Source organism: Lacerta agilis, chromosome 10, assembly GCF_009819535.1.
Source record: "Lacerta agilis isolate rLacAgi1 chromosome 10, rLacAgi1.pri, whole genome shotgun sequence".
Taxonomy (NCBI): Eukaryota; Metazoa; Chordata; class Lepidosauria; order Squamata; family Lacertidae; genus Lacerta; species Lacerta agilis.
Genome location: NC_046321.1, coordinates 13,857,475 through 14,001,653, shown reverse-complemented (window position 1 = coordinate 14,001,653; position 144,179 = coordinate 13,857,475). Strand labels below are relative to the sequence as shown.

Sequence of the window (144,179 nt, the reverse complement as noted above, 5' to 3'; positions counted from 1 at the left end):
GCCTCCTCACTCCCTGGGTCTGCCATCTTGGCAGTTACCGCTGTTGCCAGATATCTGAGATGTGCTTAAACGCTTTGATGAATGGCCCCAGCTTCCTCTTTTATTACTCGCTTTGAGTATTGGTGACACATATGCTCCTTTACAAGCCCACCCTTGTGGTAATTTCCTTAATGAGAACGGCAATTGGAAGGAACATCTTCTACAAGAAAGAAAATGACACACAAGCTCACTTCTCCCCACCACCACCTCTCTCTCCTTCTCCAGTTATTCATTATTCACAATCAAAAGGAAGAATTAGCTTTCAGAATGATCTCTCCAAAAAGGGGGTTATCAGTTTGAAGGAGGCACTTCTGGTACTAGGGGAACGAGAGAGAGAGAGGGGGAGAAAACTTCAGAAATGAATTGAGTGGCTTACAGGGTAGTTGTCGGAGGCTTATGAGCAGCGGACAGGAATTACATTATGAAGAATTATTAACAGACAAGTCTTGTGGATAACGTATAATTTTATCAGAACAGACATGGAGAATTTGTCCTCAGTGCAAAAAGCTCTGCTTTGTTTAAGGCTTTGAGTTGGGGTGCTGCTGGGTGGCGAGAGCAGCTGGGGCAACCCAGTCAGATGGGTGGGGGTACAAGGAATTAATTATTATACTATCACCATGGTGTGTGTGCCCCCATTCCTCAGAGAATAATGTCAGCAGAATGTGATCGCAGTGCACAGGAAATGGCCATTGTCCTGGCTCCTACCCAGCACATTTTGGGAGAAATCCATGACTCCTTAGAGTGAAAAACAACTAACAGATAAGATACAAGTAGACATCTGTGCACAGCAAAAAACTTGAGTTGAATAAGTGTTTTCAAGGACTATGGTTGGATGAGGAGATGGTGAGGTGCTGGGGTGGCAGAAGGTGGGAGAAAGTGGTTGGCTAGAGAATAAACAGTCAAGGAGACACGGCTTTTGCTGCACAGTGGGTGTGTTAATGGATTTTTATTTTCATTTTATTTATTGAATTTATATACTACGCTATACCCACAGGAGGGACCCAGGTGGCGCTGTGGGTTAAACCACAGAGTCTAGGGCTTGCTGATCAGAAGGTCGGTGGTTCGAATCCCTGCCACGGGGTGAGCTCCCTTTGCTCGGTCCCAGCTCCTGCCCACCTAGCAGTTTGAAAGCACATTAAAGTGCAAGTAGATAAATAGGGACCGCTCCAGCGGGAAGGTAAATGGCGTTTCCGTGTGCTGCTCTGGTTCGCCAGAAGCGGCTTTGTCATGCTGGCCACATGACCCGGAAGCTGTCTGTGGACAAACGCCGGCTCCCTTGGCCTATAGAACGAGATGAGCGCCACAACCCTAGAGTCGGACACGACTGGACCTGATGGTCAGGGGTCCCTTTATCTTTATACCCACAGGATATGCTCTCACAGACTCTTTTGAACTCTGTTCGGTGATGCATCACATCCGACTAATTGGGAATCTTGTTTGAGCCTCCATATTGAACCCCCCCAAAGGGAATTTTCTCCCCCAAAGGACACAGACAGAGGCTCTTACCTAGAAGTAAGAGAGAGATCTTTATTCAGGGAAATAGGCTCGACAGCAGGAGTCAAAATTCAGGAGTTCAGTAGCGGGGCAAGAACTGGATAGAAGCGATGAAGGTGTCCCAACAAATCTCCCCACCCCTTCTGCCAAGCTTTTAAAGACAAGGCATGGTGTGCTCATTCATGAGACTCACCCACCTTGTTGGGATATCAAGATTGCAATCGCACACTTGGTCTGGGAGGGTGAGTCTGCTCCCATTTCTGAAGATGGCACCTGGTTCTAGGAGGCAAGACTGAGCCCTCCTGTTCAGGCTTCTGTTCAGTGTCACTGCCACCTCCTGTTCAGCCTCCTACCATGGCTGATCAAAGCTCTCCCCAACCCCAACCTGCCTGCCATCTTACTTGAGGACCTAACTGGGAATCTGTCTAATGGGGATATCGTTCAGGCATATGCACTAAGTAAAAATGCTGCTGCTGATATTAGTTCAAGCCCTCTGACATCCACTAACTCAGAGTTCCGGCTTCTATGCAAAGGATGCTGGTGTCTGATCCAGTGGCAAAAACATTGGCCAGGCTGTTGTTTCCCCCCTCAAATTGTCAAGCAAGCCAGCTTCATGGTGCATGTGGGAAATTGGACAGTCTGCAGTTGAGCTACTAGTGCGAACTGAACAGCCACACTGAAGCTCGACTTCTGTTCTGAACTGCAGCAGTAAGTTAAATCCAAAGTGGCTACACCGCAAATAGTCTTAACTTTCTTTAGCATTGTTGAGATTCGAAGCTGCCTCCTGGTATCAGCGTTTCAATCACAGCCGAGGAGACTGATAACTTATGCACAGTTCTTTAAGAGCAGTCAGGTAATGCTTGCATTTTATGGATAAATGGATTAGGGATTTGTCAGGCCAATTTTGCAGGTTTCTTTCAAGAATATCACAAATCTATAAATTGTCATATTGCTTTTAAACTCAAAAATGCCATAAATATTTATCTCGGGGAGAGGAGGCATGTTATTTGCAGCTTTGCCTAATCGTTTAAGTATTTCAAATATTCAAAACCACTTGTTATTCAAAAAGAGACAGCTGTAGTTTGAGAGAGAGAGAGAGAGAGAGGGGGTCAGGCTAGGTTTCATTTGGGCTGAGCATTTCCAGGCAACCCAATGTTGCCTGCCAGAATTTGCATGCTGGTCTTTGTTAAGGGGGCAATGGCACGAAAAATAGTCCAGTTGACGGTTTCTACAATATTTACCTGGAACAAAATTCCCAGGTGAATCTGGAGGTTCCAACTAGGGCAAATTGTTTGAGGAAAGGTGAAGGAAGTGAAATGAGTTTTGATAAAACTAGAAAAATGTATTGGAGGCTGGTAAACAACATCCTTGGGGAGGGGAGGACTTCCCTTGGTGACTCTTGCCACATTGTCCTGAATTCTCGTCTTCCTGCTATCCCAAAACAGGAACTCCAGCAGGACATTTCATGAGTCTGCATTGTTGTTGGTTGCTCACAAGTGGGTAGGCTTGTACAATGTATTTGTGGTATCCATATTTAGCAAAGAGGACGGCTCGCCAGTGCAGCACCACCAGTGGAAACTGCTGCACCAGAACAAAGTCCTGGTTTCTGCCCTCCTGCTAGTTATGGTAGTCATGCAACGTATTCCCCCCCATTAAAGAACTTGACCTCAGCTTGGTTTAAAAGTCTGCATGCTTAAAGAAAGCAGAGACATCACCTTGCCGACAAAGGTCCGTATAGTTAAAGCTATGGTTTTCCCAGTAGTAATGTACGGAAGGGAGAGCTGGACCGTAAAGAAGGCTGATCGTCGAAGAATTGATGCTTTTGAATTATGGTGCTGGAGGAGACTCTTGAGAGTCCCATGGACTGCAAGAAGATCAAACTTATCCATCCTTAAAGAAATCAGCCCTGAGTGCTCACTGGAAGGACAGATCCTGAAGTTGAGGCTCCAGTACTTTGGCCACCTCATGAGAAGAGAAGACTCCCTAGAAAAGACCCTGATGTTGGGAAAGATGGAGGGCACAAGGAGAAGGGGACGACAGAGGATGAGATGGTTGGACAGTGTTCTCAAAGCGACTAGCATGACTTTGGCCAAACTGCGAGAGGCAGTGAAGGATAAGCGTGCCTGGTGTGCTCTGGTCCATGGGGTCACGAAGAGTCGGACACGACTGAACGACTGAACAACAACATGCTAAAATGGCTTGCACAATTTTGATCTTGGTTTTCCTGCTAGATGCATTTTCTTTCCAAGAGAGAGAGAGTGTGTAACATTTCATGCTTTATAACGCTATTGCTAATCTGCAAATTTTGGCCGCATCTGGGATCGTTTGTGAACAGAGATCCACTGGGCTCTCCAAGTTAACTGCTCACCGGAGTCCAAACATACCATGCATAAACTCTTAGGTGGCCGCACATTAGTTACTGTATGTTTCCAGAGAAAACAAGATGTTTTATTGCTTCATTATTTGTTATTTATAAAGCTGGGCAGGTCCCTTCCCATGATTCATGCAAGATTATTGTCCGCCTGGCTCTGGCAGCTCGCCCATTACACTATGTTAACATATTTCAATAAGTAATCAATTTGGCTTGCCGTATGCTATTGGAACGCAAGTCCCATTACTTGCACCATATTTATTTTGGGTGATAGGTTGTCCGTCTTTGTCTCAGGCTACCCTTTTTGCATTTGCAATTTTAGGATAAAATACTTAAAAGATTTGCATTTAAAAAATGAACTCAAGGATTGGACCGCCTCCAGACAAAAACAAGTAATTATGTCATTTGTATTGCAAAGCAAGAGCGGCTGTAAAACATCAGCATACTTGGAGGGAAAAGAGAGAGAGAGAGAAGATTGATACTCTCAAGCACTCTTACATTACATGTGAAATAAGAGGCACAGCAGGGGGGGGGAACTTCCTAGGTAGGTTGGCATATGAGTTCCTTGCTATCAGGAGTACAGAGAATGGCAGTTTTTTGGTTGTCCATAGCATAATCAAGAACACAGGATGGAATCCACTGTTGTGCTATGGAGATCTCTCCATCAGAGCAAGCATTTCTGCTCGTCGGATGGAACAATTGCCCTCTCCCCTCATCTCACACACTGCATTGAGGGTCCTCAAACAGTGTCCGGGCGGAAATCACTGAAACGTATCTGGACGTCGGCAGTGTCGACAACTTTGCTCAACAATTTTTTCGTCCTGGATTTTCACTTTTTGAAATACGGCAACCCTAGTTTCTCCTGACCCTCCTAAGAGCAGATTTGGGAGAATTGTGGAGATGCACATGTGAAGGGGGGGAGTCCCATTCCACAAGCCAACGCAACAACTTTGTTGAGTGTGGCCTGTGGATTTTAAACTTGGCTCTTACCAGTTCAGTTTGAACAAGGACATAGTCTTGTAGGGCTAAGAGAGATTCCTTTCTAAAACCCTGGAGAGCTGCTCCCATTCATTGCAAACACTACAGAGCTAGATGGACCAAGGGTCTGGTTCAGTAGAAGGCAGCTTCTTATGTTCTTAATAACTCTAATGCATAATAATAATAATAATAATAATAATAATAATTTGACTAATGCCAATAAAGAAGCAGAAGAAGCAGAAGGCACCTCCAAATTCCATGCAGAGGAATTAGAGTAGTGGCATCGAACTCTCTGCATTCACCCAATGAGTGAATCTAAAGGCAGGGCTTGGCCCTCATTGCTCAGCACGTGCCTGAATATCCTGTTTTTTGGTCTGGCACTCTGGTGTGAGGACTTGTTCCAGAGCGCCAGACCAAAAGACCCTTACTTTGGTGTCCGTCCTGGATTAGGAGCTCAAAAAGTTGGACGGTATGCCCTGGTAGCTAGTAGTGCACACCTCCTAGCATGGAATGGATTGGTGCCTGGTAACAGGCACCAGTCACAAACCTGGGCATGGCATTCTGCAGCAGCTGTAACCTCCAGACCAGACACAAGGGAAGTGCCACATCCTAGGGCATTATAAAAGTCTAGGTTCCTGGTGCTGGCAGCTCTGGGCACTAGTGAATTCTAGCAGGGAAAATAGTTTGTGATGCAGCGCCTCTGCTGCTGTTCAAATTATTCTTAGAAGTCCACACCAGTGAACACATACAGATCTCCCCGTTGTGCTTTTAAAAAATCATACCCACCCACCCAATAATCAGGACCATTGTGTTAATTTGGTTTGCTTCTTCTCCTGGTAAATTGTGGTCTCATCACATGATAATGCCAACCAATCAGGGTTAGTATTCTGGTGCCTTTCAGCTCGGCATCTGGTTCTTTTGTTTTGGTGTTTGCCAAGGGTGGGTGGGTGGGTGGGGGGGAGCTGTTCAGTTTGCTCAGCCTGGAGAACTTCTCTCAACGCAGCTGAAGAATCAGAAAGAGGTTCCTATCTGGGCGGAGACAAAACTGATTGCTACTTGCCAGAGTCATTTTGAAACGGGAGCGAAATGAATCAGACAGACAAGACACACTGTGGAAAATGAAAAGTTGCATTTATATTATAATTCAAATCGAGGTTTTTTGTGTGTGTGAATCTCCAACGTTTTCACGCCGCACCCATAAGGAATCCAAATGCACAGGAATAACCAGTTACGGAAACTAAGGGGAAACTAACTTGGCACTTTTATTAATGAAAATATTCAGAAAATCAATTTTTCAACAATTCACAGCCAAGTCTAATCTTGAATAAGGAGGACTTTAGGATTTAGCCAACAGTTTTAAATTGCAGAAGGCCCTGCTCTGTTTGCCAAAGGTCTTGCGTGAATATGAATAACTGTGATTCAATCCCATTCCTGTCTAACGATTTTATTGATATTTGTCTTGCCTCCATCTCCTTTAAATTAAGGTTTGGGGCCCTTTCTCCTGGCCACAAAGTTTGCATTTGGGAGGGGCAGGCTGTTCTCCTATTGGCATAAGGAGATTTCCATTGATCATTTCCTTTAATGCATTCAGTCTTCCCCCCCTCCCCCTCCCACACCTCCCACATTAAACCTTGTGCAACATCACCAAAGATTTATTGTCAATGATTTATTAAAATGTAATCTGCAGGTTAGTCTGTATCATAAAATGAAATCTGTGGGCTATCTTGGTATAAACGTGCAACCTACTTTGTCAGAGAAAACAAACGATTAAATCTTCATTAGTATGGGCAGAATTTGATAATGATTTTTTTTAAAAAAAGTCTAAAAAAAACCCTCCAAAGTATTAGGATACTTATAGAGTAAAGCAATACACTGGTTAATTATAATTTGGGAGGTGCAATTCTCCTTAATGGTTACTTCTCTTCATCCCTCCCCCCCCCTCTCCAATCCTATACTTTAATTTGAATTAGCCAATCTTGTTTAATTTTTCCCTAGGAAAGGTTTCCGCTTGCCCTAGCAATATTATAGTTGCTAATTCAATTACACTGGAATAGTTTAATAGAAAATATAATTGCTTATTCATACAGAATACCCATTAAGGAAGTGCAAAGGCTTTTACCTCCGGGTAACTGCATATTAGTGCTTTGGGGAGTCGGGCAGGAACACTGGATAGGAGAAGGTGCCGGCTGATCTCTAATTGTTCATCACCTGCCTCCCAAATAATATGAATGGACCCAAACTAAATGACCACTCATTACAAGTTTCAATTTAGGAGCTTGGCTGGGGTCAGCAGATTGCTTATGCTGATCGCAATGATTTGAAGTTGTGATTACCATAAGCAATTTAAATTTTATCGATCCAACCTTCTGAAAGTTGTAATTGAGCATAGATGTTGGGCCTGTGGCTCTCCAAACTAAATTGTACTCTGAAGCCCTTGCTAGATTACTGGAAGAATCAATAAGCAGTCAGTCACGTTAACAATGAAATAGCTCCATTAACATACAGCACTATTGGTGAAACTTTATTTAGGAAGGGTGTTGCGCTCACTTCATTGTTTTATCAATGAATCTCCGTTGTCGGGGGCTAAAGTATTGCTTTTGTTTGTCTAATGAATTTGTGTTCTCCTCCTCCTACTCACTATCACCCGCAAATTCAACTTTATATTGCAAAGATCCCCCCCCCTTTTTTTGGGTGGGTAACAAATAGCCCCCATTGCTTGGAATTGTGGTTCGCCCCTCGTATTGCCTTGGAAATAACTCAGGACTTTCAATGTAAACCATACTATTAAAGTTTGCTCTAATTCAGCTTTATCCTCTGCAGGACCATTGATTGCGATGGGGCTGCAATTTATGTGATTTTCGGCAAGCCAATAGTGGACTGGTCGCTCATAGATCATTTCGCAGGCCTGCTGCCTCTGCACATCCATGACTTTACCAAAGGTGCTGTCCTGACCATAAGATGAGACTCCCAGTCTTGTACCATTACAGGGTCCTTTGACTTGAGGTTGGAGCAAGGAGAGAATTGAAAGTTCCCAGTTTGTTGAGTGAAGTACAGTGGTAGAATCATAGAATCATACAATCATAGAGTTGGAAGAGACCACAAGGGCCATCCAGTTCAACCCCCTGCTAAGCAGGAAACACCATCAAAGCATTCCTGATGGATGGCTGTCAAGCCTCTGCTTAAAGACCTCCAAAGAAGGAGACTCCACCACACTCCTTGGTAGCAAATTCCACTGCCGAACAGCTCTCACTGTCAGGAAGTTCTTCCTAATGTTTAGGTGGAATCTTCTTTCTTGTAGTTTGAATCCATTGCCCCGTGTCCGCTTCTCTGGAGCAGCAGAAAACAACCTTTCACCCTCCTCTATATGACATCCTTTGATATATTTGAACATGGCTATCATATCACCCCTTAACCTTCTCTTCTCCAGGCTAAACATACCCAGCTCCCTAAGCTGTTCCTCATAAGGCATTGTTTCCAGGCCTTTGACCATTTTGGTTGCCCTCCTCTGGACACGTTCCAGCTTGGCAGTATCCTTCTTGAACTGCGGTGCCCAGAATTGGTACCTTGGTTTACAACCACAATCCGTTCCGGAGGTCCATTTGTAAACCAAAAACAGGTTGTAAACCAAAACACGCTTTCGCCAATGGGGCCTCAAAAATTTTTTTGTTCGTAATCCCCAAAAATAGGTTGCAATAATAAAAAAAGGTTGCATACCGGGACACACACTTCCAGGTTTGCCATGTTTGTAATCCAAAACGTATGCAAACCAAGGTACCACTGTACTTCAGCTACATTAAGTAATGATGGAGAACAGTCCTACCTGCCAGCCCCCAACAGGCTTCTAGAAAAGGGGTGGGAATACCTCAGGCTTGTCAGATGTACTTCCTGTTTTGTTTTGTTTTAAAAAAATAGGGAACACCAAGATCTATCAAATTAAAGCCAAGTGCAATTTGAGCCCTATCTGAGCTACACATTTAAATAATTTATCACAATACTATAAACAGTCATGGTTTTCCCCAAAGAAACCTGTGGACTGTAGCTTGTTAAGGGTGCTGGGTGCTGTTAGGAGACCCCTATTCCTCTCACAGAGAGACAATTCCCAGAGTGGTTCAACAACCAAGAAACTCTGGGAATTGTAGCTCGGTGTGGGGAATAATGACCTCCTGACAACTCTCAGCACAATTGCTTTTTTCTGGGGTACTGAAGGGCACACAGTACAGGTACCCCCCATTTTTTTAAAAAATTGTGGCACTTACTATAATACATGGTGAGTACCAGCACCTTTTTTTTTGGTTTTTTTAAGCACTGCTCAGCACCCTTAACAAACCACAGTTCCAATGTTTCTCTAGGAGAAGCCATTAATATTTACAGTGGTACAGTGGTACCTTGGTTCTCAAGCTTATTCCGTTCCAGGTCTATTCCAAACCCAAAGCGTTCCAAAACCAAGGCGTGCTTTCCCATAGAAAGTAATGCAAAATGGATTAATTTGTTCCAGACTTTTAAAAACAACCCCTAAAACAGCAATTTAACATGAATTTTACTATCTAACGAGACCATTGATCCATAAAATGAAAACAAGAAACAATGTACTGCAGTCACACAATCAATCAATCAATCAATCAATCAATGGCTGAATTGGGTTCCACACAATCACAAAAACAAAGCTTAAAAGCCCCAAAAACGCAAAATAAATAGCAAAAACAGTCAGACCTTAGTGTAACACTCAAATCGGAAGCGTAGCACTTAAAACGGAGCACGTTCAGCTTCCGAAAAAAGTTCGCAAACTGGAACACTTACTTCTGGGTTTGCAGTGTTTGGATTCCAAGTTGTTTGAGTACCAAGGCGTTTGAGAACCAAGGTACCACTGTACAATAGTGCTTCAAATTTATAGTGCGGATGGGGCCACAATTAGAATTAAAGGCCATGGTGTGTCTCGGTACATCTGAATGTAGAGATTTGTTTCAATACCAGAACTGAGCTGAGCTAACAGACCTTTCACAGAAAAGACTACTCCTGTTTAGCTTTCCAAATCCCAAGAGTCTAATTTAAGTCATTTTGCTCTTTCTACCATTCAGCAATGGGGATTCAGAAGCCCCTGCCAATCTACTGTGAATCACCCAGAGATCCAACCGTAGATCCCTATCTACCTACCGCCAGGAGGGGCCAGAATGGACCTTGCCTCCCAGCACCAACATCATTGCTGTGCTGAGTTCAGGGTGGTTCAGGAATACCAGTGGAGCCAAGGTGCCATTCTCACGGATGTGCCGTAACTGCCCTGACCTCATTGCAGCCCTCCCCTGCCCCTGCACAGTCCTAGAACACAGGAGTGATGCTGCTATCAGGAGGCCAGGTCTGCAGCACACACCCACCCTCCTTGATGGCCGCTCTTGTCTAGGGCCCACCACTGCTGGGGAAACACCCCTCAGTGTAAGCACCCTTCACTCTCCATGAATCTTCCAAACCTAATGAAAGCTGTTTGCTTGTTCCAGACTTCCCGAGTTGTTTCTTCCATGAATGGATAACATACCGATGAAAATAGGGATGTCCCATTCATCATCATCATCATCATCCTTTATTCGACCGTCAGTCAGGAAAGATACATTTATCCATACAGAATTAAAACAGATGTCCCATTCCATAATGACAATTTTACTATTCATACCCCACACACCTTACTGGGTTTCCCCAGCCACTCTAGGCAACATATATAAAAACATAATAAAACATTTAACTTTTTTTTTTTTAAACTTCCCTATACAGAATTGCGTTCAGGCGGCTCGGGGGTCAGATAAATCCATGCCCTTCAACATTTCTCCAATGAAAATAGGGACATCCTAAGGAAAAGTGCAGCCCTGAGTGCTCACTGGAAGGGCAGATCCTGAAGTTGAGGCTCCAGTACTTTGGCCACCTCATGAGAAGAGAAGACTCTCTGGAAAAGACCCTGATGTTGGGAAAGATGGAGGGCACAAGGAGAAGGGGATGACAGAGGATGAGATGGTTGGACAGTGTTCTCGAAGCGACTGGTATGAGTTTGGCCAAACCGCAGGAGGCAGTGGAGGATAGGGGTGCCTGAGGTGCTCTGGTCCATGGGGTCACGAAGAGTCGGACATGACTGAACGACTGAACAACAACAAAGGGAAAGTGGGACATTCCGGGATCAAATCAGAAACCGGGGCGGCTTCTCTAAATCAGGGATGTTCCTGTAAAATAGGGACACTTGGAGGGTCTGGGATAACCTGTAGCACATCCGGCTGGGGTTAGTGGCATCCCTGGGCAAGAAAAGCAAGGTCTGTGAGCCAGGCTATGCACAGAGTCAGATCTACATTCCTGTCTACCTTTTCTGTACTGTGCAACAGGAACATTGGAAGCTGCCTAATACTCAGCCAAACTGCTGGTTCATGAAGTGGGCTGTGTGTGTTATACAGTATTATCTACACCGACAGACATTAGCCCAGCCTCAGGCATGAAACGTCATATTCACTCACCTCGTCTCTCCAGGTTCCTTAGATTTCAGTATACATTGCTGACATACTTTCAAGAATGTTGTCACACTCATAAGGACTAGAAACTCCTTTAAAAACAAAATACAAGCTCAGATTTCTCTGGAAGTGTATGTCTGCACCCCTACATTCTGTGCCTTTTCTGCACTGTGGAATCATGGCATGCAGAAATCGGGTTCTACCCTGAGTAAGAGCACGTGTTGCGATCGGCACCTGGCAAGGCATATCCCTTCCCTTCCAGTGGGGGTGGGGCCGGCAGCTGGCCGTAGCAGCTATAGGTCAGTGAGGTGAGGCGTAGCTGGGCAAAGTAAAATGTAGCAATTTGTGATGAACAGCTTAGCGTCCTATATATTCCTCTGCACGCAGGGTGATCTCTCTCTTGGCTTCGGCTTCTGATCACCCATCCCACCCCCCCTATTTTTATTAGGCCTCTGTGTTTGACCTTGCAACTGCCTGTCATGGGGTCGTCTGCTTTTGGGTCAGGGGCCCAGTAGGAATTTGTCCATCTGGCTGATTGGCTGTTGCCATTTGGTTTTGCCTACTGCGGTAGCAACTTGTCACAACTTGTAAGGTTGGCGGTTAGGCATTGGTTCCTGTGTGGATTGCTGGATAGGGCGGTACCCATCCAGAATCATGATGATACTGGGAATTCCATTAAAGGAATCTGGCGACTCTTATGCTTTGTCTGAGCCCCGGTAGGGGTTAGGGCAATGGCCGAGTCCCCGGGACCATGGGGAGAGGTTAGCATGTCCGCCCCCCGCTCCTTAACTCTCCTCAGAGGCATTCTCCCAATCGCTGGTTTTAGGCCAGCCTCTGTCCTGGTAGGACAGTAGTCTGAACCAATGCCTACGCAACCACTCACCGAATTTGTATTTAAATAAAGTTGTGGCCTAAATTCTTGCCAAAAACCCAAACAAAAATTATGTCTCCTGTGTCAATTCATTGGGGGAGAGACTTGAGGTCCTCGATACGCAAAGCTCTCAGCAGGTTGAATTAACCCAGCAAAGCACTTCCTTGTGAATTCTTGAGACTTCCACACCCAGAGTGTGAAGTTTTTAGGTCATTTCTAAAAGGAACTGTAACCAAATAAGTGGGGGAGGTGGAAACACACAAAAAAAGAAAAAGAAAAAGAAAAGCTTTTATTGGGAGCCCTTTTACACTAAAAACAATTAAGTTTTGAGATCCATTTAATTTTTACTTGTTTTAAGCACCGTCATAAACATCTGCCATCTGGTGCAAAAATTGCTTCATATGGCAGGTGGAGATTTATTTTAAAGTTCTTTGTCTTTCATACTTTTCCTGGCTGCATTTTCCATCAGGATAATTTCAACTTGCAGGTATTTAAATAGCCATTATTCTCTATAATGGAAGAGGCACAGTTAAAAGGATACACTCTGGATAACTGCTTTCATTTCACCATCAGAACACGTTGCTTTCAGTAATGGTGTGAAGCAGGTATCTGTGGTTTCCCGGCCTTCCACCTCCAACTATGACTGGGGTTCTGATCTTTAAAAGGCACAGCAAAACTGCAGTGACAAGTGGTGTCGTGGAAACCTTTTGTTCCACGCCACCGTTGCCCAGATTATAGCACATCACGAGAAGAAAACAGGAGCAAAACTGAGCGATCTGCAGATCAATGGGGAAGTCATAAAATGACAATATTTTTGATTGCCCATTTTGGTAGAAATGCTTAATGGGCTTCTCCCTCCGATCAACAGGACAAAGCTCAAATACAAACAAGTCACAAAGCAAGATCTAAGCCTTAGTTTTGTTAGTTACTGGCACATAAATGGAGAGTATGCACTTGGAGGCTTTTTAATGTGATCTAATCCCTAGCATGTTCTGCAAGACCTTCGCTGTGCTACAACTCCAGACTCTTTTCTAGTATCTGGTGGGCTAATGATGCAACAAGGCAACACTTGTGTTATGTACTGAGTTGAATAGGATCCAAACTGCTGCAGTCTGATTGGTCCTAGAACAATAGGATTGAGATTGCAGCAGTCTAACTGGTCCCAGAACAATAAGATTGAGATTGCAGCAGTCTGATTGGTCCCAGAACAATAGGATTGAGATTGCAGCAGTCTGATTGGTCTGCAGGAGCCACCCAATCCAGCTCCAGGTGGAACTGAATCCGCACTCCGATTGGCATACAGGAGTATCCAGGAATTAGCCAATCACGTGGGGCCCATTGTGTAAATAGTGTATATAAAGCAAACGTTTTGGGGGAGCTGCATTCCTCACTACTATGAGCTGAATAAAGAGCATGAAATTCACACTGGACTCCGAGTATATTTCAACTTGTTAAGCCCAGCATCAGTGAATGCCATTGGGCAAGCTGCTAGAGGCCCTCCAATCAGCTCCACTGCCATTTAAATTTCCCACAATGCTCCCAGTGACATGACAATGCTGAGTGACATGGACATGCTGAGCAGGGCCATCCTGCTCATGTCACAGGAGCATGACGGTCAGTAATCACATAGGCAACTCTTTGTTAGCAAAAACATGATCCCCACAAATTTGGTTGAGTGATCCTCACAGACTTGGCTGAGGCCTAATGAGCAGTTCATTTCTGGTGGTCTTATTCCATGAAAATCAGTTGCCAAGACTGAAAGTCCCCACTTCCTCACAGCCGCCTAAGTCCTCTACTCTCCAGGGCTTTTTCAAAGCAATTGGAGATTGGGCCTGCATGCAGCTAACCTCTCCTCTACCCTTTTCATGCCTCTTCTTGTTCTGGGACACCAGGGGGTGGGAAGCGTTTCCTGAGGTACTTCTAGCAATGTAACAGGCATAGGTTGGGGGGTCACCATACCCTTCTTAACTGGTGTGGGATTCTTATCTTCCTAGAAGAACACTCCCCTCCTGACTGAAATGAGACCCAACCCACGACTCTACTTCTCACTCAAACTCAGCCCTCCAGTTAAGCACTTTCTGAATACTCTCACAAGACGCTAAAAACTATCTTCCTATCTAAACTAAGAGACTCGTTTCCCTAGCTTTAGATATTTTCCTCAGAGTGGATGCTATACACACAGATCAGATCCAATGTTCTCTCTTTTCTCCAAGCCTCCCTCCTCAAAGCTCTCTTAAACCATCTCTTCAACTATCTCCTCAAAACTTATCTCCTAAACCAGGTATCCCCCACCTTTGGCCTTCCAGATGTTTTGGACTACAATTCCCATCATCCCTGACCACTGGTTCTGTTAGCTAGGGATCATGGGAGTTATAGGCCAATACATCTGGAGGGCCGCAGGTTGGGGATGCCTGTCCTAAACCATCTGAACCCACTCTTAGAAACTTCTCCTTTTATCCCTCCCCCAAAGTGCTGTCTCCACCCCCTTCTGGCTTGGTAGCCAATCAGAGAGCAGCTCTAGCACTCTGGTGGAATTCCAAGGTACTGCATCACCAGACTCTGGCCCATCACAGCACCACTCAGCAGGTAGAGGCCAGAGGCAGTCGGCTGGGCAGAGGGATTATCTCCACCCAAGTCAACCCCAGCCCAGGCCGACCTGTCACAGAGCGGGTTTAGATTGCACCCTTAGTCTCTCTCTTTCTTGCTTGCAGGTTTGGTATAGGAGATGCTGATTGAGGAAGTTGAAAGCAAGATTTTCCAGTCCCCTTTAATAACCTTATTCAGGAAATCAGCCAGAATTTCCCTTTCAATCAAGGCAATAGACTTGTCGGGATAACATATTGTGCACGTGAATTCCTTTGGCTGAGTAAGGCTGCATGAAGAAGCTGCTCTAATTTGCACTGTTTTTGTTGCCCTTTGATTTGGAGTGACCATGCTCTCCAAGGCGAGAGTCAAAGGAAGGGGATGATGGGGGGAAGAGAGAGAAGCTGATTAGTTTTCACTGTGCCTTTTATGCATCTGAATACCTTAATCAAGTCCCTTCTAACTTTTCTTCAGTTGGGTTTTGCTGTCTCTCAACATGCTTTATGTGACATGAATAAAGTACAAATTGCAACACAATCTTGGCACTTATGCATTCTCTTTTTTTTCCCCCCGGGGAAAAAAAATATACAAATAAAATCATCCCCTTCGCCTTCACTTGCATTCCTTTTGTGTTTGTTTTCAGCACTGATTCCCGTGATTGTGTTTACTGGCATTGAATGTCGAAGCAAAAAAAAAAAAAAAGCGCGGAGGAATATTCTCAGAAAGCAAATGGGATTTTGTTAATGTAAGTATTCGTGAGGGGCTGGAGAAAACCCAACAGCAACCCCGACTCTTGCATTTCCACCCACTCATCAAATCATGGACAAGGAACATTCGCATAACCTTGCAAAACAGAAAAAGCAGCTTGAGGTTCTTCAATCAAACCTGTGAACGTTGCAGATATACAGTACAGCTCGTTCCATCTACTGGGGCTTCCTGGGGTAATCGTGCTGGGTACTTCTGCCTCTTGTGCTTAAGACCTGGCATGTGACTCAGTTGTGCTTAAGACCTGGCATGTGCCACCCCATCTGAATCCTGGCAAGATGGGGGCATAGTGGGTGGGTGGGTCTCAAGCCCGCATAACTAGTCAATTGCCTGCTTTGGATATACAGTGGTGCCTCGCTAGACGAAAATAATTCGTTCTGCGAGTATTTTCGTCTAGCGATTTTTTCGTCTAGCGAAGCACCAATGCAAATAGCGGTTTTCGCTAGACGAAAAAAAAATTCGTCTTGCGAGGCAGCCCCATAGACTTCTTCGTCTTGCAGGGCAGCTTCCACTAGACGAATGCCGTTCGTCTAGCGAGGCATTCGTCTAGCGAGGCATTCGTCTAGCGGGGCACCACTGTACTTCCTCTGAAAGGGCTGGTTCATAATCTGGGGGTGTTCCTGAATCAATCCTTGGTGCTAGAGGCCCAGATGACCTCAGTGGCAAGGAATGTTTTCAGCTTCCAGACAAGGGTAGTCTGACCACTGTTGTCCATTCACTGGTAACAATCTTAATAATCCTCATCCATTTGTGGTGACAGTTTATTCTATCATGTCGTTTGCCACCTTTCACAAACCATCTTCCAGAAGCCCCTTGAGGCTTTGTATCCTCTTGTGTCACCTGATGCTGGAGAGAAGCAAAAAAGAAAGAAAGAAAGAAGGAAAGAAAGAAAGAAAGAAAGAAAGAAAGAAAGAAAGAAAGAAAGAAAGAATTCTGCATTTATGCCATAATCTTGCGGGTGCATGGAATGCGCCCAGAGCGATGGCATTCTTAATGTGCGCTTATGCTAATCTGCCAAACCATCAGTATATGTTGTCTTATAAATAGTTACCTTTGAAATGGAGCATTGTTTAAAGCCAGATGGTTGGCTTGAAGATTCATTCTTCATTTTTTTGCTTCTGTGGTGAATATGCAGATTTACAAGTTGCTTTATATTTTCCCACAGCTCCGTCTAATATTTACATTCAGATAATGCTGATAAGGGGGCTGGAGAGGCCAGACGCTAAAAAGAAAAGAAAAGAATGTAATATAGGGCATAGTGTTTGCTTCAGAAGTGAGCGTGTGAGGCAATAAAGGTGTACTAATGGGGTGTTAATCTTGTGTTCCTCCCTCCCTCTACTTTTCCTGTTACATGAAAGCCACTGTGATTAGAATAGAGGTGAAATAAACATAAGCATGATAAATGATAACTTTCTCATGGGAGTAAATATATGAGAGAGAGAGAGAGAGAGAGAGAGAGCACTTTGCTAATCAAGCCAGGCAGAGAGGGTGAGTGTACTCTGAGTCTAGATTCAAAAACAGTTCACTGGAGTTGCTACTGTAAAAGGAGAACAAACAGTACTCCAACGTGAGCTCTTTGGATCGCAGGAGCAAAAGGAGCTTCAGAGACCATGGTTTGTTTTTATTTATTTTTTAAATGATGGTACAAATGGATTTGATTAGGAATGGTGGTCGAATCTTACATCCCGCCTTATTTCCAGAAATGGAACTCAAGGCGGCTAATGAAACAGCAGTCATGCAACAATGGAAAACAGCGAATTGCACTTCATTCCAAATGACAACAGAAGCCATAAAGCCCGGGTGTTAACATGTTAAACCGACGGCGGCGGCAGTTAAAATGTACATGGAATGGGGTTTGAAGAGCCAAGTTTATCCCAACTGTCTTAAATGATGGAGTGGGCACAACGACAGCAAATGGTAGTGCCTCATGAGGAGAAGGGGAGAAGAGGCTGACTGGGGCAGGCCAAAAGCCCATCTAGTCCAGCATCCTGTTCTCACAGTGGCCTGTGGGAAGACCGCAAGCGGAATCTGCATACAACAGGAATGATACCCAGCAACTGGTGCACAGAGGCACACTGCATTCAGCAGTGGAGAAATAACATAGCTGGCTAGTAGCCACGGAGAGCTTTACCTTCAGAAATTGGTCTGATCCTCTTTTATAGCCATCCAATACGGTGGACACCAGAATGGACTTCATAGTTGAAGCATGCACCGTGTGAGGAAGCTTTTCATTTTGTTTGTCCCAAATATCCCAACATTCAGCTTCACTGGATGGTCCGCAGCTTCTAGTACTATGAGATGTGGCCGTTTCCATTTCAAGAACAAGCTCTTGTTTTCAGACATCAAGCATTTTTAGCTTGTTTTTTTTAAAATAGTCGCAGCAGAGACCCTGCTCCCTGGCTCTCCCTGGCTTCCTTAGCTCTGCCCACCCAAGATCCCCTCTGTCATACAATGGAGTTTTGATGGTCGTCATCACACTTACTGTGAAACTATGATTCTAGGGAGAGAAAATGCCCTTTAGATACAATGACCATAACTGGCAGATGGAAAATTGAAAGTCCTTTTTTATTTTTCTTTATTGTTCCTTTTTCCCCTTTCCCTTTTCTGTTCTCTTTCCCCTGCTTTTGCTTCCTGCTTCCCCCCCCCTTTTCCCCTTCTTTCTTCTTCAGCTTCCTCCACCTGGGCACAAGGATTGTACACTCATGTAGGTGGTAGATGGTTGATGGAGGGACCCTGAGGAGAAGTCCACCCCTCTTACTTCACCTTGCCATCCTACAGGGTGGAACTGCAGCCTAAACCACTGAGCCTCCTGGGCTTGCTGATCGGAAGGCCGGCAGTTCGAATCTGTGCAATGGGGTGAGCTCCCGTTGCTCTGTCCCAGTTCCTGCCAACCTAGCAGTTTGAAAGCATGCCAGTGCAAATAGATAGACAGGTACCGCTGCGGAGGGAAAGTAAACAGCATTTCGATGTGCTCTGGCTTCCGTCACGGTGTCCCAAAGCACCAGAAGTGGTTTAGTCATGCTGGCCACTTGACCTGAAAAGCTGTCTGTGGACAAACGCTGGCTCCCTCAGTCTGAAAATGAATTGAGCGCCACAACCCCATAGTTGCCTTTGACTGGACTTAACAGTCCAGGGGTCCTTTACCTTTACCCTCCAGAAGCTCACTGGATGGCCTTGGCCCAATCATTCTATCTTTGTCTGTCTGTCTGTCTATATCTATCTATCTATCTATCTATCTATCTATCTATCTATCTATCTATCTACAGGTAGGTAGCCGTGTTGGTCTGCCATAGTTGAAACAAAATTAAAAAAATTCCTTCCAGTAGCACCTTAGAGACCAACTAAGTTTGTTATTGGTATGAGCTTTCGTGTGCATGCACACTTCTTCAGATATTCTTCATCTATCTATCATCTATCTATCTATCATCTATCTCTGTCTCTCTGTCTCTCTCTCCCTCCTTCTGGACTGTTTATTTTCATGTGTTTACCCTGCCTTTCCACTTCAGAACCAAGTGCTGAAGGTGGCTAAAGGATAACCTTCGCTGTTTCTGGTTAAACTCTGTTCCACGCTCGTGCCTATTTCAATTTATGTATTTATTTATTTTTAAATCTGATGGTTTTAATTTTCACTTGTAAATCACCCAGGGAACTTTCGTTGCTGGGCAGCATATGAATATTGTAGATGCAATAAAACCGGAATCGGAATGCCAGCGTTCACCATCCTAAGTCCTGTGGAATGTCCTTAAGAATACAGATCACCATTACTGCGTACATGCTCCAAAGCATAGAGATCCATTACACCTAAATATTGCAACACTGTCTTCGGGCTTTGTGTATTACAGCCAGGGAGAGCATCTGTCCTGTGCCTGATGATTACATCATGCCGTAAGATACTTAGTCAAAGGGAGTGCAATCTGGCAGCTCACAGCTCCACATTAGAGTAGTTTATATGATAGCAGTCAAAGTCAATTGGTGTATTGTTTGACCTCTCCTCCTCGCCAAAGCAATATGGTGCCATCTGCACATCTTGTATTCACATCATATTATGCATTAATACAGCTTTTCCAATGCACAGTTAGCTTTGTGCTTTGGCCTATAAATATTTTAATATTTGCATTCGGTTGGATCGTATCCCCCAAAGTATACTTGGAAAAATAAAACCACTAGGATGCTACATACCTTCATCCTGTAAAGCAGAGCAGCAGACTTAAGTCTTTATTTCTTCACTCTATTAAGAAACAATAACAGCCTCTGAGCAGGTGGATTTAGCTTCCTGGTAAGATTGCTGGTGGCTCAGGTTTACTACTTTTGCAGCTGATGTCTTGCAAAGAGTTGGGCTTGTTCAGGTTTGCCAAAGCAAGAGCCAGTATGGTGTAGTGGTTAAGAGCGGTAGACTTGTAATCTGGTGAACTGGGTTCACGTCTCCGCTCTTCCACATGCAGCTGCTGGGTGACCTTGGGCTAGTCACACTTCTTTGAAGTCTCTCAGCCCCACTCACCTCACAGAGTGTTTGTTGTGGGGGAGGAAGGGAAAGGAGAATGTTAGCCGCTTTGAGACTCCTTTGGGTAGTGATAAAGCGGGATATCAAATCCAAACTCCTCCTCCTCCTCCTCCTCCTCCTCCTCCTCCTCCTCCTCCTCCTCCTCCTCCTCCTCCTCCTCCTCCTTCTCAATGGGCATACACTAGAACTATCATCTTGCAATGGGCTTCGCTTTAGATGTAGGAGTTGCAGCTCTCAAACTAGGTTTGTTTCATTGCCAATAACATAATTTAGGTCCTAAAGTTTGAGAAGTCCCAGCGATGGAATAGGGCTTTAGTTACTGCAGCAGAACATGCTAAAGCAAAGCCTGGTTCTTAAAATTGCCATTGGTCTTTAAATCGATCATCAGGGTACCAGTTGTGGTTTAAGAAGGAGGGTACCGATACTGAGCAGTGATGAAGCCTCGTGGAAGGCATCTTCCATATGCTCCAAATGTTTACCAGGGACATGGCATAATTTTTGTGCCTACCTGTGTCCCTAGCTTGCTCCTGGGTTGATAGATAGAGGTGCATTTTAAAAAGCCTTTCAGCATGTGCACACCTGCACTCTCACCAAGGGTGATATTTAGCTCTGTTCTAGTTCAGACAGCTGCGGAACCTGGATGTAGCCAGCACAACTGCAGCTGTGGCAGGATCTGTCCGCTCTAGGAAATGTTACAGCTGGCACACCAGCCAAAGCTGTGCAAAGATTATTCTGGCCCAGAGGAAGCAGGTCCAATAGGACAAGTGCAACACTGCCCCACCAGTCTCCATCTCTCTGAGTCAGGGAGCGGCTCTGCCTGTGATTGACTCTGGCTCCACCAATGGGTTCCAGCCACCACTGATTGAGCCACAGCAGCCACCTGCCTATCCAGGAGCAATGCAAGGGCCAAGCTACACTGCCAAGCCAGGGAGGTCCTCATTAAGGAGGATTTTATCTCAATCTGGAGCAGACAGAATACCGGCTTAGGACTGTAGCTCAGTGGTTAAAGTTTCTGCCTTGAATGCAGAAAGTCTGCACTTCCATCCCTGGGGTCTCCAGGTAAGACTGGGAAACACTTTCTCCTGAAACCCTGGAAAGGGACTGCCAGGCAGTGTAGACAATACTAAGCTATACTGACCAGTGATCTGACTCAGTATAAGGTAGCTTCCTATGTTCCGTCCAAGTTCCTTCTACTTTTGTGTTTTAAAAAAACTTCCCTTGAGACTCTGACATTCTCAAACTTACCTCCCCGCGCTGCCTTCTCCATCCATTACCCGTCCCCTGTAGCTGCCATGAATGTAAGATTGTCCCTGCAAATCAGAAAATCAATCAGTGAAAAAAGGATAGCTATCAACAAATCCGAGCTAACTGTACAGATGGCGGCGTAACACCATGCAATGCCTACACAAATAGTGGGTAAGTGAGCATTTTTAGATGCCCCACGCACGAAATAATTCAGCGTCTCTGCTTCACATCAGGGCCACCTTTCATTTCAGCGTCGCAGCATTCATTCGATTTGTCTTTCCACAGATCAAGTGGGAAAATGAAACTTCTTTGAGTCATGGCTGAGATAGGATTCAGCTAAATGAGGTTAGCAGAAAACGCTCTCCTGGCAGAGGAAGGAGAAAGGGGGACAGAAACGTCCACAAATCAAATTGTAACAGATAAAAAAAAAAGAAATATAAGTAAAGTAACCCCAAACTCGCACCCACCTGTTCGCTTTACACGGTTGTAAGTGTCTAACTGGTTTCGGTTTGTAAAATAAGAAAAAGGAGCATCTGAAACGAAAGGGGCTGTTTATGGAACCTTTAGATACTTCGTTGAAGTTTTGCTTCTTTACTTTTATGGCCAGTAGCAAAAAGATAAATAAAAAAGAGTCGTTGTGTCAGAAAAATAAATTTGATCTTCTCTCCTTTTTAGATACTCTACAACTCTGGCAATTTCCCCCCTCCCCCTTCTCTCTCCCAGGTACTGTAGTTTGAACCTTTAAAAAAAGAAGGGAAGGGGAGAGGGGAGGAAAAAAACCTTCAGAAACTGTGAGTCCTTTCATTTTTCTGTTTGAAAAGATCTCTCTGAGTCATTGGTAAGAGGAAGGATTAGACAGACGACTCTTTCTAGCTTTTCATTTTAACTTTATCTAATAGATGCCTTTCCGCTATGCAGTGACTCGGGTCACTTTTTAAGAATGGCTTTAATTTTTGTAGCAAAGGGGAAGATAGCATCAGTTATCCCTGATAAAAGGAATTAATATATGAACCCTGCTGTATAGAAAATGAAATAAAAAAATAAGGGGGGGAATCAAATCGAGGCATTTAAGAGAAGCTTTTTATTCCTGCAAGGAAAGCATTTGCTAGCCACCCCCAACCCCACCCTGAACCACCACAAGATCCATTAAAAGTATTTATGGATAATAAATAGCCCCTAAGGAAACAGCAGTAGATTGCTTGGAGCCGTGGCTGTGCACGGGACAACCATGTTGACCAGGGATGGGGAACCTATGGCCTTTCCAGATGTTGCTGGACTACAACTCCCATCACCCCTGAACTTTGGCTAAACTGCCTGGGATTAATGGTGGTCCAAGAACATCTCAAGGACAACAGGCTGAGGAAGTCTGGCTTGGTGGGACGAATGCTTCAAGCCATACATTTAATTCCCAATTTGGTTTGTGTGTGAAGGAATTCTTCTATGCATTTCAGGCTTTCTTCATTTCAGGGATTGGGGAACTTTTGACTATCCGGTTTCTGATGGACTGCAGATCCCATCATCTTTGATCATTGGCCATGCTGGTTTGGGACAACAGCTGGCACCAGGTTCTCACCCCTGTTGCAGACCATGCTGATTCCAGTGGGCTTTGGGGGGGAGAGGGGGTATACAATCATAGAATTGTAGAGTTGGAAGGGACCCCAATGGTAATCTAATCCAACCCCCTGCAATGCAGGAATCTTAGCTATCCATGACAGATGGCCATCCAACTTCTGCTTACAAACCTCAAAGGAAGTTCACAACCCCCTGAAGGAGACCATTCCACTGTCGAAAAGCTCTTACTGTCAGAAAGATTTTCCTGATGTTTAGTCAAAATCTCCTTTGTTGTAACTTGAAGCCATTGGTTTGAGTCAGACCAGACACCCTTAATGTACTTTCCCCCCTTTCCATAAACTCTCACTGGGCTTTCCACCATTACTGCCAGCTGTTCACTCACCAAGTGAGCAAAGCTGGAGGCATCAGCTCATAATTGCAATCACTACCAGTCACTTATTCGTGCTTTCTTGGCCAGGGCGTGGGTGAGCAGTAGGTGGCAGCTGGAGCACCTAAGGAACTTGGCCTTCACAAATTCCGGTGCGGACTGATCTGATCCACACTAGCTAGACTAGTGCAGCTCAGAACACATGAACCCACCAGCTTTCTCACTTCCTGAGTGTTCAAGAGGCAGTTCTTGGCTCAAAGCAGAATGAAAACATATCAAAATACATTTAGAGATGCATAGTTTGAGAGAACACATTTGGAAATGTATGTTTAAAATGGGAATTTTCACTTTTTTTTAAATTACAGGTTAAAGAAACTGGAACAGAAATGACTTAAGGGTGAACATGTGCAAAAATTACTCAGTCTGGGAATAAAAATGTTATGCCCATTCCAGGGGCCTCATAGTGGTTGCCCCCAGGTGGGGAATGAGACTCAGCAGATGCCCAACCGTTCTAACCCCTGATGCTGGCCTTGAATAGCTGGAAAGGGTCTAGTGGTGGATGGCACATTTTGGTTGGGGCAGATGGGAGCTGGACTCCAACAGCACTTGGGCAGCCTTCCACCCCATCATAGACCTGAAATGTACCAACCAGATTTTCTCTGGGTAGATGCTTCTTATAATCTTTCTGCACCCCCAGATTGGCTCATCCAGGTGAAAACTAGATTGGAAGGGTCCAATCCAGGGCTCAGAGAAACCTTCCCAAACCTGATGCCCTTCAAATGTTGGTACCCAACGTGAGAGCTGAACCATCAAGAAGGCTGATCGCCGAAGAATTGACGCTTTTGAATTATGGTGCTGGAGGAGACTCTTGAGAGTCCCATGGACTGCAAGAAGATCAAACCCATTCGTTATTTAAGGAAATCAGCCCAGAGTGCTCACTGGAAGGATAGATCCTGAAGCTGAGGCTCCAATACTTTGGCCACCTCATGAGAAGAGAAGACCCCCTGGAAAAGACCCTGATGTTGGGAAAGATTGAGGGCAGAAGGAGAAGGGGACGACAGAGGACAAGATGGTTGGACAGTGTTCTCAAAGCTACCAACATGAGTCTGACCAAACTGCGGGAGGCAGTGGAAGACAGGAGTGCCTGGCATGCTCTGGTCCATGGGGTAACGAAGAGTTGGACACGACTAAACAACAACAACAACACAACGTTTGTGTCTGCTTGTGCTGTTGCAGATGCACCATAGCGTTTCTTCTCTCTTCACTCCTTCCAGAAGTCATTCCTCCTCTGGTCACTGCTGTGGATACGAGACCTGACCACGTGTCTCCAGGTACTGTGGTCGTCTGCAAGGGATTCTCACATGGCAGGGCTGAGGTTGCCAGCCTTCATGTCACATTTATAGATAACTTGCAGTGCAGAGTTGGTCTGCCAACAGGCTAGTGCCTGCAGCCGGCTCCCTATTTATTATTTATACCCTGCCCAGCCAGATGGGCAGGGTATTAATAATAATAATAATAATAATAATAATAATAATAATAATAAAGCACATCCTTGGAGATCCTGCCATCTTCCATTCTGTGGACATGATCAAGCCAGCGTAGATATTGCTGAGCCAGGAGTGGGAACATGCTGGAAATGTGGGCTTGGGAGAGGACAACTTGTTTGAGACTCTGTCCTACTATGAGATGCCCCAAATCTTCCCGACGCAGCACATATGGAACGCATTGAGGCATCACTCCTGATGGTTGTAAGTTGCCCATGACTTCCCTACAGCAGCGAGCACAACATGCAGATCTGGTAGACCTTCATCCTGGTATTGGTCATTAGCATCATATTCTCCTGCATCCTTTTGGAGAGGCGAGCCATTGCTGTAGCTGTCTTGTCAACGTTCTTTTCCTAAGAGACTAGATACTCACAGGAAAGCCCCATACTCACTGTCTTATTATGCTCATCGCACTTTGATGTAAGCTAGGGATGCGGAGCCTGTGGTCTTCCAGATGTTGTTGGACTACAGCTCCCATCAGCCCCACCCTCCATGGCCAATGATCATGGATTAGGGGAGTGGTAGTCCAGCAAGATCTGGGTTCCCCACCCTAAGTGGGGTGCAAGCAAATCCTTATCTAGGGCTTGATATGGCAAGAAGTTTGCCAAGTGGTTATTTCTCCTGAGACATTTGAATACAAAAGAAAAAGAAAAAGAGAATTATGTTTTTAAATAATTTTTGCCCACCAATATATTTCTGAGTTTTGGTAATTTGCTCTGCTTATCCTAAGACTATCGGTTCCTCTACAGCCTGCTACATTCTAAAATCCACTTATGCCTTCTCTCTCTCTCTCTCTCTCTCTCTCTCTCTCTCTCTCTCTCTCTCTCTTAAAGGGGGGGGGGGACAGTGAAAACAATTAAGATTATGTCAGTGCTGAAGATAATAAAAGAGTCTTAGGTCTGCCTCCCGCTTTTCACCTGTCTTTCAAAGATGATCGGGTCAAGGGAGTTAATGGCTAATATTTGACTTTGAGGTAATTCCGCAGAAAGAACTTAACGCGATGCTACGACCGCCGCCTGCATTTCCTTGGTATCACTTTGAGCAGTATTTCAAAGTACTTCACAGGTCAGACACAACTGGGAGATAGATAGCTTAAGAGGCAAAAAGCAGACTATTTGGTATTAACCTGTGACCCAGCTGATTTGACAATTAGGTCCATTCTAAACATGGATGATTTATCAATGGTCTGCTTACCGGAGGAGGAATATATCTATCTATACATATATCTGTGCACTCGCTGGTAGCTGAGCTGAAGAAATAAAACACAAGAATCTGCTTCTAATTTAAATGAGGCTGCTAATGGTATTATAAAGAACCTGCTTGCAAGCGTGGAGGGATATTTTAGAGTCTCTTCACAAACAATATTATTCCTTTTGTTGAGCAGGGTTAAGGTACACTGTGATATAAGGGTGGGTAAATCTATCAATTTCAGTTTCAGGTCCTCATTTTTACTATCTTAATTCCTACAAAAGTTTGCAATTAAAAGAAAATCCTCATGAAAATTCATCAACATTTTTGTGTGAATTTCACCTAACAACAACTTCCTCCTCTTCTTCTTCTTCTTCTTCTTCTTCTTCTTCTTCTTCTTCTTCTTCTTCTTCTTCTTCTCCTCCTCCTCCTCCTCCTCCTCCTCCTCCTCCTCCTCCTCCTCACCTTTTTGTATGTAGTTTTAGATGATATGCACATATCAATGCATTCTGTATGCTTTGTGATTCTTTTTCATGAAGGCTTTACCCCAGTGTGTATATATATATATATATATATGTCTTGTTGTGAACTGCCCTGAGACCTCCAGATATATAGGGCAGTTTATAAGTTCAATTAATAATAATAATAATAATAATAATAATAATAATAATAATAATAATCTAGATGGAGAACTGAGAATTTCAAATGATGCCTACACTTCCCTTTTTGTACTGTTTTCGAAACAGCAAATCGGGTACATCCACCTTTAAATGTGAACTGAATCAGTTTTATCTCCCATCCCTACTGTAATATGGGGGATTATGTGTTTGGTTATCCCTGCACTTGGGGCACCTCGAGATCTGACAGCACCCTCAGCAAAACACCTGATTCCCTCTGGCACGCTGGAAACTTGTCGGATGTTTTTTTTTAACCTTACTTTTTCCAGAGTTCACTCTGGGATAGAAAAATATGCTTGCATTTTCAGGGTAGAGAGGGTGCTTTTGGATCACTTCCTCTGTTTATTTATTATTCCCTTAGATCCATAACCTGCATTTCTCCCATTTTGGAACCTAAAGCAGTGCATATGTGATGTCCTATTCAGACACTGACCAGACCCAGACTTCCGGAGCACCTGTCTTCATCTTGTATGTGTATCACAGAAAAACACAGTCATGGCTCAGAATTTTATGCACCGAGGACTGTTAGGATGTGTTGCATTTTTAGCAATGTTTGGGTTACTAGGTGGAAGGGGAGGGGGAACGCCTTTGTCGAGGAAGGGATGGTTAATCTAGCTGCTGAGTATTCTGCATTCATACACACACCGCCCCCAGAAACAACCTCACAGCAGACAATTCACAGCTCCCTCTTTCACAATAAAAATTTTATTATTATTATTATTTTATTTTAGTGGTTTCCATAAGACAACTTCAATGAAAGTGGCTGTCATGAGATAATCACACCTCTGGGGGATTATAGGCATCTGGCTATGATTTATAAGATCCCAAAGGATTGATTTCCCCTCCCCCCCACTTAAAGATAAACCACACTCCCCCGCTGTGTTTTATGATTTGGAAAATATAAGCCCTGCCGTTACTGCGTACAAATACCATTTAAACTCGGGGTTTTAGTTTGCTCCACCATCTCGTAAGTTTTAACTAACAAGTGGAATGCTGGGTCTAGGGTTTAAAGAGAGAGCAATTGCCAACAATGTAAGGGGAGAAGTGTGTCATTGTCACTCGTTCCTCAGTGACCCAGTTTGTTTCCTCCACTCCCCCCCCCCAAAAAAAATAATGAGATACGTTGTGTGTGTGTGTGTGTGTGTGTGTGTGTGTGAGAGAGAGAGAGAGAGAGAGAGAGAGAGAGAGAGAGATTTAAAAGCTGTCTGTCCAGAAACCTTATTGAAATGGATTCAGAAGATCCTTTTTGCGATATGCTTAAGGCATGATCATAGAATAAGTGGGTTGGCAGGAATCATCCCTGCCTCCTTTTGGGCATCTCCGGAAAACTGTATTATTCAGACAGGCATGTTGAGATGTGAATTTCTTTTACCAATTTATTTACCAATGTTTTTTATTGACACTTCTATTGACCTTATTGTGACACTGTGTTCTTAAAGCCCTAAACTGCCTCTGTCCTGTATACCTGAAGGAGCGTCTCCACCCTCATCCAGTGCCGAGGGCCTTCTGGTGGTTCCCTCACTGCAAGAAGCAAAGCTACAGGGAACCAAGCAGAGGGCCTTCTCGGTAGTGGCGCCCGCCCTGTGGAACGCCCTCCCATCACAGGTCAAGGAGATAAACAACTACCTGACATTCAGAAAATACCTGAAGGCAGCCCCTTTTAGGGAAGTTTTGAATGTGTGATATTTTTGTATTTGATTTCTGTTGGAAGCTGCCCAGAGTGGCTGGGGAAATCCAGCCAGATGGGCGGGGTACAAATAATAAATATTACACATACCATCTTGCTGTATTTTTTCGTTAAGGTGCAGGTCTGTAAATTTTTAAATTTTAAATTTTTAAATAAATAACATCCCATCATCCTTACTGGAAAAATCATAGCGGCTAGATATGATGGGGCTATAGTTCAGTGACCACAATCCCAGGGCGAAGGAGATATCCGTACCAAGGATGGGGAACCTGTGACCATCTTTATGTTGTAGGCCAAAAGGTCTGGGTTGATGGGAGCTGCAGTCCAACAACATCTGAATGACAGCAGGTTCTCCACCCCTCAAAGGCTGGATAGACCTTTGCTCTGGAAAGAAGCGAGTCTGATGGAAGGAGAAAGAGGCGGAGCAAGGCTCCCCTCTCCAAGGGGTCACTGCCTGCCTAGCCTGCAAGGGAAGCAATTACCTTTGGCATGGGCTGGTGGAAACCACAAGAGGGGAGAGTGCTATTGTGCTTGACTCCTGGTTGCCTGTTTCCCACAGGTATCTGGTTGGCCACTGTGAGAACAGGATGCTGGACTAGATGGGCCATATATCTGAAGGAGCATCTCCACCCCCATCGTTCAGCCCGGACACTGAGGTCCAGCTCCAAGGGCCTTCCGGTGCTCCCTCACTGTGAGAAGTGAGGTTGCATGGAACCAGGCAGAGGGCCTTCTTTGTAGTGGCGCCTGCCCTGTGGAATGCCCTCCCGTCAGATGTCAAATAAATAAGCAACTATCTGACTTTTAGAAGACATCTGAAGGCAGCCCTGTATAGGGAAGCTTTTTAAAGTTTGATGTTTTATCATGTTTTTAATATTCTGTTGGGAGCTGCCCAGAGTATCCACCAGGCCAAGAGAAAAAATGGCTGGAGGGGAAATAGGTCCCCTACATTGGCCTACTTGAAACTCCAATCACTCTCAAGGATATTTTCAGTATTTGGTGGGCTGTCCTCTGTATCCATCTTTACTGGCCACAGTTCTACTTCTCACAAGGAGGCCCTGGCTTTTTATGTTCGATGGGTTCTTTTGAGCCACATTAATTGGAGACTGTTACTGCCTGTTCCCAAATGGCTTCCAAAGAAGGACCCCTGTAAATGTGTAGAAGGCTGAATATATCAGGCTAGAGAATGCTCTGAAGGCGCATGATGAAAATAAACAGGCCTAGGTCTGGCCAGCCCCTAGAACCACTTGGGAAGATAGAAATGTGAGGAAATGAATAAATAAATTATAAAAAGGTAAAGGTAAAGGGTCCCCTGACAGTTAAGTCCAGCTGCGAACGACTCTGGGGTTGTGGCGCTCATCTTGCTTTACTGGCTGAGGGAGCCGACGTTTGTCTGCAGACAGTTTTTCCGGGTCATGTTGCCAGCATGACTAAGCCGCTTCTGGCGAAACCAGAGCAGCGCACGGAAACACCGTTTACCTTCCTGCCGGAGCGGTACCTGTTTATCTACTTGCATTTTTTTGGCGTGCTTTCGAACTGCTAGGTTAGGTTATAAATAAATTATACATTACCATTATTTACAACTGAGTGTTTGTGTATGTTGAGGATGAAATTCTCACCTCCCCACTTTTGTGTATGTGTGTGTGTGTGTTTAAGCGCTCTTTAACCCAAGCCAAGACCTATTTTAACTGAGGGAATTTAGCAGAGCTGGTATAGCAAGCATTGCTCAAGGCAAAACAAGTGTTTTTTTTATTAAATGCATTTTGTACTTTGAATTTAATGACTGGCCTCCCTGTTTCAGTCTATGAAAGTTTTAAATGGCAATTAAGAAACAAAACAAAACCCCACACAAACAAAACCAAAAACATCCTAATGGCTGGCCAGTTCTCTCTCGTTCACACCGTTTGGAACAGTATATATGGATTTTCAAACCTGCCCCCGCCCCGCCATCCTTGCTCAAACCAGGCTCTGTTTGAAAATAAAACCAAAACAACTCACGACTGCAGCAACACAATGTTGTATAAATCTGGTTATAGGTGCATACAGAAAAAACAGAGGAAATATACAGAGGGTTGCAGGGATATGATTTATTTGGAGCTCTCTATGTATGATTATCACCTGCCTTGGCAATTCCCTAACAAGGTGTGCAAAACCAGTCGAAGAACCATATTATCAAGAGACACCTTTGAACTGATCTGTCCTGAAGAATAACCTCCAGGAAGGTAAGCAGCATAAAGCGGAGGCGGGGGGGCAGGGGGGAGGCAGAGAGGAGAGAGAGATAACACCCAACTTTTTCATGTTTGCTGGGCACGCAGTACATCTCTCTGACTTCTGAAACATCCCCCCCCCAATTATTTTTTGTAAAGTATTGATTGCAATTTAATTTTGCAGTCCCAACATGAGAAGCGCTTCCAGCCGAGGTGTCTCACAGGAGATTGTAATCAGGGTCTAGCCTGAAGGTGAAGCACGAACACTGTGTGTGTGTGTGTGTGTGTGTGTGTGTGTGTGTACATATATATTTATCCCTCTATTCCTCCACTCTCCATCAGTGCAGCGATTGGAGCAGAGGGCATTCTCAAGCAGATTAATTTTTGACGATGGGATCGATGGAAGATGCTCCCCACCCCTTTCCCTTACCTCCTGACATTGAGCCATCTAATTTGCTGTTTATCTTTGGCTTATTGAGTTTTGAGCATTGTTAAATCATACCTTTCAGCTGTTTAATTTTGGAGGTGAATTCTGCTCTCCTTTCCTGTGCCTCGGCATAACTCTTCCTCCCACCCCCCAACGCTAAAAATGAGCAGGGTGATGGGCTTCCTCCCCCCCCCCCACTACTCTCTTCTGACACCAGGTTACTGCTTTTGAGTCTGTTAAGCGCTGCAAGGTAGCGTTATAGCACTTTCTGGCCTCTTTTTCTGTGCTTTTGGCCATAGATCAGATCATCTCTAGGGAAATCACGACTTGCCATTATTATTATCCCGAGCACCTTCATCTATTCTCCCTTGTTTCCTGACTCCATCGCTTGATGAACTGCCTAGAAGTGACGACACCTTTAACTTTAGGGGCTTGCCATTAACCCTTTCAGGGCCTCAAGGCACCCTGCTCCCTCTCCATCTCCTCCTTCTCCTCCTCCTCCTCCTCCTCTCTTTGATAACTCATTGGCTACGTGTCTGGCTTTCAAAGCTGCTTCTTCTTCTTCTTTTTAAACTTAGTACTCAGTGATAGAATGCAGCATTGCCTTTGCGAGCTGTGCAAACAGCACATTTTAAACAAGAGCAACACAAGACAGACACATGGAAGCGGGCATGAACCAGACTTCCTAACTGCCAAAGTCCATGGTTTGAATTACGAATGGTGTTCACCAGCCCTGCCTGTGCAAAGTGATTATTTTGGGGAAACATTTTTCTTGTTATTTATCTGGAGGGTTTCTCTCCACCCCCACCCCCACCCCAGTTACAAACAAAAAGCAATGCACTAACTGGCATGTCATTAACCAACATTACATTCAGCATTCATTTCAAACATAACCACCAATTTTCACTTCTATATTCTGTTTCTGGAGTCACAAGAGATCAAATACACTGAAATTATAACATAAAATCTCCCCCTCTCTCTTTACACACACACACACACACACACACACACACCGAATTTAGCAGGCCTTTTATATATCGTCTTTTTATAGTCAATAAGAAATGTGTAACATTTCCCCCATAAATCATCTTTGAAATGAGGGTGCAAAACAGCCCTAATTTACATAGATATTTTGTCCATTACAAGCAATCCCCATATTTTGTCAAACCACCCTTTAATAGTTGGTGCCTGGGGGCATTTCTGCTGTGAAGCCTGTTGAAATTTGGCCGCTTTTAACAAAAGGCCTATTAATTCACATTGTGTACCAGGAATACTGTGTTTCTCTAAGTAACCCAACAGAATGGCTAAGTGGGTTCAAGGGGATCGTAAACCCTGTAATGGACTTTATATAGCTAATGATCCAATCCAGCAAAAGAATTAATTGCAAGATGGGGATTTAAGGGCACTGTAGACAGAGACAAGGATCTGGAAGTACAGCTGGACAATTGTCACTCAGTGTGACCCCTGTTCACATCGTAGGCTGTGTGGTTGTAGACACGAACCTTCCCGTTTTTCCAGATTGGAATGGGCACCACATGGCAAGGTGTGGTGAACCTTTGACCCTACAGATTTGCTAAACTACAACTCCCATCATCCCTAACAATGATGACCAATGGACAGGGATGATGGGAGCTGTAGTTCAGCAACATCCAAAAAGCCAGAAGTTTCCCACACTCTGATGCACTTGGTTATTTGTTATATGTGCTATCTTGCTGCGTGCACACTTATAGCCAGTGGTGTCATCAGGGCAGGGCTTTGGGAAATGGAAATCTGGGGCCCCCAAATGCTAAAAGGCTGGTTTACCACATTTTGAAGGTCCTCAAGGTGGCACACAAGTTTCTATTTCCCCTGAATTTATCTTCACAACAACCCTGTGAAGCAGGTGAGGCTGAGAGACAGTTCAACGGCTGAGTGGGGATTTGAAATCTGGTCTCCCAGGTCCTAGTCCAATGAGGGAATAATTTATCTAACCTGAGTTTAGAACTGAGATGGTGTGACAGGCTAGATGCTGCTTGACCTCAGGGTTCCATCTGCACTATTTGATTAAAAGCAGTATCATACCACTTCAAACCGACACGGTTTCTTCCAGAGACTTCTGGGGACTGTAGTTTGTTAAGTGTTGTTAGGAGGCCTGCTCTTCTTCCAATAGACCGGGGGTCTGCAACCTGCGGCTCCGGAGCCGCATGCGGCTCTTTTACACCTTTGCCGTGGCTCCGGGGCAGATACGCCTGTCCACTTCTCGAGCTGGCCAGCGGCAGCGGCCGCCCTCCAGCTGGCCGGCGGCCCGCCCTCCGGAGGCTGAGGGTGCTGCTGCTGTGCTGCTCTGCTCATGCGTCGTGCCTCGTTTCTGCCAGCGCAGGCGCAGCAGCAGACAGCAGCAGTTTCCCTCCAGAGGTGTGGCTGCTGCTGGCTGCTGCATCGAGGCGACGACGAGGTAGGCAGCTGTGGGCTGAGCCAGGGGCGGCGGGTGGTGGGCGAGGGCGAGGGGGGAAGCCCTCCTTTTAAAAATGGTCGAGGAAGCTGCGCCTGTTTCCCTGCCGCTGCCTCCTTCACTCCTGGTTCCGCTCGCAGCCTCAGGGCGCACGTCTCTCTCCGCCCTGGAGCAAGGCCGGGACTCGCCCTTGCCCGGGACCTGCGTCTCAGGAGCCAATGGGTGCACGTGTCGCGAGGGGGCTTGGAGGCTCCTAGGAGCCCGAGCACGCACAGCAGGGACGTGGCTGCTTAAAAAGGCTGCATGGAGGAAAAGGCAGTTGTGCGTTCTTCCGCAGCAGCGTTGAGCGGAGCCGCCGCCGGACCTCACCAGGCAAGGTTAGTCACGTCGCCCCCGGCTTCCAGGGCGCAAAGCTGGGCTGGCTGGGCAGAAACCACCGTCGAGCTCTCTGCCTGCCGTGGGCGGGGGGTTTGCAACCCCCCAACGAGTCCCTTGGGGTGGGGGACTGGGACTGGGGAGGGGGAGTCCTCTGTCGCTGCTTCCTCAGGTGTGTTGCTTAGGCTGCCGGGCGGAGCGCGGGAGCGCAAGTTGGCCGCCTGCGCCGCGCCCTGGTAAAGAAAACCAAACCTGCATAACTTATGCAGAGGCAGAATTTACTAGGTGGGGGAGAAGCCCCTGTCGTGACTTCCAGGTGTTTGGAAGCACGGACAGCCCACCAAAAAGAAAACTTGTGAAAATGCTTCCTTGCGAGGGCAAGGAGTAATAGGGGTGGAGATGGGCCGAAAGTCCAAAGGAAATGATTTCTTGAAGGGGGAGGATGTACTACGGGAGGCAGAATAAAGGGCTGGTTCTCACAGAGACATGGGTAGGAGAATGACGCCCCAAAAGGTTGCAGTTTTTTCTCTGTCCTGAGTGTGTGTTAGGGGAGCCTTGACAAAGCACTTGTTGGCGTGGAAGAGAGGAGTCCTAACTTGGATCTGTGTTCATGTGCAAAATCTATCGCCATTGTCATTAAGGGGACAGGGAACTCCCCTAAAAAGGTTTGAACACTATGAACTACTACAGCCACCTGTATGCAAGTCAGCACAAGAAGAGGTGAGCATAGTCTCTGGTCTGGAATATTAAGGGTAAAAGACACTAAGATTATTGTAAAAGCCAGCAGTCTTCAATTAGACATGAGACAAACATTTAACACAAGTGTGCAGTTGAGGACTCATTTTTTTTTTTAAAAAAACAACAAATCAAATATTTGTATGCTGTTGCAACCCACCTTGGATCAGGCTGTGACCTGGTAGTGGTCCCCAGGTTGGATAAAAATAAATGATTAAAAAATAAAATAAAATAAAAATTGGATTTTTTTTATTTAAATCAGATTTTTTTATTTAAATTGGATTTTTTAAATTTAAATCGGATTTTTTAAAATAAAATGCAGTGTTATATTTGTTTTAAATGTCGCAGTGGTTTTGCGGCTCCCAGTTTCTTTTTTTCCCTTCAGAAACGGGTCCAAGTGGCTCTTTTTGTCTTAAAGGTTGCAGACCCCTGCAATAGACCTACAATTCTCAGTGTGGTTCAGCAATCAATCCCTCTTCCTGGGGAACTCTGGGAACTATAGCTTAGTGAAAGGAATAGGGATCTCCTACGAATTCTCTCTCTCTCTCTCTCTCTCATTTTTATTGGTTTTACACTTTACACTATATAACCACAGCATTATTATCTACTTTACTTCTCTGCTCTATTAGAGCTCATCGCCTTCCCTCCCTCCCGCCACATGGTTTTCCAAGTTAATCTTTATATCTTAGCATTTGTACCTTTTTCAATCCATCTTTCACACATTACAATTATCTCTTATTTTAGTAATTATGAATAGAATAATACTTTTTTCTTTACAAATCTTCTGGCAACCCTGCTAGTGATGTTAATTGCTTACAATAGTCCTTCAAACAATGTCTAAATTTATTCCAGTCTTTTTGAAATGCTTGATCACGTTGGTTTCGGATTTTTCTGGTCAGCCTTGCCAGCTCCACAAAGTCCATCATCTTACCAGCCACTCTGTTGGTACCTCTTGCTGCTTCCATTTTTGGGCTAAAAGAATTATTACGGCAGTTGTTGCATACAGGAACAATTTTTTATCTCCCCTTGGTATTTCTTCCTTCACTGTACCCAGTAAAAAAGCTTCTGTGTTTTTTTTTAACAAAGGTGTACTTAAACATTTTCTTTAATTCATTATATATCATTTCCCAGTAAGCTTTTACTTCCTTACAACTCCACCACATATGATAGAAGATACCTTCCTTTTCCTTACATTTCCAATATTCCTTATTTTTTGTCCTGTACATTTTAGCAAGTTTAGTTAAATGCCAGCTGTACATCATTTTCATCACGTTCTCTTTCAATGAACTGCAAGCTGTGAAATTTATACCTTCATTCCACAACTTTCCCCAAGATTCTAGTTGAATATTATAACCAAAATCTTTATCCCATGGTATCATTACTACTTTAACCTCTCCTACCAATTCTCAGCAGGGACACGGGTGGCACTATGGTCTAAACCACTGAGCCTTGGGCTTGCCGATCGGAAGGCTAGCGGTTCAAATCCCCGCGACAGGGTGAGCTCCTGTTGCTCGGTCCCTGCTCCTGCCAACCTAGCAGTTCAAAAGCACGTCAAAGTGCAAACAGATAAATAGGTACCGCTTCGGTGGGAAGGTAAACAACGTTTCCATGCACTGCTCTGGCCACATGACATGGAAAAATGTTTCCATGCACTTTAGCTGGCCACATGACCCGAAAAAACTCTGCGGACAAACGTCGGCTCCCTCGGCCAGTAAAGCCAGATGAGCGCCGCAACCCCAGAGTCGTTTGCGACTGAACTTAACTGTCAGGGGTCCTTTACCTTTTTACCAATTCTCAGCTCCCTCAACAAACGATGTTTACAAAAATTCTTTGGGGAAAGCCATGACTGCTTAAAATGGTATCAAAGTGCTTTAGATGTACAGTGCAGATAGATCTCACCACCCCCAATAATTGGCTGTTCTGTTTGGCTCTTCCAGAGGTTCCCTACCCCTGACTTAGAGCTTGTTATATTATGACACCATTTTGGAACATTCAATCTTTTTCCTGGGCTGATTCTGATGTAGCCATTCCCTTTAGCTGTGGTCTTGCGCCTTAACTTTGTGTTGAAACGAACCCATCCCTGGTCACTTCTGCATTCTGTAGAAGACCAGAATGTTCTTGACACTTGATAAATATTAAACAGTTGTAGTATTCATAGGGGGAAAGCAGGGGAGGTGAAATCCCTCGTTTTCACACACACACACACACACACACACAAAAGAGATTCACTGATTTTCTCTAATTGGGAGCTTCAGCCACCTGAATGAGGTGGAATCAAAACTCTGTGAAAAGTGGATGGCCTCGTGGAGGCAATTCTTTAAATATGGAAAGTCCTGGCCATTAATTCACGAGTAAGGCAGCAGAGAGAGAAGCATATCGCCATGTTCTGAGGCTCATTGCCTCGGGGCCAGCAGAAGCAAATGTGTCTTTCGGCTGGCAGAGAACAAAATGAGGGCGCAGTAGCTGGCGCAGGCATGCTGTGGGGTGAATCTAAATCCTATTTGCACTAATAAATCTAAATTCCATTTAAACCACGGTTGACCATAGGGTGTGCTCCTGACTCCCAGCAAAGCCTAAGATCCTAACTGATTCTAATTGTCCTGTGGCCAGAATTTGGGCCTTGGGGACATCAATGACATCCATTAATATCCTGAAGGAAACTGAGGTGAAGATTCGCGCTCTTTAGAAGGAAGAGCGTAAAACTGAAACGAAGAGATCAAAAAGGGCAGCTGAAAGTTCCTAATCATCTTCAAAGGCAGCAATACACCAGAGTATATTGCAACAGCCTTGCCTGGATATAAACACAACGTGGATCATGGCATACTCTCCAGCATTTCTCCAATGAAAATAGGGATGTCCTATTCAATAATAATAATAATAATAATAATAATAATAATAATAATAATACCCCGTTGCTTCAGCCACTCTGGGCAGCTTCCAACATGTATAAAAAACATAATAAAACATCAAACATTAAAAAAAAACTTCCCTAGAAAGGGTTGCCTTCAGATTCCTTCTAAATGTTGTATAGTTACTTATTTCTCAGGGGTTACATAACTCCATTCCCTCCAACATTTCTCCAATGAAAATAGGGACATCCTAAGGAAAAGCAGGACATTCTGGGATCAAATAAGAAACCAGTATGGCTTCTTTAAATCTGGGACTGTCCCTGGAAAATAGGGACCCCTGGAGGGTCTGTCATGGTCGATAACTGCAGACATGTCTTTCAGAGAGTGTTAGCTAGCATAGAGGAGAACTTCTCTGTTTGACTAAGCCGCACCCACCTGCCCTATACCTGACGTCATTGATCAGCTGTTCATCTAGGTTTGCAAAGAAAGCATGATGCAATGGGCTTTGCAAGAGAGAGATTTCCTCCCTCTCTCTAAGCACTAGAGCTCAGGGACAGACAACGAAGCTGAATGTTGGAGGATTCAAGACTGACAAAGGAAAGTACCTCTTCACGCAGCACATAGCTTAACTGTGAAATGCATTCCGACAAGAGGCAGCGATGGACCCCAACTTGGATGGGGATTAGAGGAAATTTGTGGAGGAGAAGGCTATTGGTAGCTACTAACCTGGTGGTTATGTTCTGCCTCCACAGTTGGAAGTGGTATGCTTCTGAATGCCTGGTACTGGGAACCAGAGGGGTGGGAAGTGCTTTTGTGCTCAGATCCTGCTCAGAACCAGCCACCGGTATCTGGCTGGTCACTATGAGAGCAGGATGCTGAGCCAAATGGCAACTGGTCCCTATGTTCCTAAAAGCATCTGGCTCTACTGTGGTTAAGTGGATGCTGTACTAGATGGAACCTTGGTCTGATTGAGCAGAGTTCTCATTGTGTTCTTAATGTTTAAATATCAAAATTGCCGGTGTCAGACACCTATATTAACTTAAACATGAATAATAAAGGTCAGTGCGGCACCATGGTGCAGGTATAGGAAATTAAAAAAACCCCAAGCGTAAGTGTTTTTCTCTCAAAAGGAACTGAAGAGTAGAGTCCTTGGTTTGCAAATTAATACTTGCATTGTTGCTGTCTGCTTTCCCAGTCTGGCTATTATATTAGCTCCTGAAGTGCATTCATTCTGTTTGCACTCAAATATTTCTGCTCGGCTATTCGGTGATCAGATGAACTGTACAGATTCTACCAAGCCTCATGCTGGAATACAAATTGGTTGTGGGTTTTAGATGAAAGCGTAAATGAACTACACTGAATCACAATGCCAGCTGGATTGCGGCGAACTGGCATCTTCCGTAAAACATACTTTTCTAATTTCTTCTGATTTCTTCTTTCCCCCTTCCCTTTTCTGTAGGAAAACCTCACACAAACCTTTATCTAAGTTTGCATATTACATTATGTGGAGACACGCTGACAAGAGTGTGTTTGGACTTAGCATGCCCCGCTTTTCAGACAACAGAATTCTTTTTAATTAAAACCATTTTTTTTTGTTAAAAAAAATCAGTATGTGTAATTGCTAACACCTGCTATGTGTTACTAACAGATGTTTCTTACTTACCTAAGGGAACTGTTATAATTACACTATAAGCTTTGTGGAATGGCATTTAACCAAGGTAGTGTAGGAACTTCAGGTGGTGACTTTGTGTTATTTTATTAGGATTTTCTCTCGGGGGTTGAAGGGAGAAAACGTGAGGTAACAAGGAGCTTTGCAAAAAATCTGTTCCTAGCCACCATATTTTGCAATCTGTGGCTGTAGAATCTGTTGCCAAACAGATAGTGACTGCAGTGGGTTTTCTAGCAATGGCAAGCAATCTGGAAACACCTCATTATTTTAATTATAATACGTGACCCTGCATCAAGTGACACAGACAATTTTAGACCCTAGACATAATGGTTTTACTGGGTATGCCCTCTTTTAGAGGGTTTTGTATATTATACTGTGATATAGTCCTTACCCTACTCATTGTCTTCATTCCAACCCTGAAAGAAAGGAGGAAGCCGGCAGTAAATTACACAGAGCGAGTTGGAATTAACTCTTTCTTAGCAAGAACAGGAATGCCAGACCTCATGAGCACAGCAACTTGTCTCTGGCAGGTCTTGCCCTCATGAAGCAGTTTCTGAGCCTGAAGGTCCCCACTCCCTCACAGCTGCCTAAGTCCCCTCCTCTCCAGAGTTTCCCCCAAGCATTCTGAGACTATGCCTACATGAAGCTAACTACCCTCTTCACACCTCTCCTGGATCTGGGAGACCAGGTGGGAGGGGAGCTTGTTGTAGCAGGAAGGGAAGGCCCCCGTGTTTTTTCACCAGCCTCTGCGTCCAACCAGTCCATAACACGAGCCAGGATCCAAAGGTGCCCATGGACATACACAAGTCTTTCTACATACCCAAATATGACTTATCTGGTTTCGAACAGCAGATTACAGCGGAGGCCATTCCCAGTGTTCTCCTGGATTTCAGAAGTGGCCTTTTGGGTGTCACTGGAGTGGGCGAGACTACAGCCAAAAGTTCCTGCTGCAGACCAGGACCTAGATTTTTCAGTATTTTTGAATTAAAAAAAAACCCCAAAAAGAAAATACTCTCTTGCCCTTCTTACATCTGTAGATATAAGAAGGAAACATGCAGGCATCAGTCTATCGAAATGTAAAGCAGGATGTGTAAAAAGCCTGGGATGGCTGCCCATTTCACTTGGCGCTCCTCTTGTACTTATTAAAATTACTTTTGTTTTAGTTTCTGATATTTTGCATTGACAACAGCCCCACAGTGTATTCTCAGGCTCCCCACAACACAAAATGTGGGCTTGGTGGGCAGGCTGTTCTTAACACAAAAACTCTGTGAACCCTGTGACTTAATGAGTCATTTTTGAATGTTGTTTCAAAGGTTTACATCTTGACTTTCTTTGGCTGGAAAATTCGAGGCTGGTGGCTTGGGTTTAGCAACAGCACCTGGTATCACTGGTCAGCTGGCAGGGCCTCATCTGGCTCTCATCTTGACTCCTCTTAAAGTGCTAAGTCACCAGATCTAGCCACCCTTTCGATTTGCCAAAGTGCCCCCAACCTGGCATTGCTTTGCGGTTTGGGGCACTGCACAGAACTGAAAGTGTGCCTGCTTGCTGCATTGAAACATCAGCTAGATTGACAATGGGTTCCTGGGAAATTAATAATAATAATAATAATAATAATAATAATAATAATAATAATAATAATTTGTACCCCACCTGAAGTGTAGGTGGGTTCCCATGAGGCAGGACACAGTGATAACAGCAAGAACCTTTATTGAATTAACAGAACTGGACAACAGGGGCAAAGCAACTGCTTATATACTTTTCTGAAGGCCTGGGCCACTCCCACTCCCAACGTGATGGGCTGTCTAAACTTCCAAGCTGCAAATCATGACTCAGAGTTTCAGGGCCAATGGCAGAGGTCCAAATTCTGAAATGTTCTGTGATTGGATATCATGTATCGAATCAGAACACGGGATCAGAATCCTTAGTCCAGACTCAAGCTCAGGCAAACACAGACCACTGAATACATAACACCACCCTTCCTACTAATGAAGCCCAGCGTGACAAACATACAAGCCATGGTGGATTTATGGATTTTGGGGTCTTGTGTGCAGCCCTTTTTTAGGGGGGGGGTGCTATTCACTCACCTAAATAAATGTGGTTATGATGCTAAATGTATCAGAATGAGTTGCTTAATAAAATGGGCTATCTTCTATTATATTACTAAAGAGCACTTTAACAATATTAGAGAAAGAAAGCCGCTCTCTTCATTCAAAACCAAATTTTATTTGAAGGAATGAAATGCAAAACTGAAGATTTTTTGTAAAGCCTTCACAGATGTTAAATGCTCTCGAGATACAGAACGAAAGTAACTTTTGACTGTTTTAAGGGTGCAGGTAATAGTCTACCGAGTCAAAGCTTGGCAAAGCCTAAGGGCTTTTAAACTGAGACATGATTCAGAGTTATGAGCCTGTAGCTTTGTGTCTTGAGATGTGATGTCATCAAATAAATTGCCTTGATGCTTTCGGAGCAACAGATAACAAGCCTGCTCCATTTTCTGCAGGGCAGCCCTTCAGAATACAAGCAGCTGCATTGTACCACGTCAGGTTCTCCCCTCACCCAGTACAGGAGCATCTCTCAAGAGTTGCAGGAAGGCGGTCTCACACATCAGCTATCGAAAGGCCAAGCTAGATGGGATGTCCAATGCATCTTTGCTTTTAACCTGCAAGTTTTGAAAAATGCAATAAGCACCAGTTCCCACCCACCCTCAGAAAATAATTATAGGAAGCACAGCAGGAATGCGGGTGGAGGAAGGGGGTGGGGTTAGCTCTTAATGTATTTTTTTGTGTGGGGAAATATCCCATTGGCCCCAGTAGGGGATTTCTCTGCAATGCAAATTGAGTTAAATTCCCACTCCATGCCTGCCATGATCCTGATCATTATTGTTCCCACCTCAAGTTGATACTATTTGCATTTTTTTATTTAAAAAACCCTGCATTTTAAACACAACGATGCGTTTGGTGTCAAACTAGGTTGGCCTTATGATCCTTTTAAACTGAAGAGATTAATGCCGGGGATTGATCCTGGGACCTTTTTTTTCACGAGAAGTATGCGTTCTGCCATTGAGCTATTAGGGCATGTTAAGAAGCAAAGCCTATAGTTTCTTGGCCTGCAGAAAGAAGAGCCTACAGGAGAGAGGAGAAGGAAGACTGGGACTAACACAAACCCATGTGCATCTCTTCTGAAGTTACAGAGGAAGGACACTTTAGCCACGACCTTACCTGGCCTCCACAAATTAAGAACATAAGAACTTCCCGCTGGTGCAGGCCAGTGGCTCATCTAGTCCAGCATCCTGTTCTCACATTGGCGAACCAGATGCCTGTGGAGAACCTGCAAGCAGGATTTGAACAAAAGAGCGCTCTCCCCTCCGGTTGTTTCCACAAAGAAGCATTGGTGCCTTTAGGCAGAGCATAGCCCACATGGCTAGTAGACATCAATAGCCCTCTCCTCCACGAATTTGTCTAACCCTCTCTTAAAGCCATCTAGGTTGGTGGTCACCATTGTCTCCTGTGGGAGCGAGTTCCATAGTTTTAACTAACAATGTGTTGCCTGGAGAAGTATTTTATTTCGTCCATCCCAAATCTTCCAACATTCAGCTTCATTGCATAGCCGCGAGTTTGAGTGTCCCCTTCCTCTGTCTGTTCAGTGTCAGACAGCTGACTCTGGTACAAGAAATGAGAAAGAAATTGCAGAGTTGTTGGAGTACCAATGGATAACCTGGAAAAGCCTTTAGCTTCAGCCTCTTATCTGTAAAATGGGAATAACAGTGATGGGCGATCACAAGATAAGAACGGCAAAGTTTGCAAATCAAATAGAATTGAATAATTGGTTTCCTCTGCCTTGGAGCATATCCATGACATAAGGCACTCTTTCTATGCCCCACTTTAATGAAGCTAGTAATCACACAATTACTCGTAGGCATGTGTTAAATATGACACTGGCCATGGCACTATCTAAATAATAATAATAATAATAATAATAATAATAATAATAATAATAATAATAATAATAAATATTATTTGTACCTTGCCCATCTGGCTGGGTCTCCCCGGCCACTCTGGGTGGCTTCCAACAAATATTAAAATACATTAGAATATCACAGATTAAAAACTTCCCTAAACAGGGCTGCCTTCAGGTATATTCTAAATGTCAGGTAGTTGTTTATCTCTTTGACCTCTGATGGGAGGGCGTTCCACACGGTGGGCGCCACTACCGAGAAGGCCCTCTGCCTGGTTCCCTGTAGCTTTGCTTCTCGCAGTGAGGGAACCGCCAGAAGGCCCTCGGCGCTGGATCTCAGTGTCTGGGCTGAACGATGGGGGTGGAGATGCTCCTTCAGGTATACAGGTATATCTATATAACATGGAAAAGCAGCTTCATTTGTAAGTGCCTGCCACGTCAACCAAACCGCATTGCAATCAAAGTGATCTAAGGGTGACTCATTAATTAATTGTTCTTTTTTACTGTGCGCTATTGAATTAATGAGTAATTTGTGCTGGGTAACTCTCTGAACACATTGATTACATGAGATATTTTCTAGGAAGCTTTCGTCCCAGGGACATGCTGGAGAGAAGGAAGGAGCCGAGCATCCCTCCTGTAGCCTCCTTAATGGCAGGTCCAGGAGAACTAAATCATCCAAAGGGCATTTGAATGTATCTGAGCCAGGCGGCTGACAGCTTCAGATGCCTTCCTTCACACCACTCCTTCTATAATACTGCTAACTACTGATGTTAAGCTGTTCTCTTGCCCATCGCTCTCTGGCATTATAACTGAGTATGTGCATTTGAGTGGTATTCTTTCTTTTGTGTGTGGGGAGCGCAACTGCTTGCTTCTCCTGCATGGGTGCCATTTGAAATGGAAAAGAATACAGATCTTCCTTCAGCCATAGGAGAGTTATTGAGCAATGCCCATTCAATTCAATAGCACTTGCAATGGGTGCAGAACACAGAGCCAAGATGCTGATGCATTTAAGTTGGGGAGGAGCTGCTATTTATTTTACTTAGCCCATGGGGTTTAGGACAGCAAACTGCATTTCCTTAGTTTGTGGTGCTGGGGCATGATGTGGCACAAAGGGCCATTGAGACTACGCTTTATTTAAACCCCATGTGCAATATTCGTTTATAGGATTTAGGTAGAATTTTTAAATAAAAAATCCTTTGAACTGCAAATGGGCAAATTGATAATGTAGTTGGGCGATGGCAGCATGGATGATTCGAAGCTTTCAGTAAAATCAATTAAATGCATCAAATTATGACCAGCAATCACCCCAGATCTTCTGGGTTTGGTGTGTTTTTTTGGACAAGATTTGTTCTAGGCACAGATGACTGCAAACTGCCCGTTGCTGAGAAAATTACAAGAAACTACTTAGCATTACATTGTGTGCGTGTGTTGCTAGTGGAGATCTTAAAAACCCTTCCTCTGCCTGCAGAGTCCAAAAAATGTTAACAAGATTGTCCCCCCCCCCCCCCGGCCTTTCACTTTGATGAACACTTTTGTTCACTGATAGGGGAGGCATTCTTTTAATTTTTAATTTAATTTAAAAAAAAAGAACATTGGGACATGCAATTTTGAAAGAGTGGTGATCGGGAGAAATCTCCACCAAACACAGTGCTCCAAACTGGCTGTGCTTATGTAATTCAGGTTTCACACACAGAGGGTCCCGATCCAATCCCTGGCATCCCCAGGTAGGGGAGGGAAAGACTACTGTCAGAAGCTGCCAAGAACTGATGACAGTCCTAGAATCAGAGAATTGGGAGTGCCGTCTACTCCAACTGCCTGCCATGCAGGAACTACAGATAACCGACCCCCTATAGACAGTCACTGTAGCCCAGTGGTTTCCAACCAGTGTGCCGTGGTACCTTGGGGTGCCTTGAATGATAGCCAGGGGTGCCACAGGCAACATTGACCTCTGTCCCTCTTTCCTTCCTTCCCTCCCTCCTCTGATGTCCTCTTGCATCTCTACCTCCCAAAGGCTTGCACAGCTGTTTGTTGCAGCAGCCCTGGCTACAAGCTCCACAGGCGAATGATGCCTCTGGGGGGCAACTCTCTTGGGGGGTGGGGCAGCTCAGAGACCAGGGACAGCAGCAGCAGCTGCCCAGAAAACTCCCAAGGAGAGGGGAGAGGAGAGGAGGCTGAGGGAACACTTAGGGACAAGGAGGGTGTTTGAAAAAGGGTGAAAGGCTGCCAGCTCTGCAGGCAAGGGGTGACATAACCGGGCTCCTGAGCCCTACAGGAGTGCCGCAGAAATAATGTAGTTGGTCAAGGGAGCAGTGGACTCAAAAAGATTGAAAGCTTCTGCTGTAGCCAATTTAGTTGGGCAACTTTCTATGCAGCCCCGATGAGACAGGCAGCAACCAATAGCACTGTAAGGAGAAAACAGGGGAGATTGTCCTATGGGTTTACAATGAAAGAGCCAGTGGTAGAGGCAAGGTGTATGTGAAAGGGAGAAAGATGCTTCTTTCTCTCCTTCGGTCCCCACTCCCCCTGCTGCTGCCATCACTGCTGCTCCTTTGGGAAGCATGTGGAAGAAACCTGAATTTTATCATGTTTCCCTCGGTGGCAGCAGGAGCATGGAAACCCCGCAAGGGGGGAGTGGGGTTGGTGAGCAGGGGTGCAGCTCCTAGTACATATAATTAAAGATGATGGTGTTGCCATGCTGCAGTTCGCTCGCTTGGGTGAAGCTTTAAGACCACTGCTTCATGTGATAAATGCAGAAAAACCTGGGAATGAGTTCCAGTTGCCTCTGTAGCAAACAAAAAGCTGCAACAGGGCTAATCCACACTTTCATTTGTCCTGTGCCGTGGCGGTTTTGCCTTTGCCCTGCTGGCACTCTGCAGAAAACCCTACTGCCATTTGTTCCGAAGATTTGGTTTCCCCAGGGAGAAGTGGTGGGCCAAATGGTGGTGTGGCTAAGCCCATAGTCTCTCCCAAGCCCAAGTATACCTGAAGGAGCATCTCCACCCCCATCGTTCAGCTCCGAGGGCCTTCTGGCGGTTCCTTCACTGCGAGATGTGAGGTTACGGGGAACCAGGCAGAGGGCCTTCTCGGTAGTGGCGCTCACCCTGCGGAATGCCTTCCCATCAGATGTCAAGGAAATAAACAAATATCTGACTTTTAGAAGACATCTGAAGGCAGCCCTGTTAGGGAAGTTTTTACTGTTTGATGTTTTCTGTTTTGAATCTGTTGGGAGCCACCCAGAGTGGCTGGGGAAACCCAGCCAGATGGGCAGGGTAAAAATAAATTATATTATTATTATTATTATTATTATTATTATTATTATTATTATTATTACTGTATTATTATTATTATTATCCATTATCACATATGCCTCTGCATATGTGAATTCAATTAAGCTTTCATGGCCAATAGCCGTTTTTAGATGTTTATTCCTATTGAGACATGTGCTCTTACACATCTGTGTATGAATATCTTTGCTGGTGAAAGGAAATAGGATAATCTTGATCAGGCTTCCTCAACCTCAGCCTTCCAGATGTTTTGAGACTACAATTCCCTACATCCCTGACCACTGGTCCTGCTAGCTAGGGATCATGGGAGTTGTAAGCCAAAAACATCTGGAGGGCAGAGGTTGAGGAAGCCTGAACTTGATCATATTCCATAGGTTTGCCTCTTTTCTAGTATGGCTGCATCCTATATTGGATGCTTCCTAACCTCACAGCTCTGCTAAACTTGCCACATAGGCAGATGACAGGATAATGTAGCTGGTCACCCTCACTTCTCAGCTGTAGCTCCACAGCAAACTGTCTTTGGAGTCAGTATCTGACATGCCATGGTAGAAACAGACAGGATCACTCCCTGCATGATGCATTGAAGAGCTACCACTAGCCAATAGCAATCAGTGATGCTCCAAAGGAACCAATGGTACTACTTGGCTATGACACAATAGTCTTCCTGTAGAGCGAGTGTAGAGCAGGGTTTGTTTCGCCCTCCCCCAGCCTAGAGGCTGCAATACCTTGAGGGCAACCTTGAAGGAGCTGGATGCCAGAGGTGGGCCAGGTAGTGGTAAATAGTATGCAGGGGTGCAGGTGCCACTCTTAACCTTTGCACAGCAGGGTCCATTCCAGCTGTGCAGAAGCCACCTAACGCACACATCTCCATTTGGGCAAGCAGGAGGCATTATTGCAATTTAAGGGCACATTCCAGCCAGGAGAAAGGATGGGAAGCAGACCCAGTGAAGCATATGGTCCTGAGGACTGGATAGAGGCCAGGAGAACTGCATTGGTTCCTTGGACCTGATGTTCCCCACCTCTGCTGTATGACCACCAAGCTGTCTAAAAAGGGTTGCATGAATTAATCAGGTGGAGATGTCAAACATATGAGCGGATTCTGGTTGGATGACACCATGGAGCTGCAAAGGTTGGGGCTAAAATGACTCCCCCCACCCCAAAAAATCTCATGCTATTTATAGGTGGCAAAATTATAGAGAGCATTTTGCTGCGTGCTTTTGGGGAAGCGGTGGAACATTCCCAAGGGTTTCTCCTGAGAAACTGATGTTCACTTAATGAGGAATGAAACTCATGTTAGCCAATAGAGATTAAAATTGGATCCACAGCTGTACCCCAAGCTCATAGATGGTAGGATTGGAAAGATAATTTCACTGATTGTTATTTTTCTAATGGAGGATTGAAATTCTCCAACAGCTTAGGAGAACTTTTTGAAAATTATTCCAAAAAAAATTCTGAGAAATTTTAGGTTACGCGAAGTGATGGCCGCTGCCTTCTTTGCAAACCAGTGGTGAATGTGGTAACTGAGGAACTGGTAGTTGGCCAAAAAAAAAGTGGTGGTGTTGAGTTGGTAGATGAGAAGCACCAGCTTGAGATTTTGCCATCCAATCCTTAGAGTTTATTTATCTTTAGACTGCCCCACCCCAAACAACTTGGAATGGACAACAATAAATTAAGAAACAAAGAATACAATATCCAGTCGAATTTTGATTAAACGCATCTACAAAAGTCAACAGTTGTTATAGCCTCAGCGCTCGTAAGTGGAGGTTCTTCACTTCCATCTCACACCGAAAAACAGCAGCCCATATTGAAAATGCCTGGCAATGCTTCTGAAAGGTTACACAGGTTTTGGCGAATCTCCAGCATGACAGCGCTTCCATGGCTGTGGGGCAGCCCCTAGGAATGCCCCTCTGCAAGGCCCAGATGTCTTGAGTTGGTACTCAGAAGGTGACCTCAAGAGGGCACTCTTGGTCAACATTATGGGCTGTGATGGTCACATGGAGGGAGACAGTCTCTTAGGTATGCTGTACCCAAACCGGATAGATGTTTAGGCAAGACACTGATTTTTCTTTTCTTAAATAACGTTTCTGTACAGGAGCAGAAATCACTATGCTACATTAAAATAACTTCAGAAATATATATATACATATAAAATTTTTACAAGACACCCAAAGGCACTGATTTGCATTGGGGCTCAGCTCTTCATTCCCAGTTATATCGGAAACAAGCAATTACATATATATATATAGGGGGGGGAGTATACAGAACACAGTAGCCCCCGCCCCAAATAATTTAACGCCCACTCTGTAAGGTTGAGAAGTACTGCCAACAAGGTTGTGGGGGGGAAACCCCCGTTGAAATTCTGTAGCAAACAGAAAGTACTTTTTGAACTGTAATGGAATAAAATAGCTAACATCATTCAATATAGTAATAGTAATGATAATAAAAGCTTGCATGAGATCTAATGAAAGACTGAGAACCTCAGAAGCTTCAGCACTGTTGCTAGAATTATAATCCAGTCTGAAATTAAGCACCTTCCAATCCCATCGGTTTCAATGGGAGAGTTTAGCATGCACTTAAACAGACCCAATTCAAGTCCACTTAACTTTGGCCACTTTTACCCATCAGTTTTAATTCAATAGATCAAGCATTTGTGAAGTTCTTAAAACGGAGAAGAATGCATGGGATTGGCTCTCTCTCTCTCTCTTCTTTTTTTTTTTTTTGCTTTTGTTTTGTTTTTACTAGAAAGATACAGCTCTTTCAAAATAGCTGGTAGATACAGAAAGCATAAATATACAATAAAGTTTAAACACCGATTGTACTAAATGCAACAATACAAAGAAGCAAATGGTAACACAATAAAACTGTATTACATTTGTGCTTTGAATATTACAGTACATTATATACATTGGTCCAAAATAAGCATCTCATGCCAAATGACGCAAAATTAAAAAAATAAAGTAAAATAACCAAAACAGCAAGCAAAGGAAAAAAAGAAAAAGAAAAAGAAAAACCTCCAGCAAGTATTTACATTATCTTTTAATAAACATTCAACTGTGAACTGGTGCAATTTCCACTACATATATTTGAAGTCCGCCTTTTATTCCACACGACCATCCTGTCTCCCTATTTCTACGCTATTCAGTAGGTTCTGCCATTGTTTTTTCATTTTTAATATATATATATATGTATATATATATACACGTTGAACAAAAGAAAAGAAAGGAAAGGGTAAAAACATAGTGCTTCAATATTCTCCGCAACGAGGCATCGGATCAACGAACTTGGGGCGCATAACCTTCTTTCATTAAACCCTCCTCATAGTCTGTCTGGCACAGTATCATGTTGTTCTTTAGGAAAAATTTGTCTCCCACGCAAAATCTGGAAATACAAGAGGGGGGGGGAATAAGATGAGAAACACAGAGGATCAGGAAAACACAGTTTTTTGTTGCCATTGGATGAGCCTCGCCAATGTGGGGAACGACCAGAAACACTCCTGCCGATGACCTAAATGTTTGAACTGGGATATATGAGTTCAGGTGGCCCTTAAAAGGCCCCAGGGACCTAAACTGTCCAGGGCTTTGTACATGAATACAGTACAAGGACCATGAACTAGGCTCGGTAATAATAATAATAATAATAATAATAATAATAATAATAATAATAATTTATACCCCACCCATCTGGCTGGGTCTCCCCAACCACTCTGGGCGGCCTCCAACAAATATTAGTAGATGAGAAGCCAATGCAGAGGTATCCACACTGGTGCCAGATGTTGTTGGCCATGTTCCCTCATCAAATTCTGCACCAGCTAGAGCTTCTGGAGCAGAGACAATGGCAGCCCCACCCAGAGCACGTTGCAGTAATCCAGCCCTGGGGTTATTAACCCATGGACCACAGCAGTTGTATAAAGACTCAGCCACTGTTGACCACTTCTCTTGGTGGCACTACAGGAGAACGTTAGACATTAAAGAAGCCTTTCCCAACCTGATGCCCACCAGATTTTTGGGGCTACAATTCCCACCAGCCCCAGCTTAGGGAAGGCTGAACCACAGCATCACAAAAATCTTCACTTGATGGCTTCGCCGCACTATTTAATTCCATCCGCATCGCTGTCAATCGGCATTTCAGGCCCGGGAGGGGTCATGTGAATTGGCCTTTAAATACAGCCAAGATAATTTCGCACTGAGTGTGGCATGGGCATTACTTTTTCAATGGGTTCATTTTCCCTTAATAACAAAAAGAGAGCTCTCTTTTAACGCCTGCCTGGAGAAACAGGGGGAGCCCCACACCCCAAGGGGTCTTTTGGCGCACAGAAGAGCTTTCGCTAATGAATGGTCGTGCATCGGGGGGTCACATTCTGTTTGTGGCCAACGCTCCATCTATAAAAACATATTGGGAGGTGCAACACCCAAAAGCTCCAATTAAACCAAATCGAGTAACCTAAATGAACTTCTTAGCATTGAGGCAGACAGATGAAAACCAGTCTCCCTCAGCTAATTACCCGCTTTACTCTCGAAACTATTGTTTAATTCGGTAATGGATTACAATGTTCTTTTTTGCCGTATAATTTTCCAAGCGAGCGACATCTTGGACACAATTAGAAGCAGAAATAAATGTGCATGTTGTTTACGGTAGATTTAACAACAGAGTAGCTATGGGAATAGGCTGTATATGTACTTAATTGTAACAATTTAACCTTCAAATAGCGGTGTCTGGTGTAGTTGACCCAATAAAAGTACGTATAATTACACAAGTTGACCTTGGAGACCTTTGATTGTGGGCCCCCCCACCCCCAACCCTTTTTATCAGTCAGTCAGTTTCTAATGATGTCTGAAGCAGAAATCTGAGGGAATTGTCACAGAGTAAATTGTGTATTGAAAGGAGGCCTTTAATGTTTTGTGAAGTTGTGAGGTTTTAAATGGGGCAGCAGTTGGACTGATTTACATTTGTAAAGATTGGAATGCTAGACAAACAGGCGAACCCATTTATTTTCCAACCGGGTAGCTTTGGAAATTTATCCTTATGCTCGCTAAATAGAGTGAGGGAAAATAGTGTAATAAAAAAGTGGATTGAAAAGAATTAGCTTGGGTCCTGAAGGAAAATTGGGCTGTTTATGTGTGGACTCCCCTCCCCTCCCCACCTCACTCTCTCCCCCATCTCTTGGATTAATACCCGCTCCTCGTAGCTCTTGACTGAAAACACAGATTATGGAACCGGTCCTGAAAATGCTTTTCAAGTTATTTATGGTCAAAGCAGCTTCATAGAGAAAACACACACTCCTAATTTCGGATCCCCCCACACTTTCCCGACGTATTTTTATATTTTGTTATAATCCACCTACATCTTATTGAATGGAGCAGATGGAAATAACAAAGGATTCCTGCAGAGGGGAAGCAGTTATTTTCTGAGCTCTTTAGCACCTGACTACAGTATTTTTGTTTCTCTGCAAAAATAAAAGACCCCTACGTTAAAAAGCTTTTCTGGCCAGAGTGGTCCATCCTCACTTAAGTAAAGGTAAAGGTAAAGGTAAAGGTAAGACTCCCTGGAAAAGACCCTGATGTTGGGAAAGATTGAGGGCAGAAGGAGAAGGGAACGACAGAGGATGAGATGGTTGGACAGTGTTCTCGAAGCTACCAACATGAGTTTGACCAAACTGCGGGAGGCAGTGGAAGACAGGAGTGCCTAGCGTGCTCTGGTCCATGGGGTCACGAAGAGTCAGACACGACTAAACAACAACAACAAAGGTAAAGGACCCCCGGATGGTTAAGTCCAGTCAAAGGTGACTATGGGGTTGTGGCGTTCATCTCGCTTTCAGGCCGGGGGGTGGGGGTGGCGGCGTTTGTCCACAGATAGCTTTCCGGGTCATGTGGCCAGCATGGCTAAAGCGCTTCGGGTGCAATGGGACACCGTGATGGAAACCAGAGTGCATAGAAAAGCCATTTACTTTCCTGCCATAGTGATACCTATTTATCTACTTGTACCGGCGTGCTTTCGAACTGCTAGGTCGGCAGGAGTTGGGACAGAGCAACAGGAGCTCGCCTCATTGTGGGGATTTGAACCACTGACCTTCTGATCAGCAAGCCCAAGAGGTTTAGACCACAGCGCCACCTGCATCCCTTTCCTCGCTTAACACAACAATGGAAGCCTTGCCTCATGCACGCCTTCCCAGAGCTGCACCAGAACAAAGGTGATTCTTCCTTCCCTTGGGGAAAGTCTATAGCTCAGTGGAAGAGCATCTGCCTTGCAAGAAGAAGGTCCCAAGTTCAATCCCTGGCATCTCCAGGTAGGGTTGGGAGAGACTTCTGCCTGAAATCGTGGAGAGCAGCTGCCAGGCAGTATAGACATTATGGAGCTAGGTGGACCAACGGTCTGACTCTGTACAAGGCAGCTTCCTATGTAAATGCAGTAGTGGCAGACTGTTGGGCTGACAGATAGCTCAAGGTGGAGAATTGGTGGCTCTCCAGATGTTACTGTCATCAGCCCCAGCCAGCATGGGCAATGGTCAAGGATGAAGAGAGTCCAGCAACATCTGGAGGGATGCAAGTTCTTCACCCCTGCCATTGGCAATGCTTGCAAATCTATTCCAATATCACGTTTCACAAAGAAGGTGAAATGGCCTTCCCCCACCCGACCCCTAGCTTGGCTTATATCAGGCATAGGCAAACTCCGGCCCTCCAGATATTTGGGACTACAACTCCCATCATCCCTTACTACTGGTCCTGCTAGCTAGGGATCATGGGAATTGTAGTCCCAAACATCTGGAGAGCTGGAGTTTGCCTATGCCTGGCTTACATGGTGGTGGTAGCAATGACAACACCGATGTGGTTCTTCAACTTTGGGTCCCCAGCTGTTGCTGGACTACAACTCCCAACATCCCAAGCCAGGTCAGTCAATGGACAGGAATAATGGGATGGGAGTTGCAGTCCAGGAACAAGTCTGAAGAATGCCACTCTAGATAATGTAGATAGAACAGTTGTTTTCCAACTTCCCACTTTCAAAGAAGAAAATATGACATTTCCTTATATTGGCCTTGGCCAACCTGGCACCTTTCGGGAATGCAGATCCCATCAGCTATCTTACACAAACCAGTGGTCTACCTACTTCAGTACTCTTAGTGGCAGCGGCTCTCTGGGATCTCAGGCAAATGTCTCTCCCAGCACCTTCTCTCTGTATATTCTGATTTGTAAGGAGCACTTAAGCCACAGTTTCCTGGTTTAGGCATCACAGGAAACAGTGGTTTAACAAGCAGAGATGTCAATGCCAAAGCCAGTCGAGGTAAGGGGGTAGGTGCAGGCACAAGACTCCTTGGTCTAATGAACCATGGTTTAAAATTGAAATTACACTGTTATTTTTGAATCGGGCCTATTTGTACATCTAGCCAAGTACTATGTAATCGTACTTTGACTGGCAGTGGCTCTCCAAAGTCTCAGGAAGAATTCCCCCCCCCCCCCATCTGCTATTACCTGATCCTTTTCTGCAGTGGCACAAAAGATTGAGCCTGAGAAATTATGCGTGTACAGCTTCCAGTGAGGTTTGAGCCGTGATGTCCTGTTCTCTGGTGAGAACAGGCTTTGACTAAAGAGTTATTTCAACACTTTTTACAACATGCAAGCATACCTGAAAGTTAGCACATGGCCATTAAAAAGTCCTGTGGCATTTTATTGTTCGCTAAATTGCGATTTTAAACCGATTCTGTTAACTTCCAACATCACATCTAGCTTTGCCCCTAGAATCTCCCTCTCTGCTGGTTACACAAATCATTCATACTTGCAAATATTTATATTATTATTGTATTTTAATTCTTCTTTCTTTCTTTTTTTGCAGGCAAGAAGATTGTAGCGATGGCCACTACCTTTTTTTAAAAAGAAAAGAAAAGAAAACCTGTCACTAATCCAAAACCTCTATGCACTGAAAAATAAGCCCGAGCATCTTTTGTTCTGTGGCTAACAAAAATTATCTGCCTTGCTTGACTGATAAAGATTAGCCGACTTCTTGCATTAAAGGAGTTTATCTTGTACGGGATGAAGTGACAAGACAGTAACTAAGTGCTAATTGTGCATAACCAGCGCTAAAGATATGCAGGCCCATTACGACATGCAATAAATGAAGCGAAAAACAAGAACGTATTAGACAGTTTTAATAATGACACTAGAACAGTGGTTTTGGAGCAATAAGGATGGGGGAAAGTCTTTAAGAGTTTCAATTCAAAAGAGTATGCAATTATTTCGTACTTGAATGGATTCCACTGGTAGGGTAAGGCTGACCTTATTTTGAATGCAGACTCTTTAGTTCTGCACCAAAACAAGGCTGATGTATAGGAACTGTAAATGGCCCTGTAACTTCTAATTGCTTAGCATTATTACATAGTTTAAACTGTGGTTATTACTTGTCTGATATTTTAATTTTCTGCACATCGTGATGAAAAAGGTCAATTTGGCTTTGTTTTAGAATGTAATTGTAGAAAGCTATAATTATGGCAGCTGCACAATTCACACTGCATGAGGGATGCTCGACTGTATGTGTGCGTGTGTGTTTTTAAAACTCACTATGTCGCTACAGAACAAAGTGCAGCAGCATGGACTGCCTCTTCCATTATTTTACCCCACACATTAGAGAAACGGGCAAATCCATTCATTTCCTTTCCATGACACTTTGTGGGTTTTTTTTTTTAAACCCAGGGCTAGCTAATGTGGCACTCTTTAGATGCTTTTGGACTACAACTCCCATCATCAGCTGACCACTGGCCATGCTGGCTGGGGCTGATGGGAGTTATGGTCCAAGGACATCTAGAGGGCGCTCCATTGGCTAGCCCTGTTTTTACCCATCATTCAGTTCTGTTTCCACAGGAGCGGTCCGTGTGGTGAGGCAGAGCCACAGAACGGCCCTCCTGGCACTGGGGTTGCTGCAGCCTGCCCGGATACTGTTGGGGTAGGGCTGGGCAGCTGTGAGGTTGGGGTTCCACCAGCACACCAAGCACTGGAACTAATCTGGCAGTCCTACCAGGGCAAGTGCACATCCCAAAGGTATACACATGGCAGAGAGCTAAGTTTATTGTAAAAGACAAGCCTTACAGTCGCTTCTACAGCTCTGGAGACCTATGCACACCAATCTGGCATCTAGGCAGCTATTTCCAGGTCTGTGCTGTATGGAGCAATTGCAGCAGCTGGAGACCACTCCCTCTCCACCAGTTTATGTACCCTCCCCTGGCAGGGTATGCACAGGCAGATGGAGACTATGCCTGCTTAGAAACTGCCTCTACTCCTCCTGCTTCAGTTCCCTTCTGGTTCTGGGAGAGAGTTGTGCAGGAGAGGGTGGGGAAGCACCCAGCCCTTCTGTTGCCTGGCCTGCCTCTTCCTCCACTCTGAAGCTTCCCTTGCCTCTGATTCTTGCCTCCTGGTTGGTACAGGAACCCACAGACCACTGTTCCTGCTCTCCTGAGACTCCAGCGTCCTGCCGGTCCCTGACACTGCCCCACTCCAGCCCAGGCTAGTTGCAGTGACATCATTGTTGGGATGGTGGTGCCATTCCATTAGTGGTTTCTATGTTAAGACAGTTAAGGTTCAGGAAGTAGGAGAACCACCTCAACAAACATTTTAATGTATTTTATAACATATTTAACGTATGCCTTCTTCCAAAAAATGGGTTGTACCCATTGTTATGCAAGCAAAGTTCCGCTAACCCAAGAGGACTCCCCTTTCTTCTCCTCCACTAACACCTCCCTGAAATCTGACTTGGAGGGTGCACATGGTGACCGAAAGGGCCAGGAGAAGAGGAAGTTCTTTTGTGCTCATGGAAATCTTCTGTGCAAGTGGATACAGCCCAACGTGTATTTCGACACTTATGAAGTGTTGAAAACTGAATCATAATATTCTGCGAATGTTGGGGTCCATCAGAGTTTTTAAGTTTGGCAGCCCTGCAGCATTTTAACCTGAGGCTCCAAAGGAAACTGTCCATTTACAATTTTATAATGGGTTGGATCTAGACTTAGTCGTGCTCAGAGAAGAATCAAGTGATTTCAGTGGGTCTAAAAGTAGCGATGGCTTACTTGAGCCCAGTTGGTTTCTGCGGGTCTAAGCCTGGATTCAAGTCCACATGCTCAAAGTCAAAATGAAGCGGATCTCCAAAAAGATGTTGTTGTTGTTCAGTCATGTCCGACTCTTCGTGACCCCATGGACCAGAGCACGCCAGGCACCCCTATCCTCCACTGCCTCCCGCAGTTTGGCCAAACTCATGCCAGTCGCTCCAAAAAGATAGGACCTCCATAATTTCATGGCCACAGAAGGTTTTGCTCTACGTGATACTGGGGCTCAGTGATGGCGGCAGCATTACGATGGAGCCGTCACTCAAATTCGGATCTGCATTCAGATGCAATTTGCACCAACCAATGGATTTTAGCATTACAATCAAGAACGGCCTCAGGTTTGCAAGCCATGGTTTACCATGATTGCTGCTAAACCATGAACAATCAAGAACGGCCTCAGGTTTGCAAGCCATGGTTTACCATGATTGCTGCTAAACCATGAACAAAAGGATACAATCACCGTAGATGTGGGGCAAAGGGGAGCACTAAGTTCATGCCTGTAATACTGAACCACAGATAATTATTGTGTAAGTAGGGTTGCTGTGATAAGAGGTAGGTGAGAGCTGCCATTGCTTAGGTACACTGTGCCCAGAGAATGATAGCAAGCTATTGTGCCTCCATACCCTCCTAATTCTAGGTCAGTGCCAAGTTGGTTCCAGGACATGGAAGGAGACTTAAGAAACTCTCCTACCTCTGATTACAAAGTTGACAGGCGAAGCAGTCCAGGTGGTAAACATTGTCCTTGGCCCTCATCACCATCTCAAAGGCAGGGATGAGTTTGCTGCAGGCTGCACAGTTCCCCGTAACACCAAATAACCTATGGAAAATTTAAAAAAAGATGAGAGGAGGAGGCATGATTGGTTGGGGCAAGAAAAGAGAGACACCCCCCCCCCCATATACAGTACCCAATAATCACACTTGCATTTTTCTTCCTTCCCGGACATAAATCTATATTTGATTTCGCCACGAGACTAAACTTCTCTCGGAAATGCTAAAGTGCAAATGCTCCGAGAGGGCGATATGGGGGGGGGGGGCACGAGCTGCTTTTCATCTCCACTCCTCGCAGATAAGCATTCTACTGTCATATAAAGCTTTCTACAAAAGGCGGAAAGATATGGAACTGTGGGGAAATAGTTTATTTTCTCCCTTCGCTAGAAAAATCTACATAGCTAGCCATACAGTATGTAAAGTTGCCCGATGTGGTAGGGAGTGAGGATTCTCATCCTTGGAAAGACGATAAAGGAAGGGGGAAACAACAACCCGGGGACTATGTTATAGGGTATACAAATTTCTGAAATAAATAAGAAATAACAACAAATAAAGCTCAGCAAAATGTTAGCCTATGGCACAGGTTATGGAGTGAGTTTGTCCGATAGTGCAGTAAAATAATAATAATAATAATAATAATAATAATAATAATAATAATAATAACCCACAACTCCTTGGAGCTCGCTGTAAATACGAGTGTGATGTAAATCCTTGGCCTCAATGCTATTTATTTGTAACACACAAGCTTTAGCAAAAGAGGAAATAATACTTTGCTGGGGAAGGCTCCCATTGCAGTCATTTTTTACACCTAGTGCTAAAAGCTTTACCATTATTAAAGAGCATTTTATGAAGAAGTCATTTAAAGCGTCAGAAAGCATTAGTGGTTCATGCACCTTCGAACCCTGCGCCATGCTTATAGCTATGATTATGTTATTCAAGTAGCCCATTAAAGTAAATGAGGCAGTCAGCTATATATAGCCACATTAGGAGTGCAGGTACATTATATTGTAGGAACAATTTCAAATCTCTTATGAAATGTTTTAACTTTGGTGATGGGGAGGGGGGGGGAGAGAACCCGCTTCCTTTTTTTTAAACAGATGCGCATGCATACAAGCAAAGTCGCACATTGTTCAAGGTGGTCGGTCCCCCCTCCGCACACAGCTGGTATGTTCCAAATAATGATATAATCCTACACACATCTATACAGAATTTTAATTCTAATAAGGGAGGATTATAAACTCCCCCCCCCCATTTTTTGGGATGCACACACCGCTGATCTTTGAAACCAACTTTAATGCAAAGCTACTTAATACATGCAAATAGGTTCCCCCCTTTTTTCCATTTAAAAAAGTAGCAACGCTCTTCCTCTGTGTTTAGCAGTTAATGCCATTTTAAAGTATGATACAAAACAGATGAAAATGCCACATCTGCCGCCTTCCTTTTCGCTCTTCAACATCAGGCTGGCAGCAGAAAAATATTAATGGCTCTCGGGGGAGATGCCGAATTAAAAGCAGTTCTGAGCTAATGAATTCAAAGGTGCTACAGTCAAAAACTTGGTTTGGCAACACACACAGATGCAGAGCGCAAACCTTCCCGTTTGAATGGGGTGCACCATCAGTGGCTGCACAGCTAACCAAGCCCTGACATCAGCTCAGTGCACACATTTTGCATAATACATACAGCATGTTTATTTTTAAAGTTATGAACCACTTTTCTGCTGATTGTCTGGTGCACTAGTTTACCCTGATTTTTTTAAATATATAAAAAAATATTCAGAGATAAACAAAACAACAACAAGGCTTAATCACCAGTATCCCTATGTTCATCAACTCCTGGTAGATTTATTATTCAGGCTCATGTCAACTTCATTTTGCTAATTGTGAAGACGGATGATTAAAATTATATGTACACACAGAGAGACAGAGGGTTGTGTGTCTCTCCACAATCACTTCTCCAAAGATTCCACCCCAGCAATTTTCAAATGCCCTTGGGCAAACTATACCAGTTCAAAAACAAAAAAGATTGCTGGATCAACTAAGCCCTACTCAGAGGAAACTCACTGAAATGAATGGGACTAAGTTGGTACTACTAACTTCAGTGAGTCTACTCTGATTAGGATTAATACAGCACAATGGCTCAAAGACTAGCACAGAGGCACTTCAGGGTAAAACTGAGGCCACTATTGGCAAATGCATTCATTTATTTCAAATAATTTATATACTGCTTAATTTAATAGCCGCTAAGCAGCGTACATAGAACAAATAAAAAAAATTATTGATGTGCAAATAAAAGAAGCAATGTTTGAAAACAGATATGCATAACTTATTTCCAAGTCTGGAAAGGCTTGGTGAAACAAACGGAAAGCTTTGGGCTCTATATTATAATAGCGAGACCTTGAACTTGGCATGCTTGGAAATCAGCACCTATTTGAGCAGAGGTACAATATGCTGGCAGGATCTCAGGCCTATCAGCAACCGTGCTGCAGTGTTCGGCACTAACATTAGCTTCCTGAGCAACTGCAAGGGAAGCCCCAGTCTGCAATAACCCCACCTTGACACTACCCATGCTTAAAACGACCATAGTCAATCTATGCCAATCCAGGAGCGTCAACAGTTGATGCTCCAGTCAATGTTGGTGGAAGGTGCTAATAGCCACAGAGCTCACCTGGGCATATAGTGAAAGAGGCTGGACCGAGAAGCAAACCAGCTGAGTACTTGCTTCTTCAGGGTATTTCCACACAGGGCAGGCAATAGACCTATTTGTCAGACATGGAAACTACTCATCCACAGAGCTTACGTCTTGGCAGGGCTCAAACTCAATGGTAGTCCATTTGCCTGGCAGTGGTGCTTGGCTTAATAGCCATCTCTGGTGATTCTGTGCTCTTGCTTCCTCTGTTCTTCCTGAACAGTACAATTGAGTGGACCAACACTCAAGCATGGTCTTCAGCATCTACCTTACATGGCACTCTACCCCACGGGGAAGTGTCAGCGACTGGCCCACAACCTGGTCCCACAATCATAAGTCAATTAAATTAATCTAAATTAGTTTAACAGCTTGGGGAATTAAAATAACAACAGCTTGTTTCCAAGGAGCCTGGTTAGGAGAGCAGGTCCCCTTGTTTCAAGCAAAATTGGTCCACCTTGACCTTCTCCAGCCATTTGGACTCCCACTCTCATCAGCTTCAGCCAGCCTGGCCAATGCTCAGGGATGATGGGACTTGGAGTAGCAACACCATCAGGAGGGCACCAGGTTGGGGAAAGCTGATCCACTAAATAAATAAACAAATCTTAAACTAAATTAGAAGAACAGAACCCAGAAGTGGGTTGTTTTTTTTAATGGAACAGTAGCATCTAGGCCAGAGCAAGGCATGGGGAACTTGTGGCCTCCAGATGGACTCCTAATATCTGGAGGGGGATCAGGTACCCTAGACAATGGGTCAAACAGCTCACTAAGAGGCTACAACACTCAACATCACCCAACCTGGAAGAGATCAAGCGAGCACAGGAACATAGAACATAGCTGCCTTATACTGAGTTGCATGTAGCTCAGCAATGTCCACATTAACCAGCAGTGGGCCTCCAGGATTTCAGGTTGGGGTCTCTCCCACCTAGAGATGCTGGGGACTGAACCTGGAACCTTTTGCATGCAAGGCAGGTGCTTTACCACTGAGCTACAGACCTTCCCCAGCCTTTGGAAACCTTCCAGGGAAGAGGTGCACACACCTTCCTGATCAACAAATTCCACAAGCCCTGCACTGGCTTCATAACATGAGAGTAAGGATGTAAGAGGGCATCACTTTGCCTCCCTCCCTATATCTGTTGCACACAACACTGCTTCCTTTCTGCTGCAGTTCATCTTCCACCAAAAACCATTATCTGTCTCACTGTTTGCCGTGGCAAAATTACATAACTTACTCAATTTATGTAATTGACTATGTGAATTTTGTTGCCATTATGTTACTCCACTTTATTCCTTTCAATGCAACGGAAAGACAATGCAAACTGGGGTGATGGGGACATAATAAATTACCTATCTTTTGTGGTCTGAAAGCAACAGCAACAGCTGTTGATTGATTTCTGTACTGGAAATGGGCTGAATCTTCCCTTTGTTCTCCAACAACCTTACATGGGACAGCGGATGCTGTAGACCAGTGGTTCTCATCCTTGGCTCCCCAGGTGTTTTTGGCCTACAACTCCCATCAACCCTAGCTAGCAAGACTAGTGGTCAGGGATGATGGGAGTTGTAGGCCAAAAACATCTGGGGACCCAAGGTTGAGAAAGGTGGTTACACACCTGCCAGCAACACACACAGAAATTAGTCTTTGTTATCACTATGCTCCAACAGCTATGCTGTGCAATGGCACAGCAAAGGCCAATCCAGATTTAAACCCCTGTGTGGACACAAGCCTCAGCCTGCCAACAACACTGGATATCAGCATGAGCTGACTCAACATGGTTACTATCACAATAGCAGAGAGAGACTTTTTGGAACAGGACTCTGGCAGAGCCAGGAAGAGGATAATAATAATAATAATAATAATAATAATAATAATAATAATAATAATAATAATAGATAAATTTATTATTTATACCCAGCCCATCTGGGCAATCTGGGTAGCTCCCAACAGAATATTAGTAATAATAATAAAACGATAAAACAAGAAATACTAAAAAATTCCCTAAACAGGACTGCCTTCAGATGTCTTCTAAAAGTCAGATAGTTGTTTATTTCCTTGACATCCGATGGGAGAGCATTCCGCAGGATGGGCGCCACTACTGAGAAGGCCCTCTTACTGGTTCCCTGTAACCTCACTTCTCGCAGTGAGGGAGCCGCCAGAAGACCCTTGCAGCTGAACCTCAGTGTCTGGGCTGAACAATGGGGGTGGAGACGCTCTTTCAAGTATACTGGGCCAAGGCTGTTTAGGGCTTTAAAGGTCAGCAGGATAAATGAGTGAGAGGGGAAGGGACTGGTTCACCTGCACCGGGTACCAAGCTGAGAGGGTGCTACAACAATTATGTAGAATGGAACGCGAGAGGCAGGGGACACACCAAATGTTGGTATCACACAAGTTGCTGCTGAAATTTGAAAGCCCAATCTCCACCACTGCGTGTATGCTGCTACCAAAGGGACAGAGTCCTATAGCCATGCACACATGCAACTTGATCCATCCTAAATAGTGCCAAGTTATGGATAGAATTCACCCATGTCCCCAACCTCCAATGTTCAGTCTGATGTGGGAGGAACATGTGTCGAATTCCGACTAGGCAGGCAGGAATTCAAATGGGTTAATCCTGAAAAACGGCACCTCCAGCACTCAGAGCGAGCGGCTCAGCTACAGAGCTCACCAAGAAACTGGCAAGGCCTAACTCACAAGGTTAAAAGAGCTCTGTGTATGCAGCACTGAACTCATTGGGAGGTCAGGATATACATGTCGTAAATTAATTTCATTTAGGAAGGCTTACCTTAGACAAGGTTTGAGATCTCTTGATCTACAGCAGGGGTTGCTAAACCGTGCTTCATTCAGGTGGCCCACGGCATGTCCGCATTAAATATTCATAATGATTTTTAATTGTATTTTTATTGCTACTTTTATCTCTCATGCCGCATTCTACTGTATTACAATTTGAATTCCATAGATAAAAATACAATTAAACACCATGCAGCTTCTAGTCTATTGCATTGCAATTTCTACAACAGGCAGAAAATTCATTAAGTGGTCTTCCAAAGACACCATCCATTTTCAAGTGGTCCATGGGGGAGAACGTTTGGAAACCACCAATCTACAGCAGCACCTTATTGTTGCTTTTGAAGAATAATTGACTAATATGTTATAGAACCACACTGGGGACCACAAAGAGAAATTCAGTATCATTATTTCCTTTCATTTCAATTACCAGGGCCCTAAACTGCATCAAAAATTGAGGTTCTCTAAAGCAGGTATGGGGAACCTGTGGCCTTGCAGGTGTCAGACTTCACTTCCCAACAGACTCAAACAGCATAGCAAATGCTCAAAGCATGATGGGGGCTGAATTCCACCAATGTCTGCTAAGCTACAGGTGCCCCATTGCTGCTCTGCAGCTTTTCAACAGGTGTACATAGGACGGATCCATTTGGTGGCGGCGGATGTTTTTTAAATCCAGGTTATGAACATGTAAAAGCTTCCTTACTCCATGGCAGACCAAACACAAGTGTTACCGATGGAAAGTCACACCAGGAGATGGGATTATTCATTCTCCACTATATGCTGCATCTAAATTTGCATGCCCCAATTCTCTGAGCTGTGAGAGATTTCGGGAGTTTCTGGTGGTTATCCTTGTAGAGGACATCAGGAGAGGCTTCTGACATTGTGCCCTATTCACATTCCTTGACAAATAGACAGAGGTTGACCCTAGGTGGAGATTCATAGCATTAACATTCCAAAAGGCATTGCTCCTTCATCAGTTTCTTGGGGAGGGTGCTCATCAACCTAAAGCTGCCTCTTTGACCTTCATCCCATCCCCAGTGTCAAGAGAAAGAAGTGAGAGATGGGAAGGTAAAACCCCTCCCCAAAGGACTCTCTTCTTCCAAAGGACTCCAGCTAGAGAGAACAATCTACACGTAACCACCCTTAGAACTACGGATGAAGGGCGGTATACAGAATGAATTAAGAGGGAAAGACTCGTTTTGAGGAACTGCTCCTATGTATGTGACTTTGAAGGTGATCCTCTGCAGAACCGGGGGACTATTAAGCTGAAGGAATATATGCTTGATCAGACCAAGAAAGCCCATATGTCCTCGTTTTCCAGGACACATCCTCTTTTTCATGGGTAGAGTCGTCATAGCGATCCATAGTTAAAAATTGGCAAATGCGTCCTCTTTTTTGCACTTCAAAATATGGTAACCCTAAGCCCACTCTTTTGTCATCAACAGAGGAAATGCTGGGATGTCCACACATCCTACTTTGCAGTCCTCTATTTGAAGATATGCTTGATCCATGCCCCATCCATCCATCCATCCATCTGTAGCATAAGAAGGGAGAGCAGCAGGGACCTTGAAGTTGTCCATCAACAGTGAGCGCATGAATAGCAGACCGAACAGGCACATACCACCTCATCACCTTTCTTTGCTATGGTGGAATGTACTGTATATTATTCCTAAATCTGCATAAGTCAGCATAGGCAAATTTCATGCAAATCTGAATCTTCTTTTTTGGGCAATGCATCTCTTCTTTTTTTTGGCAACCTCCCTAGAGTAGGCAGCCTTTGGAGGCTCCTTAAGTAGAGCAGAAATTGCAACAGCCCCCCTCCGCCCCCACTCCCATCCAGCATCTGCCTCCCAGAGGTATGTTGATATTATGGATCATGGCTGTTGATAGACCTAACCTCCATGGATTACACACTGAGTTAGGGTAAGGTATAAATCCTGAAAAATGAGAAAACACACACACTTTGTCTAGTTATGTAGGACTCCCACAAATGTTGCTGAAAAGCTTATTCTAAAACCTTAGATGCTTTAAGAGACTTCTTGCAGTTGCGTTCTTGCACTCAGACCGGGGCTAAATATGAGCTGGTGTTAATTCTGAATATAGCTGCTTGTTTGCACTAAGAACAGCCGTCCCCCTCTTGCTATTGTTGTATTATTATTAGCACTACCCCACAATGCCACGTTGAAATTCTGAACCGAGTTCTTCTATTCCACCGTCCCCAATTTTCAATTGCTTTCTTTCCCCGAGCATTTATCAGCTACCTGATTAGAATTTGTTTCCACACAAACCATTGATCATCAGCCTATTACTAGGCAAATGACAGTTAATTACCCACTACATTAACCACTGGGACCCAAGACCTGCTTCTCCTGCCATCAGTCAACATGATAAATGTGGCAAGTTCAGTAATGCATGGCCAGCCCCGAGCTGCCTGGTATAGTGTGAACAACCCTCAATCTCACTTCCAGGCCCAGGAAAATCTATGGCAATCTGCATAATTACAAGCTCTGGGTTAATAACAGACAAATGATTTGTTGCATCTAAACAAAGTCCTTGGAACGGGCCTGGTCTCCTGTGGTTTTCCTCGGGCCCGTTACGCTCTGCCATCGGTGCACTTTCTTGTATAATGTGCATTTAAAAAGAAAAAAAGAAAAAAAAGAGGGGGTGGAAGGAAAGAAATGCCTCTCCCAATACTATACCTTTCCCAATTTGTTGCTCTCCAATTTATGGATTCTGCATATGTGATTTTTAATCATTAAAGAACTCTTGGAGCAATATTATCTTAATTATTCTCTGCTGTAACCAGGGAATTAGGCTTCAGATAAAATTTTCTTCTTCCCCGCACTTCTCCTGCCTCGCTGGAGGCTCCATCAGTTTTCATCTGCACCTGGACTCTGAAATCCTAATGATGAATTATTGCCCCTTTCCCTAAGAGGGCGAACCTTACAAGGGAACATTTTACTGAACTGTCAAGCTCACAGACCGAGTGCGGAGATGCGGAAATCTGATCTAATTTACTGCAAAACGACGCACTTGTTAGACTTTTCTCCCTCCGTTTCGTCCCAAGGATCAAGAGATCAGTCAGTAGCCAGGCACTGCCTACTCCTTTGCTGGGGAGAGAGAGGGGGGGAAAGGGAGGGAGAGAGGGGGGAGAGGGAGGGAGAGAGAGCAAGCACAGGGATGGCGTCGGTTAGGTTCTCTAGGAGGCTCAAGATAATAGAAATTGAAACCAAGTTTTCGTTTAGCTGGGAAAGAAAGAAAAATTCTACTCAGGGCAAGAAATAGTCCCTCCACCAAGATAGGTTCACCTCGGTGTTTGTCCTAAGCACTGTCTCACTCTGCTTCCATCTATATTGTTGGTCTTTCTACATGCTTCCACCTCCATCCAGCCTAAAACTACCACATTTTGATTTTGCAGATGAGATGCCTGGGATGGTTGAGCAAGAGGAGAACCGGGGGGGGGGGGGGGGAATCTGGCAAGCCATGGACGGACCTTGAAAAAGCATTTGTCAAGCCAGGGGTCAGAATCCATTGTTAGGAGGAAAGCAGGGAATGGAAGGACACAGCAGAAGCTAGCAGAACGTAGAATCCATTGGCTTTTGAGGCTCCAGGACCAATTGCCAGACAAATGCATCACCAGTCAGACTGGTTGGAAGGGCTCGTCTTAGACTCCTTTCAAGTTAAAGAGGGCAAACTCCAGCAGAGGCATAGGTCAGCGACAGTAGCCTATGAATTAGGCTTCAAGTGCCAGTAGCAGCTGTTTGCCCAGACAGCTACTACAGGCACACTTGTGGAGTCCCTTTCCAATCCCCTTCAGTGTTGTCAGTGCTGCTTCACACTCACAGTGTTTATTCAGCAGACAGTATAGTGCAGCTTTCCGTTCAAGAAAGGCAAGTGAATGAGCAGTTGGCAACGCTAGCAGAGAGCTTCTATATGCAACTGCTACAGTCGCCTCAAGGGAAAACACAAATTGCTGTTATATTGTAGTTTCAGGCCTTTAAAACTTTTCAAAATAGCATGGGCTTCAAAAGATCTATGTAATAGGAACGCAACAGAAATATAAAGCAGTGATCCAGGTCATTGTCTTCCTAAGGCACTGGACTAGACCTGGAGGTAATTTCACCCACGCTCCAATGTACAAGGGGTTACGCAGTGGTAAGTGGGGAAGCATTTATTTATCCATAGTTCCAGAGTGTGTTATAATATAAAACAGACACACGCAAACAAAATAACCAAAACCCATTGATTCTGTACTGGAATGTTTGAGGAAATAAGGGGTTATTTACATGTGAGTTCCGTCTCAAAAGTGGGGTTCCAGGGAAAGAGCTCTCCTGATTTTCATGAGTGTGTGACACGTAATGCTTCATTTGTGCTTCCATTTTTAGGAAAGACAGTTGTGTGCTTAACAAGCAAACAGTTTTCAGATAGCACAGCACTATTGCAGACTATCCCAATACGGAATCTCAGCATGAACCAGCAACCAATTGCACCTTTCACAACCTTCCACCATGTCTCCAAATTAAACTGTGCATTCAATAGGGGTGTGTTCAATATCTTTCATCAATACCGATTAACTGCCAACATGTGCCCATAATGAGCAGGATCACGGCTTGGGTTTAAAGGTGCAGACTCAGTATCTTAGTCCCAGATGTATTTGGCTCTCCACCTCCAAACCCTCCCTCCTGGAAGGAAACTAGGGTAGGGCAGGCAGATTGCTGTATGTGCAAGGTGAACAAGGCAAAGTAGCTACTATTTCAGCATCATATTCGATTGACAAAACTGCAGAAAAAGGGTTGGAGAGACGCGGGTGGCGCTGTGGTCTAAACCACTGAGCTTCTTGGGCTTGCCGATCAGAAGGTTGGCGGTTCAAATCCCCGCGACGGGGTGAGGTCCTGTTGCTCGGTCCCTGCTCCTGCCAACCTTGCAGTTTGAAAGCACGCCAAAAAGTGCAAGTAGATAAATAGATACTGCTCCAGGGGGAAGGTAAACGGTGTTTCCGTGTGCTGCTCTGGTTTCGCCAGAAGCGGCTTAGTCATGCTGGCCACATGACCCGGACAAACGTCGGCTCCCTCGGCCAGTAAAGCGAGATGAGCGCCGCAACCCCAGAGTCGTCTGCAACTGGACTTAACTGTCAGGGGTCCTTTACCTTTACCTTTTTAGTCCATATCTTCATTGATACCAAGACTGCCATCAATTGCAAGTGCCTAGAATTCTAAGCAGGACCAGACTGGCCACTGGGGATGCAACAGGACAACTGGGTAGAAAAATGCTGCAAAGTGCCGAAAGAAAATCTTTGGCCAGAAAATAGCCACAAATGTTTCCTAGGACAGCGCTGCTCCTATCACTAGGCAAAGTCAGCCGTACGGAAGGGGGAGGAATTTTATTCACTCCGCATTTGAAGGAGAGCCTACCGAATCCACACCATCCAAAACAATTCATGAAACCGAAAACACAGATCTGCCAAGATTCACATTCCTCCTGATTTTACAGTGCAGTTCTTCTCCATCCAAGTAATATGTACAAAAACACATTTACTAGATTGTGCGTGAAATGCATGTATTCTTTGAAAATAACAAACAAAAATGTCCTTTCAACGCTGCATATAAATTTGTGTAGTAAGAGTAATTAACACAAAAAATGCATTTCATTAGGACTTTTTAAAAAATAAAATAAAATCAGAAACCGATGTGGAAATGCAGAGAACTTATTTTAAGATTGGAAAAATGAGGAACTGAGAGATACTGGAATTGACAGATTCGTCCATCCCTAGGTAGCCTGAAGACTCCAAAGGCAAATTTCAGGTGCTGCTGCTTTTGGAGCAGTACCTATAGAATATTTCATACTAGAACCAGTAAATACTGAGTTCTTGGGTTGTTGTTTTTTTTACCTAGTCTACACACAATCCAGACCTATTGTATATTTTTTTGGCCCCTGAAAAGTGCTTCTTGGGAAACTGGTTTCATTTGGAAAATAAAAGCTCATGGCAGGTTAATTCTATTTTGCTCTGCAGTGTGTCCATTTGAAAATGGATGAGAGGAAACATGGGTGGTCCCAGAGATGGGGAGCATACCCACACCTGCTGAGTGATGTTGTCAAGGATAGGTGTATAATATAACAAGGCTGAAATTACCTCTACATTCACCTGGGGCATGTTCAGAAGGGAAAAGATGTAGATAACCTAGTCAAGGGGAGGGTTTTCAAAAGCATATCAAGTACCTACACCCACCCTCATTGATGACGAGACCTAGAAACAGCCTATTCGCTGGCAGAAACAGCCTATTGCCCGCCCAGTTGACACAGCAACACCCAATCAACACCACCCCTTGCCACAGAGACCAATAACACGCTGCAGGTATAAGACAACCCCCTCCCCATTTAAAACATAATTTTTCAGTTTTTTTTTAAAAAAACCCTAGTCTTATACATGGAAAAGTACAGTATACAGTTCATATCAAGTAATTCGCAAGCTTTTTTTGGTTGTTTATAGAATATTGCAAAACACCTAGACTGTACCAAAAATCCAACACACCCAGTTACGAATCATTTCAAGGTTCACTGTTCATTCACCTAAATGTTTAGCACCTCTAGAGAATATTACCATTCCTTCCATACTCATGCAGACAAAAGTAGGCAGTCCAGCAGATCGTTCACATCCATCTGTCTGTGTAAAGTGAAGGAATGTCAGGAGCTGAAGACATTCAACCAGTGGTTGTGTTACAACTTTTTAGCACCCTTCACTTGAAAGTTGAAAAATTCAACATGCCCTAATAGCCCATGTATAGGTAAAACTCGAAAAATTAGGATATCGTGGAAAGGTTCATTTCTTTCAGTAATTCAACTTTAAAAGGTGAAACTAATATATGAGATAGACTCATGACATGCAAAGCGAGATGTGTCAAGCCTTTATTTGTTATAATTGTGATGATTATGGCATACAGTTGATGAGAACCCCAAATTAACAATCTCAACCAAATTAACAATCTCAACTTATGGTTTTCATCAGCTGCATGGCATAATCATCACAATTATAACAAATAAAGGCTTGACACATCTCGCTTTGCAAGTCATGAGTCGATCTCATATATTAAACTCCAGTAGCTAATGAAAACAATTGCTTACATAAATGAACTTTTCCACGACATTCTAATTTTTCGAGTTTCACCTGTATGCCACACATTGAGCTCATTTAAATATACTAAAAGGAACACATGAAATAAATGGCATTTCAACAGGGACAAATGTAAGGTTCTGCTCTTAGCCAGGAAGAACCAGATGCACAAACATAGGATGGGGACACCTGGTTTACTAGCAGTACGTGTGAAAAGGACCTAGGGGTCTTGGTAGATCATAAGCTTAACGTGAGTCAAAAGTGTGATGCAGAAGCAAAATAAGCTAATGCTATTCTAGGCTGCATCAATAGAAGTATAATGTCCAGATCAAGGGAAGTAATAGCACTGCTTTATTCTGCCTTGGTCAGACCACACCTGGAATACTGTGTCCAGTCCTAGGTGCCATAATTTAAAAAGAATTGCTGTAACATGTACAGAGGAAAAGCTGTAACATGTACAGAGGAGAGTATGGAAACCAAGCCTTATGAGGAACAATTGAGGGAGTTTGCTATGTTTAGTCTGGAAAAGAGGAGACTAAAGGCACATTTTTCATGCTGTCCCAAAACTCAAGGGGGGGGGGGAGGATTTCAGACTTGTGGATTTGTTATTTATTTTATTTTATTTATTTCATATATATTTTTACAGCTTGACTGTAGAAAAAAACTTCAGAAAAATATAAAACAATAAAATTATCGATAAAAAATTTACAAGTATAATTTAAAATGTACAGCAAGTTAAAAACCTCAAAACTCACGCAAACTTTCCAAACACCTGGACAGGCTTGTCTAAATAAGAATGTCTTCAGGAGGAGCCAAAAAGAATACAGTGGAAGTCTGATATCAATAGGCAGGGAGTTCCAAAGTGTCGGTGCTGCCACACTGAACTAGCAAATTCTTACCGATGTCCGGTACCATGTGGCACCTGTCAAAGTGCCAATTCCGCCAATCAAAGCAGTCAAGTGGGCAAATATGAAAATAACCTCTATTAAAACAGAGGAGGTCAAGGGGATAGGAAAGGGGAAAAGCACCTGCACCACAGAAGGCCCCTGGTTCAATCCCTAGCACCTCCAGATATGGTTGGCAAGAGACTTTTTGAGAAACCCTGGGGAGGTGCTGCCAGTCTGTGAAGACAATATTGAAGTAGATGCAGCAGCCGATGGTGTGATGAGGCAGAGACCTTCATAAGACTTCCCAGCTGGTGAGTCACTGTTGCTTACTGGGAAGGAGAGGTGGTGCATCTGCATCTGCAGGAGTTTTGGATTAGCTCCAGCGGTGCATTTGCACGACACTGACAGTGCCACAACCTCGTCTCTCTTCGTCCAAGCAAGCGGCAGTGACTGACCTGCTGGTAGGTCAGGTAAGCATCTTGGTACCACCACACTGCCCACTACTGACTCAGTGGTTCAATGGCCCAGCATCCGCCTAAGTATGTACCACATTTTTCGCTCCATAGGGCACACCGGACCATAGGGCGCACTTCGTTTTTAGAGGAGGAAACAAGAAGAAAAAATATTTTTCTGGGTTTCCTCTAAAAGCCCTGTTTTTTTGAGGATCAACTAAAAGTTTTGCAGCTTTTTTGCGAAGGGGGAAAAGCAAAGCTCCTTTTGCAAAGGGGGAAAAGCAAAGAGGAAAAGCCCCATTTTTATGGGGTTGAACTCACATTTCTGCAGCTTCTAAAGGAAAGGGAGCCTTTTCTACAGTTTCCAGACAGATAATCTAATCAGCCAGTCACATGCAGCTGGGGAAACAAACAACCTCCCTCTGCAGCACATTCAACAATGGAGGCCTGGGCAAGAGGGCGGGGCTGAAAGGGAGCCGGGGAGTCTTATCTCTCTCTCAATCTCTTGCTGATCAGCTGCTGAGCGGGGTCCTTTCAACACCTCCTTTTCTCTTTGTAAAATAAAAAGCATGATCCTCTTTTGGCCCCTGTGCAATTCAGCTCCAGGGACCACAATTCGCTCTATAAGACGCACAGATATTTCCCCTTACTTTTTAGGAGGAAAAAATACGGTAACTAAGTAAGTAAATTTTTATTTATACCCTGCCCTCCCTGGCCAAGACCGGGCTCATGGCGGCTAACATCAAATATCAAATACATTAAAACACAATCAAACAATTGATTAAAATGCAGCTTAAAAATTATAATCAGGATAAAATTTAATGATTGCCCACAAATTGCAACCATAGGGGTCGTGAACCTCAAGTATTCATCAGGGCCAGCTATCCATGTTGGTCCCACATGAGCCGATAAAAGGGCCAAAGAGGTAACTTACAGGGTCCCATAGAAGGGGGTCAAACTGGGCCAGGCAGAACAACTCCATCTTTCAGGCCCTGAGTAAAGATGCCAAGTCCCGCAGGGCCCTGGTCTCCTGCGATAGAGTGTCCCACCAGGCTGGGGCCAAAGCCGAAAAGGCCTTGGCCCTGGTTGAGGCCAGTTTAAGGCAGCTCCCTACATCCCTAGGTTAAACCATTTTCTTTTTCAAAGTTTCTCTTCAGTCTCAACTACAAACAGGGCCGCTGCTGAATCTCTCCCGTTGGTATAGCAGCCAGGAAGGCTGCTAGGCTGCGATAGAAATTATGCCATCCTTTATTAAATGGTAAACAGCTGTTTCAGTCACAATACAGCACATGCTAATTGAAGAATGCCGTAAGCACTTCTCCACTAATAAAGGGTTTTTAGGAGACAGGGGACTGAGGGGGAGAAAATATGTACCACGTACAAAATTACTTTCATAGGTGCCCTTCCTTTGAAATTCAGGCACACGGGTCATTCCAGGTGAGAAGCGCACTCTGAGAGGCAATGCGTGGGAATGGATATTCAATAATCATTAGTGGCTTTGCTCGAGGCTCACGGCGTCATGGGTAAAAAAAGGCAGGAGGAAGAATGAAGGCGGAACTCAGCTCCTTGCCAGGCTTCCGAGACTCAGGGCTGCTGCGAGAGACGTCAAGGCGGAACCTGCGAAGCGTCAGGTGACACAATTCCGACTTGCTCCTAGGAAACATGCCAGAGATTTTGCCCAAGGAAACTGAATTAAGGACGCAACGCAAAGCAGAGCCTCCAGAGCTGGTAAAGGTCATGGGCACCGTGCTTCCTGGGGGCTGGAAAATTCCCTTACACACAAGAATTGTGAGAAGCCACGAGGGGGAGAATTCTACCTGTTTATCTCCCTCAAATCTGCATCCCACCTCTTCCTCTTCCTCCCTCCGTCTCTATCCCAACAAAGCTGCAAGGTAGAAATTGTGTCAGGGTATCTTTAGGAGGGCCAAATAAACCAATGGTTCCCAAAAACTTTTTTGGGACACTATGCCCTTGGTTTCAAAAACTCATCCTACCCAACCCAAATCTACCGTATAAAAGGCAATGTTCAGAATAGTGGTTTGCACGGCCCACCAAGAAAGATATAGCGCAATAAAATTCAAAACAGTAATAATTAGGTGCACATTTATTCCAAATTCAGTAAAAAAAAAAAAACTATTTAGTTTAATCAATTCAACCCAATTAATGAACTTGATCCATTGATACCAGCTTTTCAGAGTCTGATTGTCATTAAGTCCCCCCCAGCACCCCCTTGCTTCTTTGCTCCCTCCAGGGGGCGCTACTGACCACTTTGGGAAGCACTGAACCAAATACGGTTTTCGAGCTTCCTTAGGACTCTTCCTCAGGTTGCATGTCAAAAAAACAACAACAAAGGACAGGTTTATACCCCACCTTTTCCCCTGACAAGAGACTCAAGGCAGCTTACAAATAAAATAAGAACAGGTAAAAACATATACCTAATCATTTAAAAAGAATTAAACATTAATAAATTTAACACTCTCTCTCCCTCTCTCTATATATCCAATCTATTAAAATGTAAGATATTTACCATACAAACAGCACAGTACCAGCCCTTTCATTGAAAGCCTTTTGCACTGCATTTGTGTATACTACTTTGCCTAACATATGCATTTTTGCAACACAGTTTCCTTTAACGATCACATTTTGATGCTATTTTTTACTAACACATGCATTTCTATGCACACTTTACCCAAATATATGCATTCTGAGTACACATTACGAAGCTAGAGAACTGCAATACAAAATTTGGAAAAGTGCAAATTTCAAAGGGTAGCTGTGTTTTGATTTGCGTATTGTTTCAGAAACTTTGAATAAAAGTAGCTTTGCCATTAAACGCAAAGTGGACTGGATTTCTCCCTTATCCCATTCCCATAAAAGAACTGGCCAGGCATTTTCTGCATTCAGCAAACCTCATTGTGAATAGAGCTGAGTGAAGGAAATTAGCGGCCAGATCTTAAAATAAACAAGTAGTCAGTCTGTCTGTCTGTCTCCCAATTTACAGGTACACTACATAATGCAAGGCAGGCAGAGAAACAGAAGATCTGGTTAAATGTCCAACTATGAAACAGCACAATTCAGTATTTCTAGAGTAGTCACTATATACTTCAAGCCATTCAGTAATATTTCTGGTATTACTTTCCTAAAGTAAGCTATCAGATTTTGAGTGCTTTTTTGCATTATTTTACATGACGTTGAATTCCTTTGGCACAATTTTATTGGTTTTTCAATTGTCTGGCTCCAATGACGCACAATAATCATGCAGCACCCATAATCATAGGGTCACGTGTCCACCATTCAAGTCCAAAAGTACGACATTAACAGCTGCCAAAGGAGGCGCAGAAGTCAAAATGGCAATAATCATGTTATTCAGTTTTGCATTTAAGGCATGCAGGGCCACCATTTCAGGAACAGCATTCTCAGCAATAAACCTTGGATTTAATTGTGTGATCTTCATTCTGTTCAGAATTAATGCAGGGGACCATTGAACATTTAAAGGAACATTTAGTGTGATGACATTTTGGTTCCCTACACAAGTAGGGATTGGTCAATCTGACCACTTCAGTTTCTCATTTCCTCACTCTTCAGTTTAGTTCTTTTACATTTCCACATCATTTTGCAATTATATATATATATTTAAAGCCTTTATGAAAATTCACCAGCATTTCAGCGCAAATTTCTCCTGATGCATTTTGTATCCAAATCTGCCCAATATTCACATTTCCCCTAACAAAATTCATTTGTGTATATTGTTTTTCACTATGCTTCTTTTTATACATGCTTTGTGCTAGCACATGCGTCTTTTGTATACATTACTTGGCTGGAGAGTATTCAGAGAATGTGAATTTCAAATGGTGGCTGTGTTTTGGTTTGCCTACTCTTTTTATGGGTGGGAGGGAGCGAATTCAGTTCACCTTTAAATCTGGACTGAAATTAACCCCTCCCTCATACATACAAAGCTACAGCAACATGGCCACACATCTTATTATTAAAGGAAATGGATTTATGCCTTTCATACCTGCTTTTAGCCTTGTAGGTCAACTTTGTTGCTTATAACAATAGTTAATGTGCAGAGAACTTGCCAGAGATACAGGCACTCGCAAGCAATAATCACAGCCATCATCCGAAACACAGAAGAACCAAAGATGAGGCCCCTGGTGATATCTAAAATTCCTAACTGCACCTTAATTTAATTCAATTTTGTGTTCTGGGTTTACTATATTTTTGTACATTTTTTTAAAATCCAACACAGTCACAATAATAAAATGCCATATATCAAGAAGTTATTTCCTAGTACCTCTAGCAGCTTATGGTGTGACCCTCAGTTTACCTCTCAATAAATGGGAGCATTTTAAACTGCCTTACAAGCACACTGAAAGGTTAAGCTATTTAACAGAGTGTGCCAAGTGAGAGATGCTTTGGAAGGATTCGCAGTTCTTTAGGGCGTATGCGTGTGAAATTGTTGTCAGATCTGCTTGCAAGCACACAGTGCTAAAGATCCAAAATATTCACTTTGTAGATGGGATTTGCAGAAGAGGTAGAGAAATGCGGCCGACTCTTTGTGCGCAGAGATGAGGGGGGTGCCTTTCTTCAAATTAAAAAGAAAAAGGAAAAAAAGATTTAAGACAGGAAAAAAAGAGATTACTGCACCCTTTAATTACACTCGGCACAATTTAGAATGCTGCCGTACTTTAATGTTAACACAAACAAGGTTCTTTAAAAAAAAAAAAAGCCTTCCACGTAGCAAAACGTGAGGAAATGCTAAGTCTCTTTCGACTGCTTTGCAAAATTTCCCCCAGAAAAGCTATTTCTTAATAATACATCTGGCTCTTTTCATAGGGGGGGGGGAGAAATGGGTTAAGTTTTCCCTGTATTTGGACTGTGCGCATATTTTCCCTTTTATTTATAAAAGGCACGAGTATCCAAGGCACTGGGCTTTGTTGTGTCACCTTTAGGACTTGCTGTTTGAAGTACTGCGTTGCAAGGGCTACAGTACACAGAGTGTTCAGAATTTTAAGCAAAACCTTAAAACAGTTACGGAAATCAAAGCCGGCTATTCCGAAGACGTGCACCCACTGTACAAATAGCACACAGACTGCCTATCGACAGATCCTGTACCCGCGTAGACAGTATCATTGCTATGAAGTACATAAGCATGCATGCTAACCTTGGAGTCTGGTAATTCCAAGGGGGGAAACAAACAAACAAAGAAAGATGCTATGAGATGGAATTTGGGACAGAGGAGAAAAAAAGTTATAGAGCTGTTTCAACAAGTGTTGGAATTAACTAGACATGAATGTACAGCTTACCACACAAACCTATGCATTTTCACTCAGTGCATTCGGCGTGACTTACTCTAGCAAAGTGAATACAGGCCGGCAGCCGTATTTGCCTAATGGAATGTTGCTCGTTGGTAAACCAATCTGGAATCCACAACTTAATCCTTTGTATGATTTTTTTTTAATGCAAGCTGCAGGGAATTGCAAGTGGGGAGAAAAATTGTTGTTGTGCTTGTTGCGTCCCACTTGTGGGTTTTGTATAGGCATCTGGTTGGCCACTGTGAGAACAGGATGCTGGACTAAGATGGGCCATTGGCCTGATCCAGCAAATGCTCTTTTTACATTTAGCTCAAGCTATCAATAATAATACTTTATATGGACTTGATATTTCTTATCAGATTTTTAAGACTTTGTGCTTTTTATATTTTAATGGCTAAAGATCACTCAAAAAATTAAGTTTGCCATACCAATTCCATTAAAATATGGCTTAAAATTAGACACTGTCTTTATTTTGAAGGTTAATGAAGCTGCAGATCCAATACAGACCCACAGACACATTTTCCTACAAGGTATAAGGCATTGTTTTTCATCCCCTGCTTGGGTGGGAAAACACAGAACGACAGAGGAATTCTTTAGGAGACTTGGCTTCCCAATAAATGGTGACCAACTTCAATGAAACAGCTATAAGAAACAGACGTCAGGGGTTGTTCTGGAAGTTTGATATGTTGAGTAAGCTCAGGCAAATGAAATCTTTAAAACAGGCACACCACCTGTTTTATCTTTAAATCCTTCAAACAGGCACAGCACCACAACACTTACTAATGAAATGTTACATTAGTAAACATTTCAATTACTGCATCCATAAAGGCAACACCTTAAAATGGAAAAAGCAGGTGTCATGTTGACGCATATTGCTCATTAGATAAAGGTGCTGTTTGTATTTGGGTCACAACTCTTCCCATGTATGAATATTAGCAACACATTGCAGGAAGGAAAAAAGCCCTGGAGATTTAGCACAGTTTGAATATTTAATGCAACAATAGTTGGATTCCTAACAGGAGAAAGGAAATCTGGAAGCACGAGATATATGCACCACACACCTAGCTTTGCTTGTTTGATTTTCATATTTTACGCTGCCTACATCGTGACGCCCCAGCATGTTTGAAAAAGATATAAAAATAGCTAGCATGGACTACACGGTAGCATATTCTACTTTCTAATGCCCCCTGAAAAGAGCAAACGATACCATATAATTTATGCAATGTATGTGGGGTGATTCTTTAGCGTAACACAAGTAAAGCACAGAAGACACACACAGAACAAAAGGCAAGTCCTAACTTCATAACTTTGCATACATCCAAAAGAGAAAAAGGAGAAAGCTGTCAGGTACCAAGCGTTTTAAAAGACACCTATATCTCATGCTTTCTAATGAACGAAACGCAGGAAAGCAAACAATTTGAAAGAAAAGTAGGCTATTAGAAAATCTCTTATTCCTCCCCCCCCCCCCCCGCATTTCATTTCTTCTTCTGGTGTTAAGGAGTTTTCTGTCCCCAACGTCCCCCCCGCCACTGACACAAACAGCCCAAAGGGATTGCGGAACAAGGGTCTTTACAGAAGGCAGCTTGCTAATTGAGAAGCTGATCGGGGGTAGAGAGATCCTGCTTTACCACGTTAAGCATTGAAATCAAGCATGACTGGATTGATGCCGCCAAATCGCTGTCTGGAGGCCATTGCAAGCCAGGAGCAGCCGGGCTTTTCACACCTGATAGGCCCTCACTCCATCTACATCAAGTCGCATTAAGAAAGGAATGGATTGGCGAATTGGAGCCCTTGCCCCTTAAGAGCGTTCGTTGGACAGATTTAATTGCTGCTCCTTGAAGTCCCTTAGAAGTAGCAAATCCTACTCAAGCGTCAGAGTGGTGCCATTATCTGTTCCACTCCTTTGCCCCTAGCAAGGAGAACTTCACATTTCAAAGGGTAGAAACATGGTAGAAAAACACGCACAACTCAAACACTCTAATAATAATAATAATAATAATAATAATAATAATAATAATAATAAAGATCTACATTGGCTCCCAGTACGTTTCCGAGCACAATTCAAAGTGTTGGTGCTGACCTTTAAAGCCCTAAACGGCCTCGGTCCTGTATACCTGAAGGAGCGTCTCCACCCCCATCATTCAGCCCGGACACTGAGATCCAGCGCCGAGGGCCTTCTGGCAGTTCCCTCACTGCGAGAAGCCAAGTTACAGGGAATCAGGCAGAGGGCCTTCTCGGTAGTGGCGGCCGCCCTGTGGAATGCCCTCCCATCACAGGTCAAGGAGATAAATAACTACCTGACATTCAGAAAATACCTGAAAGCAGCCCTTTTCAGGGAAGTTTTTAATGTGTAATATTTTTGTATCTGATTTTTGTTGGAAGCCGCCCAGAGTGGCTGGGGAAATCCAGCCAGATGGGCGGGGTAAAAATAATAAATATTATTATTATTATTATTATTAATAATAATAATAATAATAATAATAATAATTAACTCCCAACAATAATCAAGAGTCATTGGGACTTAACCTACCCTTTAACATTTCACAGCTGAAGCCAGGAACAATTTTGCATTCTTCCTATTCCCTTGCCCAAACCAGGGATAGGCAAAGGGTAGGTTATCGGGGTGATCTGATTAGCTTTTTACTCCTAACACTTTAGCAACAGCAACTCCCCACACCCCACTCCCCCAAATTAAGTTGCTGAAACAAAGGAAATGTGGGAGAAAAGAAGGAGTGTATTTGTAAGAGAAAGGCTTGCAGGATCAGTACTAGCCCAGAAGTCAACAGTTGTGGTCTTGAAGACAAATTCCCAGGTTGAACATGTAGTCAGAGGTTCAGTGGTCCATAATTCTAAGTCTACAAAAAAAACCCACTTCCGTGCTACTGTTTTGCATCTGGTGACATGTGACGCTGTACAAAACAGACCAGTCAAGATTGGGAATGGTTGCTGCTAATATACAATGTCAGTTTTACAGAAGCTACACTGACACCATTTCCAGACACAATTTACAGAGCCAGCATGGTGTAGGGGTTAAGAGCGGTGGACTCGTAATCTGATGAACCGGGTTCGCATCCCCGCTCCTCCACATGCAGCTGCTGGGTGACCTTGGGCTAGTCACACTTCTCTGAAGTCTCTCAGCCCCACTCACCTCACAGAGTGTTTGTTGTGGGGGAGGAAGGGAAAGGAGAATGTTAGCCGCTTTGAGACTCCTTAAGGGGAGTGAAAGGCAGGATATCAAGCCAAAACAGAGCTAAATTTGAGATTTAAAGGCCTATGTGGAGTACTTCAAGGACTTCTTGATCTCCCATGAACTTGCCTGGATGTTGACACCTGCACCCCTCCATGGCCCTTCTTAAGGTCACCCTGCTTTTAGGGGTCAGTAGCAACCAAGACAGAGTCGTTTCTGTGGTGGCTCCTGGTCTTATCTCCAGAGCAGATCACCCAGTGCCGACTTTAGCATCTTTCCGGTGCTTGGAAAATATATTTAGTTTCCCCCCATCCTTTTAGGATGTTTGCTGCATCCCACTTGGCTCTGGTTTTATTGTGCTTTGTCACTGACTTAGCTGTTCTCGGTGCTGCTCTATGTCCAAATTATCATTCCATTTTATTTGTTGTCACCACCGTGAGCAGAATACAAATTGATCAGTTTTTTCCTAATCTAGAAACTATGCTTTATCAATCAATCAGCCACCTACTTTGCACACTCCAAACTACTCAAGGTTCTTGGGGTGGTGTTTGTTTTGCGTTTTATCCAGTATGTTCTCTTAACCATTTTTAAGAGCTTGCCTTGCACAGGCTTCTAAAGCAGAATCACTGGTGCTAAAATCTAGGTGTGTACCTGAGTAGCTGAAGAGAGGAAGGAACTGGTGGTTGCTCCTCCTCCTCCTCCTTTGCTGGTGCATTGCTTTGTAGGGGACCTTCCCACATCCTTTATTTTCCTTTATTCTCAGTTGTAACCAGCAGCTGCTGGATGAGCTGCTGAGTCAGCTTTCTGGGTGTGCTTGAATGCTTCATCCTCCTCCAGTTAAACCTCTGCTGTGGAGATAAGGGGGAAAGGGAGAAACCAGGGCACTCCAAGAAGATCAAGATCTCCCACTGGGTATGCTTGTGTCTCCATTTTTCTTTCTATCCAAGCTGCCTCCGAAAAAACCAAGGAGCATATGTTGGAAGCTGCCTTGCAGCAGATCAGAGGATGTGTCCATCTAGCCTAGTATTGCCTACTGTCCCTGGCAGTTGTCTCTGTCTACTGTCTCAGAAAGAGAGAGGTTTATTATTATTATTATTATTATTATTATCATCATCATCATCGGTTATGTTTGTTCATCATTTTTTACAAAACGTTTCAAAGTGACTTGCAAAATGTTAAATGCCAAACTTTTAGAATCTGCAGCACGGTATAAAATATATGAGCAAAACAAATGTCCATTCACCAGCAAGAATAACAAAGATGAATCCTATCCCACTGAAAGGTTTTGCTCACCACCCAAACAGAACCTGCGACTTTCGGCATGAAAGCATGGTCTTTGGCACTGAACTATGATCCTTCTTACAGCTCCTTCAGTTCTTTTCCCTCCCCAAAATAGATTCTTGCACCCCTGAGCAAAGATTTTAATAGTTTCCTTTGTCCCCAAACCTCAATGATAAATAGAATCCTAAGTCTTCCAGCGGATCTGCTTTGGCTTGTTACAAGGATAGCTGTAGCTGAAAGGCGTTCAGAATTTATTTGAAAGCATTTCTATGCTGGCTTCCCACTCTTCTTCTTTATACACACTATACCTTTAAAACACACTTGGAGCACATTCTTTCCCTCAAAGAATTCTGGGCACTGTAGTTTGTTGAGCATTGCAAGGAATGGTAACTCTGTGGGGGGTAATCTACAGGGCCCAGAATTCTTTGAGGGGGGAAATGTGCTTTGATTTTGCTTTAAAGGTATAGTGTGCAGACAGCCTAAAGCCTTCCAGGCAGCCTGCAAAACCAATTACAATCCCAGAAAAGTACTATAAAAACTCAAGAGTTGGAAGTGTAATTTGACCAATCTCCAACTAGATGCCTGATATCTAGAGTTAGAGCTTCTCTGCTTGAAGGACTCTTCACCCTCTAGATAAAATGATTCCATTTTAGAACTGTTCTTTCTATAACTTAAGCCTGTTAGGACTTGCCCTATTTCTGGGACAGCAGAGAACAAACCCTTGTCCTCTTCTATATGGCAGTCTTTCAGGTGTTTGGAATAGTTCTTTTATTTTCACCCCATCCTGATCTTTTCTCCAGGATAATTTACCCCCAATTCCTTCAATTGGCTTTGTTTTCCATACCCCTAACCATCAATCACAGAAATAATACTGAAATTGTAGTAGCATTATAGTTGTAATCTGGAAGGTACAGGGCTCTTAGCTTGAGGTCGCTGATGGGAATTGTAGTCTAGAAACATCTAAAGCAGGCATCCCCAACCTTTGGCCCTCCAGATGTTTTGGCCTACAACTCCCATGATCCCTAGCTAACAGGACGAGTGGTCAGGGATGATGGGAATTGTAGTCCAAAACATCTGGAGGGCCAAAGGTTGGGGATGCCTGATCTAAAGGACACCACATTGCCTATTCCCGGCTAAGGAGAGATCACTTCCTGGTTCACATGGAGAAGCTGTCTTCAGTGGAGTCCAGCTACGGAAGCACAAAGCTGTGTTGAGGCAGCATTGGATGTTGAAATTTTGCGCCCCCCAGCAATTTTGCACCCAGGGCAACTGCCCCTGTGGGGCCCCCCATGCTACGCCACTGTGTGAAACCACTGCAAAATCATTGCACATTGTGCAGGTAAAATGAAACTAAGTAAGGCATGCTAAGACCCAGAAAATGAATAATGTAGACACATCATGTTTGGGTATCAGCAACTATCAGACATTTCCGATACCAACTTAAAACTGATATAAACCAATAGAACTACCATGGTTTCCACAAAATAATCTATGTGCTGAGCAGGGTATTAATGATTCCCTTTTGGAGACCCCTAGCCCTTCCTACTCACAGAACTATAGTTTCGAAGTGTGAACAAAACAAAACAAAAAGGAAACACAAAGATAATTTTGGGCTATAGTCAAACCCAGTCTGGTTGACAATGCTACACAATGACGATATGAAAAGCATCATAGGTTTGCCCCCAATTGACTTCCTGCAGGCTACAACCTTATAGGCTAGTCAACTAGTTTTATATGCACTGAAACCTGGCTAAAACTGATTAGATCTGAAATCTGGAAGGAAAAGCAGGGAATCTGGTCAGGTTTCACCACTGCCACCACCCGATAAGCCAATTCAGACAAATGGAAGAAGAGTTTTGAAGTTCTGATCCTGGCCCTCAGCTCCATTCTTTTACACCAGTTTTGTTTGTTGGACTACAACACTCAGCATTATTGACAATTTGCTGTGGTCAATAGGGCTGAAGGGCCCCATGACATTGGGAAGGCCATAGGTCTTTTTTAAAAATATACAAATCTACAAAGCTTACTAGCCAACAAAAATAAAATAAAATGCTAGCCCATTTCAGTTTGCAAATACAGTAAGAACTCAGGCAGAGAAAAATACGCAGCCTTCTCACTTGGAGAGACTTTCCTGTCTGTTGAAAGTTCTTGCTTGCTAAGCCTATACAGCGTGTGTCCCCGCCCAATTTATGATGGCGATGTGTCCCTTCTCAAAGCATTACAGAAGAACAATCCACACAAACTTCCTTGCCAAAATGGGGACATTTATCTGAGAGCACTTCACCGATGCAGTCCTAATTATTTCCCAAGATTTGAGATGTTTTGGGGTGGGCGGGGCAGGGGAGGGGAGAGATGGATGGAAGAGAAACCTACCAAGTTTGCCTCCCCCTCCCCACCCCACCATTAAAATTTGGCTCTTATTAAAAAGCACAGTTAATTTTAGAGCCTAGATTGGGTCTGATTTCGGAGATGGAAAAAGAGAATCACGTTCATCATAGAAAGACACATAAAGGGAGAAAAGAGATGCAGAATCCGCTCACACTAGGCTTTAATTGACACTTGAGGGGCTCTAATCAGGGGGCAGACAATCAACTACCATTCAAACCCAAGATGCTCCAAAGTGCTCAAGCCAATTGCAATGGAGCAAATTCTTCAGGGAAACTGCCACGGCTTGAAAAGCACGTCACCTTCAGGAGGACCAGCACAGACTTCTCGCTGTACATTTTCCTACAGACTTCAGCACTTCCCAGCTTACTGAAAAGAAGGTTAGGCACATGAATATCCATTTTCTTTTCTTTTCTCTCTCCAACAACTTTATCCGTTTTGGGAATGCAGGAGCATCCCAGCACCTGCACCAAATGGGATCGAGTGCTCTTGCAAGCAACTTGGTTCAAGAGCTCAGAAAGCACCAGGCTTTGCTACCTCGTAGGAACACAGGAAGAAACAGCTTTATTCTAAATCAAGACAATTGGGTCCATCAAACTCTGCTTTATCTAAACTGAATGGCAAAAGCTCTCCAAGATTTCTCAATTCTACTTGGAGATGCCTGGGATTGAACCTGGGACCTTCTGGATGCAAACAGATGTTCTACTACGGAGATATGACCCTTCTCTCCCCTGCCCCAAACAGGAAGTTATCTTATACTTAGTCTACTGATCCATCTAGCTCAGTACTGTGTGCCGGCAGAGGGCCTTCTCGGTGGTGGTGCCTGCGCCCTCCCATCAGATGTCAAGGAAATAAACAACTACCTGACTTTTAGAAAACATCTGAAGGCAGTCCTGTTTTGGGAAGTTTTTAATCTTTGATGTTTTATCGTGTTTTTAATGTTCTATTGGGAGCCGCTCAGAGTAGCTGGGGAAACCCAGGCAAATGGGTGGGATATAAATAAATTATTATTATTATTATTATTATTATTATTACCCTGACCAGTAGCAGATCTCCAGGATTTGTTCCATTTCCCTTCAATCAGAGGCCCAAGTAGAGTTTGTTCCTCAGGTGGGAATGGAACAGAGACTCCCAGCCCCATTAGCCCTGGCAGAAACAACAAAAAAATGTTCGTTTTCAGCAGGGGATCAAGCTCAATGGAAGGCTTTTGGAGCACTCAATGATGCCCATCCCCTTAACCTGGGACACTTGAGGCAGAGAGAGAGGGCACTCACAGGGGTGGGTACATCAGGGCTCTGCTTGCAACAAATGCTGAAGGAATATTGCTTTTGCTAGTGTCTCTGCTCAAATCCTTGAAAAATCCATAGTCCTCATCGCTATGCCATTTTGCCTAAAACCCACCACAGGCTACTTCAATATTTCAATTGTAGGAATGCCTGAATATAAATGCAGAGCTCCTTCTTTTTCATACAGAGCCTACGGGTTTACCTGTTCCATGCCTGACATCATTATTATGTCGCATGACGAGCAGGAGGGCATGGTTTGGGGCCAAATCACACTGTGGGCCAAATGGGTAGGCCTAATTAGGCCTGCAAGCCAAAGGTTCCCAACTGTTGCTGTAGGGTGCCAATGGGGCAAAAGAAGAAGAAGGGGAAGAAGAAGAAGGGGAAGAAGAAGAAGAAGAAGAAGAAGAAGAAGAAGAAGAAGAAGAAGAAGAAGAAGAAGAAGAAGAAGAAGAAGAAGAAATGGGTGTGTGTGTGTGTGTGTGTGTCCTAGACAGTTTGACTTGGGGAGAAAGGTCCTTTAAAAGTAAAGGTAAAGGGACCCCTGACCATTAGGTCCAGTCATGTCCGACTCTGGGGTTGCAGTGCTCATCTCGAGTTACTGGCTGAGGGAGCCAGCGTACAGCTTCCGGGTCATGTGGCCAGCATGACAAAGCCGCTTCTGGCAAACCAGAGCAGCGCACAGAAATGCTGTTTACCTTCCCGCCGGAGCGGTACCTATTTATCTACTTGCACTTTGACGTGCTTTCAAACTGCTAGGTTGGCAGGAGCTGGGACCACGCATTGGGAGCTCACCCCGTCACAGCGATTTGAACCACCGACCTTCTGATCAGCAAGCCCTAGGCTCTGTGGTTTAACCCACAGCGCCACCTGCGTCCCATTTAGAAAGGTCCTTTACATACCCACAAAGTTAAGGACAAGGGATAAATTAAACCCGTAGAAAAAGTCACCCCTCTATCCACCCATCCGTTGACTTATCCAAACAGAGGGGGGCAACCCAAGTAGTTTTCAAAGCTAAGCAATTATCAAGTAATTTTATTGAGAAATTAGACAACTGATTAAAATATTCTCTGGTAGGGATGGGTGCATATGTCAGCCTCGGATTCTCTCAATTTCTCTTTCTTCCCATTTCTACCCCCATTTGCAATTTTTTTTTTTTAAGTCCAGGTAAGCATTTTTGTAGTTATACCCAATGTCTGCATTTTCACAAACAATCTCCCCTAATACAATGCCATTTCTGTCCTTTATTTTTACTCGGTCTAATATTTGTGTGTGCACTTTTCCTTAATATGAACTTGTCTGCACACAATATTTTGGGTGGGTGTGGTGGAAAACTGTATCAAGACATTCAGAGCAGCATCCTTTTCCAAGGTTATCTGAGTTTCGGTTGATGTTTTAGTTGGTTGATGTTTGGTTGATTCATTTTAGGAAATGTGAATTAGGTAGGTTGGCATTAAAATGGGAACTGAACGATTTTTCTTCCCCCTCTTTACCTACTGGAAAAACTTAAACGTATAAACCTTCAAGCCAAAAGTAAAATAACCAATTTTGAATATTTGTAAAGGCAGTGGCTTGAAGGTGTTGCAGAAATGACAGTCTGCCATTTAAGAGGGAACAATTAAGACAATTGAAGGTATTCCTGCACAATCTAGGGGGGGGGGGGGCCGGCGGCAAATACCAGCACTTTGCAATTAAATAAATCTTATTGGCTTGCCTTCCCAAGGCTGCCAGCAATCCTGAGTGAACACAGGTTCCCACCTAACATGCCAAAATGCAGAAGAGTTGTTCACACAAGTTTGCTCTCATGTGCGTCGGCAATAGAACCCAACTTGCGCAGTTCAGGGGAAGCGCAACATGATTACTAGCAGTGCATTTTCCTTGACGTGCATCGGCTGCGGGTCAAAAATGCCGCTTGTATTACATTGCTCATGTGCTGGGAGGAAGCTCGAGTAGCCAGCACTTGCCGTGTCAAGAGGCAACCTCCATTACTTTAATACGGATTGTCAGAAGGATATGGAGCAGCACCCTTTTGATAGGGTAGCAAGGACAAAGAGCATCAGGCCGCCTTAAAGACTAAGTGGTTTATTACAGTACAAGTTTTCAGAGCCAGCAGTCTGCTTCAGCAGATCTACCGAGCGGATGGAAAACATTGGCAGGCACATTATTTATAAACCAACCCTCAAAACACTGCCACATTCCCATACATACTGAAGCCCAAGTTTGTAGCATGTAGAAAAGGGCTATTTGAGCTATAAACAGTGCTATGAAATTGGTACTTATCCCTGTTTACCGATGGCCAATTTGCAAATATCAGAACTCAAACGCAGGACACAAGAGCGCATGATATATGCACATCAGATTGATCAAAATTTCGGGAGGTGGGAATGAGATGACCAAAAGTGTCCCTCAGGTTTTGCCACCCAGAAGAAGATTGTTTTACATCACCAGGGAGGAATTTCTGGTTCTCGAGCCAAATTAAACACATCAGGGATCCTCATTTGTCCCGCAACACAATTTCCTCCAAACCATGCCCACCTGCCTCATACCTGACATCATACACAATATCAGGTGTAGGACACTTAAATATGTACCTGCAAAAGAATGGTCAGGAGCCTTGAAGTGTTTCCCCATCATTCAACAATGCCCTTTAAATCTGGCACCAAATACAAGCTCTACAGGGGTCAGCTCCACTTGGGAGATCATAACTGGAGTAAGGCTGATCCATTACAAAAGCAGGGACTGCAGTCAGCACTGATCAGCTGATCGTTGTTGCCAGCAATCCCTACTAGGATCCAGCGGCGTAACTAGCCACTCGGGTGCCTGGTGCGGCATGCGTGTCCTGCAGCCACAGGTGGGGAGAGCCGCCCATGGGGGTAGGGTGTGCTGCATGGAGCCTCTCCGCTGCCTCCCCTCAGCTGTAGGGCAGCTAAGGGAGAGGTGGTGGGCAGATGCAAGCCCCACACTGCCGTTTCAGGCAACGTGGAGCCTGCAATAACCCAAGCCACCACGTCACGCCCAGGAGAGGTGTGTGGCTTGGGCACACTGTAGGCCCCCCAGTAAGTGCCGGCTCCTGCGGTACGGTGCCCAGTGCCAGCCGCGTTTCATTACGTTTGTTGACTGAACAAAAAAAATCCGTGAGCCCATTTAAAAAACAAAAAAAACAAAACCCCTCATATTTTTGTCATTTTGTCACACACACACACACCCCAGTGATGACACCCGGGGCGGCCCGCATCCCCTTCCTCCACCACTGCTAGGATCTGCTGCAGGCATTTTCCTCTGCAGCCCAGTCTAAGTTCAAGAATCAAGAGTTCTCCCTCTCCTCCCCCCCCCCACATCCCGCCAGTGATTCTTTTCTGGTTGGTTCTCACCAAAAGCTGTTGTTCCATTTGTTGTGCATTTCTGGTCCCGTAGGACCAAGATATTTTCTGCTATTCTGTGGCCATCTTCCAGGGATTCTTTAGTTGTGCTCCCTGCATTGCAAGGGGTTGTACTAGATGGCTCTCGGGGTCCCTTCCAAGACTACGGTTCTATGTTTCTACGACCAATATGCCGGCATGTCGCACTGCCGCAATAAGCTTCACTCACACCAGTGGGTGTGGTGTAAAACAACAACATTTCACAAAATTGCTACTCCCCCCACTCTTTCCACACATGAGTGCTTCGGTTCCTCCATGGTTCCTCCACGAAAACAGAAGGAACAAACTGTATGTCGGCATAGTACTGCCCCAAAATTTTGTCACTTTACTCCTGCGAGTTAATGGGGTTGCAAATAGATTTTTCTTTTCCTGCATGCAATTAACACTGAAATGAGAGCCGAACTTCCACTAGCATTCCAGAACTGGCATTTAAATTGTGTGAAAGCTCAAACACAGTATGGAAATTGATAGGGAAATGGAACAAAGGTAAAAAGGTAAAGGTACCCCTCACCATTAAGTCCAGTCGCAGACAACTCTGGGGTTGTGGCGCTCATTTTGCTCTATAGGCTGAGGTAGTCAGCGTTTGTCCACAGACAGTTTTTCCGGGTCATGCGGCCAGCATGACTAAGCCGCTTCTGGCAAAACCAGAGCAGCGCACGGAAATGCCGTTTACCTTCCCGCCAGTGCGGTACCTATTTATCTACTTGCACTGGCGTGCTTTTGAACTGCTAGGCGTGCAGAAGTTGGGACCGAACAACGGGAGCTCACCCCGTCATGGGGATTCAAACCACCTACCTTTTGATCAGCAAGCCCTAGGCTCTGTGGTTTAGACCACAGCGCCGCCCGCTTCCCTTTGAAATGGAACAAACTGGCGTGTGAATGCAGATGTTTCCAATGGCACAACAGAGACACGGGACCTGGAATGTTACACGTGCAGACTCTGAGCTTTTGTTCCCAATTCCACCTCCCCATCCGAATCAAGGCTATACATGGCACACACGCCTGGCATTCAGTAATACCAATTTATGAAAGCAAGTGATCCAAAACCTCTGAACCACAGCCATTTTAAAAAAAGAAATCCTGCACATTTCCATGAAAGATTTCTGCAATAAATCCTGGCTGAATTCCTGTTTCCTCCTCATTTCTTACAGGTGAAAGTTGCGAGTCCCTAGGAACCTTTCTCTCTCTCTCTCTATGTATTTTTTTTTAAAAAGCCTTCCTCCCACTTGCTAGCAGCAAATGTACACACACTATCCTATTCAATAAAAACCACGGCCTTGAGTTTTTGGCCCCTTAATAGTAGCCTACATGGTTGACTACCCTTGGTGTTAAATTTTCTTAAATTGTATTTTCTGACAGTATATCATTTCCCCCCCTTTTTTAAAGCAGTAGACCCTAGCACAGCTAGAACTGTTCTGTCAGGAGTACATTTTAACAGCACGACACAAGTATTTTTCACTACGGGAGACACAAACAATGATATGTATTACATGCAGTAAACATTGCCTTTGGTAGACAGGCTTCTCCTAGCATTCATCTGTCTAAAAAATCTCATTGCGTCCTGGACGGGGCGGGGCGGGGGGACCTTGCCTCATTAACAATTGCCGAAGGCTGCAGCTTTGTAAACTGCCAACAACACACTGTCACATTTTTCACAAAACAAGAGCTTGATAGACTATTATGAGAGGCGGAAGGAAACCCAAGAAAGGTGGATTAGGGTATGTTTAAAAGGTTTTTTTTTTGGAGGGGGGAGCAGGGAGCAAGAAGAGAACAGGAGGACACAGATAAATCCCTTATATCTTCTTCTCACTGATAAACATACCAAGTAATTCCTACAAATAGGCTTCTGCAGTTCTTGCTTTAAAAATGTAGTGATTCAAACATAAGGAACCTTGACTGTAGCTTTGCATGCAAAGGTTCCAGGTTCAATCCTTGGCATCTGCAGGCAGGGCTGGGAATGTAGACCCAGCTGAAGCCCCGGAAAGCAGCTGCCAGTCAGTGTGGACAATATTGAGCTAGATGAACCAAGGGTCCAATTCAGCATACTGTATTTTACCACATAATAGTTGCATCCCATTTTCTACTGTTGCTGCTGCAAAGAGTGGAATAGGGTTGGGCAATACAACACCCCAAACCGGTTTGCAGTCCATATTGTGATATCAGTTTCATAGTTTCTGACCTGGCAATATATCATGAATCATGATGTGGGTGGGTGAGTGCTATGCAAAAATCACAATGTGGGGGAAAACCGTGAAGCCAGCCAATTCCTCTACATAGCTCCATCCTTATTTCAGCCATTGTAATATATCAGTGATGTTTAGTTGGTAATATATCACAAAATTGAAAACCAGCTCCATCCTTATTACAGGCATTGTTATATATCGCAATGTTTAGCAGGCGATATATCAGGATGTTTAAAACCAGATATTGTCCAGCCCTAGTGTGGACCCATGCTGTGGCTCCCTGGGTGTTATTTTCCAGCTATATAGGGTGTGACATCCAACTAACATGTTCTACCAAGGCAAGGATTTTCTGCTTGTGCGATGGAACTTACCTGACTCACCCTGAGTCCTCCTCAAAACTGCTCCAGGGGGTTGTGGGTGGGGATGGACCCAGAACAAATGTAGAGGGAAGAAAAGGGAGAAAAAACCTATTGTGCAAGCAGAAATCCTCACAGCAACAGAATCAGTTAGTTGGCTACTGCCCATTTTTATTTTTCTCTTTTAACCGTATGTGAATCTGTTTCTTTTTTGTGAGGGTTTTTTTTTTACTGTTTTGTTCTATGGTGGCCTGCCATATGATGATGGGCAAGATAGATACCTTATTAAAAAAATAAATGGAATACCACTAATAGTAGTAAACCAAGAGATGAGTTCCAATGCCTTATGAGGAACGGCTTAGGGAGCTGGGTATGTTTAGCCTGGAGAAGAGAAGGTTAAGGGGTGATATGATAGCCATGTTCAAATATATAAAAGGATGTCATATAGAGGAGGGTGAAAGGTTGTTTTCTGCTGCTCCAGAGAAGCGGACACGGAGCAATGGATTCAAACTACAAGAAAGAAGATTCCACCTAAACATTAGGAAGAACTTCCTGACAGTGAGAGCTGTTCGGCAGTGGAATTTGCTACCAAGGAGTGTGGTGGAGTCTCCTTCTTTGGAGGTCTTTAAGCAGAGGCTTGACAGCCATCTGTCAGGAATGCTTTGGTGGTGTTTCCTGCTTGGCAGGGGGTTGGACTGGATGGCCCTTGTGGTCTCTTCCAACTCTATGATTCTATGATCTTCCGAGCCCTTTCCAAATACTGTACGTTTCGCTTGAGTTCAAAACCACACAGCCACCTTCTTTGCAAGAACATAGTCAAATGCAAAAAGCCAATTAGGCAGATTCATTGCAGATAGCTCTATCAATAGCTATTAATTATGATGGATACATGGCTCTTCTGTCTTCAGAGGCACTGTATGCCTATGAATGCCAAGTCCTAGGAGGGATGGTTGAAAGAGCTGGATATGTTTAGCCTGGGGAAGAGAAGATTAATGGGAGACATGATAAGAGCAGCCTTCAAAGAGAAGATGGAACAGACTTGTTCTCCGTTGCTCCAGAGGGAAGGACTAGAACCAGTGGGTGGAAATTGCAAGGAAGCGGATCTTGACAGAACGCTAAGAGAAACTTTCCCATGGTAAGTACAGTCAAACACTCTGCCCTGGAAAGTTGTGGGGCTCAGTTATCTGTCAGGGGTGGCTTAGCTGCATCCTGCATTGCAGATCTTGCACCGAGCAAAGGGTTGGGGCTAATGACCTCCAAGGTATGATTTCTAGATGCTGGGGAACAATAGCATGAGAGGGTTATTGTCCCAAGGAAGCCCATCAGCAAGGAACAAAGAAGTCAGGTCTACCACTATGCAAACCAGGATGCCTGATTAGATGGGACCACCCAACCCAACAAAGCTCTTGCTATACTCTTTTCTACTTTTATAGAACTAGTAGCCAATGCCCCCGAGATGTCTAAGGTCTACCACCCCTATCATTCCTGCCTATTAGCCATGCTTACTGGGGCTGGTGGAAGTACTAAATGCTAGTAGTACAAAAATTTCTATTAACACCTTTTGCCTAGAGAGCAAGATGCTCTTTTCCAGCTCCCTTTTCTCTGCCATTCTTGTAAAAGGTAAAGGACCCCTGACAGTTGAGTCCAGTCGCAGACGACTCTGGGGTTGCGGCGTTCATCTCGCTTTACAGACCGAGGGAGCCGGCGTTTGTCTGCAGACAGTTTTTCCAGGTCATGTGGCCAGCATGACTAAGCCGCTTCCGAAACCAGAACAGCGCATGGAAATGCCATTTACCTTCCCACCGGAGCGGTTCCTATTTATCTACTTGCACTTTTTGGCATGCTAGGTTGGCAGGAGCTCGCACCAAGCAACAGGAGCTCACTATGTTGTAGGGATTCGAACTACCGATTTTCTGATCGGCAAGCCCAAGAGGCTTAACGGTTTAGATCACAGCGCCACCCGCATTCATGCTTGTAGCTTCCTTGAAAGAGGAATCACATTGGCCCAGCGCTTCCATGGCCAACATTCACATGGGCAAGAAATCCAAAAATCACCCCTGCAAACTCTTCAACAGGGCTGTGCACACTTGTACGGAATTTTAATACCAAACCAACATGCCACTTCAAATTCTGCGGCTGCATTGATCACGAAGAACACATTATGCAAATGTGGGTTTTTATTAGTCCTTGGGGACTAGCAAACAACATCAAAAATGATGAAAGGGAATAGATTGTAGTAGCACAAGGCACTTTCTGCGCTTAAATGGATTGTGGCACAATCAACTTCTCACCTGGACGTGTTACCGGTCATGGCCTTGGATTCATCTACCATTCAAGTCATCAAACCTTCTAATATACTCACATAGGGAATGTCATTCTAAAATACAGGGGGCAGCGGGGGAGAGTATTTAATATCATTATAGAAGTATTTACATACAGTCCATTATAATCCATCTCAAGGCGTTAAATGATAACGAAGTGGCATGCCTGCACTACCCTAAATCTCTAAATCGTTGTTCAATTTTTCATTCCTGGCCTCACATGGCAAGAGACCCTTCTTTTCACAAACTTCCTCTACAATTTTCTTGTATTCTTGATGCAGAGCTGAATCTTTTACAACACTTCCTCTTCTCTGCACTTTTGAGTGTCTTCCCGTTCCTTCCATCCCCCCTTTATCTAAAAGGGTGCACCGCGTTGCTTGAGTCGAAACATTAAGGAGGAACTGCACAGGGCAGCTTGCCCCCTAAACCTCATTCTTAGAGGGTCAATCTATCAACAGTGTTCGGACTAAGCAAGCAAGATGTTGCAAGAATGCTCCAGCTCACAGTTCCAGCCAACCAGCCAGCCAGCCATGCCCTTTCCAGGGCATACTGTTCAATTCTCCCTCCGTCCTGGTTTTACATTCCCCTACCCTACCACATTTTGATGCCTACCGAGCACACATGGTCCTCATGAAGTTCTCCTTCTCTCATCCTGAATTAGGGATACTTTTGCTTATGTGTGTATTTAGTAGTTTTGCAAACCTACAGCCCAACTCCTGCTTTTTCTTGTCGAGTGTTCGCTAGGACTGGGCAATATATCAATATACAGTCATACCTCGAGTTGCATACGCTCCATGTTGCGTACGTTTGACTTACGGACCTCCGTGACCTGGAAGTCCTCCCCGGAGCGAGTGTGATACGCGAGTGCGCAGAAGCGTTCTGCGCACTTCGCACATGCACAGAAGTGCAAAAACACGCAAACTTCCAGGGTTTTTTGTTGGGGGAGGGCGTTCATGTTAAGCACGCCCACGTTACGTTGCGCGATCCAAAATGGATCGTGTGCGTAACACGGGGTACCACTGTATATCATCCAAAACTGGTTTGAAGACCATATTGTGATGTCAGTTTCACCATTTTTGACCTGGCAATATATTGTGAATCATGGTGTGTGTGTGTGTGTGTGTGTGTGTGTGTGTGTGTGTGTGTGTTTGTGTGTGTGTGTGTGCATGCACTATGCAAAAATCACAAAGTAAGGGGAAACCATGAAGCCAGCTGATAACTCTGCATAGCACCATCTTTATTTTAGACATTGTGATATACCAGCAAATCACAATGTTTAGCTGGTGATATATCACGATGTTGAAAATCAGATATCACCCAGCCATAGTGTTCACTTACAGACGAAGTGCTGGACTTACTCTTAAATGCAAAGTAAGGTGAGACGTGGCATTTTTCATCATCAAGACAAGGTAAGGCAAGGGCAGAAACACTGGATAACTTTCCAGTTTGGAGGTCACTTTAAGGAAAAGTGAGAACCTTGCCAAAAGCAGTAACAGCTCTGCAGACCAGCTTTCCGAACCCAGCACCTTCTGAATGTTGCTGGACTACAGCCCCACAACATGTCACCCCTGACTATTAGCCAAGCTGACTGGCAATAATAGGAGTTGAAATCCTACAACATCTAGAAGGCATTGGCTTGGGTTTAGGGGTCTGCTAGAGAGGGTTTAGGGGAAACTCTCTGAGATTTCAAGCACTGCAGATCAAGTAGTCTCCCCCGCAAGACTGAAATTCTTCCATCTAGACAAATCCCTTCACCTAAGAAAGGAAAGATTTTGAACAAAAGATTCTCAATCCACCGAGCCTAAAAGGAAAACGAGGTAGGAGGCAAAGACTTGATAGCACAAGTCTTTTTAACCATCTACAAAGATACCCAGCACTTGTATTGCTGGCGCCTCGCATTAGCCAGTCTAATTGGTCACAAATTGCTACCTTGGGAATGGCATCACTCTTAATAGGAAGGAATCTGACTTGGCTCTACAGGAATTCAGGTGGTTAAGACACAGCTCGCCAAAGAATTAAGCCAACCAGCAGTGTGCACCTGAGGTTTGTGTGTGTGTGTGTAACCCTTAGAATTTTATAAAGAACCTTTTAAAGATGACATTGGGGGGAAGGAAGAGAATTCCATGTCTTTATCGCCTCCAAATGTTTTCATGTGCTAAGATAGCAAGACCTACCCAGGCTCAAAAGTAGAGTGTAGTTGATTCAACTTTCTTTGCCTCCTGTAAATGCACAAGAAATCCGCTAAACTCTAGTGAATTTTACAAATAGGTCAGCTCTGATCAAGTTGTTAGAACAGAACAGGCTAGAGAGTGAAGGAGTTGCCCATTTTCTGCCTTTAGGGCCAATACTTTAGCTATCAAACCAGGATCCGCTACCCTCACCCGCCTGCTTTCCTCATTCACACCCGCAGATATTCCTTCACTTCCTACCCACCTCTGCTACCAGATCCTAGAAGCTCACCCCTTCCTTGGTACAAGTCCCACCCATGCTCACTCACTCATGCACCTAGTAAGCGTAAAGCAAAACCCACCCAGGGGTGTAAAACTGCAGCTGCTGTGGTAAAAGATATTTAACTAGATACACAGAAAACTAGCTAATCCCAAGTCTTAAGATGCTGGGCAAGCACACATTTCCCAGCTCTTGTGTATGTTGCTGACCATAGGATCAGTAGTCTGTTCTTGCTTTAGTTCTTTCTTTGCTCCTTTAGCACATCTAGGATTTTGGACCCTGGAAAAATCATGCTGGTCCTGTTTTGCAATAACATTTGCATTCCAGCCCCCCCTCTGCAAGCCTCCCTTAGCCTCATAGCACATGCCTCTGGGCATGTGCAGCCAGAGACTGCAGAGGGCCACATTTGGGCCACAAGGAAGGTTCATTTTATTATTGTGCACCTTGTTTTCAGAGTGGATTTCAGCGATGAGGATCAGTAGGAGCTGGTGAGCAAGTGAGATTGCAGCTGGCTAGGAGAATGGGGATGGGAAGCACGCATCTGTTAAAAATGGAATTTCTACTGTACCTTTCCAATCCAATCCAATCAAAGTTGTTTGTCAGCAGCAGTGAAATAATGAAATTCTCCATGGGTGGGATGCAGAGTTTCTCTCACCTTTAGCCTCAATTTTGGCATTGCCAAAGAGTGTCTTTTCTTGCATTCTGCAAATCACCAGTGATCTGTATTCCACAACCAACTTAGATGACTGTGTCATCCTTAGCTGGTCTACCCTATCGGTGCTATCCAGCCAGGGCAGAGAAAGGGGGATGCAGTGGGGGTGCGGTCCACCCTGGGTGTCACCACTGAGGGAGGTGACAAAATGCCGGGCGGCACTCACCACGGGGCCTGCAGCACACCCGAGCCACACATCTTTCCTGGGAGAGACATACTGGCTTGGGCATGTGCAGGCTCCGCGCTATTCAAACGGTCTGCCCGCTGCCTCTCCCCCCCCCCCCCAGCTGTAGGGCAGCTGAGTGGGAGGAGGCAGGCGGACTCCAGAGGCCCCGTGGTGTGGCTCGCCCCACTCCTGGACACGCCGCCCCAGGCGCCTGAGCGGCTTCCTCTGCCGCTGTACCCAGCTTGCCTCAAACAACTGTTTACTATTATTTAAGTGAAGGTGTTCCTTTCTTACATTTCAACAAATCTGTGCGGAATTTTTTTTTTTTAAGGAAAAACAAGGACTTTCCTGTGGGATAGCTGAGTCTTTAGAGAATAGGACTCTTAGGATTGTGGGTTCGAGCCCCACGTTGGATAAAAAGATTCCTGTATTGCAGGGGGTTGGACTAGATGACCCTCGTGGTACCTTCCAACTTCACAATTCTATGATCATATGAAATAAATGAGCCTACCATTCTCCTGCCCTCAGTAGCCAGCCTCCCACGGAGGAACCACAGGCAGACAGCAGAGCAGTGGAGAAATATTTCATAGAAGGGTAAACACATGCCACCTCCCAAGGATAAGAATAGCTCAGCTGTGCACCCACCCAAGTTCCAAAGCATCATGCAAAAGGGGTGGGAAAATGGAAGCCTATTTTATGGGGGAAGAAAAGGTCCGGAAAATTGCCAGGCAGGTTTTAGTACAGCACTGCCCACCCCTCAGCCCACCCCCAGCCACACACACTTCTACTGACCAAGGTGGCTAATCTGTCAGAGCAAGGAGTTTTTCTCTCTGCCCCCACCCAATACCAAAGCCAAGAATTCAATTCACTGAGCACTTCTGAGCTGTGCAATGCCTCTCCAGTTCAGTCGGCCTCCTCGGCAACCAATGATTTACCTTGCTGCTTAAGCCATAAAAGATTACTACCAAGATTTTATAATATGGTATAACTTGCTTTAAGGCACAAATTCCATCCGATGCCCTTTAAGTGAAACAATATCCCCATTTACAAAACGTGAAAGCTGTTCCTGTAATAAAGGAGACTAGATTGCTTCATTTTTATTATACAGGCAGGGATATTTGGGGTGTATGTGGCTATTGCACAGCACACACACACACACACACACACACATACTGGCCGGGACTTTTCACTTGTTTTGCAGCTCCTACTTTCCCCAATCCAGCCCCCGGTTTTTGCAACGTTTTCAAAGCGTGCAACCTCAGCAGCGCAAAGAAAGCCCACTGGTGACCTAAAGAGCAGAATGCACTTCCCCCCTGCAAAGTCAGCTAGGTCTTCTGCAGTGCCCAATTTCCACAAAACTGCTTAGAAGTCTAGAAAGGTTTTCTTACATAAAGTAAGAGGAGAGAGTGCTCTCGAGGTCCGGCTTGCGGGTTTCCCCTAGGCATCTATCTGTTTGGCCATTGTTAGAACAGGATGCTGGATGAGACCGGCCACTGGTCTGAAACAGCAGGTGCTTCTCAAGAGCTTTATGTCCCCCTAGCTCAGGAATGTCTACAAATGGGGGTTCAGGAGCCATTTTCAGCCTGAGAGCTGCATTCCTGCATGAGCAGTCTTCCACGGGCCACAGGACAATGGTTGACAGGGCCAGGGGCAAAGCTGGTGGAGGGGGGGGAAATTGCAACCCTTAGCTTTTCATTGCTTGCTACAAAGGGACATGGGAGGCACTATGGTCTAAACCACTGAGCCACTTGGGCTTGCCGATCGGAAGGTCGGCGTTTCAAATCCATGTGACGGGGTGAGCTCCGGTTGCTCTGTTTCAGCTTCTGCCAACCTAGCAGTTCAAAAGCACACCAGTGCAAGTAGATAAACAGGTGCCGCTCTGGCGGGAAGGCAAAATGGCATTTCTGTGCACTCTGTTTTCTGTCACAGTGTTCCATTGCACCAGAAGTGGTTTATTCCTGCTGGCCACATGACCCGGAAAGCTGTCTGTGGACAAATGCCGGCTCCCTTGGCCTGAAAGCGAGATGAGTGCCACATCCCATAGTTGCATGTGACTGGACTTAACCGTCCAGGAGTCCTTTACCTTTACCTGTATACTACATTCCAGCCACACAACAGCCAGTGTGGTTTCACACACATGCACATATACACCCCTCTCCACCCAGTAAGTAAGAGAAATTTCAAGGATATATTTCAATCAGGAAAAAAAAAAACACTCAAGAGGTCTGGAGGGTGGCGTTCAGCCCTCCACCTGAGATTTCCTACCCCTTGTCTGCCAATAACTCTCCAAAGTTTCGGAGAGGGAATATTTCCCAGCACTACATCGAGATGCCAGGCCAGGGCTTGAACCTGGGATGTTTTGCATGCAAGTCATGTGCTCTGCCACTAAAGGCTTATCCACACTTGCCTTTCCCCCTGCTCTTTCCAGGCAGAGGTCTAAACTTTAAAGTTCCATGTCCCTTGGTTTTTGCTCCAGAGCTTTTCCCATGAAAACACACTCTTTAAAGCTGAATTGAAGCAAATGGCCATTCGGGTTTTCTGCAGATATCTATTTGCTCTGATTCTGCTTTAAAGAGTAGATTTTCGTGGAGAAAGCCTTGGAGCAAAAACAAAGGATGCTTGGATAAGAAACGTTAAAGTGTAAACCGTGCATAGAAAACACGGAGGAACGGTAAGTGTGGTTAAGCCCTAAGCCACGGTCCTTCCCCCTCAAATGCAACACAGAAAGGCACCTTATGCCAAGTCAAGCTATTTGCCTACCTAGCCCAGAATTTTCTACAACGACCGGCAGCGAGACTCTCCAGGGTCTTAGGCACAGTACTTTCCTGCATCACTTTTAACTAGAGAGGTCACAAAGTAAGCTTGGGCTTTTGCCCATACAGCACATCTGAGTCATCATCCCTCCCCATATAATATGCCTGCCTTGGAAGCAACACATTCACCGGTTTTTAAGGCTCTCTCTCAACTTGATGGTGGGGTGGAAAAACTCCACTCCCATCCCACCAGCTGATTTACAATTTAGGAAAACGGAGAGCAGCACTACCCAAGTATTAAGTGATTGTCAGGTTGCATACCAAAGCTTAATTTTGTTTAAGCCTGGCTTCCTTTGCTCAGTCACTTGGAGCTAAAAAAAACCCCCACTTTTAAGTATTTCATATATGACAGGCAACAAAATCCTGGGATTGGAGACCTCACTTAATTATGACATTTCTCCAGGCATTCCATAACAGCGTCCAAAATAGAAATAGAGCACAGAAACACTCAATATTTGGGTCAGGAAATTTTGTTGGGGTGGGGGGAACTATGTACTGCTTGAGAGCAGTACATGTGAAAAGGATCTAGGAGTCTTGGTAGACCACAAACTTGACATGAGTCAACAGTGTGATGCAGCAGCTAAAAAAGCCAATGCAATTCTGGGCTGCATCAATAGGATTATAGCGTCTAGATCAAGGGAGGTAATAGTACCACTATATTCTGCTCTGGTCAGACCTCACCTGGAATACTGTGTCCAGTTCTGGGCACCACAGTTCACCTCTTCTCATGAGGTGGCCAAAGTATTGGAGCCGCAACTTCAGGATCTGTCCTTCTAGTGAGCACTCAGGGCTGATTTCTTTAAGAATGGATAGGTTTGATCTTCTTGCAGTCCATGGGACTCTCAAGGGTCCTCCAGCACCATAATTCAAAAGCATCAATTCTACTTACCAAGTAACTATGTGCTTAATTTTATATTCACACATACTTATTGGGTTTCTTTGCCAAACCATAGGAGCAACCTAGTTTTTCACTTCCTGGGTTTCATAATAAATGAAGAAAATTATTCCAGCCATTTGATTTTTTTTTTGTTAAATAAAGTTTCCCGGTCCCCCCCCCCCCCCGCACTTTAAAACCTAGCCGTGTACTCAACAGAGGACTTTGCCAGCCCTCCTGGCGACCTTGTTAGGCTATTTCACTGGAGTGTGCAGAAATTGGGCCCAACACTTTCTTCACACCAGATCTGCACCAATCCATGGTCATTGTTTTGTCTTTGGTCTTCAGCAATTCATACAGCTGATTTTATTCTATTTCTTCAGTACGAGCAGTTGGGCTTTAGGGGAAAAAAATCTACAAAACAATGCAAAGATGAATCACTCCTCTCTTCTCCGGGGAGGCGTGGAGAAGTTTCACTACTCTTAGCAAAATACTGGCGCTCTCAAAATTCCTCAGGCGTTGTACTCTAGTGTAAGCACCGGCACGAGGGGTCGTGCTAGCAGGAAACTCCAAATTTGCCTGAAATCCCACTTTCGGCAAAATTCAGAAGCAAGTCCAGCGCTCAAAGGAACACAATCAATAGACCTTTGCTGAGAGCGCTTCAGAATCGGCATGAGGAGAGATATGCAGCAAAAAGGGCAGGTTTCAAGCAGCAGCATTTTAAACATTATTATTATTTTTGCCATATACAAGCTAACAGGCCTGGCGCCAACACACAGCATCTGTAGGCTTAGCCATGCTGCCATCTGCCCTCACTTCACCAAGAAGTGCTGAGCTCCAGCAGGGACCATTTGTCTGTCAGTCATGAGTTTATTTTCCCCTCACAATATCCTGGGCGATGCAACTGTTTAGGCCATTGTGCGGAAAAACAAAATGGTGGGTGCTGAGAGGCAACCGCTCATATAGGGTTGCCATATGTCTGAGAAAACTCGGACATGTCCTCTTTGGGGGGGCCAACATACCGATCCAGGCAGATATTTACATTTTTAAAGGAGATGTCTGGGTTGCGGGGGATTTTTTTATTTTTTATTTTGCCTTGGATGGCTCTGCATGCCGTGACCACTGCCAGCCCAAGTCAGGGAAAGAGGCATGTGGGTGCAGTGGCGGTCACACTCGCCTGCATGCTTCTTTCTCCAGCTCGGGCCGACAGCGGCTCAGGCTGTCCTCTTTTTTGCTCTTCAAGATATGGCAACCCTAGCTCATAGGAGTTGGAGAGAATAATGGTCAGAGGCAGTAATGCTTCTGAAGACCACTGGATGGGAAACACATGAGGAGACAGTGCTCTTGTGTTTGGGTGGTGCTTGCCGGCATCGGGTTGGCCACCTTGAGAACAAGATGTTGGGACTAAATGTGCCATGGGCCCGATCCAGCAGGCTCGTCATTGTGTATTGGCTGCTATTTACTGTTAAAGTCCGGCACGCTTGTGTCGTAACAAGATAAGACCACCATGAAGTATGAGGGTGGGCTTGACTGCTCACTTTGGGAGGGTGGTCCACGTGGCTGAGAAGATCCTCACATCTAGAGCCAGACATGCAAGGAAGTGTACAATTTTAATCACAGCAAATACTGCCTAAAACCAGGGCCGGATTAAGCTACTGAAAATAATGGGGCCCTTTATATGTCCAGCTGTCCTTTGTCAACAACAAATTGTCACTGTTTTTTTGTGTTGAATAGATGCTATGTGGTAATTTATGGACCTAATAGGTATCTAAAGCCATTTGCACATAACAAAGTATGTATTTTATCAAAGTAATTGTTGAACTGAAATACAATTAAGAAGAAGTATATTAATAGTGAAATACAATTAAGAAGCATATTAACTGTGTAATAATTATTAAGCTCTAACTGTATGTAGGTTTTATTTTATTTGTTTTTTATCTTATATTCTGGAAATGTACATCCATGGTTTTTTTTCCCTTTAATTTTTTTGGGGGGCCCCCAAGAGAGTGCAGCCCTAAGCTTTAGCTTGTTTAGCTTGTTTATATGTAAATCCGGCACTGCCAAAAACAGTAAGCTGGTGACCTATAGGAATAGGAATAATTTATTATTGGCCAAGTACATTTTCCAACATACTTGGAATTTGTTTCGGCTACATTGCAATGTAAACATACAGACACTGTTCCTCTCACAATACAAAGAAGCAAAGAAACCCCACCCATAATTTACCTCCCCTTCAGCTATACAACTACAAATTTAACAATTTAATGACACAAGGGGGGGGAACTATTCTTGTGCCTGGCCGATTTTGTATATGAAGTCCTGTAGCGACGTCCAGATGGAAGTAAATTAAGCAGATGATGACCGGGATGTAAAGGATCTGCTACAATTCTCTCTGCTTTCTTCCTAACTCGGGTAGCATAAATTGTCTCTATTGAAGGCAAGCTAACACCAATTACCCTTTCTGCAATTCTTACAGCTCGTTGGAGCCTTTTCTTGTCTCTCTTGGAGGCTGTACCGTACCAAGCTGTTACAGAATTACAGAGAACAGTTTCAATGACGCCTCTGTAGAATTGGATCAACACTTCCTGGGACAATTTAAATTTCCTTAGTTGACGCAGGAATTGCAGCCTCTGGTGGACCTTTTAAATAATTAGGAAGTTTAGAAAAACACGGTTGAATACTAGCATGGGGCGAGGGAGGCTTTTCATAACCATGGTGGCATTGTTGAAGGAGCTGCCACTCTGGACACCACAGAGATGATGCCCTCACTCGTGTGGCTAGAGGTGGTGGTGGGAATGCTATGGAAACAAAGACCAGCAGGATTCTACAAATGGGCAAATGTTATGTACAATCGTATTTTCTATCCCATCGGTTTCTATCTGAAGCTGTGAACTCAAGAATATTCAGGGCGGTTGTAAGGAAGATTTCTAAATTGTTTCATGACATTTAAAGCCCAAGTTCCTTGAAGGACTGCTTATGCAGATATGAACCTACCTGAACCTTTAAGCAGCCACAAAAGCACCCTGTGATATCACTGAATATGATCGGGCTAGCAGGGATACGAACTGGGGAGTGGGGGCACCAGCCAACATATTTTGTCTGTTTAACTCACTTGCCTGAGATAAGGGGGGGGGTCCCTCCTTCATTTCTGGCCGGTGAGATGGGCAGCATATAAACAAACAAAATAATTAAAAATAATCTTTATCAATCTGCTTTTCATTAAGGCAAGCCAGGACACCTATTAATTTGAGGAATGCTTTGGTTATATGTTGGGGATTTGTGGGGGTTTTGTGTGAGATTGTGGCATATGAGATTGTGGCATATGTGACTATATGCCCTGTATATTCCTACAATGCTATTCCTACTGTGCGTTTGCTTTTTTCAGAGATTCATGGTGTGTTTTTTTGAGGGGGGAAGCTATGTTGGGAGGACCCAAGATCCTGAAAAGCAGTTCCATTTAAATTAAATAAATAAAAACATTAGGACTCGATATCGCATTAGTCTCTTCAAGTATGCATGCCAACTCAGTTTTGCAACCTTACACCAACAGGGGTGCCAATGCTTTCCTAGTCCCCCAGGGTTTTTAAATTATAAATTAATTATAATTATTTTAAAAAAAACAAGGTATTTTTGAGCTATCCACTACCTTTATAGAGCTGCCACCTCCAAGTTGCAGAATCTTTGATTTTGGAAGTAAGCAAGCCTATACAGCAATTCAGTATAAACAAATAAGTTAATCTGTGCTGTGCTTTAAGAGAAGAGACAGACCACCAGCAAGAACACTTGTAGCAATTTATTTAATTTGTCGTAAGCTGGAAGAAATTTGCTGTTAAGCATTAAACACGAAGTGTAATAACATAATTGAATATGCCCCTCAGAAAACTGTGCAAATGAGAATACATGAATCAGTCTAGCTCAGCAATATTTTATTATATAAAACATTCCTTCGTTACCAGTTTTGGCATGCATCAAAAATGAGCTTATCCCCTACACGGATTATCTCATCAATCATAAGAGAATAAAACCCACACATAATCCCAAGCACTAATTTAGATAAAACGATACGAGGATTGTAGAGCCAGAACAACGTCAAATGCCACAGATAGCACCATTGTGGGAATTTTATTTACATGCGCACTGACAATGGTGTGAAGTAGGTAGTATTTCACCCCCCACAGTTCTTACAAGAAGTCACCAAATATCAGCCATGGCACATAATAGACAACATTTTCACATAAATAATGAGACACCGAAGTCAGAAAAACTGCCCACAATGTCAACAAGGAAGCAGCACTCAAATCAAATGTTCGTTCTACGCTTAAAGTGCCTCTGAAGGACCCATTCACACATCCCCCTTCAAAGCTGACAGTATCTTTGGGGATACTCTCAAACCTTTGCTGACTGTAGGGTGGAAACTGTTCAGAGATTCTTGTAGGATCAGTGGCTTGCATCCTAAGGCAACTGCTAGGACTCGAAGAAGGTGCACCAGTGCTTACATCTGCCCTGGCCCTAGAGCTCCGTCTATGAGCCTCCATTTCACATTCCTACAGTGCTCCAGAGCATTCCTACACTGAGCACATCAGGGCGCTGTGATGCTGCAGCAGGGCCAGGCTGAGACATTTTTTGCGCCTGAGGCGAATCACAAAATGGTGCCTCCCTCCCCACCAGGAAAGAAGGGCTGAGTGAAGATCTACATCGGGAGCAAGGGAGGAATAGAAATCTATGATGGGATCTGTTGCCCCTGTGGATCCTGCCACCCGAGGTGAAGACTTCACATTGCCTGACAGGTGGGCCAGCCATGTGCTAAAGCCAATTTAGCTTCCAAATAAACCCGAGGGGCTAAATCAACCTGAAAGGGGGCCAGGGCCGTCTTTAGCATATGTGCCGCCAGGGTGCAAAGATCTGCCCAGAGCCCCCAAATTTAGTTAGCCCCCAAATTAACTTTTATTATGCCTTATGTCACTATTATCATTTGATAAATAGTGCTCACACCTGTGTGGCTCCAAAAAGAGGTGTTTTGTGTGTGTGTGTGTGTGTGTGTTCTGTTTAAAACCAGCTTTTCTAAAGAAGAACAAAGAACACATTGGGAGTCAGTGTAATCATCTCGGGCAGCCTTTCATTGTGGGAGCAACCTTATTTCTAGAGGAGCTGGGAGGGCCCTTGCGAGCGCACATATACAAGTTCTTCTTCCAGAGCCTGTGCGCTCTCCCATCACTAGATAGGTGCGTTCTCTTTCTGCCTGTCGCTCCCTCTTTCCTGTCACTCCCTCTCCTCCTGGCTTTGGTGAGCGAGACTTTCCAGAGAGCTCTCCCCACACCAGCATTAGCAGGCAGGCGGCGCAAGATCAGTCGTGTCAAAGGTGCCGCTGACCCCGCTGCCGCGTAGCAGCTCAAGACAATACGCTTACCGGTAGGTAGCTACAGCAGTGGGCACCTGGCGCCCCCCAGAATTCAACACCCAGGTGCCCCACACCCCTGGGTAAAGACAGCCCTGAAGGGGGCCCACCAGAGCCTGAAGCCCCTCAAACCTGGAGCCAGCCCTACATGCAAACACATTTCAGTTCTGCTCACACACAATGGGGACTCCCTGGCTGCTCTAGAAATCAGATAAGGATGCAACAGAATCAGAAGCTGGAGAAAGAAACTGGTCATTTCCACAGAGAAACGGTAATCGCTGGGGAGGGAGTAACTCCCAGCTGCTTGTTCTCTTATGACACGCATCTCCCAGCACTCTGCAAGATCGTTCTGCTACAAAATTCTGAGAGCCTCTGCATTCATGCTGGGGAAAGCCAGAGAAAGCGTTGGAAAGGTATAGAAGAGGGCAGCCAAAATTGTTTCGGGGCCAAGTACCTATGAGGGACGCAGGTGGTGCTGTGGGTTAAACCACAGAGCCTAGGGCTTGCTGATCAGAAGGTCGGCGGTTCAAATCGCCGCGACGGGGTGAGCTCCCGTTGCTCGGTCCCAGCTCCTGCCCACCTAGCAGTTCGAAAGCACATCAAAGTGCAAGTAGATAAATAGGGACCACTCCAGCAGGAAAGTAAATGGCATTTCCATGCGCTGCTCTGCTTCGTCAGAAGTGGCTTAGTCATGCTGGCCACATGACCCGGAAGCTGTACGCCAGCTCCCTCGGCCAGTAACATGAGATGAACGCTGCAACCCCAGAGTTGGATACGACTGGACCTAATGGTCAGGGGTCCCTTTACCTTTACCTATGAGCAAAGGTTGTAACATTTTGGACTATTTAGTTTAGGGGGCGGGAAGCAAGCAAAAGGAGGAGGAAATGAGAGGGGTGTAAGAGATTATGAACAGCACAGAGACAGAGGATAGCAATGAGTTCCCCCCTCTCCAACAAAGCCATGATGTTCCGGGCAGAAGAAAAGGAAGTCTTTCTTAACACAGCACATAGTTAAACTATGGAATTCAGTGCCACAAGAGGGAGTGAATCATCATAGCTAGGATGACATTAAACACGATTAGAAAAATTAACGGAAGATAAGACTTGCTGTTATGATAGCTGTATCTTCAATTGGAATATGCTGAAAACCTCAATGTCAGGGTTATCTGCACTTTTTTTTCTAATTCCCATCACATTCCTTGATTTTGATGAGAATACTTTTTTTCACAGTTTGCATCAAAAATGCAAGCAATTCCCACACACATAATATCATATACATATATAATCCAGGTTTCCTAAACTACCCATACACATTTGTATATGTGTACACAAATATTTACAAAATTATGCTGCACAAATACATTTTTGGTCTATGATTGGGCACATAAGTAGACTCAAGCCTTAACTGTGATTGTGAACTTAGAAAGAATCCTCCTTACATCACTTGGTATTCTACAGCAAAACACTTTTAACCATAGCCCAAATTGACACCCAGTCAAATTATTCCTGAGGCCAGATTTTGATGTGTTTTATTACCCACTCATAGCTCTCAAAATTGACGGATTAATTTCCAAATAAAGAAAATTGTACAGTACCAAGTAAATAATTCTCATAGATTCTAGTAGCATGCAGCCCTGTACTGAATTTTCTACGAATCTGAATTTCGGCACAGACGCAGGATAGAGGGGAGTTTCCCAAAACCCACCCAAATCATTGCATTGATCACAGCAAGGAATGGGCATATCTGTCAACTGCAGTATATAATCTTGATGAAATAAAGATAATTATTTTTCCCCAATCGTATATTCAGTTCTCCACACCAGTTTGCTAACTTACAAAAAAAATGAAAATTCATCAGCATTTTAGTGGATATTTTTGTATGCATTTTTGCTAATACACACATTTTTACAAAACAGTTTTCCCTACTGCAATGCATTATTGTTACTGTATATTCTGGCGTATAAGACTACTTTTTAATCCAGGAAAATCTTCTCAAAATTCGGGGGTCGTCTTATACGCCGGGTGGAGAATCTGCAGTCCAGTATATATCAAACTCTATATTTTAACTGGAAAAGTTGGAGGTCGTCTTATACGCCCAGTCGTCTTATACGCCGGAAAACACGGTATTTTTACTAATACATACATTTACATGCACATTTACCCTAGTCTGTGCATTTTTGCACATTTTACTGGGCTGGAGAACTGCCCTGCAAACTTCAGAGCAGCGCAAATTTCAAACGATGGCTGTGCTTCAGTCTGGATACTGTTTCAGAAAGCAGGAATATGCCGATATATCATGGTGTCTGAAATAAGGATGGAGCTATATAGAGGCAATGGCTGGCTTCATGATTTTTCCCACTTCGTGGCTTTTGCCAGCCCCTGCTCTTGCGATTCGCTTGCCCCTGGAGGCGGCAGGGGACAGCTGAGCCAGCAGGATAAACAGGGGCTGCAGGAATCTAGAGGAGCATTGGCTGTATTCATGGGTTCCCCCACATTGTAATTTTGCATAGCACACAAGCGCGCACACGTCATGATTTGCGATATAGTGCCAGGTCAAAAATTATGAAACTGGTATCGCAATATGGACTTCAAATTGGGTTTGGGGGTGCTATATCAATATATCGTGCAGCCCTAGCACCTACCTCAAGCGGCCAACTGTGTTCATGTTTGGGGTGGATTAAGGACAACAGAACGGAGCCCAGAGAGATTTGACCCACAGGCCACAAATGCCCAGGTGGTTCTCCACTGAAAGGAAGTGCAGCTTCCATCCATGTCAAAGAGATGCGGCAAGACCAAGAGCTTTTGCCGCCTGAGGCAAAGGACAAGATGGTGCCCTTTGCCATTCCATATGCAGAAGATGACCAGACCGATGGTTGGTGATGTGACCCTCTACTCCACCAGCAGGATAGTTCCAGGAGCACAGAGCAGACTGCATGGCACACACAGTTACTGTCTTCCAGCTGGGGAGAGGGCTCAGGAGGAGAAAAGGGGATGGCTGCCACTGCTGCTGCCAAACATACGTCTCACACTCTGCATGCACTACCTTCTCCCTATCAGCTGACAGTGCTTCATTGAAACTGTTAGGAGACAGTGTAAGAGTTTGGATTTGATATCCCGCTTTTCACTACCCGAAGGAGTCTCAAAGCGGCTAACATTCTCCTTTCCCTTCCTCCACCACAACAAACACTCTGTGAGGTGAGTGGGGCTGAGAGACTTCAGAGAAGTGTGACTAGCCCAAGGTCACCCAGCAGCTGCATGTGGAGGAGTGGAGACGCGAACCCGGTTCCCCAGATAACGAGTCTGCCGCTCTTAACCACTACACCACACTGGCACAGTGTGTCGTTTGGGTCTGCTCTGCCTTTGATACTCAAAAAATTGCCAGGGCCTTGCTCATTTCCTCTTCCGCCAAACTTCCAGGTTATGAGAGCAGCTTCTTTTTGGAGGAACCCTGCAGCACATTTACAAGTCTAATTAAACAGGCCATGAGAAGAGGGTGGGGAAGGAAGAGACCACTAAGCTTCAAGATGTATTTTTCAAAAGGGGCAGCGGGGAAAAACTCCCCCCATATTCAAGCTTGATAATCCTCTTTACAGGAGCCCTGTGCATGGCTGGAATATTTAACATGACAGTTGTATAAAGTGCAGTAATTCAATTTCTATGCAGAAGGGTTTTTTTTTTTTTAAGGGGAAAAAACCCCACGTTTTAGAAAGGCACCATAATCTTTGCTAAGACACACACACAGAGAGAGAGACATTTAGCATCTCCAAATTGGAGTTAAAGTCTCAGAGTGCAAAGATAATTTAAGCCGTGTGTGTGTGTGTGTATGTGTGCATGTGGGAGAATAGCGGCTCTTTGGTAAAATGCTGCCAAAATTAAATTGGAAATGAAACAGCACTTTGTAGTCATTGGCTGCTCAGCAGGGTACGCCTAGTTAAAAACCCAAAGTGAAAAGGGTGATTGACCTACATTGCTACCAGCTCTGTGCAGCTGCACTTTCGTTATTTCCATTGCATCTGATGAAGCTCATTAGTTAATGCAACTGAATTACCTATACTTGCCAGGCATTCATCTATTTCATACCACATGGCCAGATACTAACTTCAGCAGCAGAGCTGCACAGCGCCCTGCCATGCAGCTGCCTGGAAATCTTATCTGCTCCTCTAACACGTAGGGGCAAAAGGAACTGGCCCAGGATGCTACAGGAGTGCTGCTAGGACATGGAGAAGTGCTCTAGACCAAGTTAGACCACTTGGCCATCAAAGTGCAGTGGAGACGAGTGACCAATGGGATTTGTAGGGCAAATCATTCCGGTTTTCTCCTTCCTGTTACCAAGTTCTGCAAAGGTGAGGCGGAGACAGAGGGAGAACCCTCTGGACTTGTTCAGTAAGGAGGCAGGCAGTTGTAGGGCTGGCTGAAGGCAGACTCAGGTTGGCGGGGCAGTGGCTCATTTGCCCTAATGGACCACACTCTGGCAACAGCTCTCCAAGGTCTCAGGCAGCAGCCTTTCCCACCCTACCTGAAGATGCTGGAGACTGAAAGTGCAACTTTTTGCATGCAAAGCAGATGCTCACTTGCTGAGCGACAGCCCTTTTGCATATGCAGGTGGGCTAAATGGCAAATTTGATCTTGACAGGCCATGTGCCAAATTTTAAGGGGGAGAAAGGGCTCTATGTGTCATGAGCAGAGCTGGAGGGATCAGTCTGTTTCCAGTTTGTGTCACTTTGCAAGAATTCATTCCTAAATCTATCCCATCCTGTTTTTAATCTGTGTTTTAAATGCATATAAAAATTCATATTTAAACACATAATCAGCGCTTTCTTTCAGCTGGAACTTGCCAGAACTCAGTTCCGGCACCTCTTAGGTGGGTGCCATTGCCATTCTAAGAGAACAAGGGAGGTGTTCGTGGTGAGTTACGGCACCTCTTTTCTAGAAAAATAGCACTGCACATAATTATGTTTTTATCTCAACGTACGTCCAAAGCATACTTGATACTAAATTATGCATTGTGCAACATGTTACAAGATCTTAGCTGAAGAAAGTTGTAATGTACGGTATTGCAAATTTGGGAGAAGTGCAAAATCCGAAGACTAAGTACAATCCAATCCACATATTAGCCCAAGAGGCCCAGATGAGGCCAATTCACATTGGAATCTACACAAAAAAACTGAATTCCTCAGGCATCCCTAGAGATTATGCTTTGTTGCCAAGTGGATCCTTCCCCTCTTCTAGGGGAAGCAATTGTGGAAAGCAAGTAACATGGACTCAGGACTAGCAATTCTCATCTCCATGCCACAGACTTAAATCTTACACCCCTCTCTCCCAGAGAACCCTGGGACTTTTGCAGTGGCCCACAGTGCACTCAGAGGAAAGCTCTCCATACCTGAACTATACTAGGGCCTTCAAGACTCCTTGGAGGAATGCAAGACTGTTGATACAAAACAGGAAAGTTTGTGCCTAACTTGTGGAATCCATAAGCCACACTTGTCGTCATCCCGCCCCGCCCCTACTGACTAGGGATGATGGGAGTTGTAGTCCAACAACACCAAGTTTGGGACAGGCTGCTCCCCAATACACTCCCTAAACCTCTGCATTGCACTCAGTGGTGGGTATGTGGAAGTTCTTCAGCAGAAACAGTATCCCTGGACACAGAAAATTTAGAACTACTGCTTGAGAGAAAAATATATCATGAAGTATCAATACGTCCATCACACTGAGAATTTAAATAGGAGACCTTCAGCTAATCTGTATCCAACTACACTTTTTAAATTTTATTTATTAAGCTTTGATTCTGGAAATTTTGACTACTCGTCAACTAGCTTAAAAACTATTCCTAATTTTAAGAGAAACAATAATGGGGAAGAGAGGGTAATTAAGTTCCACAACTCTAGGAATTGCATTTATTGTTATGGACTGTTCTTCACACACCTTGACAGCTCGTGGCAAAATCCCAATAATAAAACCCACCCTTAACGCTCCACAGAAACACCCAACATTTACCTGTCCAGCTAAAAAAGGGCACCACAGAAGTGCACCAGAAAGACAGATTAATTCTTAAAACAAAGCACTCAAATTAAAGAGGGGGGAGGTGGTTTTAGACTTCCATTCAAAATGTTGTTTCTGACTTTGGAGTGACGTCTCTAAGTGTTCCATGAAAGGTGACCCACATGTCAGTCTTAACCATTTGAAAACAAACAAATAAACAAACAAACCACTTCAACAGAAAGCGATTATCTCACTGGCTCACTCTCTCCTCAAAAGGCACCACAAACTACTGTAGTGCTAACCTCATTCATATTTCCAAAACTGGAAACGCTAATGAACACTATTTAAAAAAAAAAAAATCTGACACAGTCCAAGGAACATTGCTAGTTGCATCCTCAGATATCAATAAAGGTCGCAAGGAGAATCCCAATATTTGACTAGTTGGCAGAATATTAATAGAGGTTGGATCGTACAGTCCCCCTGAGGTAAATGAGGAATTAGGTTGTTATAGTTTTGCTACCACAAGACGTAGTGACTGCAACCAAAACTATATGGCTTTACAAGGGAAATGGAGAAAAATCATGAAGGATAAGGCTACTGGTAGCTAGATGGCGTCAATAGCTATATCACACTACTAGGTTCAAAGATGGCATTGCTGAGGAACAAGACTGAGTGCCCTCATGCCCTGTTTGTGGACTTCCCAGAGACAACAACCAGGTCACTGGCTGGAGTTCTAAAACGGCTGCACTGGTTGTCAGTTCATTTCCGGGCCAAATTCAAGGGTTTAAAGCCCTGAACGACTTAGGACCCGACTCCCTGAAAGACCACCTCCTTCCCTGCAAACTCTGAGTGTTATGAAAGAGGAAGGCATTTGGTACAGAACCTGCATACCTCTAGAGGGCGCCACAAATTAGAAGTACACAGGTGTTCCGAGATGCTTAAAATACAGGAAGGTTTTTTAAAAAAAAGCCTCTAAAGGAGGTAGACCGAAGCTGCAACCTAACCCTAATGCAGTCATTAGCATAGACAATTCTTTCCTCGTATCCCTATCAAGTCAGTGACTAAATATGAAAGCTTATTTGCCTACAAAAGGGAGAACACTTTACCTCCCGGATTAGCATAAAAATGGAGATTTCTTTTTACAGGTTCACTGCATAGCTAAGTACATACGGGCGCAATGAGGCAAATGACTGTCGGCAATTACGTTAAGTGCATCAACTTGAAGTTTAACATAAATAGCGCATTTAAGTATAAGCAAGTGATCACGACGGGGAAGAGCCGAGGCTAGATCGGGAGAAGGGGGCTGGACCGACGGTGCCAATTCCCACGTGAAACTGGGAGCTTTATTCCACTCCAGTCAGGCTTCATCACTTGGGAGTAGGCCTGGGTTTGGGGCAAACACTTTCTTTACCACATTTGTCAGGGTGGCGGGTGGGGGCACACACAAAAAAAACCCTACCCAAAGATTGGACAGGAAAATATGTTTGGGTGTGGAGCATGTTTGGTGGTCATCACTACTTCTTGTGGGAGTGAATTCTCTAGTTTTGACCTCTCTTTTTTTGCCTTCCTGTTGCCTCTAACAAATAGGTGTCGCAGGTTTTTGTGGGGTTTCAAAAAAACCAGCAACACCAATTTGCCCAAAGTGACATGAATACCATGAATACCACATGCAGCTAAGCCTCCTTCAAGCTGCTATCAGTTCTCTGATTCCTCTTCAACCACACCACATCTGCTCTCAGCCTGAGACAGACAGAAAATTCCTGAGGTTGACATATATGAGTGATTGGCTCATGAGTTCAGATCGCTTGTGGGGGGTGGGGATGGCGCAGACAGCATGGGGACAGTCCGTCCCCCCCAATATAGAATGAGTAGACACAATTAACTTATTCCAAAGTCTTACTTGCTTACAGACTTAAATTAAGAGGTTGTTTGTTGGTTTAATTTATATGCTACCCTTCATCAGAGGATCACAGGGTGATTTAAAGTATAAAAACTCAAAAATACATGACATAACAAACAAAATACTCCCCCCCAACACACACAGTTTAAAAGGCCCTAGATTGTTTAATTAGCCAAAGGCCTGAGAGAAAATGGATGTTTTTGCCTGTCGCCTAAAGATATGCAATGAAGGTGCCAGGCGAACCTCCCTGGGGAGAGCATTCCACAAATGAGGAGCCACCACAGAAAAGGCCCGTTCTCGTGTTGCCACCCTCCGGACTTCTTGTGGACAGGGCACACGAAGAAGGGTCTCAGAGGATGATTGCAGGGTCTACAAACACAACTATATCCCAGCAACCCGAAAAACTAAATTTATAGAGATAGCAGTTTACCTAGTACAGCCTGAGCAGGCCACTGAACTCACCACAACATACTGAAAAGGCTTCTGCGCCAACATAGAGAGATGAGAGACCTAGTTGTAGCCTAGTGGGGAGTGCTAGGAATTAAATGTGTACTGTTCAGTGCAGATAGTTAAAGAGCTATCCTTTGTGGCAGTTAATTAACTGTTTGGAATAGGAATTATGGTGGATGGAACTGTTAGTTTTGGAACAGGCCAATGTGCTGCATCCAAAAAAGAAGAACGCCATCCCATATTCTCATTGTGGTGTAGCCTCTCCTAATTTGGCATCTTCCAAAATGTACGTAGTACCTGCTGCATGGTATATAACCTGCTGCTGGAAACTTCCTGGAAACAAATGCAGATGAAGTGAAACTAGGGTTGGATGCTCTGTAACATAAGCTCCAGATACTCTCAGGTTAAAAAAATTAAGTGGTTAGCTTAAGCTGAAAGGTCAACATTGTGCCCCCATTCATTACAGGGAATTAGGAGGAGAAGGCAATTTTTGAACCCAAGCTTAATAAAGAGTTATTAATAAGTATTAAAGAGTATTAACAGCTGCATAACCTTGAGTACAGTTCTGCAACTGGTCCAAGAGAAATATTCTAGCCTACGATTCTCCCAGACACGCTAAGTTTCCATCGTTCTGGATTCCCACTCACCCATCCAACTGAGGGGGAAATACACAAACAAATACATCCTTCAGCCACCAGAACTGGTACAGTCCAGAAACCGAGGCCTATTTTTATCATGTGGGTAAGCTGCTTGTCCAGAGGAAAATAGAAACAGGATTTCTGCAGATCCTTCATTTTAAATAAAGCTACTTATGATCACAGCCTACCACCACCATTTGTAGAAGGGGGGGCACAGTCAAAGATGCATTCCTAAAAATAAAATAAAAAACCTCAGCATAGCACTTAGGAAAAACATCTTCCTTATGTGGGCTCAAGGCCCAAGAACGAGCCTACGACACCGTTCCTCCACTCTGAGCAGCATTTGTATGCTTGTTGTGGTGCAGCCGGGTGGCAAAGTATCCGTAGCGACAGCGATGCAGCAGACAGTGTGAGGGGAAAGGACCATAGCTGTCAAGTCTCCCTTTTTGGGGGGAAACTCCCTTATTCCAAGCCGTTTCCCGCAGCTATCCCTTATTGTTGATATCCCTTAAATTTCCCTTATTTCCGGGAAGGAGAGTTGGAGTCCGGGGACTCCTTGGGTCCCTGTCTTTCTCAGCCCTGCCTGCCTGCCTACCTCACAGGACAGTTGTGGGGATTAAATGAGGACTAGGACCAGGGAGCTCCTTGGAGAAAAAGGTGGGATATAAATACCTAATAACAAACAGACAGACAGATATATAAAGAAGAAGATAAAATAGACGAATGTTTCTCCGCAACAGGTGCTCCGATTCAGCATTGCTGCCCCTAACTGGAGGCAGAGCAGAGCCAACCTGGCCAGAAGCCATCAGTGGTCCTCTCCTCCTGCATGAATTTGCCTAATCCTTTTCTAAAGCCATCCAAGCTGGTGGCCATCGCTGCTCCCTGTGGCAGGGAGTTCCAGAGGTTAACCGTGTGCTGCGTGAATAAGTGCTTTCTTTTCTCTGCCCTGATTTCTCTTTCCTGGGGTAAATTAATTTGTAGTCTGGGGGGGGGTTACCGCGGCATGGACTGTCCGCGAGAACCGTAGACGGGTGAGGGTGCTGATCCCTTATTTTCAAATCCGAAACTTGACAGCTATGGAAAGGACCTAGCAGGAGTTGGAAGTGTGGCGCATGTACAAGGTGTGTAGAAAGAGCAATGTCCTACCTCAGGTAGTCTCTGCGGCACAGGATAAGGTTGGCTTTGGTGTACAAGGTAGAGCCTACCTCCCCCAAACGGCAGTCGCAGCAGGCACACTTCAGGCAGTCCTCATGCCAGTATTTGTCCAGGGCCTTTAGGAGATACCTGTCTTTGATCTTACGGTTGCAGCCAGCACAACCTTTCGGTTTGGTGTCTGGCTGGACAGAGAGCATTTGTATACCTGAAACGAGAAGAGAGGGAGAGAGGGGGAAGAGGAAGTCAGGTGACACAGCCAAGGGATGCGCAGAACAGGGTCCTTTGCCCCCAAACTGAAACTTATCAGAGCTTTCCCCTTTCTTTGAAATTCCTTGGATGTTTCTCCAGACCAGGGTTTCCCAAACTTGGGTCTCTAGCTGGTTTTTTTTGGACTACAACTCCCATCATCCCTAGTTAGCAAGACCATTGTCAGGAATTATGGGAATTGTAGTCTAAGAACAGATGGATGGAGACCTAAGTTTGGGAAGCCCCGCTCCAGATCATGTGCTTATCTGTGTAGTGTTTACTCAATTTTTAAAAACCTGTACGCTGTTTGCAAAGGATCGTCTAAAATACTCATTTAAATATATATACATAAATTAGTATCGAAAGCACTATTAAAGATAACATTTTCAAATGTAAATAGAACCATCCATCTTAAAACTATTATGCATCATAATATTGCATGCCTGGGTAGGATTGTGGAAACAAGAATGGTTTTAGCAGCCACCAAAACCAATACAGAAAAAGCAACTGTGCGGGGAGTTCCAAAGAGTAGTCAAATATTGATTCTCCACAAGTGCAGAATGAACATTATTTGGATCTCCCAATGTTGTTTGGAATGGAGCGCAGTGGCAGGTCTTGTCTATAGCCGGAGTGTAAGGAGATTCCTGCTGGATCAGAACGCAGGTCCATCTAGCCCAGCATCTTAGGCCTTCAGAGAATGGCTTTCCAGATGCCTACAAAAAACCCGCCATAGTGCAGGAAGACACAAGGCCTCCCCCAGTGTCACCCCCTAGCAACTGTAATCCAGTGGCATAGTGCTTCAGAACCGGAAAGTTTCATAAACCCATCATGACCAAGGATCATTGATAGATATGTCCACCATGGCTAAGCCCCTTTTAAAAGTCACCACATCTTTTGGGAATAAAGTTACTTGTGTGTGAAGAAATGCTTCTTTTGCTTCTCTATTGAAATTACTAGCCAGTAGCATAAATGCCTGACCCAGAGTTCTAGCATTATGATAATGGGAGGAAAAAAAATGGCTCTCTATCCACTTTCCCACAACCTTCATAAAAGGCAGTGCTGGGCAATATCTGGTTTTCAACATCATGATATATCACCAGCTAAACATCACAATATACTGATATATGATATACTGATATGTCACAATGTCTGAAATAAGAATGGAGCTATGTAGAGGCACTAGCTTAATTATTTTTCCTGCATTGTGATTTTTGCATAGCACGAACACATATCATGATTTATGATATATTACCAATTCAAAAATTATAAAACTGATTTCATGAGATGGACTTAAAACTGTTTTTGGACGATACATCGCCCAGCCCTACTGCCTAGTCAACTTTTCTTGCTTAACTGAAAAACAGCCCAGAGACTTTTACCATTCCACAGCTCAAGGGAAGAACGTTGACTTTGCAAACCAAAAGTCCCAGATTCGATCCTCACCGTCTCCAGGAAGGGCTGGAAAAGGCTTCCAGCCTGAAATCCTGGAGAGAGCCTCTGCCAGTCCGTGTAGACAATACCAAACTAGGTGGAGAAATAGTCTGACTTGGTGTATACTAGTTTCCGAGGTGCTCCAAATTACTTTTGCCCACTGCCCCATTTCCTCACCAGTTGCAGACTCCCCCAAACACAAGAGCAAATGCTGGTGAGAGGCACGTGACACCCACCACATACCAGCTCCACTAAATAGCAGCATTAATATTCACTTGGTTTCCAGTTAGGCCTGCAACCTGCTGGTGTGCTCCCCCCTCCAAAATAACAACAACAACCGGTCTTACTGCTTCCCTCAAGATTTCTCAGCTGCTTCTCCCAGCAGGCTAAAAAAAAATTCATTTCAAGCAAATTTTGATGGTGGTGCTCAAAGAACTCGTGCTTTCTCAGTCCTATTCCACTTCTCCAGCATATAGACATTGTGTCAAGGCATGTCAATGCCACAGATTCAGAAAGCAAATGCATTTAGAGCTGTACTGTCATCAGCGCACACATGGTTCAAACGTTCCCTTTTTAGATTGCTTACTGTCTTCATGTGAAACACAGGGGGCTGGATCCAAAAGTCCCCACCTTCCGTCAGAGGAAGGCTCCTCCTGATCCAACCCACCTGCAACACTGGACACTGCGCACAAATATTCAGGAAGGATTACCGTGATTAAGAACGACTGCCTTTATTTCGGTTAAATGTGCACGCTTGGGATCCCTGTGGCACTGAATGCAACGGGACAGGTGAGACGTCCTTAAATACAGCGAGAACTATGCATGTGAACACCAGCCTCTGGAATGACCATTTTCTCTAGGCTGGAAATCACGCCTTCAGGGCCACAATTCCCTAAATGCTAAGAAGGGATACCCAAAGAGGCCGTGTGCATTGGCAGAAGTGTGCCAGATTCTGCAGAGAACAGGAATGGGAAGAGATAGGAAGGAAGGAAGCCAAGGAAGGTCAAGGCTGGTCTTAGAAAGTTCTATTTTTTTAAAAAAAGAAGGAGAGCAGGGCAGGTGGCTCCCCATTTAAAAACAAGAACCATGATTGAATACTCAGCATATGAGCCTCTGCACAGATATAATACTGAGTCTTTGCCAACCTTAGTTTGAAGAAAACACCCAACTAGGAGCTAGCACCCAGGAATAGAGAGGACGGGATAGTAGCCAGAGAGCTCCTCATAACAGGTTTTGCTTGCAAAGGCCCCAGATTCAGTCTCCAATGCCAAGTAATGAAAGAGATCTGCCCTAGGGAATTGGGGATGGTAACAACTAGACTGAGTAATGATCTGCCCTAGTATGTGGGAAGCTTCTCATGTTCAGTGGAATACACCCAACCACATTCTGCCCAGTGAAGTCCCACTGAAATTAAGTAAATGCTAGGTTAGAATCATAGAATGATAAGAGTTTGAAGGGACCCTGAGAATCATCCAGGTTCACCCTCCTGCAATGCAAGAATATGCAGCTGTCCCATATGGGAATTGAACTTGCAACCTTGGCGTTATCAACACTACACTCTAAACAAAATAAAATAAAAAATTCTTTCCAGTAGCACCTTAGAGACCTAAGGTGCTACTGGAAAGAATTTTTTATTTTATTTTGTTTTGACGATGGCAGACCAACACGGCTACCCACCTGTAACTACACTCTAAGCAACTCAGCTATCCAGTCTTGTTCATTAATCTTAATGGGTCTACTCTGATTATGGCTAGTACTAGAGGCAGCCCTGTAACTTTGAATATTAGTGCACAGATGCAAACCATCTTTCCTTTTCAATCCAGAGACTGAAATCTGCCAGGTGGGGGTTTTGCTGCAAGTCACGAAGGAGAGAATTCACTTTCTTCAACAATGCTCCTTGATGTTTTGATTCTTTATATAACAATTAGCTGGATGTGAATCTTATACACAGGGTAACCTATTAATAACGTGGCAGTGATCGTGCTGCTTTTGCAATGCAAATGAGGTGGCAGTCCCTGCCCCAAGGAGATTACATGTCAAGTTTTAACTGGGTAAAGACAAAAGGGAGAAAAGACATTGTGAGTAAATATTGGGAATGATGATGCAACCCTCGGAAGTTAAAAAAAGAGAGTTGATTTTTAATCACTGCTTCTATCAGAAACTTTAACTTGTGCTCCAGGGAGAACTAACTGGAATTAAAATTCCACTGAAATCTGTGAGACTTTCTCCAAAGAAAGCATGTGAAACACATAAAACCGTGACTCTCTATCTTATTTATATGAAAGAAACCTGGCTTTAATTGCAAATGGAAAGCTTGTCAATACTGCAGCAGCCTATGCGCCCCATTTAGTTACAGGCAAATGAGAGACAGGATAGGATACACCGATTTCAAATGTTATCCACATCCACTCTTCCCATTCTCCGGTGGGTGGGTGAGCAGGGGGAAGGCTTGGGAAAATAGATGAGCTTTGCAAAAGGTCAGATTGGCATCTGTCAGTGCAAGGCAGGGGGGAAATTCTAGCCAAGAGCTCTCTGCAAAATAAATGCTTACCCGCCCACTGTTATATCTGGGGGCAGCCGAGATTTATCGTTTTCAACAGTTGCAGTAAGCGAGTCAGCTGCATTTGGAACCTGATGTCTAAAATATTAAGTGGCATGAACAGAAAGGTAGTCGCCTAATAGCGGTGTGTCATTTTGGTAAATAATATCAAGTTTCAAAGTTGCTACGTTCTGCACAACCCATAACTTTTCACTGGCCTCCAAAGGACCTCTCCACACACTGCAATAAACGTGAATGCAATAAACAGGCACCCACAGATAAAAATGTGCTCTCAAGACCAGGATTAGCTGGGATTTGTCGAGTGTGCATTCCGCGGAAAATTAACCCGGATCCGTTTACCTTATCATTTGTTTTAATTATTATTATTATTTTGAATGTTTCAGTTAATTGTTTTAACTGGGACATGTGATTTACTGACCATTTTCTAAATAGCTTTGAGGTTTTGTTACAATCCAGTGGTATATAGACCTTCTGAAATTAAAAAATATTGCATCGCAATTACTGAAGGAAAATACTGAAGAGCTTATTTTTTTTTCCTGCAGCAAACACATAGGCTGTAAGGTGCCAGTGTGGGCTCAGAATAGGCAATATGGGATTTTTTTATTATTTTTATTATTTTATTATTTATACCCCGTCCATCTGGCTGGGTTGCATCCAGGTGTCTTCGCCCCTACAATCCACCCCAATGCAACAGAGGCAGGAGGGACTAAAGACTGTGGGATGCAGGAATAATTGGATTCAGTTCACCGTTAAAGGTGAGCCTACCTAATCTGAGTTCTCTGAAACAACAGGAGACCCAAAGCACAGGCTTCCATCCAAATTTGCACTTCTCCGAATTTTGCAATTTGCAGTTCTCCAGCCAAGAAACATACAAAAATTCACATAGTGGGGCAAAGTGCCCATAAAAAAACACATTTTCACTTAATATATGCATTTAATAGACACTTTACCCCACTACCTGCTTTTTTCAGGTGAGACTGGTTTGCAAATAAACAAACAAACAAACAAACAAACAAATATTTAGCAATATTCCATCCAAATGTGTATATTGGGGGAAACTCACATTAAAATTGTGGAGTGAGTTGTTGTTGTTTTAAAAAAATAAAAATTAATCAGAAATGATGTGGAGAACTAAAGACTGGAAACACGTGAAACTGAGGAATTGAAATGGACAGATTTGCCCGTTGCAAATTTGATCGTTTGTCCCAATGAAGGCGTGTCATCACTTGGCAGCCCAACTAGATCAGGTGATCTGAGGAACCTACAGGGGGCCCCACAAAGCACATTTATATCCTGCTTCCCTCTGTCTCTAACAGAAATCCCAAGGCAGCCAATAACTGGGGCTAACACAGAAATTCAATGAAACAAACGAAGGCAGTAACAGCAATGGGGAAATATTAGCTGGTGCCATGTCCCCGTGCCCATTTTGGGATGATTCTGCCCTCCCACTTCAGCCCCATATGATGATTATTTCTTACTGGCCCTCTGCTGTAAAGGTCCTAGGGATAATTTGGAGCAGGGCTGGCTGCCCCTGGCCTATGGAACAGCATCATTGTTGAAATACACCACAGCCCTCCATGTGTGCTTTCTGGAAACAACTGAATACTTTAAGAAAAAAGAAAGCTTTTTCAGCTAAATGCAAAGGGCTGTGCCTTAGGTTTAAAAACAGTACAGAATGAACACCTGTTTCCAGTTGTTGTTTTTGTAGTGTTTTTAAAAACTACTTTTAGAGTCCAGTCATACCTCGGCTCCTGAATGCCTTGAGAGTCGAATGTTTCAGCTCCTGAACGATAAAACCTGGAAGTGAGTGTTCCGGTTTTTGAACGTTCTTTTGGAAGCCAAATGTCCAACGGGGCTTCCGGGGCTTCCGATTGGCTGCAGGAGCTTTCTGCAGCCAATCAGAAGCCGTGCTTTGGGAGTCGAACATTTTGGAAGTCGAACAGACTTCTGGAATGGATTCTGTTCAACTTCCGAGGTATGGCCGTATGGGGGTTCATTTCCTTGAGACATATGTAAAGGACAATTTGTAACTAATAATAATAATAATAATAATAATAATAATAATAATAATACAGGATTAAATCAGTTAAAAGAATTAAGACAGGCATCATTGTGTAGGAGGGCTCCCTAACCTTCGGGAGGATGCTGGAGGAGGAGCGCAGAATGGAAAGATCAACCACATGAACGGCCTTCAACTCACACAATCGCTGGATACAACAAGGAATGCACATGTCAGCTTTATATAGCAAGAAAGTCAGAAAACATAACAGATGAACTGGTGAATTTTAAAGTCACAGATTTGAAAGCAAGTGGAGAAAAACTGCAATATTAATAAATGTATAAATAAAATAATAATAAGGAAGTTGATTTAAACTGATGCACACAACTGCTCTAAGGGCAAGGCCTATTCTGTGCTCCAAAAGTCCTGTTCGGTCGTTATTCCCTTCTTCCAAAAGGGACTCAACATTTCCTAATATCCTGATTAAAGGAGGTAACTAAAGAGTAGTCTTTCAATACAGGCTCATGGAGGAGGCAGGGATTCTCCCTGCCCATTTCACATACAGAACAATGTGCTGCCCGTCTTTCCTAGCAATAGTTGCCCACATCCAACGATATTGGTTCCATCGCACAGGCAGAAAATTCTCCAATATTCCAAAGAACAGATTTGGCCGAACAGTTCAGTAGAAAACGGGCAACAACGTAGCAAGGCTTTTCTTTCTACTATGGTACAAAATAAAAGCTGCCACCTGATCTAGAAGCCCCATTTTGCAGAAGAATCCCTAAAAGCAGAGCTACACGTTTTGAAGAAAGTAGGATGGGTGGGTGTGACAACCCTCCTCTAGCTACATAAACACCAGATTGGTGGTAGCGTGCATTTCTAAAGGGGGGTGGAATCTGTGGGGTGTGGGTGTGTAGTTTTTCTCTTCAAGTGCAGCCTCCCAACCCATTCAAAAGCTGTTTTGTCCCTGGGCCAGACGGAGGTTAGAAGCAGCTGGAGGTTAAAAGCAGCATGAGATTTTTGATATTTTGATAACCAGAACCATTTTAGGCCACATTGACCTATAAAGCACCACAATACCAGCTTGCAGAGTCAGGGTATCTCCCAAAGAATTATGGGAGTTGTAGTTTGTTACTGGTGCTTACAGCTGTTAGGAGACCCCCCTACTCCTTTCACAGAGCTACAGTTCTCAAAAATTCCCTATGAAGAGGGGACTGACTGTTAATCCAGTCTGGGAACTGCAGACCTATTCCCCCATAAAAACAAACAAACAAAAAACCAGAGAAGAACTGCACAGCAGTATACTACCCCAAATTCTGCCACATTAACTTTTGCCATTTTCCAGGTTAAGTGGGCTGAAATGGATTTTTTTTTCCTGGAATGAAACAAGACAGAAATGAGCACTAAGCATGTACTACAGTCCATTAGTTTCCTGGAAGTGGCTTTCACATCATGCGAAAGTTCAAAACTAATGCAGAAATTAATAGTTGGGAAATAGGTCAGGGAAATGGAATAAACTACCATGTGAAGGCAGAATTGAGGAGCTATTGGCCTGATCCAGCAGGCTCTTATCATCATGGCTTCAGTCCACTCCCTGACTATGATGCCAAACTATTCCAATCCATCAGAGGGGTGGCACATGCACTGCAAATCGCACTAGAGTGGTGTCACGCTTTCATATTTTGGATTTGTTCCATGGCATTCTTGCCAAAGAGCTTGGGAAATGGTGGCAGGCCACTTACTAAATGCACACAGGCATTCTTGCCAGAAAGAGTCCTTCACTCATGCACAGAATTCATTTCTCCATTGTGCTATCGCCATGCAGTGTGTGTACATAGGTATAGATTCATAGGAGTCCCACATGACAATAAGGCTGATCTTGAGTCTCTTGCCCACCAGAACATAGCCCTGCTAGAAGAAACGGGGTGCAATCTGGGGAGATATCAGCTCTACCCATGTTTGTTATGCTCCCCACTCGCCCTCTCATGCACGCAAACAAAGGAAGTCATTCTTGGCAACTGTTAAGGTGATAGAGCTCTGGAAGGGTTAACTGTTGACCCATCTCCTTGTGATATTGCCTTACCCCCTAGGTGCCCACTCAACTGACCAATCTACAGAACTGGCACTGTTGGAAGAGCCACATAACACCCATTCCACATTTGTAAAGAACCAATCTTTTAGCGTGGCAGCGAGCCCACACTTTCGAACTCCCTGCCTATTGACATCGGGCAGGTGCCTTCACTTTACACCTATCTAGAGATATTAGAATGTGGACATGTGTTCTAAGCTGTTTTTTGAGCTTGGTTATTTAATTCTTTAAAATGTTTGGAATTGTTGCTTTTAACTGCCTTTTTGCTATTCAGTAACATTATTGATTGCTTCTTTTTGCCAACTGCTTTGAGGTATTGTTACAACCAAGAAATTTAGACATGTTGCAAAATCCATCCATCCCTGACCTCCCTTTTCCAGCAATCCATTGAGCAGCAGGTGGATTGGAGACTGTTCTAGGACACTGTAGGAAACAGAAAGGACAGCTCCAAGCTAGCTACCACTAGTGCTGCCATTGGGTGGAATGAAGCAGCTGCCCCTAGCAGGGGATTTTGGGTGCCATGGAAGGAAAGCACTGTTGGTAAAAAAATTTTTTTTTAAAAAAACTATTACTGTTACTCCCAGGAAGAGACACTTGAGGTGAGGTTGGGATGGGATTGCGCAACAGGATCTCCTGCCTCAGTTAGCAAAATTCATTGGGCTGGTCCTGCTTATAGAGGGCACTGGGGTCCACCAGTATGTGTTATGCCCAGGAAGTACTCCCCACCTGGGAAGGGGCCTCAGGCCTCAAAGGCAATGAACTTATTTCAAACACTATAGGTAGAGTCTTCAACAAAGGAATATAGAAAACTGCCTTGTTCCAACTCAGGCAGCTGGTCCATCTAGCTCAGTATTGTCAACACAGTCTGGCAGCAGCTCTCCAGTGTGTCAGGGAGAGGCCTTTTCCAGCCCTACCTGGAGCCACAAGGGATTTAACTTGGGGGCCCTTTGCATTTTCCCTACAACTGAAACTAGGACATTTCCCCTAACATACACTCCTCATTCATATGAAGAGCTGCTGGGAAAGAATTCAGGTTCTTAAGTCAGGATAGGCACACAACACAATTGAAGGCCCACTCTCTCACCCAAAGCAAACTGGGAATATTAATCTACTCTTCACAAGACTGCAATTCTGAACACATTCCTACTACAGCTTCCGTGATTCTTCCCCCCACCCCCACCCCCAGAGGCAGGAGGAATGTTTTAAATATATGCCTTGCTGTATTTACATGGCCTTCAACATGAGTTGACCAAGAATTAAGCCAGGCTGTGTACACACTATAACTTTGAAGCACATTGGAAGCACATCTGTTCCCTTTCAAGAATTGTGGGCCCTGCAGTTTGTTGCTGGGAACTGCAGCTCTGAGTGGTGAAAGCCCAGAAGTCTTTGAGAGAATATCATGAGTACAAAGTCTAAGTCTGTGGGAAGGCACACAGCCCCGGGGCAGAACATCTGCTTTGCATGGATAAGGTCCCAGGTCCATTCCCTAGCCTCTCCAGATAGGGCTAGGCAAGATTCCCTCTTTGAAACCCTGGAGAGCTGCTGCCAGTCAGTGTAGACAGTGCTGAGCTATGTGGGCCAATGCTCTGACTCCGTATATAGCAGGTTCCTATGTTCCTTCTACATCAGGCTACCCGTTCTCACATTTCTGCAACACAGCCTCAAACCCCATCACCTTTCTGAAAGAAAGCGGAGCAAAGAATCCTGAAGGAAGATGGAAAAGAGCTAACAACTAATAAAATGGTAATTTAAAAACAAATAAATACAGCTGCAAATTGGACAGGGGTGAAACCGGGCTTTCTTTCACCCGGGTCAAAGACTTGGTTTGGCGCGCGCACACACACAAGTTTGCACACACACCTCAACACATTTGTTCTTAAAGGTGGACATTGCATAAAAAGTAGGAAACATACTATTTGTCAACGTTTGTGTCATAGCAGGGCAGCTTCCAGAGGCTTCAAGATTTGCACTGTAAGGTTTAGAAATGTCAAGGAACGCTTTCGCCAAAAGTTTGGAAGCTTAACGAGGTTCCCCCGTGTTTAATTGGCTTTAAAAATAACAACCCGGCTTCAGTAGCCTAAAACACAGCCAATTCTGAGAAAGGAGAATAAGAAAGGTTGCTCGTGTTTGTTGTTCAAAAAAGAGGCTGGAGAAAAGAGTGTCTCTCCAAATAGTAGAATTGTGTGTCCAGCACAGAGAGTAAATAGCTGGCAGGCTGGGAACCTCAGTGGTGCCCCTCTGGAGGCTTCACCTGGGGCAAAAATCCTGGCTACCCCCTTCCCCCAGCTATGGCACTGACTTGGAGAGTACTTTTCGGGGAGCAAGCCTATGGAACAGAACATTGGACTGAGATCAGTCAGCAGGGGTTGCCTGGCAATTTGGCAAACACACTGCAGCTGAAGGGACTTTTTTTTTTTTTAAGGAGAAGTGGAGCCGGATGCAGAACAGTCAAGGTTTGGTATTAAGATCCACATTGCAGATGAGGTCATGCCACACAGCATTTGATGCGCTGCTTTCTATTGAAGGCGGTGGTTGGAAAAGTGATAAACAGGTTTACCTCTATTTGCTGCTTGCTTGCAAGAGGTGAGAAACACCTCATTGGCGCTAACCTCTGCTATGTATTCTGCCTCTTTAGAGAGCACGGTTCCCGTAGTCTTACCAAACGGCAGTGGGCAAGGGCAAAAGCAGCATTTATTTTATTTTATTTTATTTTATTTTTACCTTAAGCATCGCCTCAGCCAGATGCAGGCAGCGTCTATCATCAGAGAAGCAGGCATGGGAACTTGAAGACCGAACAAGCAACGCTTGGCTCAGAACCCCAGGTAGAAAAGAACCGTTTTGTGGAGAAATGCAACAGAGGCGTTAAGGATAAAGTAGGGTTCTGCCCAGGCATCCACAAAAAGGCACAGTGTCAGGAAATGGGGATACCAAAGAGTGGGGGGAGTAAAGTGTCATACCCAAACTTTTAAGTCCTGCTAAGCACCGCAAACATTCCTTAGTCAAGGGATAACCTAGATGGTGGACTCCAGAGGTTTCGGACTCCAACTCCCAGCAGCACCAGCCAGCTTGGTCAGGGATGATGGGAGCTGTAGTCCAGCAACTTCTGGAGGGTCCCCTGTTGGCTATGCTTTCCTTAATCCTATTATACAGCTATGGGAGACACTGTTGCAGATCCTGTACCCCAGCATATACAGGTGAAACTCGAAAAATTAGAATATTGTGGAAAGGTTCGTTTCTTTCAGTAATTCAACTTAAAAGGTGAAACTAATATATGAGATAGACTCATGACATGCAAAGCGAGATATGTCAAGCTTTTATTTGTTATAATTGTGATGATTATGGCGTGCAGCTGATGAGAACCCCAAATCAACAATTTCAACTTTGGGGTTTTCATCAGCTGCACACCATAATCATCACAATTATAACAAGCAAAGGCTTGACATATCTCGCTTTGCATGTCATGAGTCTATCTCATATATTAAACTCCAGTAGCTAATGAAAACAATTGCTTACATAAATGGACTTTTGCACGATATTCTAATTTTTCGAGTTTCACCTGTACATGACAGTAACTCATTCACAAAAATCCCAAACCTAAGGAGTATCTAACACTTATGCAGCACATTCTAAGTGTTCAAAGAACTTTCTACATCCTCGATGCTGCAAGATGTGTCATTATTATTCTCATAATGTGGAATCGAACCGAGAGATAGTGACTTGTCTTAAGGCCATGCAGCAACTCAGGTGAGCTTTATAACCCAAGGATTTTGACTCATGGGATTACAATGCAGGATTTTTTTTTTTTTTGGCACAGTACTGCTTTAGACAGCCATTCTTGCCATATTAGATGAATGCAAAGAAAACCCACAAAGGAAAATATCCAAAGCAAAAAAAACCGAACACCCAACCCAACTTTCAGTTTAGAAAGTGGCATGTGCTAAATCAAAGCCAGGTTTCCCTGAAGACTATAGCAAACCACTGGCCATCTTTTTTATAAGTAGAGCTGTGGTTTTGACATTAATACAGTCACAGCTCAATAGCCTGCCAAGTTTTCAAATGAGAAATAGTCACCTTAGACTTGCTTGGCTTAAGGTGGAGGTTTTGCAGATTAAGACAATTCTGCTGCCCAACACAGCCTCCCCACCCCCCACCCCATTCACTACCCTCTTAATTTTGAATTTGCAGTGCAAGGAAGCCTGAAACTTCTGCCCATCCTATAGGGCTCAAGACTCGCTGCACCAGTTTGTGGTTGGGAATGAGGTGCACGAAACCATCATATAAACTAGGATGCTCTGCTGATGTTGCAAGCAATGCACTGGGCATGCAGATTAAAGCTTTTTGTTAAGAATCCTACAGGTAAGTCTTTCAAGCCCCACTGATCTCAACAGTCGCCTTAAGCACACGCTCCTGCTGAAATCAGGAGGACGGGGCGGGAATTGGGGTGGTTTACATAAAATGCTCCATAGCTTAATCCTTCCTTCTTAAAATACTTGTCAACTTTGCAGCAAATGTTATTTAAGGCAACTGAACTATGGCTGTTCCCTTCACCCCAGTAGCACCATTAGGAATAAAGTTCACACCATGTTTACTGCATACAGTACCGGTATTTCCACACGAACCCTAGCCCTACAGAAATTTATATCTGGTATTTTTAAAAAGCAATGGGACATTTAGAAGGAGACTTTGGAGTCGGCATGTAAGTGACCAAGGCTTGCTCTAGAGGCAAAACTATACAGCTTCTGCTAGATACCTCCTAAGTACTTAAACAATCCTATGCATGTTTATTTAGAAGTAAGTCATATTGATTTAGGTGGTGCTTGCTCCAAAGTTTAAAAAATAATTCGGTTGTATCCACTATGAACACAACCGAAGCTAAGATGCTACAACTTAAAAATGGAAGAGCAACAAGGTAGCCATGCTGGACCATAGGAAGAAGAAGAAGAAGAATCCAAGTCAATATGTTTATCAGGCCAGCCAGTTGCCAAAATGTTAACCAAGTAGTGTGCAAGCTTTTGAGTTCACCAGAGCACTTCATCAGGCAAGACAGTAAACAAAACAAGTTGTTTGCTATCTAGCCTGAGGAACAACAGTTTGCTTGGAACACCTAACGAAGGTGTTTTCCCACTGTGGATTTCTTACATTACGTCCAGACTACACGCGAACAACAGAAATATCAAAGTTTTGTGGTTAGGGGAAGTACCAATCAAAAGCAATAAAGCGACCGTTCAGAGCTCCCTCCACAACACACAATTATTCAGACAGGTTTGGGATGAAGGGGTGGAGGCCTATTTTGAAGGAAGGCATTTTGATAAACAAACAAAGACTTTACTCCCCAGCAGCTCAGGAGTCAGTCATTCAGGTCGACTGTGCTTGGAAATTTTCCTTCTCTCCCCCCCCCCCCCAGAGGCCTCTGCTACTTCTGAGTTGTTTGACAGTTTAAGGGAAAGCATAACGAAAAAAGAGATGCACAAATAATAGCCTGTGCAGCATGGTGATCAGGAAGAAGCAGGGGCCATTTCATTTTTTTAAAACTCTGGTGAGCTTTTAATTGCCTGGATCGCATTGTGAGCCAGCCTAACGCTCGATTGCTTCCATTGTGGTCTCTTGTTCTCTGCTATTCATATACACACACACAGAGGGTGAGATTCTGTATTTCATACAACAAAAGTAACTGCAACTCCTTAGCACCCAGGAGTGTCACAACCGCCTTAAATCACTCCTACTTTGCACTTTAATTGTTCCCTCCCCACATTTATTTATTATTATTATTATTATTAAAACACACACACACACTCTTGCAACAACACCATTGAAGGGAGAGACTGGGGGAAGTGTTCTAACTTATCTGTGAGTGGCAGGGGAAAGAGGCAGGCAGCAGCCCCACAGCTGGGAGCACCAATTCAGAAGAAAGAATCTGGCAACTGCCAAAATGACAAAAGGTTTCATTCTGCCCCTCTTTAGCTCTGCCCCCTCCCTCCCCCCAACTTGTCATGATCGCCTAAATTTCTGAGAGCTAGTTGGGGGGGGGGGGGGCTAAGAGCTTCCCTGTAACCCTTCTTAGAGAGCTGGGAGGTTGAACAAGTGCCAAAAACCTGTCCTCCCCCCCCCCCAAGATGCAGAGAAAGAGGATATTTTTCCTAAAGTCCCTTACCCATATATCCTTTTAAATACACCATATTTTCCCCTCCACCCCTTTCCCTCTCCCCACCCAACCTCACCTCTCCCAATTCAATGTGGTGCCGCTGGAAGCCAATTTTTGTTCTCTCGGCCCCCACCTCCTTTCTTCCAATGCAGCTGTAAGACTCAGAGAGATACTGACATTTTTCCACTCTTATCAGTTTAATTACAGTTACCATGGCAGCAAAGTGCTAGTGGTTGGCAAAGGCCAACAAGAGATTTGCAAGAGTGAGCTCAATTTTGATGCAGTTCACATGCAAAATAAAAAAATAAAAAAGCCACGACAGAGGAAACACTCTCTTTAACAACAAAGAAGCCTTCGCCCCCCTTTGCACTGTTAGCTACAAGCCAGGCGCCTCTAATTTCTCCCCCCACCCCTGCAAATCCACATAAGGATGGCGTGTGGGCTGGCTTTTGTTGTGTTATTTTGTTTTACAGGGTAAGGGGGACTTGGGGGGGGGGAAGGAGAAAGTGTTTTGCAGCTTTCTGCGGCAGCTGCACCTAAAGTAAAATGAATAAATAACTGGCTTAAAAATAAATTATAAAAGCCTTCGCCTACCAACTAAGCGGCAGCGCGCATTTCATAACACAAGCTGAAGTCAGGGGGAAAAGGTATTACCCCCCACCCCCACCCCCCAAAATCTCCTCCTCTCCAAAACATCCAGACTGAAATGCACATCTGCTCAACGCTCGTCAAGGTAAGGGAGGAGATATAATATATATTTAAGAAAAGAGCAACGAAACAATCGATGGCAACCTTACCGAAACTTTTCTCCTTTTTCTGCATGAGTTGATTTAAGGACTCTCGGGTAGCTCCTTCGCATTGAGCAAAGCAAGAAGTGGCAAGTGTGTTTGTGTGTGTGTCCGTGTCCGTGTGTGTATGTGTGTCCCTCCCCGTTGTTTGGGTCAAGTGGAAGAGGTTTGCGTTGAAAGCGAAGAGAGAACAGGGCTATTGTGCAGAGCACTTTGGAAAGGGGGTGGAGGGATGGCGGGTGGGGGAAGAGAGACTGCTGGAAAAAGCGACACCTCTACCAACACACACGGCAGCAGGCACTTGCAAGCGGGCGAGATTATGCACACGCACACGCATCTATCTTTGCAATGGTGGTGGCGATCTACAAAGAGCCACATGCGTCCCTAACTCTATCCGCCCCCGCGGTCTTCTTTTTAAGCTCGGCGGTAACAAATGGATTTGATTAAACCGTCACATGCAGCGTTTGCACAAGCCTGTCTCGGACTCTAAGGCAGAGAAGGGGTGGCCGGGGGGTGGGGTGAGGGGACCGAGAGGAGAAATGCACCATCACAAGGAAAAGAGGGCTAGATATCACAATTGCCCATCGGATTGGTCCCCACCCCCCAACCTCTTTCCTTATTTTCTTCCAAGGCTGCACCGAATAGAGAAAACCCATGCGCAAAAGGTGGCTTTTCTCCCACTAAAAATTGCAGGGTGCTTAGGGTTAAAAGACAGAACCCCCCCCCCCTCCCTTCAAGCTTCATTAGAAATAAAACCGAGAGGAGCAAGGGAGAAAAGAAAAGGGATCCGCTTCTTAGAAGGAGGAGGAGGAGGAGGAGGAGGAGGAAGGGGAGAGATGAAGTCGGTTCTCACCATCGCGTTTCACGCTCGCGCTGTTTGGCAACGAGGAGCGCGCCAGCCGGATTTGGCGACGCGGTTTAAGGGAAAGGGCGAGCGGGCGTTTGCTCCCGTTTCATTGTTTAACTTCGCCTGCGCTTCTTGCTCGCCAGCCCTCCAATCGCGCCGCTCTTTCGCCTCCTGCAGCCCCCGATCTCGCATCTCTCTCTCGTCATCATAAAAATAAGGAAAACCTCCCCTGATTTAAACACACAGGCACACACACGCACACGCCGCGGGAAAAAGAGCGAGGAGCTGGGGAGCCCCAAGTTGCGGAGCACGGAGGAGACGGGAGAGAGTCGAGGAGGAGGAGCAGGATCCCGACTTTATGAGGGAGGGGGAAAGAACAGGACCCCCCCCCCAAAAAAAACTGCCCCGGGGGCCAAACTGGCGTGGACACCGCTGCCTCAACTTACCTTCTCAATTAAAAGCAAGGCAAGGTGAGTTCAAGAAACCCCGGCGCTGCTCTGGATGGAGCTGGTTCTTCCTTTGGGAAGGTCAGAGAGGAGCATTGTTTGCAGACAGGAAAGAAAAGTAATAAGGGAAAGGAGTACGGGAGGGTTGGATAGCAGGGACGCGATTGCCTGTCTCTGGGTTTTATTAGTAGGCCCTATTGGTATTATTAATAATAATCATGAAGTCCTCATGGAGCCGCCAAGTTAATTGGGTTGGCCTCGGCTGAGCTACAGGTGTCCTCCTACCTAGAAAGAGAGATTTGGAAAGGCATCGGTGGATCTCCTGAGTCTAGGACTGATTTCCTCCACCACTACCCCCTAACCAACCCCCAACCCCGTTTAAAAGGCAACTTACCTAAAGCAGCGTGCTTGGAGCCGAGCTGTAGGAAGTCAGAGGCTGTATCAACTGCAGGACGCAATCCCTTAACCAGCCAGACATAATACAGCAAAGGGGAAAAGGTCACTCTTGTTATTAGGGAGACAGCCAAGCGCCGCTTGCGCGCTTGCAAAAGCGAGAGAGAGAGCGTGTGAACGTGCGAGCTCGAAGCTGCGGCTCGTGGCCGGTTTCAGGCTATTTACCGCGACTCTCTCGTATGTGCCCCCTCCTATCTTTCTCGTCCCCCCTCCGCCCCCTTTCCCTCCTCCCTCCCTCCTTCCCTCCCTCTCCTCTCTCTCTCTCCAACACGCCCCCCCCCTCTCGATCTGCGGCTCTGCAACAACCTCCAGCTCGCAAAGTGCAAAGCAGCCGGGAGACAGATTGGGCTTTGTCGCTAATTTCCCAGGGTGAAAATTTACAAGCCTGCGAGTTCAAGTCAGCGGAAGGGGGGTGGAATGGAAAAGAAAAGCATATGCATATGCTAGACACGAGCAGCGGGGACGGCGGCAGCCGGCGAGCGACCCACCGGCTCACGCGCAAAGTGACCTCTGGCGCGGAGAGAACAACTCCGCGCTTGCCCAACCGAAGCGCAGCTTTAACCTGAGAAGCCGCCTCTGGTTTGAATTTGCTTCCCAGTAAGAATTCATAGGATCCGGCTGCAGGGCTCTAACGCCCCCTGACACCCCCCACCCCCCATCGGGCTGGCTGGTTTTCTTCTGTCCTAAGTGGGTGAGCAAAACGTCTTGGCTCACCCTGTTTTGAACACCATTTCCTCATCGCCTGCAGACCTCACCACCCATGCAGGGTCACACACACTGCTTTCTTACTCTCTAGAAAAAGAGATTTTGGCCGGAGAGGAGTAGTGGTGGGAAGCGGGGGGGGGGGAATAGAGTGGCGCTTTCAGGACCGTTATGTGAGAAGAAAGTCTTCCTTTCCATGCGCAACAAAACTTTTCAGCGCTAACTGAGGTATTGCCAGTAGCGCGCTTTTACAGAAGTGCGGACAAAGGACCACACTTTGACCTCGAGTTTCCTCTGCATTTTGACAATTGCACAAACAGTAGATCCCATTGCACGTGGTTTGAAAGCATGTATTGGGCCGAGCTAAAGGATCCTTTCAATTTTTTGTTTTTCCTTTTTTTTTGGGGGGGGGGGAGAAAGGGGTGTGGCAGAGATGCGTCCTACCATTCCTCTCCATGCTCCAAGGAACCAAAGCAAAGGCACTTTACCTGGGAGTCAGTCCCGATGAACTCAGCGGGACTTACTCCTGAGTAAGCATGTATAGGAAGGCTCTTGACTCCAGATTGCTGCCCTGAGCAAAGGCGCATCATAGAGGTACTGGAGACAATTGTTGTTGTTCAGTCGTGTCCGACTCTTCGTGACCCCAGGGAACAGAACACGCCAGGCACCCCTATCCTCCATTGCCTCCCGCAGTTTGGCGGGAGACAATAGAGGTGTTTAAATGACAAACTGCAATCAGATATTGATTCCTTACCCCCATCCTCAAAATCATAGGATATTAAGCCCTGCTCCCGTGCCTTAATATCTTGCCTTTTTCAGGCGTAAGCCTATTTATTGTGTAAATAACCACCACTATTTATTGTGTAAATAACAACCACCCTCTCAGATCCCCCGGCATCTTCTATTTTTTAAGAGTCAACCCACAGCTGGTAGAAAAGGGGGGGGGGTAAAAACCGATTAAGAATTTGTGAATGCAGTTTGCAGACTTCAAAGTGTTCCTCTGTTGTCTGCCATTAGGAGCCCCACACTAAGATTGTCACAAAGCCTCTTTTTTAAAAGATGTCAGCTTAGAATTCCCCATCCTTTAAAAAAAATGAATGACACCCATTATTAGAGAGGGTGCTTTCAAGACCCCCAAGAAAAGCTTTTAAGGCCTTGGAGAGATTTGATATCCTTCCTTCACCCTCTTCTCTCTCTCGCCTCTTCCTCCCCCTCCCGATAATCCAGCAATTCTGATCAGAATAATAATAATAATTAAAGCCACAGCAGAAGTGCAATGTGTCTTCTCTTGAAGGCACACATTCATCTCCTGGGTTTTCTGCCCCCACCCCGCGCCTCTGTCTAGGACAGTTCTTCATTTTATTTAGCAAGCTGGCACTCATGCTCAAACGCTGCGAAACCCAAAGTGCACTCTGATCCAGGAGTGCGCGCGCGTGGATGTGTGCGCGCGCGCGCCCAAAAGCAACCCCCGACACGCTTCCTGTTGATCCGATTTGCACAAGTGACGAGGGAGAGGCGGTAGCCGAGACCTGACACCCGGTTCCCTTTCAGGCAAGAGGGCGAGTTTTCATCCCAGCCTGGAACCCTCCAGACCGCCTCTGTTTACGCGCTGCATCTGCAAACACCCCGCCTGCCCCTCTCCGAAGTGACCCAGCAAAGTGTGCGCGCGTTCTCTCTCTCTCTCTCTCTCTCTCTCTCTCTCTCTCATCCAAGACATTCAAGAGGAGGGGGAGGAGAGAGAGAGACGGAGAGGTTATGTGTGAAGAAAGGGAGAAATAAAATCAGAACAAATGGTACAGCTAATGAGGACAATTAAATTAATTATGTTAAAGGAGATGAAATTCTCTCTCGCGCTCTTTTCTCTCCCCTCTGCCCGTTCCTCCTCCTCCTCCTCTCCTCCTCCTCCTCTCTCTCTCTCCACCCCCCCTCCCATGATCTGTTACCCCTCGCTGGCAACGGCGCCTCCGTAATTCATGGCAACTGATTAGTGCATCTATGCAAATCTTTGTTTAAATCATTCAACTAATTAAATGATGGGATTATTCCTCTGCCTACGGTGACATCATGCGCAGTAATTAGTACTCTATTTGGACTGTGGCAATAAGATACCCGGTGTCAACACCAACCTGCAATAGACATTAAGCACTTTGTCACTTTTGGCGCTCTGTGTGTGTGTGTGTGCGCGCGCGCCCGCGTGTGTGTGTAACAAACAGCTCCGCATCTAATTGCAATCGTTCCCTGTTTCTCCCCCCTCCCACTCCACCAATCAAGGGATCTTTTTTAAAATAAAGAGAGAGGGGGGGGGGAGTTGGTGAGTAATATGCCAAACCACATGTGTAAAGGAATAAAATAGAATAGTTAACATTCAGCTCCACGCCATTCATTTCCCCCTAAAATGTAATGATAATTAGATGGGTCATAAAATGCTCTTCTTTTCATTATGACTGATGAAATGCATTAAAGCTGACAGGGTATTACCTGACAGTAATTAGGTTTTGTCATGAATTAAATTATTTGAAAGCAGGCTCTTTCCCCAATCATGCAATTTACAGCAAGAATATATATATATATATATATATATATATATATATATATATATATATGCGCGCTATAGCAAAATAAAAAGAGGGGAATGAAGGAGAGTAGAGGCTATAGCAAAATAAGGGAGTAAAGAGGAGGAAAAGCAGTTTCTTCCTCTTTCTTCAGAATCATATGAATTATTCACACACAAGCAAGGGGTGGGTGGGGAGAAGGAAGAGGGGAGAAAAGTGAAGACGAAGTGGTTTATTACTTTAAAAAGCACTTTGCACAGATGTGATCGGTAGTGTTGTGTCGGAGATGGAAAAAAATCAAAGTACCCAAGGTGTGTGTGTGAGGGGGGGCGGGCGGGGGGGGGGGAGAAGAGGAGGCATAGATTCAGGCGAGAGCAAAGTGATCTAGTTGAAGAAGAGAGGCGCGCCGACTCTGGGTCGAGGAGGACCAGAAACCCTCCCCAGCTCCGCCGCTTTCGGGCTCTTCCCTCCGCTTCCAGCTCTGCCTTTTCCAAATAACTCAAACCGGGATCGCCACAGAAACAGGATTTGTCGGTATTGTTTACTTCCTCACGTTCTTAAAGACTCAAACCCAGACGGGCAAAAAAACACATTCCTTTCGATTCCCTCCCTCCGTCCAGTGTAGTTACAGATGGAGGCCGGACACACAGTGAAACATCACAATCTTTATTTTTCTTCCCCCTAAAAATGTTTCAAAACCATCAACAACTAGGGTCCTTTTTCTTTTACCCTCCTTGCTGGAGGATCTCTCAACATCTTCCTTTTTCCACTTTCCTTTTTAAAAAAAATAAAAAAAAATATGCACGTATAATTTTGCAAGGTGGTGTTATTTAAAAAGGATGTTAAGATTTTCTTTTTAAAAAGAGACAGAGAGAGAGAAAGACTTACCTTTGTGCAAGAGAAGGCTTCAGCAGGAAAAAAAACAATAACGTAAAATAATTCTTCCAAGTTTCACAGCTTGGACACTTTTGTCCTTAAAAAAAAAAAAGTCACCTGCCAATTCTTGAAATTAATTTTTTCCCCTCCCCTCTGATCAGTAATATTTTTGTACAGTCCCAGAGAGAGATGCCCGTTGTGATGTACACCTCTTATTGTGGAGCAAAAGACAATGAACATGCAAGGAGGGAGAAAATAAGATACCAAATCCTGGTGGGTTTTTTTTTCCTCTTTAAGAAAAAAAGAAGATGTGCGCACCCCCTCAGTTCAAGTGCAAAAAAACTATACTTGATCCCCTTCTTCTCACCCACTTGAGTTCCAGTAGCATCAAATAGGAGCAAAATCCCAGATTTTTCCGCTTTGCTGCTGCCTGCTTTCTTTCTTTCTTTCCTCCCCCCCTTTCCTTACTTTCTTCCCCAGCTGAGCGCAAGACCTGAACGGGCCAGCTCTCCTCCTTCAGTATTTAAACACCTCCACCAGGTCCCTAGTTAGCAGCTCTCTTTGGCTCATCCAAGAAGCTGACAAGTACGGTTAGAGGAGGCTGTACATGTTGCTCTAATGGACCTCATTAAGTTCTACTTACAGATGTTCTCTTAACATAATTGATCTGCGGTGAGTTGAGAGGACTGCAGCTTATTCCCTAGCCCCCAATTATGGTTGGGTAATTAGATCCCCAACCTCCAATTTTTCACATTCACCCTTCTAACATCCCAAAATATCAAAGTATCTCTTTCTCACCAAAGCTCCCTTCCCTCCCCTTACCGGACTCCACTCCACTCACTGTATTGACAGTTAGATCTACGCTAACCTTTGTAGTGACGCCAGTTTTAATGGTGCATTCAGTCCATTGACAGAACTCTGGGTTTTTTTCCCCTCCTCCCTCCCTTCCTTCTCTCTCCTTTCCTCCTCCTCCTCCTCTTCTTCTCCTTCTTCTTCCCCCCTTTTTTTAACCCTCAGAAACAAAAGGGTAAAAGGGAAAAAAATATATCTAGCTTGTATAGTTTGTACTTTTGATAAAAGGTTTCGCTGATGGGCTTTGGCAGCAGAGGTTCTTTTCTAATGTCTTTTTATCTGAATTAATTCCTCAGATGAAAACTTTAAGGAACAATGAAGAAGAGAGGTATTGCTCTGAACCGGTGAGAAGGGTGGGGGCGAGAGAAAAATTACACAGCACACCTGGGACAGATGAAGCCAAACTAGTGCTTTTATAATGCCAATCAGCGGGGCTGTTATCATCCCTCTAATTAGGAAAGCAGCCTAAAACAGAGAGCACTTGGGGAAATGGTAATGTTATGGTTTTGCACTTAAAAGGGGAGACATTTCCTACACTGTAAGAATCGAGGATTGGGGCTGACAAGTCCTTTAATTAATGGGCAGGATTCCCCGTGTGTGCACGTTGGGAGTGCATGTTTCAATTCATAAAAGTGGACAAAGGGGGATATTTGGGGAGAAAGGAGGGGGGCGAGCAACTGTGTCTCTGTGTGTAAAGCACGGAGGGGGGGAGGGGGGAAGAGTCCATTAGTTTTGAAGGAGAACAGAGTTCACAAGCTACCTTTATTTTAACCCCCAAAGGATTACACGCAGAGCTGCAGTGAGCTGTTTGCCAACGGATTTGAAAGCTACAGTGGGGAGAGGAAAAAGCCCAAGGCCATCAGGCAAACAAAAAGTTTGGGAGAGAGAGAGCACATTTGGAATCTGAGAATGCTGCCTCCTCCTCGCTTCTGATCTCTCACTTTCCTTTTGGAAGCTGCCTTTGCTTTCTGCGGAAACTGGGCCCAAGCTAGCCCAGTAGAGGGGGCTCATGGGACCAAATCCGTGGCAGGCAACTTCTACTCTGGGTTGTTGAAATGCTCCATTTTCTTCCCAAGTGATGGGCTAATCTGCGGCAGTTTCACACAAGACGTGGAGACTGGTTGTCTGAACAGACTGTCGTGAGCAAAAATATATCGCAAGTTGGCAGCACCATCACAGCCTGTCTGGATTTGGACTGAGCCAAGGCACAGAACAAACCACACCTTATCCCTTGTGCATTGTGAATCGGGCAGCTTTAGAGATGTGGGTGAAGCAAGCTGGGCCAAAACAGGGAAGCGTCTGCTACATGCAGGCAAGTCTACTGAACTGGCCTTCACACAACCTGTTTGGTCTATGATTTCAGACCCTCGCCATCCCAGTGCTGTTTGAACTGGCTGTTTGACTGCGCATGTCTTGCGCCTCCAGTCTGATCCTGAGCATTTGGTGTGCAGCAGGGAGTCAGCTGCAGGTGGCGGGCTTTGGAGTACCAGTGAAGGGCAGCCAATTGCCAATTATTTAGCATATTATTACAATGTTCCCCCCCCCTAAAATCACCATGGCAACTCGCTTTGGATTGCCTGGCTCAAGTGCCAACATTTCATGGTCCTTTTCTGATCAAAGGAAGCTGTCTTCTACCAAGTCAGAGCATGGGTCCATCTACCTTGATACAGTGACTGGCAACAGCTCTCCAGGGTTTCAGGCATCTCGCTTTACTGGCCGAGGGAGCCGGCGTACAGCTTCCGGGTCATGTGGCCAGCATGACTAAGCCGCTTCTGGCGAAACCAGAGCAACGCATGGAAACGCCGTTTACCTTCCCACTGGAGTGGCACCTATTTATCTACTTGCACTTTGACGAGCTTTCGAACTGCTAGGTTGGCAGGAGTAGGGACTGAGCAATGGGAGCTCACCCCATCGCGGGGATTCGAACCGCCGACCTTCTGATCAGGCTCTGTGGTTTAGACCACAGCGCCACCCACATGGCCATCTCTAATTCTGCATCTTTCATTAGATATATGCTACCTCCTTCATTGTACTTTGTACTTGAACATCACCATACACTTGTTTGGCCAACATCGTTTAACTTTTAGAACATAGGATGCTGCCTTATTCCAGGCTGTTGTCTCATCTAGTCCAGTAATTGTCTGCTATTCCTAATGGCAGAAACTCTTCACGGTCTGAAGTGGAGGCGTTTCCCATCACACGTTACACAGGAATACAAGTCAGACTCCACTCATCTAGCTAGCTCAGTATTGGCTACAATGACCAGCAATGGCTCTCATTGGTTTCAGACAGGCATCTCTCCCAGCCCAAAGTGGAGGTGCTGGGACCTTCTGCATGCAAAGCAGATGTCCTACCACTGAGCTGTGGTCCTTCTGTGGTCCAGTTCTGGGCACCACAGTTCAAGAAGGATACTGACAAGCTGGAACGTGTCCAGAAGAGGGCAACCAAAATGGTCAAAGGCCTGGAAACAATGCCTTATGAGGAACGGCTTAGGGAGCTGGGTATGTTTAGCCTGGAGAAGAGAAGGTTAAGGGGTGATATGATAGCCATGTTCAAATATATAAAAGGATGTCATATAGAGGAGGGAGAAAGGTTGTTTTCTGCTGCTCCAGAGAAGCGGACACGGGGCAATGGATTCAAACTACAAGAAAGAAGATTCCACCTAAACATAAGGAAGAACTTCCTGACCGTGAGAGCTGTTCAGCAGTGGAATTTGCTGCCAAGGAGTGTGTGGTGGAGTCTCCTTCTTTGGAGGTCTTTAAGCGGAGGCTTGACAGCCATCTGTCAGGAATGCTTTGATGGTGTTTCCTGCTTGGCAGGGGGTTGGACTGGATGGCCCTTGTGGTCTCTTCCAACTCTATGATTCTATGATTCCTGAAATATGCCCACTGAGTTCAACCAGCTTGATTCCCAAGTAAATGTATTTAGGATTGAAAACCTGAATTATCTTTCCACAATATACTTCACTACTGGGGGCATGGATCAGTCCTCTGGACTCTCAAGCAACCGCTATCCAGGATTGTAAACTAAGTTGATGGGGAAAGCTCAAAGGGGCCAGGTGGAGAACTGCAAACTTTTTTTTCTGGGAGGGATTCTGCCCCTAACACACAGTTATCAAATATAACTCTCCCCATCATGCTAAGAAGTGCCTTCTCCACTCTCTCTCTGTCTTTCACTTCTTGATCTCTCTGCTCTGCACAATCACATCTTATTTATTTATTGCATTTATTAGTCGCCCTGTGACAAAAAATTCTCAGGGCGACGAACAACGTGAAAATAATTCAACACTACCAAAAAAATTGCAATAAAAACACCGATCATATAACAGCACGGAATACAACACAGCCGCAAATACTAACAGACCAGAGATTAAAACAAATTCAGCCAAAGTCATAACATCAAAAGAATGAATACCACACACACAAAAATCACAATGGGATACTTTTATTATCTATTTTAATTATGGATGTGTACATTTTACTGTTCTGATGGGTTTATTTTATTATCCATTTTAATTATGGATGATTATTATTTGTGTTAACTGGTTTTTATACTTTGTAACCTGCTTGGAAGCCTCTTTTGTACCAAGCAGTATATAAATTAATTAATAACAATAATAAGTAACAATCTTTATGGGGTTTAAAGCACAACATTGTACCATTGTGAATGCTAAGAGTAAGTTGTTAAAACTGTAAACCAGTTAACCAACACATTTTTAAAGGGCTAGGATTTCATTTTCATTTTCATTTTTGAAAAAGGTTTTCACCCGGCATCAAAGAAATAGAAAAGTATATGCCAGGTATATACTCTCAGGGGAAGTGTTCCATAACCAGAGAGCCAACACCAAACAGCCCCACTCCTTCATGGTCACCTTCCATAGCCCGGCTCGAGAGGACACTCAGATGAGGGCCTCAAATGAACTGATGACCACAGGGCCATAGAATAAGAGCTGATCATTCAGGTGTCAGGCTCCTGAGCTGTGATTTACAACCTGCCCTTTGAAGTGAGCCCAGGCATGGACTGGAAACCAATGAAGATGACAAAAGCATTGATGCGATATAATAATAATAATAATAATAATAATAATAATAATAATAATAATAATATTTATTATTTGTACCCCGCCCATATAGGGATGGGGGACAGGGCCGTCTTAAGTAAATCCAGTGCCCTGGTGCGAAGATCCCTCCGGTGCCCCTTGTGCTCCACTGGGCAGGGCCAGGCACAGCGGGCAGCCGGTGGGCGTGGCACGGCAGGCGGGGATGCCGAACTCGCACTCTGCCGGGCAGGGCTAGGTGCGGCGGGCAGCCAGAGGGCATGGAGGGGCAGGTGGCGACGCTGCCAGCTGTGCTCCACCTCCGCCTCCACCTCTGCCTGCTCGGCCGAAGCGGCAGCACGGCACTGCCGTCCAGGGAGCCCTGGCTGCAGCACCGACGGGAGGCTCGCAGATGCCCTCCCCGTGTCCGCAGCCTGAGAAGAGGTGGGCGAGAGTAGCGCTGCCGGCGGGGGTGGGGGGGTGCAGGTGCCCTCCTCAGGCCATGGCGCTGCGTCACTTTGCGCCAGTAGCCTCAATGGCTAAGACGTCCCTGATGGGGGACTTCAGTCCTGGGTATAGTTATTGGTATCTTTATTTGGCCATTGGGACTCTCCCTAAGCCCCTACCCCCCCATCTCCAGTGCTGCTCTGTGCTCTCCTCAAGTGCTTTTGCCTGACTGGAATGTGTCCTTGAATGGTAATCATGTCTCTTGCTCACCCAGGTGAAGGAGGGAAGAATGCTGGTGTGCAGCAACCCCTGACTTTTAAGTGGCTGGGATGTAGCCTACTGTAGAAAGGTAAGAGTTGCACCTGTTGCTCTGTCCACTTTTGCCTCTGGTCTCACCTGTCATTGGCCTGTGGCCCCCAGAAAGTTCCATGTGATGGAATGCGGCCCTTGGATTGAAAGTGATTCCTTACCCCTGGTGTAATATGTTTGTTTGGTAATGGTGGGAAGATTCTAAGCACAATAGGAGAAGAATTGTATATGCCTCAGCTCCTTGGATGACGAGGGGAACAAATAAAGAAAGAAATGTGCAGTGTGTGTGTGTGTGTGTGTGTGTAATCTTATGCCTGTAGTTGTGTACTTCAGAGTAGACCCCATTGAACTCAATGGAACCTCTTCATCAGAAAGTGTGCATAGGATTGCAGATGTAACTTTGACACTAAGAACCAGCCACAGTTCTGCAGTGCACCTGAACTCACAGAACTGTGGTTTGTTCTTACTGGGGGTGGTTGGAGAATTTATAATTTCCAGTAGAACATACGTGATTTGTACCTTCCAGACTTACTTACCCATTGGTTTCCATGCTTCCTGAATGTTCTCATGCAGTTTTTGCCTCTTCATTTTGAGGTAATAGGCTTAAAAGTACATAGTAAGTGCAAATTTTCATATAGATTCTCCACTTTAAATTGCAGATCAATGCAGAAACTTGTTGGGACAGAGTAATGTTCATGGGGAAGTCACACAGTTTGGACATGGAACTAGGGATGGAGGAATCAATCTAAGTTTTACTCAGAGTAGACCCATGGAAATAATGGACCTAACTTAGTCATGTCCATTACTTTCATTGTGTCTACTTAGTTGACTACCATCAAAGTTTGTTACAACAAACTAGAATCAAGCTGTAGTTTCAGATCCTCTGTTGCTGTAGAACTTTAGAATCACAAAGTTTGGATGCTACAAGGAACCATGGTTTGTTCTTAAACTGAAAGCTTTCATTCTTCTTTGAATGCAAGAGAAGAGGGTAGGAGGGGGGCTGTATGCCATACAATTCTCAGGTACACCATGGCTCATTCGCAAGAGCATAAACCACAATATTTTTTTTTGGTACGTGATTGTCTGAACCAAAGTCTTGCAGACTTTTCAGAGGGCTTTTCTGCCATTGTTTCTCCTGTTTCTAGTTTCCTTTGGCATGCATTTTTGGTGAGCTGTCTGCAGACCTTAGAAAAGCAGAATAGTCATGTTTTAAACAACAACGCATCTGTGTTGTTAATGCGTGTACGCGGGCAAACACTAAGTGCATCTGGGCAGAAAAACCACACACAACAAGTTTCAGTTCTCATTTAGAAACTGCCAAGTTACAACAAACAGCTGAAGAATTGAGTGGTGGAGCTTATAATGGCAGCAGCGAGTGACCTCTTACTGCAAAGAAATACAGACAATAACAGTTTACTGAACAGCTGAAAGCTATTCCTAATGAATTGAGCAAACTTATCCTGAAGGGGGAGAGTTAAGAGAGCTCATGAAAAAACACGGCTCTGAGAAATTACAGTGAACAACTAAACTTTAAAACACTACCAATTTTCTAAATGGCCCTTTCACATGCATTCACAGTCGCTACTCCTCTCTCACATCCTTACGGGGAATCAAAGAAGATGTTTCTTGTTCTTTGGGATAAATGATAATTTTGAGTCTCAAGCAAACAAAGCAATTGGGGGTAATGACACCACACCCCCGCCACACCTACGTGCTCTCTCGAAATTAGAATAATAGGGTTCATCTTATCCGTCTTGCCTTGGAAGTGAGCCCTGTTGAGCAAATTTGTGTTTGGCAGTGTGCTATTCTTCTCTTCTCTGAGCAGTTCAAAAGAAGCCCCCCCCCCCGAGAGAAATGGCAACCAGATTGGCCTCCCCACCTCTCCAAGAGCCTCTTCTCTGCAATGATTCCTTTCATCCAGAACTGGCCTATGCAACTTAATTGCTTATCACAATACTTATATTCCATCTTTCCTTGTGCAGTTCCAAAGCAGATAACTGAAATAACGAAAGTGAGCAGAAGCAAACCAAGAACACCAAGCCAACAAAATTTTAAACAGGGTGTGTGTGTGTGTGTGTGTGTGTGTGTGCAAT

General features: G+C 44.5%; 1 protein-coding gene across 5 annotated transcripts; it reads right to left on the bottom strand.

The window, feature by feature from the left end:
• Positions 1 to 47,881: 47,881 nt before the first annotated feature.
• LMO3 (LIM domain only 3) lies at positions 47,882 to 136,733 on the bottom strand. Of its 5 annotated transcripts, none has more exons than XM_033161867.1 (4): positions 136,455 to 136,733; positions 115,303 to 115,516; positions 57,062 to 57,187; positions 47,882 to 49,667 (listed from the first exon to the last, which is right to left on the bottom strand). In XM_033161867.1, the coding sequence occupies exons 2-4, from the start codon at positions 115,506 to 115,508 to the stop codon at positions 49,562 to 49,564; spliced, it is 438 nt and encodes a 145-aa protein (XP_033017758.1). In that variant the 5' UTR covers positions 115,509 to 115,516; positions 136,455 to 136,733; the 3' UTR covers positions 47,882 to 49,561. The 5 variants fall into 5 exon arrangements, with proteins under 5 accessions (XP_033017758.1, XP_033017759.1, XP_033017757.1 ...); XM_033161868.1 differs by lacking the exon at positions 136,455 to 136,733 and adding an exon at positions 132,254 to 132,448; XM_033161866.1 differs by lacking the exon at positions 136,455 to 136,733 and adding an exon at positions 131,860 to 131,936.
• Between the last annotated feature and the right edge of the window lie 7,446 nt (positions 136,734 to 144,179).

Excerpts from the sequence above, each read along its gene's own strand:
- LMO3 (XM_033161863.1), bottom strand. The coding sequence starts at position 130,600 with ATGCAGAAAAAGGAGAAAAGTTTCG. Across the intron at positions 115,517-130,575 it reads GAAAAAGGAGAAAAGTTTCG|GTATACAAATGCTCTCTGTC; the intron begins GTAAGGTTGCCA and ends TTCTCGTTTCAG. Across the intron at positions 49,668-57,061 it reads TGTCAACTTTGTAATCAGAG|ATTTTGCGTGGGAGACAAAT; the intron begins GTAGGAGAGTTT and ends TTGTATTTCCAG.